At 38.3% G+C, this 105,658-nt stretch overlaps 1 protein-coding gene across 2 annotated transcripts; it reads left to right on the plus strand.

The window, feature by feature from the left end:
• The first annotated feature begins 8,461 nt into the window (after positions 1 to 8,461).
• Positions 8,462 to 100,818, plus strand: LANCL3 (LanC like 3). 2 transcript variants are annotated; one of them, XM_032261628.1, is made up of 5 exons: positions 8,462 to 9,343; positions 79,947 to 80,070; positions 83,707 to 83,904; positions 91,470 to 91,677; positions 100,138 to 100,818. In XM_032261628.1, the coding sequence occupies exons 1-5, from the start codon at positions 8,771 to 8,773 to the stop codon at positions 100,295 to 100,297; spliced, it is 1,263 nt and encodes a 420-aa protein (XP_032117519.1). In that variant the 5' UTR covers positions 8,462 to 8,770; the 3' UTR covers positions 100,298 to 100,818. The 2 variants fall into 2 exon arrangements, with proteins under 2 accessions (XP_032117519.1, XP_032117520.1); XM_032261629.1 differs by lacking the exon at positions 100,138 to 100,818 and adding an exon at positions 92,812 to 93,649.
• Positions 100,819 to 105,658: the final 4,840 nt, after the last annotated feature.

Consider the following 105,658-nt stretch of genomic DNA (forward strand, 5'->3'; position numbering starts at 1 on the left):
GATTTAAAAATAAATATTGAGACAAAATAAATCTCTTTATCCTTTCACAACATTTTTCTGGAAGCAGGAAATTATTAGACTGTTACAATGTTCTATTCCATTGACTTATCTCCAGGTTTCCTTTCTTGAAAGACTTGATCTTTTGAATGCCTTTAAAATCACCATTTATATTTACTTACCTACTTAGCACCTCTGCATCACTAGTACTCCATGTCTGAATTCAAATTTTGTATGTCTCATGCAAAACTCAAAATTCAGATTTGCAGACTCTTGACCAAATAAGCTAGGTGGGAAGGGAGTGCTGAAAGTCACTATCTAAATAAAAACCAATTTTACTGAGTAGTGGTGCCCTGGAGATTCAGTTATGTGGAGGTTCTAATTGTGAATTTCAAGTAAATATGAATAAGTCACCAATTTGCATGACATACAGAAATATACTATTAATAATTTTCTAGACCATCTTAATTGAAAGAGAAAATATAATTAGAAGCTGAAGACACTCATTTTCTTTTTAAACTAAGTTTGGTTGTATACCTACTAGCCAAAAATAAAGCAAATTTCTTGTTCAGTCCTTCCAGAAGCAGCTCAAATAACTAAATTTTCCAGGACATCTTAAAGAGGCTTTTTCCACCATAGTTGTGAGAGCTTGGGAAAGAGAAACTGTGGGAAACTTCCATAGAACCTAAAAGATTGGAAACAACTAAGAGTCCCCCCTCAGATACTGTCTGCTTATCCTCCCTTTGCAGATCTGCTCACCCACATAGCTTTCTGTCACATGCTTTTACTTCCCTGTTTACTCTTATCGCTGCAGAACCAGATAGCCTTGATAAGATTAACTTTATTCTGTTTCATGCATCAGCAACAGAATTTGTCAACTTGAATCTTTATTACCGGTGATCACATAAAAGCTGAAAAACACAACATGATTTCTTTTTTCACCTTAGAAGTTGAATTTGTCACACTAAAAAAATCTCTAGGCTTGTAATGGAACACATTTTATTTATTGAGAAAGAATAAGCAAAACAAACAAACACACACAACAAACCAAAAATCTATGACTCTTTTCTAAGGAAAACCAACTTAGAAAAAGAGGAAAATGCAAGAGGCTAGGTGGTAAGCAGGCAGTGATAATCCACTTCTCAAAGCAACTACATACATAATAATAATAATTTTGGACAAATGCTAACATTTATTCAGAGCTAGGCATCAAGTTAAACCCTTTATAGGCATTACCCTAACCATGCTAAGATAAAGATTCCATTGTCTTTACCAATTTACAGATGAGAGAACCAAGGCTTAGGAAGGTTAAATAACCTTCCCAAGGTCACACAGTCAGGATTGGTGGAGCAGGAATTTAACATCAAGTCTCATTTAAATTCGTCCACTCATTCATTGCTCAAAGGCTTATAGAAATCCTCTGTTGTCAGTAATCCTCTCAAATGTGACTATAGCAAATATTTTTCTTGCTCCCATCCATGCCTACCTAGCTCCTCTAATCGAATCATAGCAAACTACTTCAAATGGCCAAAAACCCCTGAATTATTCCAGGTCTCCTTCTTTTGCGAGTGACAGACCCCCATTTAAGTAAATGAAGAAATGTGCTAGATTCAATAATTGAATAGTCTTTCAGGTAAAGCCAGATACAGGCATTTTAATAATGTCATTGAATCACATTTTTTGTCATACTTTTTTTTTCTTTTTTTATTATAATTTTTGTTTTATTGGTTTATTATTTTATTTTTCTATTTTATTCTAAGACGTCTTGTTATAGCATGCCACACTTTTTTTTAATTATTATTACTGAGTTCTGCTTTCCTCTGTGTGGCTTTATCCTCAGCATGCTTTCTCCTTGCAGTCATACGAGGGCCAGCAGTAACTATAGGTTTAATCCTTCTAAAAAAAAATTAGCAATCTTAGCTTTCCCAATGGTTTTAGCCAAGAAAGGTGAGGATTGCTTTGCTTCAGGCAGACCTGGGATATATGCTCTCCCTTGGGGCATGGAAGTGGTATAGCTTCTTTTAAATCACGAGTTCTAGGAATGGGGAATGGTGGTTTCTCAAAATAAACTCAAGATGTTGCTGATAGTAGTAGAAGGCAATGAAAGCTGGGTAGTCAAGCTTCCTCATTCTGAAGTCTAGCTGCATGCCTTCCTCCATACCATCCCTATATTAACCAATTCCCAAAGGTCACCTCCATCAACCTCCTTTAACTAGTTGTACTGAATTTTTAATCTTCAGGACATACTGTTAACATTTTATTGTTTTATTGTTTCTCTTTTTACATCATAAGGCTGTAAAGCCACACTCAGATTTTAAAACTAAATTAGCTATTTTCCTTCTTCTTTGTGCCTCATATCTATTCCACTGCATTTATTCTTTGGTGTGGTGGATAGTACCTTTGTTGGCCCAATTGTCCAGAACAGAAACCAGTCAGTCATCATCTTGGACTTTTATCCTCCTTTACTCCCACATCCAGTTGCTCATAAAACCCTGTAAACCCGCTCACTTAGGATCTCTTAACTCCTTTAAAGTCTCGACACCCTTCCTGCTATTGCCCTAGTTCAGATTTCCTCATTTATTGGCTATTCTACTTACCACTCTGACATATCTTCCTCCTTTCAAATATGTTCTTTAATTTTCCAGAAAATTCATCTTTCTAAAGCACAGATATGATCCCATGAATCTCCTCTTTACAACATTTCAGTCATCCCCTGTTGTATAATTTCCATGGACCTCGGTTTCCTTATTGTTAAAGGAAAGGCATAAAGAGATGATCTCTTGAAGATGATCTCCAGGTCCATGATTCCGTTAATCCTTGCAAGCCTGAAGCAGATAGCTCTGTTTAATCATTTGGTAACGGATTTTTCTACCTTTTGGATTATGGACTGAGAACCTGTTTTTTTCTGGTTATCACCCTTTACTGTATCTCATGAGAATGCTGGGTCAAGTCCTGTTGAGCAGTCATCTGATATTGAGAACAGCTGGCTAAGTGCGACCATGGCCATTCCAGAGTCATAATCAATATGAATTATTTGGAACATATCTGTTCTTTTCACTACCACCTCTTGCAAGTGTCGAAAAATTGTATACAACAATTACTTCTACCTTATATTTTTGACATCGGAACTACTTACAATAAGAAGTACTGTGAACATACAAGTGAAAACCATTAGTGTACCATAAGACAAAAAGCAGACATGTTAATGGATTATCAATACTACGCTATTACTAGGTTATTTAATAGCCATTGAACTATAACACCAAATAATATATAATCACTCTTTCCCTCTTGCCTTTCTGAATGCTGGTGATAACCTTAGAAATGACCACATGTAGGAGGCTGTGAAATGTTTCCAGTTGAGCAATCTACTCTACGTAAAGAACACCTACATCCCCACTTGCCAATTTAATGTACCTTACAGAGATTCGTTAGTTTACAACAGGAAATACCTGTTTTAGCAGTGTCCCATACAGTAATGTTTTATCATAGTTCATTCAAATCACTCATCCATACATACACATTGTAATACCCAAGGGTATAAGTGACATATACTTTATTCATATCCAGTAAGCTAGGGTGTGCACCGTTGCTCATTCTTGGCCATTGTGACCCAATCAAACTGGGCTGCCCCTCCTTGAGGGGGAGTGGAGAGTGCCACTTTGTTTGCTTATTTCAGGTGGCTTTGACTTCTGGGATTACATGTGTACTGGAGATCATGCTTAGACTATAAGGCTAACAAAGTGCTCTAAATTGATAAAACTGGAAGTAGAGGGGCAAAAAAGACAATAAAGAGCATCAAGTCCCATGTTAGAGTGCACGTTTTTATCGCTGCTTATGGCAGAAGAATATCATCAAGCAACTGATCAGGAAGGCAGACAGCAAAGCTCAGCCAAGGATGGATAGAAAATTTTGACATTGTGAAGAGCATCACAGACATTGATAAATATCTACCGAGCACATATCATGTGTCAGGCATAGATCTACATGCTGAGGATACAAGAGGAAACGACACAGACAAAAATTCCTGTTCTTATGCGGATTAAATTTTAGTGGAGAGAAATAGATGGGAAACAAAATAAATAAGTAAAATATATAGTTGTTAGATACTAAGGGTTGGTGTAATGGTAGTAACTTTAAACAAATAAGTTGGAGAAAACCTCATTGAGAGAGAAATGAAGAGGCAAGCCATGAGAAAACTTTTTGAAGAGTATTCCAAGGAGAGAAAATTGCTAAGGAAAGAGCAGAACCAGGGAAATGTTTCCAATTATGTTGTTAATCTAATAAAATAGGGATGAGTCTCCACAGAGAATATGCTATAAGCAATGAACAAAGCACTATTCAGTTATCTGAAGCATTTCTAGGATGCACCCTCTGAGCAAAGCATTGGAAAACTTTTTGAAAGCATTTCTAAGATGTATTATCCCATAAAATGTATTAAAACTTAATTGGTAAGGTCAGACAGTTACACAGTTACTGATTTTTTTTTTTCCATATTCACCATAGATAGGAACAATTTGCATAAGAGAAACCCTGATTTTAATGCTTTCTTTTCTGGATAGTTTTGCATAATTTTTACTTGATGAACCCACTAATACTCTCTTCCATCCACAGTTTTGCATAATCTGCATAATAAAGATATACTGAAGAAGAACTTGGAACTGAGCAATTCAGCAAGATCACAGGAACATGTGTTGGGAGCTGCCTGTCAGCAAATGCTGCGAGAAACTCTGTGACTATCAGGACAAATGTTGCAGATAAGGGTAAAATAAATGGCCTTAGCAAGATTTTGTATAGACTGCATATTTCTTGTGGGGTCATCACTACTTCTAAAGAATCCAACTAGAATTGTTATTTTGGAACACAACTTTTTGGGTTCGTGCATACATCTGTGTATTCCAGATTTCTCTAAAATATTTATCTTCCTAACTGCTCATTACCCTGTTGAGTGTAGACTGTTGATTAGAGGGGACTTCCACAGCATTGGATTGTAGGAAGCTAGCCGGAAATTCCAGTTACCTTGCTACATAACAAATTATCCTAAAATTAGAGGCTTATAACAACTACATTTTTGTTTATAATTTTTTGGGTCAGGAATTCTGGAATGTTACGGGATGGTGGTAATCTGAAGGATTGACTGGGCTGGATATATCCAAAGTGGTTTACTCACATAGCTGTCAGCTGATGGTGTCTTGGAGCTGTCAATCCAAGCACTTCCAAGTGGCCACTTCATGTTGTCTGGGCTTCTTCCCAATAAGGCAGCTGCAGGGCAGTCAGATTCTTACAAGGCTCCAAATGTGAGTGCTGCAACATTAAAGATGGAAGCTGCATTACTTGTTATAATTTAGCCTTGGATGTCACACACTGTTATTTCCATCACATTCTATTGGTTACAAATGAGATATAAGCCCACCCAGAAGAGGTTACCTGTACCTGCCTCCTGATGAGAGGAATGTCGAGGTCACATTGATTGTAGAGGAACATGTGGCAGAGGAGATATTGTCGTGGTCATATTTGAAAAATATAAGCTGCCAGACAGGGTGAGTTGGCAAAAGTAGAAGGTGTGAAGGCCCTGAATTCAAGGTAGAGTACAGAGGTCACCGCATCTTGTAGAGAAACAGGCAAAATAAGAGCAGAAACTGCAAAATGTTTACATTCTTCTGCTCACAAGAGCAAAAGGATCCAAGAATATAGGAGGAGTTTAAACAAGTCAGGTTAAGGTTTCAAAAAAGGCCTCACTCTGTATTGTATACTTCAGGGTACCTTAATTCTCTCATGGTAATTCACTTATTAATTCATTAGCTTTAAGTAAATATCTCCTACATATAGTAGTAGTGGCAGTAGTAGTAGTAGAATAGTCAGAGACTACCCTAGGCTGTTATTTATCAGTCAATAAATGCAAGAAAAAGCCCGACCCTCATGCAGAGCATATCCTAGTGGAGTAATGATATTAAAATACATTACACTGCATGCAATTAAGTGTAGGACTATTGGAGGTGGGGCTTCAAAGAACCCTAATACTTCACCCAACCCTGGATCCATACCCTTTGTCATGCAACTTTGACGTTCAACAAAAACACCCTATATTTCCTCATGTGATTTGCCAGCAGACTAAGGCAGACAAAAGTGTGTGTCCTGAGCCCACACCCTCAGAAGTCTCGCATGCCTCTGCTTTTGCTTTAGCCCCTCTGCCACTGGCAGGCAAGCTTGCTGGCGTTGGGCAGCTAAAAGACAAGAGACATGAGCCAGAGCCCAGTCACCTCACTCTCCCCAAGCCAGACCCAACCCACCTCCAGATACCTGAATGAGCCCTGCCAAGATCCCAGATGCATGAACATTAAACTGACTGTCATCTGCTATAAGATTTTGTGATTGCTTGTTATACAGCATTTTGGGGCAATAGATGACACAATTGGGAAAAAGCAGAAGAGTGCCTTTTCCTGGAGACGTGTTTACATACAGTTCTATTTTGAAGACAGTTAGCAGATCCCTGTTGTTGTTGCTGGTGCTACCTCCAGGCTGGAGTGGTTGGAAGAATAATCAGAGTCAGAATTAATAGAGTTGCCTCTAGATTCGTGACAAGGTGATGAAGTGTGGAGGAATGAAGTGGAATAAGGCTTCATTTCTGCCAGTAAAGGATCTTATGTTTCCTTCTCTGAGGGGACAAAAGTCACCACTAATGCCTGTCATGGTCGAGGGATAAGGAAGGAAGTGTCAAGAAGAAACTCAACATTCCTGTTGCTTCTTTGATGCCTTTCCTTCCCTTAACATATCGAGCTCCCTGCCTAAAGTGGACTTTTTTGTATTATTATTATTATTATTATTATTATTAAAAATAAACCTGTTTTGGCAGGATCAAAGGGGGATGATGGCCATACTGTCCTTGAAATATGTGGACGTGTCAGTCCTGGCAGTCATGCTGGCAAACTAAGGTTCTTTCCCAGACTACATAAAGTAAGGATGGAGGGGCAGGGAATTTAATTTCCGATTCCCAATTTCGGTGACATTTAACACTTCTGAGGAAAAAAAAAAAAGAATGCCTCCAAACTGGCCTTTCAAGTAAGTGAAATAGTTCCTCTCCCCACAAAGAATCAGAAACTGTTCTATAAGCCACTGACTCTTCTGTGTCTTGCTCAGTCCCTATCAAAATGCAAATACTCCTGGGAGACGTGACCAAGTCTTTAGTCTTCAAGAGTCAACAGTTGGGGAAAGGCAGAATTATTTCAAACAGCTGAGCACAAGAAAGGCAACTAGCTTGCATAATTGTTCGTTTTCTGTTTTTCCTACTGAATTGTAAGCTCCCAGAGGTCTGGGACCATGTCTATCTTGTTCATCCATCTATTTGCAGGTTTCAGGACACACAGTAGACCCTTCATAATGCCCATGGGACAAAAGCAGAAGAGAACAAACCTGGGAAAGAAGGGAAGCAAGGAGGAGATAAAAAGCCTAATTAGCCGGGCGCGGTGGCTCACGCCTATAATCCCAGCACTTTGCGAGGCCGAGGCAGGTGGATCTCGAGGCCAAGAAATCGTGACCATCCTGGTCAACGTGGTGAAACCCCGTCTCTACTAAAAATACAAAAATTAGCTGGGCGTGGTGGTGCACGCCTGTAGTCCCACCTACTCGGGAGGCTGAGGCAGGAGAACTGCTTGAACCCAGGAGGCGGAGGTCGGTGTGAGCCGAGATCGCGCAGTTGCACTCCAGCCTGGGTAACAAGAGCGAAACTCCATATATATACATATATATATATATAATGCCTAGTTAAATTCTCACATAGCGTTTATCCTAATATCAAGTAGTTAATGACCCCTAGATATGTATTGAGCCTTTACAATGCACGCACCGCAGGAGGGGAATGCCCCTTCCTTGCTTTAACCTGGTGTGTTTCTTTGAGATTTTACTCCTGTGTACTCTAAGAAAACAATCCGAAAAACAGAGCTAGGAAAAACGTTTCCGTATGGGGTATTTCACATTTTCAATGCATTCAACACGATGTGCTCAAATGCCCCAGCTTTTGGGATTGAAGCATTCATAATGAGAACTCCGAAGCGACCACGATGAAATACAAACTTCAAAGGCGGCGCCCAGGTTTTTCCTGGTACTCAAGCCTAGTTCAGTGGCTCCTCAAACTTTAATGTGCATGCGAATCACCTGGAGACCTTGCTAAATATTCAGATTTGGATTCAGCAGGTCTGGAGCGAAGCCGGAGATGCTGCGTTTTTCACATGCTTATAGGATGTTCTAAGCCAAGGACCACACTGTCAGTGTCCAAGGGACTGGAGATCGTCACCTCCGCCGCCAGGTGTGTGTATGCTGAGTCTCGGCGTTCCAGATCGGTGTCCCGCACGTCCCCGGCCTTCCGCCAGGAGGGGAGGAGCCGGGGGCGGAGCGGGAGGAGTGGCGCGGGGCACCGCGTGGGTCCTGCCAGAGATCGCCTCGGCCCCTTGGAGAGGCAGCCGAGCTGCGGCGGCGCAGGAGGGGGCGGGTTCGGCGAGGGCGCGGCCTCTGAGAGGGGGGCGCACTGTACGCATCCCCCGCGATCGCCGGGGCCGCTCGGGAGCCTCGCGGCAGCCCAGCGCCCCACTTGGCCATCCATCCGCTCCTTGCCCGCCTCCTCTTGTCACCTCCCGTCTCACCCTTCTCGCTCCGTCCCCGCCGCAGGCACCGCCATCCGAGTGAGCGCCTCAGAGCCGGAGGTGGTGTGCGGGGCTGCAGGGCGCGACCTCGAGCGGTCCTTAGCTCCGCACTAGCACTAGGGGGCACGGGCGACAGCATGGACTCCAAGCGCTGCTTCGCCAATCGCTTCGATGACTACCAGGGCAGCCTGCTGGCGGGCCAGTGTGAGGAGGCGGTGGCGCCCTTGGTCACCGCCACCATCGAGCGCATTCTCCAGGAGCTTCCCCCTCTCGGGGGCGGCGCCGAGGGCCGAGGCGCGACGGCCGGGGCTAGCGGCTGCCAGGGGGGGCTTTACGGCGGCGTGGCCGGGGTAGCCTATATGCTCTACCACGTCTCGCAGAGCCCGCTCTTCGCCACCGCCCGGGAGCGCTACCTGCGCTCGGCTAAGCGCCTCATCGACGCGTGCGCCCGCGCTGAGGAGTGGGGCGAGCCGGACGCCGACACCCGCGCTGCCTTCCTGCTCGGGGGCGCGGGCGTGTACGCTGTGGCCACGCTCGTGTACCACGCCCTGGGCCGGTCCGACTACGTGCAGCCGCTGGGCAAGTTCCGGGCTCTGTGCGCCGTCTGCGCGCCGGTCTCCTTCCTGGAGTGCGGCTCGGACGAGCTGTTCGTCGGCCGCGCGGGCTACCTGTGTGCCGCGCTGGTGCTCAAGCAGAAACTCGCCCAGGAGGTAAGAGGTAACCCCGGCTGCGGGAGGGCGCTCGCCGCCTGCCCGGCGGCCTCCCTTCCCGGGACTCCCTGGCTCCAGCCGCACTGCCCCGGGTTGCTCTCCTTCTCTTTGTTACTCTTCCTCTGGCGCTGCCATGTATTTCTTCAGTCCCTTGAGGTCTGTCTCCTGCTTCTGTCCGTCTTCTTTCCTGTCTGTCCTCAGCCTCTGGTTTGTCGAGATTCGGTGTCTCTGCACTCTGCCGCTGTTTTGATGCAGATGCCTGTCAGCTTTCTGGGGGATGGCAGTGTGGCCCTTTCAAGTAAGATGAAAACCTCAGAAATGGAAGGGATTTCCTTTCCTTGGACTCTGCTGTCAAAAGCTGAGGCACCCTCGAATGTTACAGGGCCAGGAAGTAAGGGTACTTTTGGGGGCCGATGTGGACGCAAGTTGCTTCTGGAGCCCTGGGTCTGTAACCAAGTATAACTGCTCAGCAGTGTGGCTGATGTGTTTACTGTCTTGCTTACTCTTCAGTTCAACCCATGGCTCATACTAAATGCGTATCTGGTAGGAGTGTCCCCTTTAAAAGTACATAAATGTAGACGGAAATGTACCCCATTGTGGTTGCACGTCCATTATTTCATTTAAGAATATTTGCTTAGGATGGGCAAGACCACAGCTTTCTTGACCGGGCAGCTTTTCTTGGTGAGCAACTTGACAGCGGCTCCTAAAAAAAAAAGTGAGTTGGTTTTCACATACAGAGTTTTTCCTGGACTCACTTTGAAATCAGCATGTGGTTATTAGAACAGAACATGCCAGTTCCTGTGGAGTAGGAAAAAGAACAAAACTCTGAGGGATCATAGTAACTAGAAATGAGAGAGGCTCTTTCATTCATAATCCACTGGAGCCAAGTATTGCTCTAGGCAGGAAGGGACACTTTTAACTCGGCTTTATTTAGGTGAGAAAGGCGTTTGAAGAAAAATTACAGGTATATAGAGTGTTTTAAGCGAGTAATTAACCTCGATAACCTTTGCAGAGGCAGACAGGGTTTTTCAATTCTTATTATTTATAGCAGGTGAGGCTGATTCAAGTGAGAAAAAAGATTACTAAACAATGTGCACCCTGTTAGCTGGGCAGTGAAGGTCTGTGTCAGAGTTGTCTTGAAATAATTCGCTCTGCTTCTGAGTCACTGTTAACTGCCAGCGGTTTTTCAAATGCCCTTCCCATTGTAGAAAACCTTTTAGAAGGCCACAGAGATATTTACATATCATTTGCATTGCATTTGCATCTGCTCCCCTCGCCTTGTAGTCTGGCAGCCGGGGATTTTCAAAAAACATTTTTTTTTTCCCAATTGCTTTCCTTAATCTTGCCTCTTCCTCTTTCCATGCCTTCAGCCCTTTTGTCTAGAATGGAATGGGAAGGGTGCCTGACCACCAGGTCACACAGGTGGAAGCAGACCAGAAGGACTCTGCCCCAAAACTGGTGGTTTGGGCCAGTCCGCAACACTGATCCACAAAGACATTTATTAAGACCTCCCTTCTACCCTCCCGCCAAACCAGGCCTATTTTTTTGTACTGACCGAGCTGAGGTGCAGGGTCCCATCCCCTGCTCCCAGGAGATGGAACAAGCTTCAGGGATAACAAAAAAACAACCACCACCAGCTCTTAACCTGAGCAAACCAGTTAGTTCCCGTGCCAGCTGCAGCTGTGGCAATTCAAGACTTTGTGGCTTGAAAGGCATAGCGCAGGGGCTAAGCACGCCAGGCTGGAAGCCCTTTGAGGGGAAAGCACAAGTTTTATACTCCATCCCCACCCCGCAAGTCCTAGCCAGCACAGGGCTTTGCCCTCAGTAGGTGATCCATAAACCTTGATTAAATCGAATTGCGAATTTGTGTCATTTTTCGATAAATAATCTGTCAGTATGTCCTGGGTTTCTTTCCCTCCGACGTCATTTGTATTCACATTCCTCTGGCAGTTCCCTCGGTTATCACTCTAATTTAGATCCTCACCACATTACTTGGCACATCTTTGCCACCTGATACGTAGTTGAAGGACTGAATCACCATATATTGGAATTGGTGCAAGATACTTGGAGCTAGAATCTCCCACACAAGCCATTCCATCCACCTCTAAGAAACCAGTATTTCAAAAGACACTTTTCATTATGTTATTTCCCTGCTCGACATACTGCAATGGCTCCCTATTCCTTTTCCTCCAGTGGCTTGTCATCTCACAGCTAAAGTTATGATTCTCAAAATTAGCCGGGAAGGCTCCAGATGATCTAGCCTCCTACACACCTACTCTACTTCTTGTTCACTCTTCTTCAACCGCGCTGTCCATCTTACTGTTTTAGTTACTTTCCTGTCTCAGGGTGTTTGTTCTGACAGTTCTTTCTACTTGGAACACTCCCCCTAGATATCTATAGCTAGATGTCTAACCCTGTATAGGGTTGTTTTTTGCTTTTGTTTTCTTTTTGGGACCTGGTCTCACTCTGTTACCCAGGCTGGAGTGCAGTGGTGGAACCATGGCTGACTGTCGCCTCGACCTCCTGGGCTTAGGTGATCCTCCTACCTCAGCTTCCCAAGTAGGTGACACCACAGGCATGCGCCACTACACCCGGCAACTTTTTCTTGTATTTTTTTAGAGACAGAGTTTCGCCATGTTGCCTAGGCTGTTTTGGAACTCCTGGGCTCAAGTGATCTGCCCGCCTCAGCCGCCTAAAGTGCCGGGATGACAGTCATGAGCCACTGTGCCTGGCCTCCTAGAGGTCTTTACTTCCTCAAATGAGGCCTTTTCTGACTACCCTATTTAAAATTGCAGCCCCACCCTTAACTTATCCCGCTTGCCTGATTCGTTTTACTTAAATTGTTTATTTTTGTCTTCACCGATTAGAATGTAAGCTCCATAAGGGTAGACATTTTTGGTCTCATTGATGTTCCTTGTCAAGACTGCCCCATATATTTTTAGATACCCAGATCTGTGTGTGTTTGCAAATATCACTCAATTTTAATGGTGTCCCATTTATCAGTATTTTCCTTTATGGTGGTGGTTTTGCTGTCAAGTTTAAAGAAATCGTTTCCTCCTGCAAAAGTTTTAGTAAATATTTTGTTAAATGGATGGATGAATGAATGAATTATAGTTTCTTACAGTTTTTTTTTTTTTCCCTTGGCCTAAGCTCAACCAATAAAGCAGTGCTTCTTAAACTTTAATGTGCATAGGAATCACCTGCAGATCTTGTAGCGCTGCATTTCTTACAAGTTCCTTGGAGACGCTGATGTTGCCGGTCTATAGAGCATGCTTTGAATAGCAAGGCAATACAATGGTGGATAGGTTTTGGCATTGTAACTGCCACCTCTATTAAGGCATACTATAAGACACCTCTCTGTAAGCTTGATATGTTTATTTAAAAGGTCTGTAGTTTAGAAAGCTGACTACTATATCCTACCTTTCACTCTAAAGATCCACAAGAGGAATTGCTCTCAGAATGTAGAGACAGAAATAGTTGTGCAACTCCTGAGGATCGAATTTCAAAACTCTTCAAAGTATGGCGTGTAACTGATTCTGTTCTTCACTTTGTGTTGGCTACTAGGGAGTGTATGGCTAGAATTGTGGTCCACATAAGGTAGCATACAATACCTTATCAGATCTATTTTTATGTGTAGATGTTTCCCCTGGGTGTATCTAATTTCTTTCTTAGTTTACCCTTTTCTGGATTTTTTTTCCTTTTATTTGCTTTTGTTGTTTATGTTTACAATGTTCAGATATAAGAAAAAGATGTACGTGTATGTAGCAAGGGACAGAGAATCCCTCTCTCCAGGCAATGTATTTTTATTTAACTTGGTCTTCCTGGAATAGCTCTGAGGAGTGCTTAGGCAGATATGCGTGAGCGATGGGGCGCTGAAGTCTCAAGAAATCCTGCCATAAAAACTTATATTGGGTCCATTGGGCTTTCCACAGATTGTTGGAAATGTAGCGGACAATGATGGAGGGATGAGGGGGAGACCTAGGATCTCAGTTAAAATAATAACTCTGCCACTGAGTGATCTTGGAAAAATATTTTAACATCGCTGAGCCTCAATTTCCTCATTGACTTATTCTGCTTTTCATTCGTCCATTCAGTGAACATCAGGTTTCTACATGGTGTGAGGTAACTCACTAGATGCTGCGGTTCAGTAGTGAACAAAAAAAATATAAGTCTGTTGGTGAACAAAAAAAATAACATCAGTCCTTTCAGATAAGTGCTCTTAAGGGTGTAATCAGGAAGTGAGCACAGGTGGGAAAGGGGAGGGCTGCCGTTTGGTAGGAAGGCTTCTCTGTGGAGGCAATGTCCTAGCTTATCACTAGAGCATGGGAACCGAGTGGCTGCTTTACAAACAGGCATTCCAGGCAGAGGGCAACAGCCCCTAAGGTAGGAAATGGCTTGGACATTTCAAAGAAATGGAAGGAGGCTAGCATGCCTGGAGCAGAGAGCAGGGGATAGAGGAGTTTGAAACCATGGAAGGAGACATGAGCAGGGTAAAATCAGATCCTGGAGGGCCAAGTTAGTGAAAGCTAGGAGTCTGCATTTGTTTCATGTTTAAAGGAGGAAATATCTTGATCTGGCTTAGCTTTTAGAAAGATCGCCCTGGTTTTCTATATTGATCCTGAGTGGATTGATGATATTAACAATGATAATGACGAGGACTGGTTGTGTGAGGTCTAAACCGCTTTTGTGCCAAGGACTCCTTGTCAGTCTGGTGAAACCTACGGGACCTCTTCTTAGAATAATATTTTTACATGCATAAAATAAAACACACAGAATGACAAAGGAAGTCAATTACATTGCAATCCTGTTACCAAAACATTTTAAAAATGTGTCATGCAGTAGCATATGTGCTCCTTTATTAACAATTTACATAAGATTTTACAGCAGGTTTAATATAAAGCTTTTGAAACGGCGATGAGAGCCAATGATATTTTGAGATATCTTCCGCAGCTGCAAGTGTGGTATGCAGGTCTCTGTGATTTCTAGAGGTGACAAAGTCACAAGTACAACTAGTGGTTTGTGGTTTACATTTGTAACAAAATGCTAAATTGTTTAAGCAACATGGGAAATATATAGATGTGATTTTATTTCCCCAGCCAAAGGAGACTGGTTTAGAAGTTGCTGTGATGACCATTCCTAGGTAAAATACCTAGCACAGTGCTTAGCACATAGTAGCTGCTTAATGGAATCAATGGTAGCCTTTTCCCCTACTGCTAACAGAAAACGTAAGGTAATTCTGAGGATGAGAATTATATCTTTCTGCTGTGATTTGAAAACAACAGCAGCAAATTATTGCAAAGTTGTTAATTGGGTCCTTGGCTCATTTCTAAGGCAGGTGGTTGGCAGCTGTGTAAGAGGCAATGCTTTTAGCTGTAAATAACAAAATGTCCAATAAAAAGTGATCTATATAATGAGAATGTTTATTACCTCACTTAGCAAGGAGTGGAAAACTAGGCCACTCCAGGATTGTTTCAGCAACTCAGGAGAGTTATCCAATTCCAAGCTCTTTGCAGCCGTTTTCTCTGCTGTTGTCAGTGTTTGAGCTGTTTCACCTTTCAATGTTGTAAAATGCCTGCTGTCATTCCAAGCATCGTGTTCCCCTAACTGAAGAAGTGAGGGAGGATCTGAGGCTTTTTCCCCTTGCATCTTTTTCTGAAGTCATGTAGAACATTCTATCCTAGAAGAATTTCCCTTCTGACTCATTGCCCAGCACTTGGTCATTAGCCCGTTCTAGTTTCAGGGAGGCTGGGAAGGCTAGTGTTTTTACTTTTAACCTCTATTGGTTAAAATTGGTACACAGGTACTGACAAGAAAAAAAGGAGAAGGAAATGGCCTTTGGGTGGTTACCAAAACATCTGCCTTTTGGTGTCCCTTGGCAAGGTCTGTCATGTGACCTCCTTTATCCGTTCGCTTTTCCTCCCTTTGGTGTTTCTCTTCCCTTTTCCAGGTCACCTCCATGTGTCCTGACACCTGTAAGGTATCTTGTTTTTGCTGTCAGCTAGCTGTCCATTAAATAAAAGCTAAGATATTAACTATTAATTGAGATTTAAACTAGTAAAGTTTGGGGAGTATATTTTATGGCAGCAACTGCATTTTTCCTACCTTTTCTTAAACATTCTCTCATCAAAGATATAAAACAGAATGTGTCCTTAAATTGTTTATTTAAATTTTGTTTTAGGCTGGGCACAGTGGCTCATGCCTGTAATTCCAGCACTTTGGGAGGTTGAAGTAGTGAGGTGGGCGGATCACTTGAGGGCAGGAGTTGAAGACCAGCCTGGCCTACATAGTGAAACCCGTCTCTATAAAAATACAAAAATTCTCCGGGCATGGTGGTGGGTGCCTGTAATCCTAGCTACTGGGGAGACTGCGGTGGGAGAATCGCTTGAACCTGGGAGGCAGAGGTTTCAGTGAGCTGAGACTGCACCACTATATTCTAGCCTGGGCAACAGACTAAGACTCTGTCTCCAAAAAAAAAAAAAAATTTGTTTTAGAAGTTAACATTTTTTTCTTTTTTTAAAATAGTCTATTCCATAAAATACCTATATTTTATCCAGTTATACAAATTATAATATATATTATAATGCTTGCTTTCTTGCTTAATGTCCATTGAACATCTTTGCATATTATATAGAGAGATGTAACATTCTTTATACTGGTTCCATTTTATGGTTATATTATAATTTAACCTTTGTTGATGGACATTTAGGTTCATTCAAGTTTAATCTCCTTTTGTTGCTATCAGAAATAGTGCCATAAATAATATAAATGCATATACAAGCAGTAATTCCCCCATATCTGTCAGGGATATGTTCCAAGACCACCAGTGGATGCCTGAAACTGTGGACAGTACCAAATGCTATATATACTGCTTTTCCTATCTGATACCCCAGATGCCTAGAGACACCTACTAAGTGACCAATGGGCAGGTAGTTTACAGTGTGGATGTGCTGGAAAAGGGGATGATTCACATCTCATGTGGGAAGGAGCAGGATGTCCCAAAATTTTATCACACTACTCAGAATGGCATGAAATTTAAAACTTATTGTTTATTTGTGAAATTTTCCACATAGTGTTTTTGCATCCCAGATGTCTCCTGGTAACTGAAACCACAGAAAGCAAAACCTTGGATTAAAGAGGACTTTCATAAAATGCATATATACAAATAAAATATATACATGTAATATATATATGTGTGCATATATATGTCTTTTATGTGTATTTTTGCCTACTTTTGCAAGTATCTATGTAGAGTAAATTTTTAAAACACAATTGCTGATTCAAAGTTTACTTTTTTTTTTTTTTTTTTTTTTTTTTGAAACAACGTTTCTTGTTGCCCAGGCTGGAGTGCAATGGCGCAATCTCAGCTCACCGCAACCGCTGCCTCCCAGGTTCAAGAGAATCTTCTGCCTCAGCCTCCTGAGTAGCTGGGATTACAGCCATGTGCCACCACACCCGGCTAATTTTTTTGTATTTTTAGTAGAGAAGGGGTTTCTCTATGTTGGTCAGGCTGGCCTCGAACTCCCAACGTCAGGTGATCCACCTGCCTTGGCCTCCCAAAGTGCTGGGATTACAGGCGTGAGCCACTGTGGCCAGCCTGCATATTTGTTTTTATTTGTTAGAGGATTATCAAATTGCTTTCCAAAAATGTTCCATTAATTTCTATTCCCTTCACTAGCATTTGGGAGTGCCTGTGTTCTCACTGGGTTTCATCAGACTTTTTAATATATGCCAAACTGACGAATAGAAAATTGGGATGGAGGTTTCCAGGGTAGAAACTGATTCCCCTTATTGTTCCCTTCAACTGTTTCCAAATAAAATGCATGTGTAGGATTTCATTCAGTCTTTGGATTTGAGCAGTCCCCATTTTTCAGGCACGTGTGTGTTGCATACTGCCTAAGTAAACCCTAAAGTTTGGCTTGAAATGACAGCAGGGTTGGGCAAGCTGGATTTTTGTAGTCTGTGTCCAATTTCTAATTGCCTTATTACAGATCCACCAGAAAGTGGGCACTTCTACAGGCTACAGCTTAGACCATTTGTTATCTATGACCCAGAACCCAGTGAGTGCTAACATGTAGTGATGTAATAAGGACTAACAATGATTCATCACTTGTTCCCACACACTGTTGTAGGCATTTTTCATGTATTATGTCACTTTTCAAAATGTAACTAAGTGTAATTTTGTTGGTTAACATTTTATTTTTATTTTTAATTGACAATTATTATATATATTTATGGGGTACAATGTGATGTTTTGATACATGTGTACATTGTGGAATGAGAAAATCAGGCTAATTAACATATCTATCACCTGACATACTTATCATTTATTTGTGGTAAGAACATTTAAACTCCACTTTTAGCAACTTTGAAGTATATAATACATTATTATGAACTATAGTCATCTTGCTTTGCAAGATCATCAGGACTTATTCCTCCTGTGTAACTGAAACTTTGCACCCTTTTACCAACTTCTCCCTTTTCCCTGCCCATCTCCTCCCACCCCCTCCAGCTTCTGGCAACTACCATTCTACTCTCACCTTCTATGAGTTTGACTTCTTGAGATTCTACATGTATGTCACTTAATACTATCAACAACCTTATAACATAGGCACCATTATTATCTCTGTCATATCCAGCAGGGAAACCAAGGCACAGGGAGGTTGAGAAACATGTTCTAGATCACACAGCTAGTCAGTAGCAGAGATGGGGTTCCATCTTCCCCAGGCTAGTTGCTAAATTGTGATTTCAATTGGTGATCCTCATATTTTAATGTGCATACAAACTCCAGAGTTCTTGTTAAAAATCGGCTTTTGGCTCAGTGGGTCTGGGGTGTGGCCCAAGATTCTGCATCTCTACTGACCTTCAGGTGATGCTGCTCTTGCTGGTCTATGGAGCAGACTTGAACACAATACTCCTAATTACATTTTTCCCCAATTTCATGGGGTTGCCTGTCAACAAATTTAACTGTTCCCATAAACTTCATGATTTTAATCATTTTCTTATACTGAGGATGACTTCTTCCACAGGTGCAAGAATACCAGCTCTGGTTTGTAGGTTATACTGAAGGAAACAGCCACTTCCTGGTGCATTTCCTTGCAGGTTTAAGGAATCTGTTGACATCTATTGAATGAATGAGCAAATACATGGATTTCTTTTGCTTAATAGATTATTTTTCACTGTATGCAGCAAGATTTTAGAATTCCTTTAAAAGCGCAAACGAATCACATTCCAGCAGTTTTAAATTATGTCATAATTCAAGAGGCACTTTATTACATCATTCCCAAACAGAAAACATGAGCCTGATAATCATGATACCACTCCTATTTTAGTCATTCAATTGATTTTACCTGTTTGACATAAAGTAGTGCTGCTCTTCCAACACTAAATTAACTTAAAATGATCATTTTCCTTTTTATTTTCTAATCACAATGATTTAACAGACTTATTCAAAATAATCCAGAAAGCTTGAGATACACTTTATTTATATATTTTCATCTGTTAATATACATTCCACTAAAACCCAAACTTATTTGTATTATAATTATTTAGAGGACATAGTTTATAATTTTTTGTTAGAGTAAATGGAAAAATAAACACAGTAAAAATTCATTTAAATGAACATAATTATTTATTTTGCCAATAACTAAATGCCCAGTGCTCTATAAGAAGATTATTTTAATGGAATTTTATTAAATGTATTGGCTTTCGAATGTGAAAATGGCAGATTATGTTAATTTCTTACTAACTTCTTCACTAATCACACTTTGGCTGGTTAATAGAGTAAATGATGTTTGTCATGTGATTGACTGTAACACAATATACAGTAGATTTCCTCCAAGTGACAGGGAGGTCCTGTAGTTTCCCCACATGGTGATGGTCTCTTGGTAAACTGGTCCATGATGTGTTCATGATGTGTCCAAGTGTTTCTCTTCATGATTCAACTTTATAAGTTTATCTCTGACAACTAGTCAAGTACAATGTCTTGATTGTTTGGCTTGTCTCATAAAAAAATTACACACACACATATGTATGCATATGTATATAAAATACACAGGCATACATAATTTAACTCTTCTTAATTATTTTCTTTGTGGTTTTAGTTACTAGGGAAGTCTACCAAGATAACAGACCCATTATGCTTAGGGTGCTAGCCAATTTGAACAAACTGAATTTTCAAGAAGTATTTGATCTTTTTGTAAGCTGAGTAAAAGAGTGTTTTGTGGAAGATCAGATTTTCCTTTCTGAGTAGCTTTAATCATTCAGTGAACCAGATAAATGAATGACTTTGGGCCTTTAAAGTGTGAGTATTGCTATCTGGGTCATGAAGAAGCTGTTTCTCAAATGAGAGACAGTCTTACAGACTTCATTGGTGAGAATATCATCTAAATGAGAGGTAGCAAAACAAATACTGGTCATGGCATTATGTGCGGTTAGCTGTTACTGTGCTCATCTGCTGGCTGCATTGCTTTGTGTGAAAATCTGGTGTCTGACAACAAAAGCATTACCAATCTCAAAGCAAGCACTGTCGGTAACAGCTGAATCTCCACTCACACAATGACTTTAGGCAGGAGACACATCTCTAACAGATTACAGCTATAAGGGCCAAAGAGATCCAGTGTCCAACCAGAAAGAATGTATTGTCCTCATGCATATTTCATTAACATAATCTTGTGCTTTAAATTTTTTTTCTTGTGAGGCAAAGAGAATTGCACAATTATTACAAATTGTAATTGTTGAAATAGGCTGGACTCTCAATGAAGACATTAAAGCATGATGGTTAAAAATAGCCTTTTCAGATTCAGGTAGCCTTGGGATTGTCTGACTCCACTACAATGTCTGGTTGACTTTAAGCAAGTTGCTTAGTATCTCTGAGGCTTAATTTCTTCACCAGCAAAATGCAATTCAAGCAGCACCTACCTCATAGGTGTGCTATGAAGGGCCACTAAGAATGTGTGGTAATGTGCTTGGCAGAGGATGCTCCCAGGCATAGACTAAGAATTCCCTATGTCAGCCATGATTTTAAGTATTGGTGGGCTTCAGCATAGAGTGATGAGACACTGTAACTGCATTTATACTGGGAAGGAGTATTCCTCCAAATGTCAGTATCTGTGGTTCTTTTTTCTTGAATCTATCTGACAATTATAAACCCCCCTTCAACCTACTGCTTGGTGGAGACAGTGGCTGCCAGTGTTCTAGATGTTGATTCTGAGTATTGGTGTGCTTTAGCATAGGGTACTAAAGCACTCTGCATTGATTAACTAGCATATGTATTCTTTTGGATGTTCAGCCAATCTGTCTAATATTCCCTGTGGTGGTATTCAGAGTTGCTATGTTCCTGATGGCAACACCAAAGCTTTGCAATTTTAACACATAGGCCATAGAGGGCTGGAGGGAAGTATCCTCAGCTCTGCCATGCAGGAGATTAAGCTGAGCTGCTCAGGCAGATTATATGTCAAAGTAAATTGAGTGGCTGGGCATCACCCCTAAAACGAGAACTTGTGTGAATTACTCTTCGTACCTCCTCCAGGGAAAGGGCTCTTTTGTCTTTTAAAAACTGTGGAATCTTTGCAGTCTTGTAAGAATTGGCTTTCCTGTTTCTCTGATTTGTGCTCCTTGGAGTAAATCACCTGATTGGCTTGAAGATACTGTAAATTGCTATGTAGGTGATACTGGAATATTTTCTTCTTGCTCTGTTCCCCACTCCAACACCCATATTCTCAGTGGTGGATTCCATGAGCTGTTTTTTGCTCTTAAGTTCTCTTCTTTGTTTGTAGAGATAATTTACTTACATAGCACTAATTCAGAATTTCAGAGGAATTTCAGTAGTTGTGACACTGTCAAAGTAACAACTTCAAATGAGTTTTTCTCAGCAAATGTTCCAGATCATGTACATTTAGTAGCTTGTTTCAGAAAAGTATTAATACAATTAAGGATTCTTTTAAGTGTTTATTAGGCTTCTGGGCTCAGAAATTATTTTTTCTTGCATTAATACACTATTAGTATTTGAAAGCTACGTGGCATAGACTCACCGTCAGTTTTACAAACTTAAATCTGTTCCTCACTCTTTCAGTCCTAGCTCCTATGTATATTCACTTATCACATAATGCTCTTGATATTAACAACTACACTAATCTAATAATAAACCCATAATTATGACTTTCCCCTACCTCTAATCGAGGGTGGGAGTGTTATATCTATATTGATTAGCTCTGTTTATGATCTTCAATACTACACCAACTGGGTTCTAAGTCTTGGCTTTAATCTCCATGTAGGTCTGTTATCTTTTTTTTTTTTTTTTTCCTGATACAAGAGTTTCTTACACTTGAACATGCATTAGAATCCCTTGAGGGCTTATTAAAACATACATGGCTGGGCTCCATTCCCTAAGTTTCTGGAGATGGGCCTGAGAATTTTCACTTTTAACAAGTTCCCAGTGATGCTGCTACTGCTGCTAGTCTGCGGAATACTTCCCGAGAACAAATTTCTTAGACTATGCCCTTAACCTTAGCCAAACATCTCAGAAATGTGGGAACTGGGTGAGGGCATATCGTGGCAGTACCATAAACTTATCACCACCAGAAAGTAAATCAAAGGATAAGACTTACTATGTGGCAAGCACTATGATATGTGTATTTTCTTCATTTTGCAGGTGAAAAAATTGTGACTTAGAGAGGCTTAATAACTTGCCTATCATCACACAGCTAGTAAAGAAGGAGAACCCACATTTGTCTGACTATATAACTTCTTAATTTCTATAGATTTCAGTCAGGTAAGCCCTCTGCATGTTTTCTACTAAAGCACATACTTCCAAGAGGATCTTGGGCTTGTACCCCAAGACACTTGGAAGAATAGCCTGAACTCAACTCTATCAAATGCAAAATGTTTCTATTAAAAATGACAATACAGGAAGGTGCTCTACATTGTCCACAAGCTTCCAGAAGCCTGGGAGTCTCAGCTTCCTGAACACTAGAAAGGTTAAGGAATTAGAGGTTCCAGGCATCTCTTATGGTAATGGGGTTGTGGATGAGGTATGAAAACAGAATTAATTGCAAGTTTAATAAGCAGTGTTTAGACTCCCAGATACTTTCCCAAATCTGAGCAACCAGATGATAGTCTTAGGCCAGGTTTCCCAAAGTTGACCCTGAGATGTGGATTCATACGGAATTGTTTATTAAGTGTTCCATGGAGAAACCAGTATGAGAATGGGGAAAGTAGGAAGCGGTAAATGGAAGAAAACAAAGCAAGACTGTGATCTTAGGCTAAATTGTAGCCTGTGTTTCATCTTGTAGGGAAACTCTGGAGTGTAAATTACACTCTAGACTAGAGGTACACTCTTCTATCAGTAATGAGCTCCAGCTGGTGGTGGGAAGTATGTAAATTTTCAGGTACTACAGACTCTCTTGGCATGCTGCTGAAGTTGCCCTTGTAGCCCAAAAGTAGGGATCTAAAGAAGGCTGCAGGTGAGAGTTGTTAGAAGCAAAGCATATGGACATACGGGGATGTATTCAAAGAACTGATAAAGAAGCATCTGAGAGGGTTTGGTAGGGAAACCTGCAGTTCTTCCACCTGGGCCCTCCACACCTTAGTAGAAGCCTTGAGATTCACTTTTTTGACAGATTGAATTAGAGAAACTCAGCTTTGAGGCCTATGCAGTCAAGGACAGAGATGTGGTACTTCACTGAAAGGAGAATGACATGAATGTTTACATGCTGAATTGTGGATGCCTCCCTCCCGCACACACATTTAGTTACCCTCTTCCTCAAATCCACATCCAGAGCATTGGCAGCCACTGTCTCCAACAGGCAGTAGGTTGAAGGAGGATATGTGGTTGTCAGATACATTCAAGAAAAAAGAACCACAGATACTGACATATGAAGGTGTACTCCATCCCAGTGTAAATGCAGTTACACTGTCTCTTCACCCTCTGCTAAAGCCCACCAACTGGCTAGCCCTTTCCCACACCCAGAGTTGCCAGTGAGTTTTTTAGGAGGGACTGTCATTCAAAAGACATTTGAGGAACATGTCTGATTTAAAAGGCAGTGATGGTAACAGAATATGCAAATAGGAAAACCAATCTTGGAGGAAACAGATGATACTGCATAAGGAAATTCTCTAAATGCCCAAATCTATAATTAAATATTGTCAGAGAGGAAAGTAATCATGTCTGAAATGAAAGCAGGATATTATTGAAAAGAATATTGAAAGAACAGAAAAGAACACTTAGAAAATAAAAATATGATAGAAATAAAAATAATTCAATGCAAAAGTTAGAATGTTAAATTGAATAAATGTTCAACCAAAAGACCCTGAGATTGATAATAAGAGAAAAGATTAATTAGAGAAGTCCAACCTCTGTCTAGTAGTTGGTCCCAATTAAAAGAGAACAAAGTGAAAGAGAAAAATTATGAAAAAAGCAAGAATATTTTTTATAAGTGAAATACATGAGTTGTCAGATTTAGGAGACCCACCAGCATATTCGATGGAAAAACAATAAAGAAGAGACTCTAAACCTTCCAAAAAGAAAAAGAAACCTGGCTCCATACAAGGATTATCATTGGAATTTTCATAGCAACTTAGAAATTTAAAAGACAATGAAGCAAGGTCTCCAAAACTCATAGAGAAAACTCTTTCCCAGCTAGAACTCTATAGCAGCCAAAATTATCAACCAAGTATGAAAGTAGAAAACTTATCTTTAGATATGCACAGTATCCAAAAAATATCCTTTTTGTACTTTGCCAAAAAGATAGAATGAACCAAAACATTGGAAAATATGGGATCATGAAACCTGAGGCTCCAGCACCAGGGGGATCACTGGGATCTTCCCAACTGGTGGTAAAAGGACAGTCTAGGATCACTGCTGGGTACTAATACCAAGGGGAGAAAAAGGAGACAAAAGTTGTACTAATTGCACATGATATTGCTCTATGAATATTGATTTAGCCAAATAATGTGATGTTATTATTTGGGGTAGGTAAGAAAAGAGAAGCATGTATGGAGAGATCATAAAAAAGCTAAATTTTCATCTTCCATGTTAGCAGATTAATGGACAATGCTTAAATGAACAAATAAAGAAATAGTTGTATAATGATGCCATTTTAAAAATATGGAGGTAAGTTGCTAGAAAAATACACAGATCAAAGTATTTTAATTTTTTTCCTCAAAGGAGTTGATATATGGGTAGGAATAGGTGGGTGCAGGAGCCTGCTATTATTTGACGAACTCTTGACTTTTTATGCACATGTGTTTCATTGAGAAATACAAACATCAAGAAAATAAATGAGGACTCCTTAACTGACTTTACCTGTGCTTTTTGGCTGTTATTTATCCATACTCTGTTTTGTTCTTCACAATTACCCTCTTCTTGCTCAATGATTAAACAACATTATTGGAGAACATTTATGGAATGCCATCTAATAACAAAAGTGATGTGGTTATTTATAGATATATTTTGTCAATAAACATTTCCCTATCAAAAATATAGCTTGATATATCCCTTATATTCTTATAAGCCATATTAAATTAAGATTTATTGATGATGTTTTATTAGTAGAATAAAGAGTTGAACAGCTCTGTGTTGATTCAAATCGTCATATGGTTTAATTTACACAGTTGTACCTTCCCTAGTAAAGTACTGAGTTAAAAATGAAGATTGCAACTATATTAAGCTTCTACCCAAGGAGAAGGGGCATGGGGATAGGGCCCAGTGAAGAAAATTAGAAGTGAAAGGATAGATGATTAAATACAATAAAGACTGGTTGAAACATTTATCTAAAGCAAAGCAAGAATAACAGTTTTTCATGGCAGTGGCTCTTAGATGCTCCAAGACCCTAAAATGCTTGCAAGTTATTGCAACCAAGAGAAACTGATAATTATATAGAACATTAAGTAGCTAAGTGCTTTTTACATAAGCTGTCATATTTAATTCTTGCAATATCTCTTCAAGTTGGATATTATTACCACATTCATTTTCAGAATAGAAAACAGAAAATATTGCAGAGAGGTTAAGTAGCTTTCCAAAGGTTATATGGTTGAGAAGTAGGATAATGATAACATTTATTGCCCAAGCAGGATACTTTCGACAGGCACCAACCAGTGGGGAATCTAACAACAGATACAACCCAAGATTTACCTATGAGACTTATGGTCCCCAATTGATAAGAGATGGAGCCTAATCCAGAACTCAAGTTCTCCAAAGTTGTCAACTTTCTGCTGCCTTGGGCTGGTGGTACCATTAGTGTATTACCTAATTATCCCATTACCTAATTATACCAATTAATGTTGACTGAATGGCAGTTGTTTTTGTTTGTTGAGAGAACTTTCACGGGAATGGGCATAGCTTCTAAACCAGTCTTGGGGATTCAGGACTGAATTAGTTGCTTACTCTCACCCTAGACTCACCAAAGTAATTTGAAAACTTATGGAGTGAAGGTGTCTGAGAGGCATTCAGGTACAGGTGTGAAGTCCTAAATGGAACATAATAAAAGGACTGGTAGTGCAATGCTGAAGATAAGCATGGTTGTTTAAGTACATGGAGTGAAATTAGATGGCAAGTTGTGAAATAAACCGTGAAGCAAAAAGTTTCTAACAGAATTTGTTCCCTGAGTTTCTTCTGCTATTTTTTTCACAAGCCGTTTTTGAAATTTTCTTGATCCCTTTCCCTGCCATCTCTGGCTGCCGTTGTAGGTGTATTGCTCACTGCACGTACAGTATCACTTTTGTTTTTTATCTTACATGTTTCCTAGGGAGCCTTTAGCCAAGGCAACTCCAAGGTCTTAATTGCCACTGCCTTTTTACTACTACAAAGCAGAATGATAGGCACCTTCCTGGCAAACAATACGCTCAATACATATTTGCTGAAGGAAGGAAGGAATACAGATGGCATGTTTTTAATTTTGTGAAACCAAATAACTCCCTTTGAGGCTCAAGTATAAAAATCTCAAGAAAGGACAACGTACCTTCTAAAACTAGCTCTTTACATGCTCCTGCCTAAATGTGTTTTTAACTTTATGGATCTGACAGCAGAGCCACTTAGGATTAAGTATTTGAAGGACAGGATACTTGGTGTGTCATAAATATTGTCATATTTTCACTTACAATCTGCCTTTTGACAGCCAAAAGATGGTAAAATTTTACCACTTGTACATTATAAAATGGGAAGTATGCCTAGCTTGTGACAGGTCCAAATGATCCACTTAAGTGTTTCTGTGCTGACAAGTAGAACTCTCTGATTGTAAATAACTTTTACGAAACTGTAATTTTGTCCTATTACAATACCTGACATCTAAAAAGGCTTTGGTTTGGCTTTTAAAAGTAATCCTCATTACTTTTATATTCATGCAGGTGGTAAAATTTTATATTTATTTCTGGACCCTTATCTCCTTATGTTTAAAGCTTGCCTTCACTCTTGATAAATTGAACATTGATTAGCCATATACTTTACAGCTATTAGAATTTCTTTGTTTCTTTTGAAGGGCTTGTACTTTTCCTGTAAAGAAGGAGACTAATATTGAAAATTGTCGCTTTAATTTTATATTAATATGTTGTTCCCCAAATAGGTGTTAAATTCAATGTTCGTGAATTATATATGTATGGAAGAGTCAAAGCTTGTTTCCAATAAGTTTACTTTTACTCCAGCTAAGAAATGAGTATCTAATCTTATCCTTCTCCTAGTGAATAAAGATACCTGAAGAGATAATTAAATCAGAAGTTGGAACAAAAAATAAGTCCTCAGATTTTTTCTGAAACATACTATGACTTAATATAATATTTCCCCATCTTAGATACCATGAGCTTTTAATTAGCAAGATGGTACCCTGTATGGCACAACTGTTTCTGAGTTGTGCTGTTGAGAATTGAGCAACAGATAAATCCCTATCAATATCTCCAGCAGTCAGAGAAAAATCTCCAATTCTTCCCTTTGGTGCAAGTGACTTCTTAGAGGTTCTACTAAAATTGTTATGTCAAATGGCTTTTAACACTTTGCTTTTGAGCTTAGAGATTTTATGTTTTTCATTAGGCAAGCTGTGTTCCTGTCCTGATGAACCAAATGCAAATCAAAGGCAGAACAATCTTACTATGATTTCTGTTACTGTCTAGTTTTTGTTTTTGTTTTGTTTTGTTTTGTTTTTAGTGATTTCAGGCCAAAGATAGTACTTTCTCAGAATTCTGAAGCTCTGTTCTCTAGCAGTTACAATTCTGTAGTACCTTCAGTATATTCACAGTGTCTTCTGATTTTTGATTGCTAGGAATTCCTTTGTCTTTTACTTTTTTAAGTTTTACTTGGTGTGTCTTGTATATATTTCATTTAAAATATCCTATTTGTTATATGTTGTTATTTTTGTAGTTGTGGATTCACTTCTTTAATCACTTCTAGAAAATTCATACCTGTTGTCCCTTCAAATGTGCCTTCTCCATTTAACAGCTATATTGAGATATTTATATATCATACAATTCACCCATTTAAAGTGTACAGTTCAAAGGTTTTAATATGTTCGTAGGGTTGTGCAACCATTACCACAGTCAATTTTAGATTTTCATTACCTCAAAAAGAAACCTTGAAGCCATTAACAATCATTCCTCTATTCTTCTCAACCCCATCCCACACTCCTGCTGGCCTAGGTACCCCTAATCTAGTTTTTGTCTCTATGGATTTGCCTATTCTGGGCATTTAATACAAATGGGATAATATAATATGTGGTCTTTGGTTACTGGCTTCTTTCACTAAGCAAAATATCTTTAAGGTCTATGCATGTTGTAGCATGTATTAGTACTCCATTCCTTTTTATTGCCAAATAATATTCCATTGTATGAATGCACCACATTTTGCCCGTTTGTCAGTTGATAGACATTGGAGTTGTTTCCAGTTATTGGCTATTATGAATAATGCTGCCATAATGCTATTTTGAATAATCCTGATCACTTGAGTACATGTTTCTATGTGGGCATATGTTTCATTTCTCTTGGGTATATACCTAGAAATGGAACTGCTGGATCATAGGACAACTGTACATTTAACATTTTTAAAAACTGTTAGACCATTCTCTACAGCAACTGCACCATTTTACGTCCTCACCAGCAATGCATGAAGGGTTCAGTTTCTCCCTACCCTCGCCAATACTTAATTATTTGTTTTGACACAGGGTCTGTCTCTGTCACCCAGGCTGAAGTGCAGAGGGGTGATCATAGCTCACTGCCAGTTTGAACTCCTGGGCTCAAGTGACCCTTCCACCTCAGTCTCCCTAGTAGCTGGAACTACAGGCACATGCCACCATGCCCAGCTGCTTTTTTTTTTTTTTTTTTTTTTTTTTTTTTTTTGTTGTTGTTGTTGTTGTTGTTGTAGATACAGGGTTATTTCTATATTGTCCAAGCTGGGCTCAAATTCCTGGGCTCAAGCCATCCTTCAGCCTCAGCCTCCCAAAGCTGGGATTACAAGTGTGAGCCGCCAAGCCTGGCCACAGCACTTATTATTATAAGACATTTTAATTATAGTCATGTTCATTGGGTGTGAAGTGGTATCTGATTATCACATTAATATGCAGTTTCCTGATGACTAATGATATTGAGCATCTTTTCATGTGCTTATTGGCCATTTGCACATCTTTGGAGAAATCTCTACTCAAATCCTTTGTTCATTTTTAATTAAGTTATTTTTCTTTAGTTGTAAGAGTTCTTTATATATTCTGGATATGAGTCCCTTATCAGAAATATGATTTGCAAATATTTTCTGCCAACCTACAAAAGTAGGTTGTCTTTTAATTGTGTTGATAGTTTCCTTTGAAGTATAAGTTTTTAATTTTTACAAAGTCCAATTTATCTACTTTATCTTTTGTTGCCCATATTTTTGGTGTCATATCTGATAAGACTTTGTCTAAATTGAATTTATTATCTTTTCCACTTTTTATATCAATGCTTTGCTACTTTGGCTGCACATTAGGATCACCTGGGGAGTTTTAAAAATTCCTGTGCCCAGGCCATGCTCCAGACAAATTAAATCTGAATCTCCTGGGGCAGGTTCTAAGTGTCAATAGTTTTAAAGTTCTTCAGGTAATTCCAGTGTGCAACCAAGGTAGAACACACTGCTCTACACTCCTGTGGGATTCCAAATGAACATATATTATAACTTTATATCACTTCATATTGCTTATCCTCTCTTTTACATTTTTCATTTACTTTATTCATCTGTGCTGCATTCTAGATAACTTCTTTAGATTTATCTTTCAGTTCACCAGTTCTCTCTCGAGTAGTGATGTTTCATCTGCTGTTAAGCACATTCATTGAATTTTATATTTATCAATTTTAGTTATCTTTTCTGTAAGTTCCAGGTGATCCTTTTTCATGGTTTTATATTGCTTGCCAAGTTTTATGATTTTTACCTTTTCATTAAGTAGTCAATGAATTTTTTTATTTTATATCTTGTAATTTCAACCTTGGAAGTCCTTGGTGGTCTCATTTTCTTCTTGTTTCTGCAGACTGTCAGTCATGGTGCCTTGCTTCCTTGGGTCTTTAATCTTTCACCGTGCACACATATTTGGTTGATTTTAACGTATGTTGCCTAAATTGAGGATGTTTCTCCACAGAGATTTGTGTTTGCTGCTTCTGGGAGCCAGAGATACTGCTAATCTGGGACCACTCTAGCCTTCTTCCAGGTTCCCTGGCTTGATGCAGGAGATACCAACATTTGCCATAAGGGCAACCTTGCCTTGCTTACCACATATTTAAGCTCAAGTTTTTTTTGTTTTGTTTTGCTTTGTTAGAAGACCTTGAGGTGTCTTCTACTTTCTTTGAGCCTATTTATTGGTAAATAAGTTTTATAAAGGATATGCAATATCTAGTCAATTATAATAATCCGTCTTTTGTAAGATACATTTTTATGTACCAGTAAGAAAGAGAAAAATCACTGTCCATTAAAATGACTCAATACGTTCTTATCACTTAGGATTATATACTTATTGAAGGGTAAGTATAATTTATCTTTTAAAGTTATTTAGACATTGATTTTTATCATGTATCACTTTTGTGTATACCTAACAGAAAAATACAAGCAAGATAAATTTGTTAAGATATTCATAAAACTTTCTTACAAACTTCTACAGTCCTGAATCACTTTTTCCTCAGAGTCACTGATTTCCATGATTTTTCACAAAGTATCTTCCTTTGTACCATCAAAAGCACTAGTGATGCAGAATTTCTTAAAAGAGTGTTCCACTAAGTCTGTGGCATTTTTTCCCAAGTAGTTGACACCTGCTTTGAAGGTTTTGATGTACATGCACAGACCGCAAGAGTCACGTCCTACTGCTTCCTGGCTGAGAGTGATTTTGAGATATATTCCAAAGATGTTAAGTTTTTTTAAAAAAGATGTGTATATTGGAAATTGTTTAATTATGCAGTTTATTTATAGTAGGAAAAGGGACTTTGAAGTATCAAGACTAGTGCTACTCAAAGTATGGCTTGCAGGCCAGTGCCATTCTGAAAATTTGTTACTAGTCTACAGGATATAAGTATGGAAATTTGAGGTAAGCAATTACGACCTTTGTGAACCATTAGACTAATTAGATTGAGTTTTCTCTGGTAATTTCTCTGGTAATGTATCAGTATGTTATTTGTGAAAATATCAGTCCATAATTGATTAGATACTTAAATAAAAAACAAGACTATTTCTTCACCAATGATAGTTTGAATAGTGTTGATCCTAGTGGTTCTGAAATTTTAGTGTTCATCGGAGTCAGTTAATACAGACTGATAAAACACAAGTCACTGGGCCTTATATAGGTCTGGGGTAGAGTGGAATGATTTGCATTTCTAACAAGTTCCTAGGTGATGCTAGTACCGCTGGTCCAGGGACCACACTTTGAGAACCTCTGCCCCAGACCACTATAATGGTGGCAGCAGAAATTCTGTCAATGGTTTCCAGCTTAATTTGTGGAACACAAAGTCCTGATGCTCCTTTGAAAAGTTTTGACTTCTAGCAATCACTCTTAGTGAAGTTAGAATAACTTCTTTAAACCTCAGTTTAATCTCCTCTTCTTGGTGCACTGTTCAGAGCACCACATTCAGATCTGGCACAATCATTGTAGGCTGCAGAGTATATGTGAATATGTGATCATGTTTAGTTAGATGTTCACACTCTTCTTAGATGAGCAAAACATGCATTTTGTTTTTCAAGTGAATTGGTGCGATGAGGGGTATAATCAAGTTCCCAGTTCTTCTGAGAATTCTGTGGGCACTCTGTTGACAGCATTCTGGAGACTGGCTGCTCAAGTAGCATCCAAGGTAACCCTTTCCAGTAGTATAAACCAGGCAGCTTGCCAGACTTCTGAGATACTTGTGTTGCCTCATCAAGGTGACAGTAAGAAATTTGTTTATAAAAAATCGGCATTGTGTATCCATGACATGCTTCTCAACAACAAATATTGTTATCATTGTCATCTTAAAGAATAAAGTAGTCCCCCCTTATCCTCAATTTCACTTTCTGTGGTTTCAGATGCCTTTGGTCAACCACAGTCTGAAAATAGGTGAGTACCCTAGAATAAGATATTGAGAGAAAGAGGGAGACCACATTCACATAACTTTTATTACAGTATATTAATTGTTCTATTTTATTATTTTTGTTAATCTCATACTATGACCAATTTATAAATTAAACTTTATTATAGCTAGTTATGAATAGGAAAAAACAGTATACGTGGAGTTCAGTAGTATTTGAGGTTTCAGGCATCCACTGGGGATCTTAGAATGTATCATATATAGGTAAGGGTGGACTAGAGTATAACAACCTCAGAGACCTTAATAAATTACCCATTAGGGAAAAATTAATACCATTGGATGAGTCAAAAATATTAATTATTGGTGTCAAAGGCAGAGTAACCTTCTTTCTTGCCACCATGGCAAATACTGCTAATCTTTTCAGTGTCCACAGGCTGTTTTATAGCCCTCTGAATATTAGATGATGCCTGCCTTTCACTGGAATGGAAATAATTAATATCCTGGCATTATAACCTGCTACGAACCTTATTAGAGTACTAATTCAGTACTTCTCAAACTTTCTTGTACCCGAATCACTTGGAGACCTTGTTAGAGGGCTGGGATGGGACCTGAGATTCTGCATTTCTTTTAAGCTCCTAGTTGGTATCTGTGTTCCTAGTCTGAGGACCACATGTTATGTGACAAGATGCTAAACACTTTTGAACCCCTGCTTTTATAAGGTCACCTGTCTGACAAACTAGCAAGTGGGACAGTGGCATAACACTTCACCAGAAGCTTAGCCCAGTCACCCAAAGTGGTTATTGCCTGTGTCCTTGTGTCCACTCAGTAAAGACATTCAGCTAACACTATAGATACCATTCATGTTGGAAACCACTCCTTTTATGTCTATATCCTTTAAGATCTTTTTACCTTTGGCATGAAAAATGTCAAATTTATTTCCAACAGAAAATGCTGTTTGGTGGGGGAGGAGTTGTCATGAATAGCATATTGTGGGTAATTGCATAGCATAGTATCAGAGAAAAGCCCCCAAATACTAAGGAAAGATATAAGATTCAGCCTCTGTGATATGCCAGTTAATGATGTCATCAGAAAGCCACAGCTTTCCCTTGTATATTTCAACTTATGATCAATGATCAGTGGTGCATGGGATGAGTACTGCTTTAGTAAAATTATAATTTCATTGCTTGCTTTGTTCTTTGGTGAAACTCAAGTGATGAGATATTATTAATGAGTCTGTGCAGTTATGGCTCATTGTGGCTACTTAGTATGCTTCTATCCTCAAGAAGCAAATTACAGTAAACTAACAAGAATTATTTTAAACAATGAAATCTACCCAGATCTAAGGGTGAATGCTGGATTTCTTTCCTGGATGAAGGTCAGTTAGCAATGCTTTTAGAGTTATTTTTCTAACATATAAAAAAAGTCTGAAAGTTGGTGGCTGCTAGCAAATAAGTTCAGTGGGTTGGTGATGTCAAGGTCAGTGTCTCTGGACTTGTTGCCTTTTTTGCCTTATGGGTGCAGATGATGTGTGGAAGCTCCAGATGCCATGTCTATGTTCAAGGCAGGAAGAAGAGTGAAGCCTGTGCCAGATATGTCTGAACTTATCCGGGAAACAAAAGTTATCCAATAAATCTCCAGCAAATTTCTTTTTATGTCTATTGAGCAGAACTGTTACATGGCCACACAAGGGAAACTGGGAAAGTTTACATTTATCTGGCCTACCTTGAAAAATATTGGGGTCATATTAGCAAGAAAGAAGGGAGAAATTGCTACTGGGTAGGCAAGGAACTGGTGCCATGCCAAACGTAACTAGAAGTAGAATTTCCCCACCTGATGTGATTCAATTTTGTTCTTAGCATAGTGCAATAATCATTTCTAGGAAATAGTGAGTGTATTGGGGTGGGTCGGGGAGGTTTGGTAGAGAGAAGAAGCAAGGGTCAAACAGCATTTTGACATCTAAACTCCACTCCCTCCCAGTGAGATACATATATACATACGGTTTTGAAGTCACAAATTATACCTGAATTCAAAAGGAAAGGCAAACGGACATCATATTATGCATGCAAAGCAGTTTGCATATTCAACAGAATTTCTAAAGTTATAATTATGGCAGCTCCCCTTATTCTGCAGTCTTATTAGAAAGTTCAAGTATTAAACAGCTTATGTTGTCAGCTTAATGAATCCCTAATGGTTTTAAAAGAAAACCCTGTACCATTAATTAGCATTAGAATGCCTCTTGGGACACTTCAAGATTGCATTCTTGTTAAGAAGCAATCCATAAGGTCTTTTCCTAAAGAATAAAGCAGCATGAAACATGAAAATCTTGGGGGTATATTTCTTTAAAAATTTTTCCTTAGACATTGATTACTTAAATAATATCTAATGACGTTAGTATATATTTGTTTTTGTTTTTTTTAGTCAATGTTCTGCATCAACTAAAGTTAATTAGATATGTATTGGAGTAGGATTTTACACACAGTAGAGCCTGGGTAACTGTTTTTGTCCCCTTCTTCATTTAACTTTATTAAACTAATTTAATCACTAGGAGGTAACTCTTCTTTTGAAATTGAGGAAAAATACAATTTTGGTTGGAGGGATGATTTTTTTCTTTTAATTAAAAACAACATGTACAGTCAAAAGCAGGCTTTTCAGCTTAGTTTTGTGAAGATGATTGCCTTATTTAATCTTCTTTCTCTGTGTTTTCTGTTTCTGAATTAGCTCATACGGTGGAAAGAATGATTTCTGTGTTGTGTAGATTTTAGAATTTGGAGAGAAAAGTGAGATAAAAGAGAAATTTTAATTTTGTTTTCACTGATCTAAAGGAAATAGAAGTGTTTTACAGATTCCTATAGATGGGCTACTTTCGACAGATCTTGAATCAGGAGATTTGTTCTTACTAGAGAATCACTTTCCTGCTTCCAAAAGAAAATGTGAAATAACTTGTGCCAAGATCTAAAAGATGAGCAGGGTCCTAGAGGGACAGTGTGGTAGAGATATCAGAAACTAGACTTTCCAGGAGTTTTGTGCATGCCTCAGAGTGAATGAACTGAACTCACAGACTGTGGGAGATGTGAACATTGAAGTAGAGTGCTATACTCTAACTTCCCATGGGTTCCGCTGCCCCTTCATTGACATATTTGTAAATACTACTCCGTCTTTTGTGTCTACACAGAACTTGGCGCTTTGGGTTCTGAGCACTGCCAGTGCTGAGTTCTTTGAGAGCAGACCCAAAACTTCAAACCCGAGAGGGTAGGGAGTATATCCTGTCTTGTTCTCCATCATACTTGGTGTTCAATGAATTGATGAATGAATGAAGAACCCCACTGTGGTTCTTAGACTTGTATTTGTATCTCATTTTAAGATCTACATTCCCAATGGCAAATCCTGCCTACTTCCCACTGTACTTTAGTCAACTTGCATTGAGAAACTTGTTGGTATGACTTTGAAAAATTATTAAAATATCATGACCTTTTCTTTTCAGAGCACAATGATTAGTGGGGATACCTTGTGCAGAAAAAAGGGGAAAAAAGTGGGGATAGGGAAAAAGAAACAAGTGTTGAAATTGATAGGTATGGGCACATTCGGGTTTTAAATTAACTTTACATGTTGCTGCCTAAGAAATATACAAAAAAAAAAAAAATGCGCAGCTCTGCTATTATTAGGAGATGAAAATATTATCTCACCTCTACAAAATGAGGCTGCAATATTGAAACAATGCCAGCTTTCCTGCTGGGCAGCCTGCCGACATTTCACTTAGGCACTGAGCTTTTTCTCAGCTACTCTGGCATCTGTGCCCTTCCTGCTGTTCCCCACTTAGCCAAAGGCTCAGCCTCCCTGAGCCATGTGAGAATCTGCCCTTTGTTGTACTTGAGCAGAGAATGTTCCCAACATTTCATTTGCTCTTCTCCTGGTGAGCTGCAGAGGAAGAGAGAAATAGTGTGACAACTGTTGTACTCTCAAGCCAAAACGTAAAAGCTGTTCTGAAGCTAAGCATCCCATCTTTGAAGTCAGTAGCCTCCCCCCAAGCCTTCCTGACTTTGAAGTGGCAGTCGGATCTGCAGTTGTCCTAAGAGATGCCGTGAGAGCTTCTGCAGTGGTTTTAGATTCGGAGCTCTTGTTGTGAGTCATCTAGATAACTTTTTCAGAGATATTCCACCTTGGGCACATGTGTCAGTTATCTACTGGTGCATAACAAACTACCTCAAAACTGAGTGGCTTATGTTTTGTTTATTATTATTGTTTATAAGTCTACAGGTCACCTGGTAGTTCTGCTGAGCTGTGTTAGGCTTGGTTTGAGTTGGGTTTGCACATGTGTCTGCAGTTAGGTGAAAAGTCAGCTAACAATGGTTGGCCTGGCACAGGATCGTTTATAAGTTTTTCAGCTAGCCAGCTATTGACTGGTGTGACAGGGGTGACTCAAAATCAAGAGGAGGAATGGAAGCATGCAAGTCCTCTTAAAACTTAAGTTTGGAAGTGGTGCACTATCACTTCTGCTGCATTCAGTTGAACAATGCAAGTCATGTAGCCAGTTCAGTTGCGAAGGGTAGACAACAGGATACCACTTTTTGATGGAGGGAGCTACAGAGTAAAATAGCAAAAGTCATTGATGCAGAGAGGGAAAGACTTTGTGGCAGCCTTTGTAATTTGTCACAGCATGTGGTCTCAGAGGCAGCATGAGATGAGAGGTGCATTCAGATGTGTGGATGTGTGTACTTGGTTTCTACATTTCTGCGAAGTATGAGAAGATGTGTGTGCTGGAGAAGGGGAGGGGCAGATGCTGTGGAGTATTTCACGCCCCTCTATTCCCTTTGCTGCCATCATCTCTCATTAGGGCTGCCACAAATAATCCCAGACAGCTTTCTTCACAAGTATCATTGACCATTTACCCTTAAGCCTCTGATGGGCCAATGTTAGGTATTAAACTGCAGATTGAGGCCACAATGATTGTGGTGTTATTCAGTTATATGCTTTTGCTATTTACTGTTCTTTTGAAAAGCCAAAAAAAAAATGGATAGTGATTATGCAACCCCATTATTAAGCTACTATATTGCTGCTTTTGATGTAGTTCCCACTTTAAGACTGAAATACAATGAGTCAACTTCTGATATTTCCTTCTTAGACCAATGCAAGTATATAGCCCATTTAACAACTATGAAGGTCAGTGGTGTACATCTTTGATATATTCATCTCACCCCTGACTTCATTTTAGTTATCCTACTCTTACTTTGATTTCTTATTATCCTCATGATGGCCCACAGGGCCCTAAAAGATAAGCAACAGCCCTTACTTGCCTTACTTCCTTGACCTCGTGGCCTACCTATGTCCCCCAGGCTTCTACCGCTCCATACACACAGGCCTCCTTACTGTTCCTGAAACACAGTTACACTCCCACCTTAGGGCCTTTGTATGAGCTGTGCCCTTTGCATAGAAAACATCACCTCGTTGACATGCTCACTTCCTTCAGATATTTGATCCAATGACACCTTTTTGATGAGACCTATATGGACCCTCTAATTTAATGTAACACACTGCCACACTCTCACTGCATCTCAGGCCTCCTTCCCTGCTGTACATTTTCTGTTTTTCTTAACACTGATCACTTGCTATTATACTAGACAGCTTGTTCATTTATAATATAAATTTTGTATTGTCTGAACCTTCTCTGCCTCTGTTTTGGAGATCCCCAAGATCACCCCAGGATCAGTGAATCACTGGGAGAACTCAAAGGACTCATACAGTTATAGCCACAGTTATGATTTATTACACTGGAAGAACACAAATCAATATCAGCAAATGGAGAAGATACATGGATTGAAATACTGGGGGAACCAGCACAGACTTCCAAAGGTCCTCTCCCAGTGGACTCACATAGGATGCACTCAGTTCCCCTACCAATGAGTTATGACAACATATATGAAATGTAATCTGCCAGAGAATTCTATTAGAGACTCAGTATCCAGGGTTTTTTTTATTGGGGGATGATTACCTAGGCACCCTTTGCCCAACACATATCAAAATTCCAGACTCCCAGAAGGAAATTAGGTGTTCAGCATAAGTCACATTGTTTGCACAATTTAGGTGCAGTGAGCCAGTCTTACCAGTCCAGGGAATAGTCGTCCCAAAAATCAAGCTCCCAAATGCCAGCCAAGGACCAATCTTGCAAGCAGGCCTTTCTAAGAATAGCATTCCCAGTGCTGCTATGTTAACACATTTCTCTATGCTATGCAGGAATATCAGCTCTTTGAGGACAGAAATCTTTGTTTTGGTCCATGATGCATCCCCTAAAACAGTACCTGGCACACAGTAGGTGTGCAATAAGTATTTGTTGAATGAATAGATGGAACCCAGGCCCTTGAGTTAACTGTCTCTATAGCAGAAATACCACATGTGGGAGAAACAAGCTCCTGATTTACCCCTACAAGGCTTTACCTGAACCAGCAGACCCACGTACATGTACTCCTATCCAGATATCTCCCTGTCCAAGGACACTGAAACAAGCTCAGCTTCCATACCCTGATCTGATTATCTGATTATTTCACATGTATGTCTGTCTATTCAATAGTGTTTGAAACACTTATGATGGAATTATGCAACATACAAGGAGGAAAAAATCTCCCTTATGAGCCCATTTGCTCAGATACGACATGTTCAGAATAACCTAGTTAGTTGCTTAGTGAGGGTCTAGTTCTCTTCATCTATTTTTTCTCTTCATCATATTTGTTTTTTTGTCATCTACAGTGCCTAGCACTGTGCTAAACAAATGCTATATTGCCTTTAAACATTTTTAACTACTTTGGACTGAAAACTGGCTTGGAGGGATCATTTGACTTTACCTGTGACTGGTTGTGACATTTATGTTACCAATGTCTCAGTTTCTTCTAATGTTTATTTTTAAAGGCAAAAGTGCCATGTTAAATGATTTCCATCCCCAAGAACATACATTTCCCTCTTCTCTTTCTACTTCCTGAACTATTTTTCATTGTGACTATGTAAGCTCTTCCATTTACCTATTATCAGTGACTCTTTAGGTAAAAATCTCATTTTTCATTCTCTGTGCCCTCAGTAATAGAAGGATTCATCTAATTTCAAAGCTACTTGTGTCAGGATTTTGTCCATCTGGAAAGTCTATCTATGTCACCACAAGTTTGCTTGTCACATTCTGAAGTTTGACAAACTGATGGAATAAATCATTAGTTGAAATTCAACAAAGAGCATCCAGCCCATGTTCTATGTCTCTGCTTAAGATTAATCTCAGCTCAATATTACCGAATTGAATTTTTCAGCAGAAAAAATGAAATATTTTCAAAATGAATATCATAGTACCAGCTTAAGATATAAATTTTACATAACATTTGTTATCAAAATTGTTCTAGTATTATTGCAAAAATGTGTTGAAATATCACTCCTACCAATAGAATATGGTAGGTTGGCATCTTAATAACAACTCTAATGCTGAGTCATTTTAGTATAGGGAGAATATTTTATGAATGGAAGAGGAATTACAAATCTATTCTTAGGTCAAATAAAAATAATTGCACATCCAAATCCCTGGGCTGATCAGATGAATTAATGTTCTGGCTGAGAAATGACAAATTCTGAGGAGGTAAACTGTCAGGGCGATTTACCAGCAACTTTAGCAAATGATTTGGTCTTGACAGAAATGTTTTAAATACAGCTTCTAGCTGTTTAAGGTATTTAGTCATTTTGACAAGACTGGGTTAGCCATTCCTGAACTTTAAAAAATCTGACATGAGAAAAAATGAACCATATGCCAAGATATTACAGTACTTAGCTAGTGCTTCAGAAGGCAGTGACTTTGTTACTTCCTAGAACTAGTGAAAGCCTTAAACAGCTTGTTTCCTAGGTCCTTCATTTTATACATGAGAAAACTGAAGTCTAGAGGGAAGGGCATACAGTAAACTAATAGCAGAACACAGAATGGAACTCGGGTCTTTTGACTTTCAGGTCACCGTATCATTGTAATTCAATTTTATGTTTTAAGGCAGCGGTTCTCCCAATACAGCAGGCATCGGAATCACCTGGAGGGCTTGCTACTACACAGATTGCAGGGCCTTACCCCAGGGTTGCTGTTCCATGGGTCTTGGATGGAGCCAGAGAATTTGTATTTCTATCAAGTTCCCAAGGAATGCTGATGGTGTGGCTCCAGTGACCACACTGAGAACCACTGGTCAAAGGGATAGGAGGGATAGTCAGGAAAATAAGAATAAATGTGGAATTTCCTGCAAAAGGGGAAATCTTTGATTGATTGATTGGAGCAGGTATTTTACTAAGTATTAGTAACCAGGGAATGGAAGGGTCTGTTAGCAAGTTTACTTCTCCTAGTGCCCTTGTAATTATTACTAGATAAGGTTTATAATGTTGGCACAAATGCCCCAGAAATTTATTGCCTGGCTCAGAATTATGACCCACGGGGGACAATGGTTAATTGTAAATATTTCTTGAGAATCCAACTGCTCACCAGAAAATTATCAAATTGCCTTTACTCATCTTGGATATTCACATTAACATAGGAAAAAAGAGAACAAGAAATGATGACTGAAAACAAACAAAATGGGTAATTGAGTTGACACAGAGAATTAAAACAAGAATTTGATTCCCTCAGATTTTGTTTATCTGGGCCAGTTAACAAATTTATTGTCAGAAATGTGCTTTAAGTTTTCCTTGGTGCTATAGAATGGGAAGATTTCCTGATACTAAGATTAAATCTAAAAAACAGATTCTCACTGAGAGTCTAAGCACATCTTTTCATTAACATACAGTTTATTTCCACTTATTTTCTATTTTTATCTTTTTGTCAGTATCCATTAGCTAGTTACATCCAAGTAGATGCTTTACAATATATTGAGACAAAATTTTTAGGTAAATTGGTGGTAGCAACCTTCCTTCCTGTCTCCTTTCAGCAACCTTCCACCTGCTAAAAAGAAACCCATATTTGCCTACTTAGATGCCCTCTTTATGTTACCTTTCACCATCCTAGAGAAGGGAAAAATATTCTTTGTTGATCCAGAGGCTAAACCAAGGTTTTTGGAGAAGGAGGAAATAAAACTTTAATGGCTTCTGGGCCTTAAGAAAGCATTGATGTGTAAAAGGTCCTGAAGCAGCTGAGAGGGACAAAGGAGTTGGAGAATGAGGAAGGGGTATGAGGAAGTGTTATTGTGGATTAAGAATGGATTTCTGTTATTGTCCTTTAAAGCCAAATAAAGAGCTGCTTTTTAATTGTCTGTAGATGCTAAAAGAGATACTGCTCTGAGATTGGACCACATGGGTGATTGAATTTATTGTTTACCCAAAGTACCTAAGACTCCATCTCTGTTGTAATAACATTTGTTTCTTAGAGGGAATCAAGAAAATCCATGGAAAATCAAGTTTCCAAGAAAACCAGAGTGGATGGGATTAAAAAAAAAAAAAGCTATGAGTATCTATCAATTAACAAATATTTACAGTCACATGAAAGTTTTTGCAGTTGGTGAGATGTGAAATTTTCCCTATTACTACAACAGACTTAGTAAAGAGGTAGGGGCATGCAGACTGAGGGGAGAACTTTAGAGTACAGGCTTCATAAAGTGGAAAATATACTGCGACTTTAAAAAATATTTTGATAAAACCCTGAGTCAGCTTTCCATTATTGGGAAACCAAGTGGTATCAGTTATCTACTGCTACATAACAAACCACCTCAAAACTTCATAGTTCAAAATAATGGCAATCATTTATTTTGCTAGAAAATAGATAATTTGAGTGAGATTTGGCAGAATAGCTTGTCTCTGCTCCTTCTGTTGTTAGCTGAGGGGCTCAAATTGGCGCTAGAGGAACAATTTTCAAGATGCTTATTCACATGGGTGGCAAGTTGGTACTGGCTGTCTGCTGGGAATTCATCTGGAGTTAGAAGCCTTGGTTCTTCTCTATATTGGCCTTTCCATGAATTGATTGGGCTTTCTCATTGCATGGTGGCTGAATTAAGTGAGCATCCTAAAAGAATACAGCTAAAGTGTATGACATTTCATGACCTAGCCTTGGATGTCATAAAATGTCAGATAATCAGACAGCAATCACAGCGGTCATTGAGGCTCAAAAGGAAAGAGAGTGGCAGGGTGCTTCAAGAGCATGTGGATGGGCTATTGTAGCCATTTTTGGGTAATACAGTCTGCCACACAGGGACCGTAAGGCATGTTCTATGTTTTCGATTAGTATTTACAACAGCCAAAGAGATGCCTCAGTGTTTCTCATCTTGCTCCTTTTTCTCCCTCTATCCCTGTAGACAGAATGCTTGGCTTTTACTAGGAGGCCAGTCCCAGATGCAACTCCACTTTTTTCCCTATCTTTGTTCATGAGGCCAATTTTGGCCATTTAAAAATATTTCAGGTCACAGAGCTGAGAAGGAGGCAGTCAAAAAAGAATTAAACAAGAGAAGCAGAAGTTGCAAGTATTTATCAGTGGCCTTTCTAACCAACAGTGGCCTACCTTGACACACAAAAAGATTCATCAAATTTAGAACTTCACCTATGGTAGCCACCACATTTATTATACTATATATAGTCTTATCTTAGTTTGGGTTCCCCTAAAGTACAAGGATTTGGGAGTAAGTAGTTTATTTGACGGGTGATCCAAGGAAACATAGTGAGGGAGTGGAAAGTGAGGTAGGCCAGGAAGGAAAGCCAATAAAGTGTGTGATAATAAGCAGGTTACCCCCCTGAACAACTGGGACTTGAGCCCATGGAGACTCTTAATGGATGTTGTAGAACACATCCAGAGTTGTCCACTGGAAGGAATGAGGAAAATGGAATATTTATCCACCAATTCCTGGCTCCCATTGGTTGGCGGCATTCACTCTGACACTTGCAGATTGTCCTATACCTAGCCCAAACATACTCATGAAGCCAAACAAAGGCTTCAGGCAGAGTAGACAAATCTTTCCATTATCTATCTTTCATATGATGCTTCTGGACAGACCAAAACAGAAAGCAGAGTGCTGATTAGCCTTCTCTCTTTCTCTCTTCCAATGGGTATCCTCATCCTCTGGCCATCTCCTCTGCTCCATGGCTGTGGTGGGTTTTTTTGGTCCTCCGTCCCAAACTATGATTTGAGGTACCTTTGCTCCTTTATCATACTTCATCCTTGCCATGGATGTAGGCATAGTCATCCTGTCATTGTAAACAAGGATAGGGCCTGTGGTCACCTTCTGATGTGGGAAGTGTAAAGATTTCCGGAATGACCAGGGTCGAGGTAGCAACCAGTAGTTATAGATAAGGGATGCAAAATGGAAAGGAAAAGATTGATATAGGACAGTATTTTTAAAGTGAAGCTCCCAGGCCACCAGCATAACTGGACTGCTTGATATAAATCTATACCAAGAAGCAAAAGACTGAGGAGCTTCAGAGCATAGGTTTTGGAGCCAGAGTTTGAATCTCTGAACTACTTACTAGTTGTGTGACCTAGGAAAATTACTTGAGCCTTCTGTGCCTCATTTTCCTTATCTGTACAAGGTACCTGGGTCATATGACTGTTTTGTGGATTAGGTGACATAGAATGTGAAATGAATTTAGTATAATGCCTGGCGACTTCTAAGTGTTCAATAATTTACTTTGTTGATTTTATTATTATTTCCAGTTCATACCCTCGACATAGTGAATCATAATCTATGAGAAAGGAGCCTGGAAATTGCATTTCTAACCCCCCTTCCCCAGGTGATTTATATATATCCTGAAGTTTGAACACCAGTGCTCCAAGCTGAGGCCAGCGGAAAGAACAGGTGATGTCAAGACAAGATTGATTAACATAGTAACATCTCATTTCCCCAGCAACTTTGAGAAATTAAAAGTTTCCTATAAATGAGTTCTCCAGATGTCTTAGACTGTCCTCTATATACACTCAATCTCAAAAGTTAACCCTTGATGTATTATGCTTAGTAAATGATATATCACATGGTTACACAGATAATTCTGGAAAGTAGTATTATAACAGTATTTTTTTGAATGATTTGGTTATCATCAGACAGCCAGGCAGATAGTAAATATTTATTGACTGTTTCACTCTGTACCCTCGTTTCGGTAGGTGCTAAAGATACAAAGATTAATAGGACCAAATCCTACCTTCAAGGGTTTCACTGTCTAGAAGAGAGATTAGGAAATGGTGATACAATGAGAGAATTCATAGAATAGAAGGCTGTTTTGAGCTTTATTACAGGGAATTCCTAACAGCTATAAAAGTGGGAAGGATATGTTATCTTGATGCTGAGCCTCCTGAGTCCTTGAGTTCTGCCATCTTATAACTACTATGTCTCTCCCTTGCTGTCAGTTGACACTCTTTGTTTCTATCAATTTTCTGCCTTCAAAGGACATTCCCATCCTCATCTAATGTGCTGCTTTTATTCTGCTGTGGGTCTGGAAACCAGATACCCTGAACTTGCTGACAGGTTGCTCTCTTAGAAAGGCCTTCTCTGACCTTGCCATCTAAAATTGCATCCCCCAACCCCCAACACAAACACTGCAGCTCCTTACCCTGCTTGATTTTTCTTTATGGCCCTTATTACTACCAGACATCAAGTTACATATGTTTGTTTATGTTCCATGCTCCACTTTCTTCATTGGAATGTAAGTGTCAAGGGGGCAGGGGCTCTGCTGTTTAGCACACCTCAGTATCTAGCACCTAGAACATGGCCTGGCTCAGGGTTGGCCTCTAATAAATATTCATTGGATGAATGATAATAATAGCAAATAAGTTTCTTTTTTAATTTTTTATTGAGGCATAGCTTGATAGTAAAGTGCACCCATCTTAAGCATTCAATTCAGTAAATACTGATTAAATGTGCCTACTTTATAATCCCTACTCAGACAAAGATATGAAGCATTTCCGGTACCTAACCAGCAGGCTCCTTCAAAGCATGCCCAGACAGGACCTCCTTCAAAAGATAATTACTCTTCTGACTTCTATCATAATTGATTAGTTTTGGTGATTTTTGAATTTCATATAAATGGAATCATGTAGTTCGTGCTCTTATATGTTAGCCATTTCAACATTATGTCTGTATTGTGTGAAGACGCAGTTCATGCCTTTTTGCTTGTAATATTCATTGTGTTTACTGCAGTATGTTTAGTCCATTCTACTCACATGTGTATTGTTTCTAGGTTTTGGTGTTACAGAAAAGGAGCTGTGAGAAAATTCCTGAAAGGTCCCATGAGTAGAGGGCATGGATTTGATAGCAACTATTCTGTGTGCTTTTCCTCATTACCCCATTTTGTCAGTCTTACATTTCTGGAACTGTCCCTTTTCTTCCTGCTACTTCAGGGTTCTGATTTATGCTTGGACCTGGGATGTCTCTCTGGAATGAAGTCAAATTTACAAAACCCCTAGTTGGACAAATGGTGTAGTAAACCCACGTTCCTGCCGGTTCATCCCAGGACACAGAAGCAGAATGCTGATTAGCTATCTCTTTGGATAGCCTCTCTTTTACTTCCTCTTTTGTCCTTGGTTCTTGTTTGCTTTCTGCTAATTCCCTTCAGAAACTGGGGGCACCTTTGGGCCTAATGTGTTTTATAGCCATGGCTCTCAACCATGGCTGCACATTATAATCACTTGGGGAACTTAAAAAATATACCTATGCCTGGGCTGCACTCCAAGGCAATTAAATCAACATCTCTGGGGGTGGGACCTGGATATTATTATTTATGAAAAACTCTTGAAGCAATTCTAATGGGCAGCCAAGTTTGAGCACCACTGCAGGACACATTTTGTCTCAGGAAACAGTGCAGATGTGTAGAATCAAGTTGCTTCTTTCCCCTGGCATCAGGTACAATCAATTTGTTTCCGCACAACTTACCAGATGAAACTCTTGAATGTTACCAATTTTATAAATCTTAGGGAATGATTTATATGATAACTGCTTATAAACAAGGATGTCAAAGAATGTGGCTTTTTCTTCCACCATTGTTGTCACTCTATAGTGTCAAGAGAGTTGTTAGTTGAAATTTGGCTCATGAATTACAATTTAGAGTATCAAACTCCAAGCTGTGGCAGGGATGTCTTCACTACAATTGAGTGGATTCTTCTGAAAGACTTCTGATTTTTTAAAAAATGTGTACCACATATAAGCACAATTAGCACTACTTGGTTACAAGTGTCGTAAGGCCAGGATCCATTTTATAATCATCTTTTTTCTAACAACATTCAATGTCATTTCGCGTATTACAACTAACATTTACTGAGTACTTTCTGTTATTTACTACTCAGCATTTACAACTCAATCCTCACTATTATACCAGCAGTCTTACTGAGCACTTATGTGTTATGCCCTGTTCCAAGCTCTTTAATGGTATTCATTCATTTACTTTTCTCAGCAACCCTGTGAGTTGAGTTTTTATTATTATCCTCATCTTATGGTTAAGAAACAGAGGCACAAATTGGTTAAGTGCCATGCCAAGGCCTCACAGATGATAAATGGTAGAGCTAGCAGTTTGGCCTCAGAGCCCACTCCCTTATCATTTACCCTGTGCTTCTAAAATTTTAATGCTCATAGAAGTCCCCAGGGGATTTTGTTAAAATTTGGATTCTAATTCAGTAGATCTGGGATGAGGCCTAAGAGTCTGCATTTCTAACGAGCTCCCAGGCGGTGCTGATGCTACCGATTCATGGACCACATTTTGAGAGGCGAGAACATAACATATGAGATAATTTATGTTATTGTCCCCATTTTTAGGTAAGTACTCTGAGGCTCAAAGAGGGTAGTGGTATTACCAGCTTCTCATAGCAAATATACAGTGAAGCTGTAACTAGAATTCCTGCAGTGGGTCTCAAGTGTGATTGCATAACTGCTCTGCTTGGGTGCTTGGTAAATGGCTATTGAATGATAAGTAAACTGAGATTGAGTGATGGGTCCAACAGGTGGCTATTATATAGTCAAAGGTTAGAATGAAATGAATAGAACTCAAATAACTATATATCTTTCATCTGTTCTTTTTACACCTTGAAAATGAATCTAGTATCAAGTTTCATCTTTACCACATTTTCTTCTGATAGCCTAAGCAGGTTATTCTACCCTTGCTGTTAGCAGAGAACACAAAGGAAACAACTCAGCAAGTTTCTTTGAAGATATCTTTCTGTGTGTCTGTTTACCATTGCCTTTGCTTTTGAAAAATAGCACAGAACTGGAATCCTGCTGATATAAATGTTTCTCATTAAATTGTCTGAATAGCAATCCCAGTAGATATAGAAGCAGTAATATTCGCAATAATATTCACCATAATTCAAGAGTGCCACTATTTAAAGCTTAGCAAAAATATTTTTTTCCACTTTTGTATGAAAGGAAATATTTTCATCAGTAGCCTTGACTCACACTCAGTGCAATTTTGTGGTGGGTGAGATTCAGGCTTCCATTCCCTATCATGTCCTAATATCATAGATTTCCTCCATGAAGGGTCTCCTGAGAACAAGGCCCATCAGATATCAAAACAAGAATCCAATTTAATGTTCTTTGTAACAATTCAACCATTAACATTCCCGGAAGGACTATCCACTCCTACCACTCTGGATAATATTTTCCAACCAGATAATGCATATATGTGACAAAGAGCCTTTGCCTGGAGGAAAATTGATTTATTTATTAGATTATTTTAAGAGGCACTTCTTGACTAAGAGAACTGGAGGGAACAAAATATGTAATATCAAATATGTGACTCATGAAAATATGTGACTTCAGGCAAAATGCTAGCATCTCTACGTTGTAATGGGGACCAATGTTCAAAAGGACTCTTGTCTGGATTTTACTGACTAGCATTCTAAAGTTGTTACTTTCTCTGCAGAAATGTTAGTGAGTTACTGGCTTGTCTCATTTATCATTCCTGGGAATAATAAACCTGACTAGAAGATCAGTGGCTGTATTCACTCATTCATACATTCAGTTCCTAAATAAAGATTGTTGAGCATCACTATGCTAGGAACTCAAGGTAACAAGGAGTATAGCATATGGTCTCTGCCTTAGGGAGTTCACAAAATTGCTAGGAATATAATACAAAGAGGAACAAGGTTAACAGGAGATGGTATGTGACAAGGATAATACAAATGGTACACAGTTTCTTAGAGTAGTGTTTTATCAGAGAGTGGTCCCTGGGTCAGCACATCAGCATCATCTAGGGACTTGTTTGATATTTAGATTCTTGGGCTATACCTCAGACCCATTGAATCTGAACCTCTGTGGCTGGGACCCAGGGGTCTGCCTTTTAACAAGATCCTAAGGTGATTTGTATGTACATTAAAACTTTAAAAGTGCTCTTTTGAAAGATCACTTTTATCAGAGGAAGAACACATTATGGTCTTATCCTTGAGAGCTTGCAACTCAAAAAAAATGACATTTGAATGTGAATAATAAAATGTGATAAGAAACACTCACACATGTGACTATAGGAACAAGGGAGAGGAGGGGAGGGAGAAAGAGAGAGAGACTGATTGAGATTGATTTAACCTTGTTGTAGGTGGAGAGATTGGTGAATGTTTCCTGGAGGGGGCATTGAAGGACTGGGAAATGCTGTCAGTTTGAAGTGTACTTGGCTGTAATAGAATACCTGACTGAGAGTGATTTAAAGAAGAAGGGTTTTTGTTTCTCATGTAAGTATCCTGAAGGTAGGCAGTCTCCAGCGCTGATTCAGTTGTTCAAGGATACCAGTCTTCTGGGTCAGCATCTCTTTAGAGCTCTTTCTTTCCCCCTTATGATCAACTATAAGATGGCTGCTATAGCTCTGAGAATCCCATTTTCATCCAACCATATTCAAATGCAAGAAGCAAATAGGCATAGCACAAAAAATCCTCTTTCTGCATTCTTATCAAGGTGGCAATTCTTTTCTAGAGGCCTCCCAGCAAATCTCCACTGTGTCTGATCTACTAGAACTGGAACATGGGACTACCAGTATACTAGGGTCTGTTCTATCTTTCATGACTTCTAGTAATCTCAGCCCAATATTCCAGGAGAATAGAGCTGCTGTTAGCAGGGAGCAAGCACATTTCAGTGGGAAAGCTTTTGGGTAAGCCACCAGCAGCCTATAGCACAGGAAGACTTCAGTAGATGGAATCAGGAGTAAGGGCATTCCCAAAAGAGGAAAAGGCATGAATGAAGGCTTGGAGGGTGTAGTGTGCATGAAGAATGATTACTGGAGGAGTTTACTAAAGCATATGAGTCTTACAAAGGAATTTTTAGCCATTAAAAAAATCTGTGGAACCCTTTGTTCAAATGGAATCATGTGAAGAAACCCAGTTCACAGAGGCTTTGGGCAGAAGTAGGGTGGGATGCCTGGAGGCAGCCTGCTCTGTCTCTGACCTACTCCAGCTGAAAGGGCTTCTTGAAACCCAAACTGAAGAACAGTGTCCCAGAAACTGCTACTCTGACCCTGCCATACCCAAGATTATCTGGGACCCTCTCCCTGCAGGAAGCCATAAGGCATTCATCAAGGTCACTCATTTGGCCCAAAACTGGAACTTCACAGGTATGTATGGAAATATAATAATCCAGGCTAAGGGTGGATGTGTATGCATTTTTGTGGTGTTGATCTTTGCAGACACCACATGTGACCCTTTGCCTCTTAATTCTATTCCTGACACTGAATTAATAAAATAGGAGTTGAGGAGAGCATTGTGGGAAAACAATCAGAGGAAGGGGAACATTATTTCTGGTGATTAGTGGCTTGCCTCTTTACCTTGTATGTAAGGTTGCCCTTACAACCTTGTATTAGTTTCCTAGTGTGGTCCTAACAAAGTACCATAGATTAGGTAGTTTAAACATTAGAAATATATTATCTCACAGTTCTGAAGGCCAGACGTCAGATCAAAGTGTTGGTAGGGTTGGTCCCTCCTGAGGGCTGTAAGGGGAATCTGTTCCATGCCCCTTCCGTATCTTCTGATGGATTGCTAGCAGTCTTTGATGTTCCTTGACTTGTAGATCTCTGCCTTCATCTTCATAAAGCATGCTTGCTGTATGCCTTCACATTGTCTTCCCTGTGTGCATGACTGTCTCTCTGTTCAGATTTCCCCATTTTATAAGACACAGCCATATTAGATTAAAACCCACCCTGATGACCTCATCTTAACTTGATCATCTGTTTTCAAATAAAGATATTCACAAGTACTAGAGGATAGGACTTTATCTCTGTTTGGAGAGACACAATTCAACCAGGGAATTGTGGAAGATGGGAATGAAGATTTATCCCATCTTCATTCAACCCCTAACATATCATATATTTCAAATCTCTGCTTCCCTTTTTCTGAGGCCTTCTCTCACTCGTTTTTTTTTTGTTGTTGTTGTTGAGATGGAGTGTCGCTCTGTCGCCCAGGCTGAAGTGCAGTGGCACAATCTCAGCTCACTGCAACTTCTGCCTCCAGGGTTCAAGCAATTCTCCTGCCTCAGCCTCCCAAGTAGCTGGGACTACAGGCACGTGCCACCATGTCCAGCTAATTTTTTGTATTTTTAGTAGAGACAGAGTTTCACCATGTTAGCCAGGATGGTCTGGATCTCCTGACCTCGTGATCCCCGTGCTTTGGCCTCCCAAAGTACTGGGATTACAGGGGTGAGCCACCATGGCCAGCCCCTTCCTTTCACTCTTAATCCTGGTGGCTATGCTCCAGTTGTTTAATTCTTATTATGGTGGAATTGAGTGGGAAAGGTTGGTTATTTCAAGGAATGTTTCATTCTCACTCTTCTTTTTGAAGAGATAATTGTGTGGAATAGTATTTGAAAAGAAACATTGTCACTCAATTGTATTAATTCAAGATTGAATTATAATTTAATCTTGTGCATGGGATCCTAAGTTTGAATAAAAAAGTGCAGATTCAAAAGACCAAATAAAAATTACCACAATTACTACCAATATTACCATGTATAGCATTTTCACACAGATTTTCATTTGGAAGCATATTCTTTTCTACCAGCAATCAAGATCCTCTTTTCATATCTACTTTTGCTCGACAGTAAATTCCCCTTGAGACTGTTTCCTGACAGGATTGTCTGCAGAAAATCCTTTACTTAAAGTTGTAACCAGAATCTTCCTAAATTTAGCAGAGTTCATGTAACACTGAGCTGAAACCCAAGTAAGGGGAGATGGACAGAGACAATAAATGAGACACTGAAGAAATATAAAATGGAATTTAAAGATCATAATTTTTAGAGAGGGAAGGGCACTTAAAAAGTGAGATTAAAATTTGGTTGAACCAAGTTATTTTTAGATTATGTAGTCTTAATTTGGCAATATACTTTACTATTAAACTTTGAAACTTGCCAATGAAATACTAGTTCTTAGTGACAAAATCTGCCCTTGATCAAGGAAGCAAAAAGAAGAAGTTATTTTGGAGGTACCGGTCTCTCCACTTTCTTACATTCAATTCTGTTGTCAAATGTTAAGATTGTTTCCTCTCATTCAGTGGAAATTTCCTTCAGCTCATTTTTCCTGGAAATGGAAAACAGCTGCACTGAACCTTCATTCAACCCTCTGTATTCAAAGGCTCTTATTTACATTATCAACTATTTGCTTTTCTTTATCCCAGTCTATCAATAAACTAAATTCACATCTCTTCTTCAGAGCATTTTTCTCCCTCTGTGTGGATGCCCCATCCTCATAAAAGCATGACCCTCGGCCATTGTTCATACTGTCATTCCTACCTAGAAATGTCTTTTTCTCTTAATCTTTTGCCAAAATGTATCCCATCTTCCTTCAAGACTTAGCCAGGGAGAGAGCTCTGGGGCACATTTGGGAAGGCATAAAATAGGGAAGCCTCCAGGAAGGCAGGTGAACAAATCCTCAGAAGGCACAGCCTGGTTTTCTCCTCTGTGTAGACTCCTAATGTGCCATTCCCAATATGCTTCTCATTGAAGAGTGGGGTTCTCTGGAACTGTACATTCCAAAGACCCGGTTGACTTCTAGGATGAAATACAGAACATAGGAGTCTCCAGAGGAAGAAAGCCCCAGGCAAAAGAATAAGTAATTCTTTGAGTCTGACATAGAAAGCCAACTGCTAACACTTGGCTGCTGGAGGATAAAACCCCTCCTAAAAGCAGATATTCAGGCCTGTGATGGAGTCAGTGAATTTCATCTACCTAGTTCCCATCAGGCCTGGAAAAATGGGGATAAGCTGCATGGTCTAATAGAAGCTGAAGCAAGTTGCAAAGAAATTTCAAGGACTTTTAAGTTTAGGATAGCCTGGATTTGGGGTACTACTCCAGCACAAATTCCTTCCTGCTTCATGCAGTTTTTAATTGCTGATGGCCCCACTTCCAGAACCAGAAATTCCAACATTCCTATAACTGTCTTACTTTCCATTGCCCCAGGAAACAGAAATGGGGACAAGACTGCAGGACTGACCATGAGACCATGGCCAGGACTGAGGGGCTCAGCTACATTCTTCAGTACCTTCAGACAAGAGGTAACAGCCATTTGGAACATGTAAATGAGACCTTGTCTCTGGAACAATCATCTGACTTTGGTTATTCATTATCATTGAACCCCACATGCCTCACTTAGAAAGTTGTCTCTTCTAAAGCTCAGAGGCCCTTATCATATGCATGTTTCTCTCCTAGTACGCTTCTGGAGTGGCCTGAAGGGCTAGAGAAGTGGGCACTCAGCTCATATCTCAACCCAGATCTCCACAGATCACATCCTTGTTTCTGTCACATCAGTAGTCAGTAGTGCCCCCATCTCATTTACATCCAAATTAAGAACATCTTAATATGAGATTTCGTCCTTTCCAGATTGACCCACCTGGATTTAGATATCTCAGTAATAAGCTACTTTGTCCTTTTTCATATTTACCTCCTCAGATGGTTTGTAATATTTGTGTGTCCCTGTTATTCTTGTCCACATGCCTTGAGGTAATGCACTGTCTTTTATTAGTTTTTCAGACTCCACACAGAGATTGACATAGCACTGGCAGAACACGTAGATACCATTGCTTAATAAGAAAATTCAAGATACTTGGTTGATTCTTCAGGACATCACTTCTGGAATCTTTAGCTACAGGCATTAAGTTTAAGGAAAACCCGGTTGAAGGTCATCTTTATGGTAAAAATAAGTGTTGGTGGATCAATAGCAACCCATTACAGATATTTTTACATTCACTGAAGTAAAACCTTAAAAGTGGCACTCTAAAGAGAATATCAATAACATTTTATCACTTTAATATTTGGTTATTTTTTTCTATTTTCCTCAGCTCACTGATATTTCAACAAAATTATTTTGCTTTGTTGAAGAATTCATTTGTTAAAAGATAATTTTGGACTGTGTCTGATCCTATGTCCAAATATTCAGTCTTTCTGGTTTTATGGCATAAAATAGTTGACCCTGAACTTCAAGTGGCCCACCTTAGTGAATCACCATATTCCAGGGATGTGAAGGAACTTGGAAGCTTGAAATGGAATAAGCTGCATTGGAGCCAATCGGATGCAGCCCCCTTCCCCTTAACTGGTGGTATCCCCTTGGCTCTGCTTCATGGCTTTAGGCCAAATCACCTCCTGTCAGCATCCCTCATACACCTCTCCCAGGTGCCCCTTAGGATAGTTCACAGTTCTGTGGCCTGGAATGACTCTCATCTTCCTTCATCTTTCCCAAGACATTATTGCCAAACACTCTGCTCCTCCACCATGCATTTTACCTCCTAATCCTTGGTTCTCTTTTTTTCTAAGAGCCACCCCCACCCCCTGAGATTCTTCCCTTCAACTTGACATTTCCTGGAATCACAATTCTTATAGTGGTAAAAAGGTGTCAGAATTATATGTACATGAAAGGAACTCAAGTTGGAGAGAAACTTGAATACTCATAAAGGAAAATTTCCAAAGCTTTCATATCAATACTTTAGCTTATTTTACAACTTGCAGCCTATATATCTTGGGCAAGTCATTTTCTTTCTTTGGAATCAATAAAAGTTCTGTGTTTTCTTTGGCATTTCTCAAACAAGGTTGTCAAGATAACGGGATTGTGGAAAAAGAGAGACTTTCTATCAAATTTTTTTTTTTTTTTTTTGCAAACTATCCCACTCTTAGAGATTCATACTATACTGAGAAATCCTACACTAAAAAAAAAAAAATTATTGTAACTTTCCCAAGTATTTAACCAAAGGAGCCTCCCCACCCTTTTCCTTCTACTAATCATCTGTTATCATCTGGTAGCACAGAATTTTGTAAACACATGAGTAACACGTGAATTGCACACTTCTTCATGTCTTCTGAGCCTGCTGCAAACTGAACTGAGCTTCTCTGTTCAACCTGAACGTTATCATTTTCTCCTTCACATGATATGTTATTGCACTGGGGTCTATTTGCCCGATTTGCTGGTGGTCCATCAGTAGGCCCTCGCCAATGCCATTTTCCCCACCTGGATGTTCTTACTTTTAGGCACAGCTTATGTTCCAAATGACTTCTCTGACTGCCTATACTCTGTGTCCATTACTGCACCAAATTAAGACCTACTTTTGTCCTTGCAACTATACATTCCCATAAGACATGGCTATATCACATCCAATTGCACTATTTCTCTTTAGTTCCTTTTGAGGATATAAGAAATTCACTAAATACCTCTTCATTGATTGATGGATTATGAGGATGTTATTTCAACTGCACAATTGGCACCTTTTGATAGACAATTTTCTGTATTGAGTGCAGGGTTTTTTATGTTGTTGTTTTTCGTTTTTAACTAGGTACAGTTCAGTTCTTACCTAACAATGTAACCATCCTGTATTTCACCACCATGAAAGCCCAGTGCACTTATTTCTACTTTAAGAAGAGCATCAATGTTGTGGGTTTATTTATTTACTTTTTCTAATTTAAGACAAGTGACCACTTTGAAATTTTATAGTGTCTCAGTGCCTGAGAAATGTTTAATTCTCCTGAATCAGCCATAACATACGCGTAAGTTGACGATATTGTCCCTTCAGCCTTTCTGTAATAGAAGATGCACCAAGATAATGTAGACATTATCTTTGCTGTGTCCTCAGAGTTATGTAAATAACTTCCCTTACTAGCTGAAAAACTGTCATTAGTTTGCTTTTCAGGTCACTCTCCGTCTACTGAGTGAAATTCAATAGTCCTTGAAAATTCAGCTTTCCACAATCTAATCACTAGATCATTGTTTTAAAAAATGATTCTTTTAAAAGCACTGATTTTTAAAGGCTATTAGTTTTTGTTTGTTTTTTAACATACCTTTAAGACTGTTCAATTATTTATTATATGATTTATCTTTATTAACTAGTATTCATTTTTTAAAGTATTGCATGTACTTAGTAAAAACAAAAATAAAAACACATCCAAGTGTACAAAAGAGCATATAAAACAAGTGTTAAGTTTTCCTCTCACCTCATATTCCCAGTATTCAGTTCTCATTCCCACAAGCAACCAATTTTATGTGTTTGTGATTCTTTCCAAGAATTTTCTAAACATCCATGAACATGCAAAGGTGAATGGAACATGCTATGCATACTGTATTTAACATGTCCTTTTATTTGACATTATATGTTGGGTAAGTTTCTATATCAATGCATATAGATCTGCCTTATTCCTTTCATGGTTGAATGGTATTTTATTGTATATAGATGTACCACACTTCATTTAACTAGTACCCTAGTAACAGACATTTGGTTGTTTCCAGTCTTGCCATTGAATATAAGACTGCAGTGAGTTATACATACATCTTTGTATATCTGGGGAAAATATTTATTGGAATTAAGACAATTTTTTATCATTGTTGTCAAATTGCCTTCCAAAGAGGTAGCACCTATTGGCCTCTCTCAACAGTGTTTGAGAGTGCCTGTTTCCACACAAATAGCCTGTGCTATACATTTTACTTACCCATTTCTACCACTCTGCTAGGTTAAAAATGGTAGCTCATTTTAATTTGCACTTTTGAATTATGAATGAAGATAATTTTGCATACATTTTAAGTCTTTTGCATATTATTATATGTGAATTGCTTGTTCACGTCCTTTCCCATTTTTCCCATTGAATTGTTGCTCTTTTTCTAACTACTTTGTAAAATTTAAAATATTAATATCATGTTGCATATTTTCCTAAAATATATAAAATTATTCCTCTGTGTTTTGTTCTACTGTAACTTTTATGATTACTTTTTAATGTTTAAATATTTTATCCATCTGGAAATTAATTTATTAATGTAAAAATAGTACAATTTAAATCAGTATAAGTTCCAGGAAAAGAAAGCCAAGATTCTTTTATTAGCTATTGTATACCTAGGGTCAGACACACTTATTTAGTACTAATTGCAGTCAAAAGATAATGGATAGCACGTTTCTGGGATTTTCTTTGCTTTTCTTATCTGCCTCCTCTAAGAAGCTTCTCTGATCTGATGTTCTGAGGAATAAGAGGTCATACTCACCATTTACTGAAACATCAGCAGTTGGTTGGCAGTGGTCAATGTGACAGTGGTGACCAGGGAGTCAGCCCTGACCCTGGCCTTCGCTGCTTCCTCTCAAGATGCTCAGAGCTTTGAGTAACCCCAAGAAGTGTATTAGCTCACATTCACTACTTTCATCCTTTTGAGATTTAGCCACTTTTCAACTGCCTGTGTATGAAGGAAAACCCACACTATTGTATCCTGGTCAGGTGGCAGGCACTAAGGAAAAAGGGATGTTATAGAAGACTCTTTGGAGAGCTCATTGACTATGGCAGCTACCGTGTAGTACCATGTCCTGACACTCCTGGGTGGCTACAAATTGAAGTACATCTGTATCACTAGTTTGGAATAGGGCTGGATAAACTTTAAAACACTGTTTTAGTTAGTTATATTTAAATACCTAACAAAATCCCTAAATCTCAGTGAATTACAACAACAAAAAATTTATTTTTCCTCACTCATGGGGCAGCTCTGTGTGGATTCAGCTTGGCTCCATGTGTGTCCTGTTCTTCTTGAACTGTCAGTTACCAGAAGCAACTTCTTTTTACAGAAATTGCAGAAGTTCCAAAGAACCAGCCAAATCATATCACCATAGTGAGCTCACAAATGCTAAGATGAAGGGACCTCCAGGTAGCTTCTGCATACCCATAATAGAACACAACACAGGGTACTGATAAAGATAATGGACTTTAGCATCCCACAACACTGGAATGGCAGACACTGTTATCTCACCACTTTCCATGGTGGTGGATCCTAGTCCCCAGAGTCAAGACTCACAATGTCAGATACTTCCCCATCTTTCCTTGCTGCTATAGGTAGCCACATTACACAGTTCTGGCTAAAGAGATATCAGGATAGCTCTTCCAGGTGTCCCTAGGAATTTTTTTTTTTCCTGTTTGAGCACGCTGCTTTTCAGTACCTCAGTGTTCTCACCTGCAACTTGGGGCTGGGTATAATGTACAGAGCTATTGTATTAGTCAATTCTTGCTCTTTAACAATCCCAAATCTCAATGATTTTCAATAACAAACATTGATTTTTTTTGCCAATGGGTCTGCAGGTCATCTGGGGTTGCTCTGTTTCAGGCTATATGTAGGGTTCAATTCAACTTTATTTGTTTCAGGACAAGACAAACTATAAAATCCCGTTTCAAGCTCCTGCTTATATCACTAACATTCCTTTGATCAAAGCAATTAATGTGGCCAAGACCATTAATAGGGCTGAATATTCTTCAGCCGCAATGAGAAGCAGTACAGTTATGTGGTAAAGATGTAGACATATAATCCTATTACACTAGAATGAAGACTGAACAATATTCCAACTTCTCGCTTCTCACCCTTCCTAGGTGTGTGAACATAAGCAAGTTACTAGCTTCTCGGAAACTTAGTTTCCTTATCCTCAAAATGGCACTGGGCCCTTTTCTCTGGGTTGGTGTAGAGATAAACAGAAACCATTTACCATAGGAGACCCTTAACAAAAGTTAGCTCTTCACTCCCACAACTGAATTCTGATTGTTTGCCATCCAAGATTTTCCCAGAAGACAGATTTGTGATTTAATATTGGCATTCTGTGAGGTTGATGAGTGAATTAGGCCACCAATATGACAGCTCCCTGAGGGAGGAAGCAAATGATTTATTCACGAAGCAAAACTGAGCACCTGAAATCATTATTTCAAGGTCATTGTCATGTTTTTTCATGCTTCAATAACTGGAAATTTTTTTCTTTCTTTTTCTTTTTTGGGCAAATGACCCTTAACTCACTCTGACAAGATCATATGAACACTGATATTTTAAGACTGATTTTGATCGTTTCATAGGCTCCCTCTGCTGGAGTAAAATGGTATCTTTCTTTTTTTTTTTTTCTGAGGATTTCAAGATATTTTCCCTTTAATCAAAAGCAAATGTAATAAACAATTTGCTGTATTGCTAGACTGCCTTTTTATATACAGTGTTTCTCCTGCCGTGTCCAAAATGTGCCTGTCACAGAGCCATAATACTGACTGGTACTTCTTTTCAAAACAGAGCTTTACAAAAGACACTGATTTTAAAGAATATTCCAGGATGTGAATAATAAGCAACTTCTTGTTTCCTGTGAATAATGCCCTTGTTACTTCAGTTCTAACCTTCTCAGTTTTAGAACATCTGTGAATATTATGGGAAGGCTGTGTTGGGCCTATTTAGAGGTGTTTGCTAAGAGGAAATGATCCTGACTCACCAGGTTTGCTATGTTATGTAGGTAGACTATGATTTTCTAAAGAAAAAATGAGGATGGATGCAAAGTCAATACTTCTTTGCCAAAAAGAGCCACCCTTTCTTAGGACATACACATTGTCAGGGCTGTCAAAGTGAGATTTCTTGTGAATCTTTTAAATAAAGCCGTTATTCATTGTTTAATGTTTATGGAGTTTCTCTTTATTTCTGGCTTGGCAGTATGCCACATATGTCTCCTCCTTTCCTACCTCCTCACCTTTTTGGAGTCACCTTTTGGATTTAAATTACATAATAGGATATTTCAGTGAGATATGAACTGATTGATTAAAAGAAGCTTCTATGTGATAGTGTAGAATAGAGGAGAATCTCAAAGTAATGCTGACTCCAGGGTATGTGAGGTAGTGGTAGCATGGCCATTCCTGCCATAGTGAAAAACAATGTTATTCTACAGCTTTGAAACTCAAAGGATGCTCTGAATCAGCACCCCCTGGGATCATCTGGGGACTTAGAAATGCAGAATCTCAGACCTCACTGCAGACCTACTGAATCTGACTGTTTAACAAGATTACCAGGGAATCAGCATGTACATTTAAATGTAGGAAATACTGGTCTAGAATAAGAGAAAAGCACACAGTAACACCAACACAGGTATTGGCATTACTCAGTGAGAGAGTGCTGGCACCTCAGAATCTGACATAGCCAGGAACAGCTTATTCCTGTACTCCACTGAGGTCTATGACTAACACCCATGGGCCCAGGGCCAGCTCCACCCACTAGCTTTATAGCAGTGGGCAGCAAGCCCATAACCTCTGCCCTGAGATCATTGCTCAGTATCCTTGTTGACTGGTACTTCCTGATTTTGACCTCATGGACTTTGACCTCTTGTACTTACCAATCTATGTTCCACTGACTTGGCTGATTTAGCTGACTTTCATAGTAAGCTTAATTTATTAGCTGGTGATCTTTGTCAAACTCCTCAGTTCTGGACTTTCCCAGCTTGAATGTAACCAGGCTTAAATGATGACACACCTTACTGTTGAGATGGTGTTAAAAGAGCCCGTGGGTCTTTAACAGCTAAATCCTTCAATTAGTCATAACTTTTCAATCTTAGGCAATAGAAATTCAACTTGAAATAACAATATTTAAAAAGGTGGCACCAGTATGGGTCAAATATCATGTCTTTCCCCATATGATATTCTGCAAAGGACAGGACATCACTTTTGAGATCTTCCTGCCCCAAATGCATAAGGTGATTTTAATCATGAGGAACATCATACACATCCAAATTGAGGAACATCTTGTAAAATAAATTGCCTGTACTCTTCAAAAATTTATGTCAATAAAGAGGAAGGCTCAGAAATATCCTACATTAATGAAGCCTAAAGGGAAGTGACAAATGTAATGTGTGATTCTGGATTGGTTCCTATGACAGAAAATAAAATAGCTGTAAGAGATACTATTGGGATTATTGGAAAAATTTAAATATAGACTGTAGATTAAATAATATTATATAAGTATTAGATTTACTGATTTTGATAATTACACTGTAGTTAGGTAGGCGAATGTCCATGTTTATAAGAAATAAATACTGAAGTATTTCTGGATAAAGAGGCATCATGTCTGCAACTTAGTCCAAAATGCCTTTCCTCCCCAAATAGAATGATTGAGCAAATGTGGCAAAATGTTGACAGAATATTACCCTGGGCAAATGGTATATGAGAATTTTTGTACTGGTCTTTAAACTCTTTGGAATTACATACAAAAATCATAGGAATAAAAATAAGTTCAAAGAGCTATTATTATTAGATACTGGGAAACCTCACAAAATTTAAAAAAGAGAGATGTAAGACTCAGGGCAGCATGGAAACCTTGAAAACTGGAAGTGAAAACTTGATGCCAGCAGAACAATTCCAATCTGGACAGACTTCTTTGACAGAAAGTATTAGACACCTAGAATTCTAGAGCAAGAAAGGGACTTTTAAGATCCATTTTATGAATGAGAAAACTGACATCCACACAGCTAAAGTAACTTGCCCAAAGATAATTAATGTAGTTTCCACATACATACATTCAGGATTCCTTTTCTTGTTGATTTTTGAATGGATAAGCAAAGATTGTTCTCTTCCTTACACTTTTAAGTTCGAATATGAGTTGAAGTAAGGACAACATTAACAAATAATGATAAATATGCTGTAACATGAATATATATGCTGTAAACAAATATCTAAACATTTCCCCACACACAATTAACATGATCTTCCACCAAATTTTGTCCTTAAATGTGTATAATAAAATATCTAAACATTAAAAGCCTACGTAAGCATAGTCATTTTGTATCATTTAACAAATGTATCCCTATCCCCACTTTCCCCTTCCCCTTTCCAACCTCTACTATTCCCTGTTATAGTTTTTATTTTTATGAGATTAACTTTTTTATTATATAGTTTGAAATAGCTAGAAGGAGGATATCAAACATTCCTAACACAAAGAAATCACAAATGTTTGAGATGCTGGATGCTAATTACCCTGATCTGATATACATTTGATATATAAACACATCACTATGTACCCCATGAATATGTATAGTTATTACTTAATTGAAATTTTTTTTAACTTTTAGGTTTAAAAAAACTTTTAGGTTCAAGGGTACATGTGTAGGTTTGTTACATATGTAAAGTGTGTGTCATGGGGGATTTGGTGTACAAATTATTTCATCATCTAGGTAATAAGCAATAGTATTCGATAGGTAGGTTTTTGATTGTCACCCTCCTCCCTCTCCCAACCCTCAAGTAAGCCCCAATGTCTATTGTTCCTTTCTTTGCATCCATGTGTATTCAATGTCTAGCTCCCACTTATAGGTCAGAATATGCACTATTTGGTTTTCTGTTCCTGTGCTAGTTCACCTAGGATAATGGATGGAGCCTCCAGCTCCATTCATGCTTCTGAAAAGGACATTCATTTTATGGCTGCATAGTATTCCATGGTATATATGTATTACATTTCCTTTATTCAGTCTACCATTGATGAGCATTTTGGTTGATTCCCTGTGTTTGCTATTGTGAATAGTGCTGTGATGAACATATGTGTGCATGTGTCATTATGACAGAGTGATTTCTGTTCCTTTGGATATATATCCAATAATGGACTTGCTGGATCAAATGGTGGTTCTGTTTTAAGTTCTTTGAGAATCACCAAACTGCTTTCCACTGTGGCTGAAGTAATTTGCATTCCCAGAAGCCATGTATAAGCATTTCTCTGCAATATTACCAGCATCTGTTATAAAAAATAATTTTTTAAAAAGCATAGGTGATTGTCTTTTATGACAATCTTGTATGATGTGGCCAACAAACATGAAAAAATGCTCATCATCACTGGTCATTAGAGAAATACAAATCAAAACCACATTGTGATACCATCTCACACCAGTTAGAATGGTTTTCATTAAAAAATCTGGAGAAAACAGATGCTGGAGAGGATGTGGAGAAATAGGAACACTTGTACACTGTTGGTGGGAGTGTAAATTAGTGCAACCATTGTGGAAGACAGTGTGGCAATTCCTCAATGATCTAGAAATAGAAATTCCATTTGACCCAGCAATCCCATTACTGGGTATATATCCAAAGGATTATAAATTGTTCTACTATAAAGACATATGCACACATATTTTCATTGTGGTACTGTTTACAATAGCAAAAAATGGGAACCAACCCAAATGCCCATCAATGATAGACAGGACAAAGAAAATGTGACACATATACACCATGGAATACTATGCAGCCATAAAAAAACGACGAGCTCGTGTCCTTTGTAGGGACATAGATGAATCTGGAAGCCATCATTCTTAGCAAACTGACATACGAATGGAAAACCAAGCACCACATGTTCTCACTCATAGGCAGGTGTTGAACAATGAGAACACATGGACACAGGGATGGGAACATTGAACACTGGAGTAGATTGGGGGCTGGGGGGCTAGCGGAGGGACAGCTGGGGAGGGAAAACACTGGGAGAAATGCCTAATGATAGACTGGACAAGGAAAATGTGGCACATATACACCATGGAATACTATGCAGCCATAAAAAATGACAAGTTTATGTCCTTTGTAGGGACATAGATGAATCTGGAAGCCATCATTCTCAGCAAATTGACATAAGAACAGAAAACTAAACACTGCATGTTCTCACTCATAGGTGGGTATTGAACAATGAGAACACATGGGCACAGGGAGGGGAACATCACACACTGGGGTCTGTTGGGGGGTTGGGGGCCTAGGGGAGGGGCAGCAGGGGTTGGGGAGGTTGGGGAGTGATAATATTGGGAGAAATGCCTGATGTAGGTGATGGGGGGATGGAGCAGCAAACCACCATGGCATGTGTATACCTATGCAACAGTCCTGCAAGATCTACATATGTACCCCAGAACTTAAAGTACAATTTTTAAAAATCATTTTAAAAATCAGCTAGAAATTTGAATTTCTTCACTTATCATATGGGAAAGTACAGTCTGTCCTCTTCCGTGACATTTTTCTCACGGAAAATGAGTCAGTCGTAGAATACACTGACTCTCAATTGAAAAATAATGCTAATCTAGACAATTCTTAGAAATGTCCCTCATGATATGGAACGACTATGATTGCAGTTCATTTAGAAAGTATAATATCAAGCAGGGGGGTGCCTAGAAGCCACCTAGTCCCACCTATTCCTTTTAAAGGTGATGACTGTTGGCACTTGGTTACTTAAACACTCTTCTTCCCTTGCACCTGTTTTACAGTAAGGAACATATTTTAAATGGAATATTATCTATTTGCATATATTGAGATGATTACCTTTAGATCACTTCTGAAGTAGTATATTTAGAGAAATCCAAGCATCCTTTAAGCATGCTTTCTACAGTTCTATATTACTTTTGGTTTAGAAAAGGCCTTTGTTAGTGGTTAGACAGTCATATTCAGAGCCGAGAAAACTGACTTGACCAATTATCTCCACAACAGCTTTTGAAATAGAATGCAAATCCTACCCAAAGAATCCCAGGTGGTGGAGTGCAAAATTGAATATATAATGGCATATCGTGTGGCAAGAAGCCATGCATTTTTGAAAAAGGAATTAAGTGTGCCTTCCATCACCTGTGTTCAGACACGATCATGAATGGCTAACATAAATTTTCAGACAATATGGATTCCCATAATGCAGCATGGTGACAGACATGATTGCCAACAAGAGCTCTGTTTGCCACATAGTCCTTACTAATAGAACCCTACTTTTGTTTGACATAACAATTCGTTGCCAATAATTGCTTGATTTTTCAGCTTTTCTTTCTGTCAGGGTTGCATTTCATACAGTACTAGTTAATGACATGTCAGTGTAAATATGCTGTGGTATCCTAGGAAACCTTTTGGTTTCCTGATAAAAGAGAATATATATGGGTGGTCCCTCCCTCCCATTTCTTCCTACCTTGAATGTAAACATGGTGTCTGGAGTTGCAGCAGCCATTTTGTGCCTGTAGGCCACCATGAAGGAAGGAAGTACAAATTGTGTCATCCTGGCTCTGACATCATAAGTCACTAAGCAATATCAGCAGTCAACTACGTTCAGACTTTTTGTTGCATGAGAGAATGACCTGTTATTTGATTAAGCCATTAGAAGTGAGATTTTCTATTCATTTGAGTTAAACACATTCCTGACACAAATAGAGTAGACCCTTCTGGGAATGTCTGCTTAGCTCAAAATAACCCTATTTCTCTGTGAGGTTTTGTCCTACTTCTCCTCTGGGTAGATCATTGCAGCCATTTTGAACTACTTGGCTCTGTTCCTTCAGCTAGAGTGGATGCCATTGTGTAAACACACCTGAATGAGGCTGAACCTATCAGATTCTCTCAGGAATTTTAAATTGGGTTTCAGTAATTCTAGTTGATCCTGTAATGTGATGAAAACTGAGGGACATGTTAAAACTTGGAGAGAGAGAGAGAGAGAGAGAGAGAGAGTGTGTGTGTGTGTGTGTGTGTGTGTGTGTGTGTGTGTGTGATAGTATGATGGGAGGTCACCTTCAGCCACAGAAAAGTAGAGAAAGAAGACCTGTAGAAAGTGAAAGAGAGGCAGAGGCCCCTATCACCGAGAGAGAACACTGGCTACAGCCTGGAGGATTTCTGGGTCCAAGCTTTTGTTCCCTCTTGGTCATAGCTGCCCTCAAGTTTCCGGAGCTGACTCAGTTTTCTTCCAGATAGGGGAACAGGCAAGGTTGTGTCCTGTATAAAGGCACCTGATCAAAAGGGCAAGGGAAGTGAAATCCAGCCATCATGTTCTGATCACCAAGCCCTGGCCTGGGGGTGTATCAGCCTGGAGGTAATGTGCTTCTTTATGTAATTCCTCTTCCCAGTAGAGTGTACACTTTTTTCTATCTCACATAATCTTAGGAAGACCCTACATCAGGATATCTAGTAAAGTTGGTGCTTCATACTTACAAAGGACCTTAACATTCACACAAAATGTATTAACAAACAGCTAAACTGTTCATTCTACCATATAACAGATATGCTGTTTAATACCCTGATTTATGTTTGCTTTTTTTTTTAAATGAAGTATAGTTTACATATAGCAAAACATACAAATCTTAAGGGTATAGCTCAATGAATTAATTGTGGATTTCATATATCCATTAATCAGATCAATATACAGAGCATTTCCATCAATCTAGAAGGTTCATTTATCCCAATCAGTATCATTCACCCTCCCACACACACCCCAACCCCCCAAACAGGTAGATTATCACTTTTCTGACCTCTATCATCGTATTTGATTTTGAATTTCATGTAGGTGGAATCATACAGCAAATACTCTTTTGTGTCTTACTTACCTGTTTTGTTCATTGTTCATGACATCCAGCCAAGTTGCTGCATTTTTCAGTAATTGGTTCTCTTTATTGTTAAGTAATAATCCATTGTATGAATATACTACCATTTATTGATTCATCCTGTTGATATATATTTAGGATGTTTCCAGATTTTAACTCTCATGGATAAAGCTGCTGTAGATATTCTTATACAAATGGGCCTAGGCATTTATTTCCCTTAGACACTGAAGCACTGTAATAGATGTCCATATTATATATATATGTATATCTCCATATATACATACATATACATATATATACATATACATATATACATATACATATATACATATATACATGTATATATGTACGGGTGTATATATGTAAAACATGCATGTATATAGGTAAATTCTGTCGAGTTCCTTCACGTTGTAATTGAGAGACCATATTTTTTAAATACTGCTTCATGACCAATTACATATTTAGTGAACCTGTTCTCTTTACATATTAAACATGAGGCTACTCAGTATCATGGGGAAGCCTGCTTTGGTTTATTTAAAAAGTGGTAAATGGTCAGTAGTATTTTGTGTTACAACTAATGAGGCAAATTTATAGGGAAGGTACCTGGGATTAAGCTTATAATTAAAAGTCTAGCCTGTGACTAGGAATATATCCAGCTAAACCATGTGAACCACATGAGATTAAGCTCAGTTTCTTGTTCTAACCACCTGTGCTATTTGCAATACTAAATAATGCAGGATTTGCAATGCAAAGCCCTGTAAGGCAGTGTCTGTGTCCCAGCATCACATTTGGAGCTTTTTAAAAATGTGAGTGTCTGATTCCTCTCTCTCATTTCCCTCAAAGTCTTGGTCTAGATTGAGACCTCTATTTTTTTAAAACTCACCATATAATTATGTGCTATTGTGACTGGCCATTTCTTTAATATGTCCATCCTTACAATGTTGGCAATTGCCTTCAGGTGAATTCACATTGAAGTCTATGAATGAGTTTTATCTCCTGTAAAACTTTCCCCAGGTGACACGAGATGAGGGCACACAATTCACTTAATATTGATTACTTTATAAACATGCCCTCATTAAAATAATAAATTATAGACAGTGGCAGAATAAGACACATTTGGCAAAATAAAGCATGGAATGTGATATGAGTTTATGCAGACTACCCCACTAGAATGTTATATTCGTCTGTTTCCACACTGCTATAAAGAACTACTTGAAATTGGGTAATTTATAAAGAAAAGAGTTTTAATTGACTCACAGTTGCACATGGCTTGGGAGGCCTCAGGAAACATACAATCATGGTGAAAGGGGGAAGTAGGCACTTATTTACATGGCGGCAGGAGAGTGAGCACAAAGAGGGAAGTATCACACTTTTAAACCATCAGATCTCATGAGAACTGAGATCTGAGCACAGCAATGGGGAAGCCCGCCCCCATGTTTCAATTACCTCCCACAAGGCCCTTCCCCCAACATGTGGGGATTACAATTTGAGATGAGATTTGAGTGGGAACACAGAGCCAAACCATATCACATGTAATCTCCATAGTAGCAGAGACTTCTCTCTTTTGCTCACTGATGTTCTCCTAGTAAACCATTGTAGCACTCAATAATTATCATAGAATAAATCTTTGTCTAAGACAAAGATCTTAGTTACTAACTTACAAGATTTTAAATCCTGCTTTGCCTACTACATACCTTAGTTGCTCATCTCAGCCATTCTAAGGCCAGAAGCCTCCCCAGCTACATTCATTTGACAGTGACCGTTTGAAACTTGTCAAAGATCAAATCTAAGGAAGAGACTTTGGGGAACTTCTTACCCTCAACAGAGTAAGGATGTCAATTTACCTTCTCTCCCCTCTTCAGCCATAGAGCCAGCATGCCAGAAAGGACCTGGGAAGTTACTAGGTCAGCCACCTCATTTTGCAGATGAATACAGTGAAGCCAGAGAGGTTGAAACACTTACTCAGGGCCATATTATGACAAAGCTAGAAGTTCTGAATTTTCAAACCGTGGTTACCAGACCCCCCATACATCCCATAGCTTTAGGTTTCATGTTATACACAGAAAAGTTACCATTCATGGCCAAACCAGCACTGTATCACACTGCTTTCCCTACATCCAAAGAATACATTTATTAAAATGTATTTTAAGGTACTAAAGAAAAAAAGGAGAAAGATCTAAGCAATTTTAAAGTATCTCTGCCTTCCCTTCCCCAATTATGGCCTTCAGTGCATCCATTAATCCTACAGGCACATGTCAAAGAACATGGAAAAAGATAATCTTTTCAGTTTGCTCTGTTGAAAGCATCTAGGTGAAAGAGCTATTAAGCCTTAAAATGTCACAAATTGTTCAGATATTGTTCAACTAGGACAATTTTTGTGAATAGCTCTCTAAAATGACAGAATTGGTAGTACATAATACAGTCACTTGAGTGGAAGGGACAGTGTTTCCTGGAAAAGAAGATAATTGTTTCATAGCACTTGTTGCTGAAGCTCCCAGAGGCATCCTCTTTGTCTTCCCAAAGTGACTTTATGGATTTGAAGATCCACTATCATGGTGATGGATTGGAGAGTGTCCATTGCCCCTGACCTGAAACTGGATAAGTGGAAGAAATAGGGAGGTCACCTGGGTCAAAGGCAGCAAAGAGTGTTTTCCACTCTTTCTCCCTGGGCTCTAGGATAGCACTTAATGAGAAAAATCAATTGCAACCTTGTGAGTGCAGTCAGAACTGGAAACTGCATTTGAATTTGTTGACTCAGGCAGTCAGCGCCACTTTAAAGAGCTTTAGAGCTAGAGGTTTCTGTAGCAACAGAGGTACATGTGGGCAAAAATGGCTTTGCAGAACAGTGAAGGCTAGCAATGTTGTTAGGTTGGCACTTTATGGCTACCCAGTTTATGTGGGCTTGGCAGTAGGTAACCCAAAGAACAGTGACTTTTAAAAAAGGGATTAGATTTTCTCTTTTAACAAGAGTCTGGATATAGGTGGTCCTGGTTGTGGTACAGATGTTTAATAATGTCCACAAATCCCAGGATTTTTCTTTTTCCTCCATCATTCTCAGAATGTTGGCCTTTCATCCACGCCGTCATTCTCTCAGGATGCAAATTGGCTGCTACTACTTCATGCCTCACATATATATTCAAGGCAGCCAAAAAAAGGAAAGAGAGAAAACAGCCATGTATGTCCATTTTATTTCCATGTATTATGAAACAAAAAGCTTTCCAAGAAGTTCCTGCAAATTCCTCCATTGATCAAGTGAAGCCACATAGCCAACCCTAGCTACAAGGAAGGCAGAGTACTTGGCAAGGGACAATAGGATTTCCATGTTTGTCTAAGGCTAACTACTGTCACTTAGGGCTAGACACAGTTGCCAGCCTAATAAAATTTATATTCAGTTAGCAAGAAATAAAGGGAAAAGAGATGTTACTAACTAATAGTGTAAGCCACTATGAATTCAGAATTGGCCTTTCAAAATAGGAAGGGCATTTACTGTATATTTGACAATAAGCAACTATTCATCCCTATATTTCTATTCTCTCTAATAGATAATCAAGCACCCAGCAGTCACTTGAACATTTTGAACCATGGTTTGAGAATACTGTAATGCCATACTCATTTAACGGTGGCTTAGAGAAAGGTCTGATGTGAAATAGTCAACAAAGTATTCAGCCTTAATAATGTCGTCGTTCTCTTTGGCTACGTCAGGAGACTGACAACCGCAGATAATTCAAGTTACTGATGCCAGGAAGCTACAAAGAGTTCTAGTCCTTTAAGCTTTCTATTGGGAAGAAAGTATGTAAGAAAATAGGCATATTGATAAAATAAAATGCCTACAACAGGACAAGTTGAATCTGTGTTCTAGTTTCACCATGAAAGACTTTCTGCCTTTTCTCTAAGAAATTAAACTGCTGAAACATACCAGCATGTTCACATTACAGAATTATAGCCCAAATATGTGTATAGTGTATAGATTTGCAAATATCATAAAGGCTTTAATAATAAAATGCTATATGTGAAAGATACATTAAAGACCATCCTCAGCCTGACTTATTTTTCCAGATGAGGAACTGAGGTCCAGAGAAGTTGCATGATTGGTCTAAAGTTATATAGTTAGTTGGTATCTAGAAACCAGATAAACTTGAGAGAGATTTTGAAAGAGCAAAGCAATGTCATTTTGGAAAAAGTGGGACAGTGAAGGCTGCAAGTGTGGAGATGAGAAAAGTAAATATAGACATGAAGGTCCAAACATTGCTAGTTTATGAATTATAAATTATAACAATTTAGGAATGCAGGCTGACATAACTGGGTCCTTGGGTGGAAGATGAGGTATAGGAAGTAGGCAACCGTATAGTTATTTTATGAGAAATATCCTGAACTTAAACCTCCAAGGCCTATGGAGTTCAGTCACTATTAGACTTCAAACGTCCCTTTTCACTATAGCTTGCATGCATTGTGCATGTGCTTTATGCTAGGAACTGTGCTAAGTATCTTATGTGAAATCCTTACAGCAACCCAGTGATATAGATCTTATTATCACTACATTTTACAAATGAGGAAAATGATGCTTAGAAAGAGTAAGTAACTCACAAATTCACACTACTAGAAAGTGGTGAAGCTAAGCTTGGAACCCAGGTCTATCTGACCCTCAAGTTCCTGTTTATCACCACACTATTCTCCTTTTTATATTCTAAAACCAGATTCCTCCAATGCTTTGGAGAACCATAGAGCTTGGAGCCTAGAGGGACCTTAGATGTCACCTAGTACAGTGCTATTCAAGAGGTGCTTCCCCTGCCAGGAGCATCACCATCACCCGAGATCTTGTGAGAAATGCAACACTTCAGGCCCCGTTCCACAGCTACTGAGTCAAAATCTCTGAGGGCGAGGCCTGGGAAGCCGTGTTTTAGCAAGATCACTACATGATTTTTAGGAACACTAACATTTGAGAAGCCGTGACCTAGTGAATAGATACTAGTCCAGCCCCTTTATTTTACAGATGAAGAAATGGAGGTTTGCTGACTTATGAGTATGGTGCCAAAGGAGCCTCAAGCCCTGATCTCTTGATTGCTAGTCCAGTTCACTGTCTGCTGTGTTCTGTGGTTTTCTTATTAGCCTCCCACAATGTGCATTGGTGCCTGTGTTGGAAACACTTGATGGCATTTAGTGGACTTCTGGCCTGACCCAGCATGTTCATTCATGTGCACATCAGGCTTCTCCTTCCACTCCTCCATGACTCAGACCAAAGGCATTTCTGTATACTCGAGATGTCTTTTCTATATTTTCCCTTTAGCCCTCTTTTTCATTATCATCATCATAGTATTATTACTTTGCTTTTAAATACCACTTTTGTATTCATTCAGTGTTTCATGTCAGTGGTTCTCAACCTTGACACTCCTTGTAATAACCTGGAGAATGTAAAAAAGATCCTCATCCCTGGGTCCCACGCCTAGAGAGTCTGATGTAATCAGTGTGGGGTGTGGACAGGACATTGGGATTTTTAAAAGCTGCCCAGGTGATTGCAGTATGCAGTCAAACGTTGGGAACTGCTTTTTCATAAGAGTCTCATCACCTGAGGAGATAGGAGGGGCAAACGTAATCCCGTTTTTGTAGATAAGGAAGCTTGTGCTCTGAGACATTTAGTGTCTTAGAGGAAAGAGAACAAAATCATCTAGTGACATTTGATGCAGACTGGGTTACCAGCTACTTCTAATAAATCTTTAAAGCCAGCAGTCAGGCTGTAAGAATGGGGTAAAACCTGTTTTTCTTTTCTGGTTTCTAGTGTTTTCTGGGTTTGTGTTTCTTCACATGAGAAGGGAAAAGAAACAACTGTGAAATGGTATCTGGGACCAAATGTTTATAATTGAAATTCCCTGCTGAATCCCTTTAATGACTGGAAGATAATCATCAACTAGAGCAACCTGCCTCCTATCCCTCATAATTCTGCATAATAATGGTCAGGGAGCATCAGGAAAACCAGATGGAAGGGACTTGCTCATTCTGCAGCAGCACACATGCCCCATTTGGAGACCAATTAAGAAAATAACAAACCTGGCCACATTGGCTAAAAGAGCTCCTCAGTGGAACATGCAAATATGGACATGTCTGTCTTACATATAGAATATTGGAAGAGAATTTCTCATCATTGCTGTGTCCCTTTTCTGGGTAATCTAATCATTTAAATGATAGTATGCAGCACTTTTGCCTAATTCTTCCTCTTGCTGCCTTGAATGTTGTTGGGAACTTCTGTAGTTCCTTCACTCTAATTTCTCACCTTTTCAAAAAAAATCCTCTGCTGCAACCAGCCTCTCTATTTTCGTAATCCTTTGCTACTTCAAGTGTGGTTGATGAATCAGCAGTGTCAGCCTCAGTGTCGTCTGGGAGCTTGTTTGTAACAGAATCCTGGCCTCACTCTAGATCTACTGAATTAGAATGTATATATATAAAATCAAGAGCCCCAAGTGATATGTGTGCACATTGAGATTTTTAAGCATTGCCCCAATACACAGGACTTTCCCCATCATCCAATAGGTTAAAAAAAAAAATCCTCTCTTCCCCATGCTTTCATTTACCCACTTCCTACTTGTCCTTCAAAGCGCAGCTCATATACCTCTTCCTTAGTGAAGCCCTCAATATTTACTACCTTCACTTTACTCCTATAGAATACTACTTTTAGGATTGAAATAAATGCTGAATATTTCATTGTTTAAATGGTTTGCATGTCTACTTAGACTCATGATTAAGATTCCATGTTTCTCCAAAGTGCCTAGCATAAGCTTTGCACATAATACTCATGAATTATTATTTGTCAAGTTTCCTACTTGAAAGTTTTTCTTTAGCCCTATTTTGTCTCTTTAAGCTTACTCAACACCTTCTCTGCTCATGATGTTCTCTGGAGGTCACTATACACTGTAAGAGTGCATATGATGTTCTGCCTCAAAGAACGTCCTCCAAGTTTCTGTCTTGTCAATACATTAAGTAAATCTCTATCTGCTACAAAGATTTCCTGAAACTCCTGGCTCTTTCTTGTAACCTAGCAGGTTCCAAGTGAACTACAACCCCAAAGATATACAGGAAGTAAAAATTTAACCACTTGTGAATATTGATTTTGTATAAACAATTTCCCTAACTTTTTAATTTGAAAGAAATTGGACTGGGAATTTTTAAAAATAAATTTAATTTGGGGGATGAGATGTTTTTGTACTCTATTCTGTTGCCCATAGGAAACTTAGGATCATCTTCTGCTATCTCATGTGGGACAGGTCACGTGGTGGTATCTTTTTTGCTGGTCCCAGACCCTGAAGCAAGAGACACACCTCTGAGGCTGCTATCTTCCTGAATTCCAGGAAAAAGAGAGACACACATCCTAGCAAACTATAGATCCCCAAACCTATCGGAGGCCTGTTGTAAGGCTCCTAAGGCTTGGTATGATGGGGTGGAGGTAGGAAAGCAGGAACACCACACTCACACTGACATTCAACTTCTGGTTTCTTTTCCATGTCAACTCATCCCACCTTGAACAGTTTGTATCTCCATCCTGAGTTTAATTATCCTTCAAATCTATTGTTTAATGGTATCAATTTTAAGTATTAAAAATATCCATGTTCTAATAACCCAGAAGCTTTTTTCCTCAAAGCTATTGTCCATGGGAATCAAAAGTCATTTGTCTCATTCCAGTAGCTCTAACTTAAAAAAAAAAAAACATACAAAAAAGACATTTTGATATTTATTGGTAGTCAGAAGGCTTCTTTCTTTCTCTAGGCAGAAGTCTATGCTACCAACAGGATGATGATGCAAACGATTGGGCGAAATAAATTGCTGGGAGAAAACATTAAGTTAATATCAGATTCTTACTCTGTTACATATGTGTTTGCTATGATATCAGAGTGACTCTGCATTCTATGCAGATGGGCACTCAGTGCATTTTGGACAATTGCATGATAACGTTGGTGGTACTTGAGCAAGGCCTAGGGTGGGAAGTCTAGCATCTCCTTACAGTTGTTTCAGACTCTCTGAGGATTGCCTGTCATATCAGCCTTAGAACTGTACTTCTACACTAATAATTCATTGTCACCTTAAGATGCATATTTCTTATAAAAATGTTTCCTTAGGCTCTACCTACTTCCAAAAATGTGTGGGGTGTCTTACAACAAAAATTCACAAATGCAATGAAACCATTAACCATTCAACATGAATTAAGGTTTAGGAGGTAACATGTTCATAGCAAAACCCTTAGGATAAAGAAAGTTATTGCGCTAAGCACAGAAATTAACTCTGCCTCTTGGCCCTCAAGACTAAGACAAACTCTCACTTCGGTTTGTTAGGTAGGCTATGAGAGTAGCTTATCATTTGAGCCTTCATATGGAGGCATTAGAAAACTGTGAGCAATGTCTTCAATAGCAGTTTTACAAAAACTTGTCTTTTTTTTTTTTTTAGTCAACCTTTCCTTCATATAGAAACCAAAGCCATGATAGCCATAGTTAGAAAAAAAAAAAAAATCTGTGGAAAGGCAGATTTACATAATCTAGGTATACAGTATTGTCAGGACCTAACCTAATATTGGGAAATTTAAAGATTTTATAGCTAATATTTCTTAAGCCAGTGCTTCTCAAACTTTAATGGGCATATGCATACCACCTGGTAATCTTTATAAAATTTAGTTTCTTGGCTAACCATATACAGAAAACTGAAACTGTACCCCTTCCTTATACCTTATAAAACAATTAAGATGGATTAAAGACTTAAATGTAAAACCCAAAACCATAAAAACCCTAGAAGAAAACCTAGGCAATACCATTCAGGACATAGGCATGGGCAAATACTTCATGATGAAAATGCCAAAAGCAATTGCAGCAAAAGCCAGAATTGACAAATGGGATCTAATTAAACTAAAGAGCTTCTGCACAGAAAAGAAACTATCATCAGAGTGAACAGGCAACCTATAGAGTGGGAGAAAATTTTTGCAATCTACCCATCTGACAAAGGTCTAATATCTAGAATTTACAAGGAACGGAAACAAATTTATAAGAAAAAAAAAAAAAAACTAAAAAAGTGGGCAAAGATATGAACAGACACTTCTCAAAAGAAGACATTTACATGGCCAAAAAACATACAAAAAAAGCTCAATGTCACTGATCATTAGAGAAATGCAAATCAAAACCACAATGAGATACCATTTCATGCCAGTCAAAATGTGAATTATTAAAAAGTCAGGAAACAGTAGATGCTGGAGAGGATGTGGAGAAATAGGAATCCTTTTACACTGTAGGTGGGATTGTAAATCAGTTCAACCATTGTGTAAGACAGTTTGGTGATTCCTCAAGTATCTAGAACCAGAAATACCATTTGGCCAGCAATCCCATTATTGGGTATATACCCAAAGAAATATGAATTATTCTATAAAGACACATGCACATGTATGTTTATTGCAGCACTATTTACAATTGCAAAGTCATGGAACCAAACCAAATGCCTATCAATGATAGACTGGATAAAGAAAATGTGGTACATATATACCATGGAATACTATGCAGCCATAAAAAGGAATGAGATAATGTTCTTTGCAGGGACATGGATGAAGCTGAAAGTCATCATCCTCAGCAAACTAACACAGGAACAGAAAACCAAACACTGTATGTTCTCACTCATAAGTGAGAGTTGAACAATGAGAACACATGGACACAGGGAGGGGAACAACACACACCAGGTCCTGTTGAGGGATGGGGGCCATGGGAAGGGAACTTAGAAGACAGGCCAGTAGGTACAACAAACCACTATGGCACACATATGCCTATGTAACAAACCTGCACATTCTGTACAGGTATCCCAGAACTTAAAGTAAAATTTTAAATAGATTAAAACAAATAAAATTCAGTTTCTAATTCACTGGGTCTGGGCTGGGGCCTGGGAATTTGAATTTCTATCAGGCTCCTATGTGATGCTCTTGCTGCTAGTCCATGGACTACACTTTGAGGAGCAGATACCTCTTAGATATCAGAGGTCTCAAATGAGCTATTGACAGAAGTGTGAGGAAAGATAATTTTGAGTCCTCCATGACTCAGACCAAAGGCATTTCTTTATATCTTGGAGTTTTTTTTACTTGTTTTCCATTTAGCCCTCCTCTTCATCATTAGTATTATTATATTGTTTTACATTGAGCCTGTAATCCCAGCACTTTGGGAGGCCGAGGCGGGTGGATCACGAGGTCAAGAGATCAAGACCATCCTGGTCAACATGGTGAAACCCCGTCTCTACTAAAAATACAAAAAATTAGCTGGGCATGGTGGCGCGTGCCTGTAATCCCAGCTACTCAGGAGGCTGAGGCAGGAGAATTGCCTGAACCCAGGAGGCGGAGGTTGCGGTGAGCCGAGATAGCGCCATTGCACTCCAGCCTGGGTAACAAGAGCGAAACCCCGTTTCCAAAAAAAAAAAAAAAAAAAAAAACTAGTTTTGCATTCACTCAGTATTTTATGGCAGTAGTTCTCAACCTTGACTACTCTTTGTAATTCCACTTGGGAGCTTAAAAAAGATCCTGATGCCTGGTCCCATGCCCAGAGAGTCTTACCCTGCACCTTATCATGCACCTTAGATATGGGTATCTTTGTTATTTTGGCTGAAAGGATCTAGCATGGTAGGTAGCAAAGCTGATTTGTTTATGTGAGGAATGAAGTGATAAATGAAAGGGTTGACTTTATATTTGTGTATATTCTAGTAAGGGTCTTTTTGCAAGAAACTGAGACTCTCAAATGACTAAAGAGAAAAGTAGGAATATGGGGGTGGGTATTGTATGGAAAATTGGCAGGTAGCCCTAAAGGGAGTAGCCCTAAACTGTTAGGAAGAGGGAGCTATGAGGACCAGCTACTTTTCTCTAACTTTCTCTCTTGGTATCATTGTTTCTCTTAGCATATCTGCTCCAGTCTCCTTTCACTCTCACTGCTGGGTGGTTTATTCTGTTTTTCTCCTTCACAGCCTCTGCTTACTCCATGTTAACCTCAGCGAATGCCTGGGCCCATTCCTGACCTGTCTTCAGCAGCACCTGCAATTGCTGACAACTTCATTTTTAATTTTTGAACATGCATTTCAAATTGCTAATAAGGGGAATTTGATTGGAATAGTATGCTTTAGGACACTGGCACACCCAAGATTTAGTTGCTATTATTCACATATTCAGTCAATGCTGATGGGGGAGGGGCAGGAGGTGTTTGATGCCTAGAAAAAGAAATATAGCTAGCAAAGACTACCACTTCAGAGGAGCTGTGGGTAGGACTCTTGCCTTGGGAAGGAGTCTGTGGTGAGGCCAGCATTCTGTGGTTTGGTCCTTTTTATTCACTTTTTAAAAGAAAGTCATTTCTCCTCTGCATGGAGGTAGTTCAGTCATAGCATGACTTTCAGGCAGGGCCAAGAAATATAGCATGAGTTTTATTGGTCTCTTGTCTCTTCATACTTAGAGGGCAAACCAATAGGAACATTTCACATGGTCAGCAAAGGGAATCAGTTAAGCTAAACAGTTTAAACCAAACCACCTCAGATTTGAAATATCTTAATTTATTTTAATTCAATGTAAAAAGAAAAGAATCTATTCCATCCAAAATATCAACAAATGCATTGATCTTAGGGACAGCAAATACAGGAGAGGGAATAATATGGGCTTGTTTTGGTGAAGGCCTGATGGCCAGGGAGCCCCTCTCTGCCATTCCTAGTCATTTTTTGTTCCCCCACTGGAAATGCTGCTCCCTCATTCCCAGGATCCCAAAGTGTCTCAAAAGCACAGTGGCCATATTCTTGGAGGCGGTGGGTGTGCTCATGCATGTGCTCCTATGTACTAGGAGCAGGGAGGGGAGGGATCTTTGACAAAGCAGACACACAAGAGAACAAGCTCAAGCCCTTACCCCAGAATCTCAACTCCCTTCTTCTTTCTGTACTGTTTGTTGGGGGGCGAAAAATACTCTTCATCAGTGTTCCCCACACACGGGCTTTTAATGAGCTCTGTTTTTAGTTTTTATTTGCTGATCACTAAACTGAAGGGCAGGTCTTGCCTGTTCCCAGAGATAAAGAACTGCATGTATAACTTGTCTCTATCCAGCCAAACAAGCACCAGTTTCTCTTTGTTTTTCACAGTGTTTCTGAGAGATAAAAGGAAACCACCCAGACATGATGCATGACCATGGGAGGTTTTGAAATAATATTTTATAAACTCATTCCCTATTCCAAGTTGTGGATTAGGAGTAGAAAGAAAGGGGAATGGCACCACATATAGCATAAGTTGATTTTTTTTCTGGGTTAAAAAATAAGCAGGCAAATATACATGTACACAGACACACAACATATGAATAAATGTTCAGCTGAGGAAATAATAAGCCAATTTTTGGTTATAGGCATGAAAGTCAAATAAGAAAAATTTTAGGCAAATGAATATATCCCTGAAAATTCAGTCACTGTTTCCTACCACAAAAAATGCCTCTGTCATATGGATTCAAAATCAATATCGAGCCGAGCCAGATATATTCCCGGAAGACTATGGGATTCAATCAGGATAGAGTCCTATTAAGTGCATGCCCTTCAGGACTTTTAGCAGTTTTCTGAGAAAGAGGGGTTGATTTGAGACAAATGATGATGCAAGATTTTAAGTAGTATAAGACTAAACTTAAGATCAGTTGGCACTGTTAAAGGCACAAAGAGTAAATGTTTTCAATAGCAAATGAAAATTATGGTAGCAATTTGAATGGGTATATTCAGTCATTTAGGAGAAATTTACTATTAAGCTAAGGAAAGAAGACTTGGGGCTGATATGATAGGACAGTGGAGATGCTGCATAGGAAGATAGTGTCTTCAGGAATGTTAGGAGGAGTAAACCTAAGAGACAGAGAGAGTGGTTAATAAAAGGGAAATTTAAGTTGAAAGCCATGACATCATTATTTCAGCAAACAGAAAAAAAAAAAGAGGAGAAAGTAGTCTTACTGAAGCCAAGTCCATCTTACCTACTCTGCATTACTGTTTCTTTCCATCACTAGGCTCATGAGCTTTAGTTGCTCTATTGTAGACTCTTGTCTATATCTCGTCTCCAGTGCTAGATGGTAACTTCACTGTAGTGAAAAAATATGTCTCATGGTTTCTCAAATTTCTCCACAATACCTAGTGTGGGACCTTACTGGAATAGTGGCTCAATAAATGATAGTTGGCATAATTACTTAATTAATTAATGGCTTCCTCGTGAAGTAATTATTTTTCCAAATTACATGCTAGATTTGGGTAAACCAAAACCTGGATAATATTTTTCCTTCTAATGTCAGGTAAATCAGATGAGCAATTTATGAATTAAATCATTAGAAGTTTATTTCAAAAGGAATTGGCTGGTCTAATGCTGGATATTGGGTAGGAAAATTAAATGTGTCAGTTTTAGGAGAGAGGCCAAAATCCAACAGACTTTTCATTGATCCCAGATTCATTCAATCAGACTAAACTTCAGTGAGTTTTGGTTTTTGTTCATCTGACCAGTACGTTTCCTGTGTAGGTCTACATTTTGGGAAGATTGGCTTCATGAGAGCACAAGTCCTGTCTATTTTGCTCACTGTCATATCTCCAACATCTAGAATAATCTGGCCTGGAATGTAGTAGGGTCTTAAGAAACAATTGTGGAGGGGAGGGAAGCAGAGAGGGAGGGAGGAAAGGAATCAAGAGGGAAGGAAGGGAGGGCTCTGATTTTCATACCAGTTAGCCTGGCACTAACTCACTCACTCATCAGTTGTGATTTACCCTCCCCCTCAGATTCTATGTTAGGCACCAAGGATACCAAAATTATGAGGTACCACAGTGTTTGCTCCCAAACAATTAATAGTCTAGTGAAAGAGAAAGAGATCTAATACAACAGGTAGTAAGTACTGTGCACCAGAGCAAATGCCACTGTCATAAAGGGAGTGTGCCAATGGGAACATCTAATTTGTCCCAGGAAGGGCAGGATGCAAAACACATGGCTAACCTGAGTAGAATATTAATAAATGCAATGATGCTTTGAAGGCTTGAGAACCTGTTATTCTCTGTAGTCCTAAAACCAACTGTGGCCAGATTGAATAAAATATGGAAGACTATAAGTCATTACATTTTAGCCATTCTCTATTCAGAGTCATTTTGATGTTAGAAGTTATTTTGTCTTGACACTATTAGACTTGGGTTTCATTCAGGTAGTACCAATGCCTAGAGTGAGTCCATCATACTGCAGCTTATCACAGAATCATGGCTTTATAACTACAGTCTTTATAAGCACAAGTCTAAATAACACAAATTGAAGGTCCGTTGTTTGGGCCAGATCCTACATCGTATACCAGGAGTAACAGCTTTGTTAAGCATAATCAGTTAGGACTGCTATCTGTTCTTTTCTGAGCAAATCCTTGTTCCTGTGACAAGGATTAATGATATAACAGCCAAAAGGTAGTCTTTGTATTTTATAGCAACTTATAGCAGTAAAGGTGTGTGTTTTCCATTGAAACAGCAAGTTTTTTAAACAGGGTAGATAAACTTGACAACAAAGGAAGAATCAGTGGTAAAAAAGAATAAATTGTTGTTGACTAAGTTTATTTACATATAGCACAGGATTCTGTGGATATGATGCTAGACTTCTTAAGCAAGAAAATTCAGTGTCTAAGAAAAAAGAAGATCCTGCTTTGACTTCTGCTTCTGTATTTCCTTATTCAGGTGCTGACTCCAGCACAGATCAAATCAATTTGCCAGGCAATTCTGGACTCTGGGAAGCAGTATGCCATAAAGAAGAGGAAACCATTCCCCCTGATGTATTCTTATTATGGAACTGAATACTTGGGTGAGTGAAGGTGTTGGCATGGGCCTGTAGGATGGAGAAAGTCTCTAATATTAATACAGAATAAAGGCTGGAAGATTTTGTTTTTGCTGTAGGTCATTACTATTCATTTAATATGAAGTACATTAAAATGTTCTTTAAAAACATATACTGATAGATAACACAAATCACAAGTTAATATTTGTTTTCATAGTCTACCTGACAGAAATGTAGCTATTTTAACAATTACTTTCACTAAAGACTAATATCTTTATTCTAGATTGTAAGCTCATTGGCCCAATTTTTCTGAAAGATTATGAATGCTTTTCACACACGATTGCAGATAATGCCTCTGCATAGGGAAGCAGGATTCAGTGGCTAATATTTTGAAGGTTTTAATAGTAGTGGATTAAACAGCCAATTGAATTGTAATGGCTAATGTTGAACTCTGGGCCATGCAAAAAATAAAAAAGTAGTTACTCTTGTTTTGAGTTCTTCAGTGGCTCACCATTACTACTGAGCAAGATTTGCAAGGTCCTTTATGGACCACCTGCCTCTTTTTCTAGATTCAAGCTGTATCTTTACCCTCCAGGTTCTGTCCAGCATAGTCTCCCACATGCAGTGTTCTCTTTCTACCTTTGCCCAGGTTCCTTTTGCCTAGAATGCCCTACTTCCCTCAGCCTCTTTATCTATCTGTAATAATTATACCTACAATTCAAGACTCTGCTCAGACATCATTAATCTCCTGCAAAATGTTCTGTGCTTTTGGAAAGAGGGTTGTTGATTCCTCTGTGGAGAAATATTCACAAGTTTCAGGTTTTCTCCCAAAGCAAAATTGGATAACATGCTGTCATCCTCTGCATACTTCTATTGGAGCCCTTATCACACTGTAATTAGTGGCTTACCTGCCTAACTGCCTGAGCAGGCTTTGTGCCCCTTCAGGATGGAAACATTCTCTCATTTATCTTCATGATCCCTAGACCTTTACCACAGAGCCTGCACATAAGGGAACCCAAAAGAATGAATGAATATCTAATAAAGAACTTCAACGAGTCTTCTCAAAGAAATTTTACATTTCTGTTTAAGTTTCTCTACAATCAGACCCTGAGACAAGGATTTGGGTGTAAAGGGTTTATTTGAAAGGTAATTTCAGAAAGTGTTGATAGAGGAGTAGAGAAATGAGACAGGAAAGAGAAAGAAGCTAATTGAGTATGTAATAATGAGCGATTGTGGACAACTGAGACTCAGTTCCCCTAGGGAACTTAGAGACTTTATAGAACACGTCTCAGAATTGTTTCACCCAAATGGGGAAGAAGCTGGGGTATTCATCCACCAACTCTCTGCTCTATTGATTGGCTGCTCCTAGAGTTGTTAATTCCCTAGCAATTCTGTCCTGCCCCTTTAGGCAGGGCATACTCTGTGGCCAGAGAAAGCCTCAGGCAGAATGATAGATGCTTGAAATATGAAGTGGGAGCAAAGATGCACCTGAATGGTGAGTGTGGATGAGGTGATAAGCCAGGGCACTGACAGTGTCTGCTATAGTCCCCTAATCTATTCCATTCATTTTTCTGGTTTTATTTTTTGAGACAAGGTCTCTGTCTGTCACCCAGGCTGGAGTGCAGTGGTATGATCATAGCTAACTGCAACCTCGACCTCCAGAGCTCAGGTGATCCTCCCGCCTCAGCCTTCCAAGTAGCTAGGACCACAGGCATGCTTCACTATGCCTGGCCAATTTTTATCTTTAAAACTTTTTTATGGAGACAGGATCTTGTTATGTTGCCCAGGCTGGCCTGGAATTCCTTGGCTCACGTGATCCTCCCACCTCAGCCACCCGATATTTTTCAGGTTTTCTTTAGAGAAATTAACATTCTGGCTTTTTACATATATCGCTTGAACTAGATTTCTATCTAATGCATATACATATTTGCCTGAAAAGCAAGCTTTTTTCCCCAACAATTCCAAATCCAGCAAAATAAAGGTATTTTCAAATTTCATGATCAAATGTTAAAAGCAATAGAAATTTTGACTGAATACAAACTGTAAAGCTGTTTCCAGGGAGTCAAAAGTTCTGAGTATGGCAAAGTAAAACATGCCTGAATACAAAGAGAAAGGTTTAAAATTATAGAGTTGAGTTTAAAGAGCAAGCCATCAGAATATATTAACCCTAGTACCATCCACTAATCAGGATTCTACTAACTGGGAATGAGCAAAAACTCCTAGAGAGACTGGGCTTTACCTTTGTTAGGCTAACTTCTTTTCCAAAGGCAGGTTCAGGCCTTTGCTAGTTCAATACCCTTTGCTAGTTCAGAATTCTCTTAGGAATTCTCAAAACTTTGCTCAGATGACACTATCTGTATGGAATCTTCAGCATCCCCTCCACCCTTGAGGCCAAGTTAAGCGCTCCTCCATCCTTTCTATTAGTCCTTGTAGCAGTTGTGGTTCTCTAGACAAACAGAATATGATTTATTATATAAATAAATTATTTATTATAAGGAATTGGCTCACATGATTATGGAGGCTGAGAAAGCCAGATCCAGGGAAGCCAATAATGTAAGTTTCAGTCTGAGTCCAAATCTGAAGTCAGGAGAAGGCCAATGTCCCAGTTCAAAGACAGTCAGGCAGAAAAAACTAATTCTTACTCACACTTTGTTCTATTCAGCCCTTCAGTGAATTGGATGAGATCCACCCACATTGGAGAGGGCAATGTGCTTCGCTAAGTGAACAGATTCAAATGTTAGTTATATCCAGAAACACCCTCACAGAAACACTCAGAAGTGACATTTAACCAAACATCTGGACACTCCTTGGCCAAGTCAAGTTGGCACACAGAATTAACCATCGTATTTCTGGTATACATTTCTCGTAGAACACTTATCACTTCATATTCTAATTATTTCTTTACAAATCTGGCTGTCTCATTGGACTGAATGGAGAGGCCTTCAAAGGTATCAACCAAATCATGTTTATATGTATAACCAGGGTTAGTCAGTGCCTAATATGCAAGTGCTGAATGTAAAGAATTAAGTAAATGAATATCAATAACTAGTCTTTAACATTATAAAAGAGGGATTTAGTCTGTTTTGTGCAGTGATCTATCCTCAGCACCTAGAACAGTATCTGGTACAGAGTAGATGCTTAATATTTGTGTGTTGAATGAATGAATAAAAAAATAAATGTTTAGGATACCTAGACCAAATTATTTTCAAGCATTTTAAGAAATTTTTTGTGAAAGCTATTGATATTTCAATTACAAAGTTTTAAAAGATCTCTTTACTGAAACAAAGATTGGTCAGCAAACTTCTTCTGTAAAGGGCTAGAGATAGTAAATATTTTTGGCTTTCTGGGCCATACAGTCTCTGACACAAATACAACACTGCTGTTGTAGCCAGAAAGCAGCTATAGAAAATATGCAAATGAATGAGGATGGCTATTCTTTAATAAAACTTTATTTAGAAAAACTGGCAATGAGCCATATTTGGCCTGCAGGCTATAGTTTGATAGAAGCCTAGTTCTTAGGCATCTTAGTTATCACATTACTATATGAGCTTTCAAGTAATATTGGCATTATTATTGTTTTTTATCCTGTTGTTTATCTTTTCACTAAATCAAACTGGTTGTCCTCCCAGTTGTGTGAATTTTATGCCTTGTTTGTTAACACAGGGGCAGCTCATGGCTTGTCGTCTATTCTTCAGATGCTTCTTTCTTACCATGAGCATCTGAAGCCCTCAGATCGGGAGCTGGTATGGCAAAGCGTGGACTTTCTCATGGAACAGGAACAAAACTGCAACTGGCCACCTGAGCTTGGCGAGACCATCGAGAGAGAGAATGAGCTGGTGCACTGGTGCCATGGCGCTCCAGGTCTTACACACTCTGTTATCTAAAAACATTGACTTTCATCTAGGTTAGCCACAGGGAGGTACCTTTTCTGAGAAGTGAGGATAACTCATCTTATGTCATTACTGTGTGAGATAACAAGGTCAAGATGAAATTTTTCAAAGCCAAAAAATTCCTGATCAGTAAACAACTTCTGAAAATGGTCCTCTATATTTTAATATATATGAGCTACATCTATTTGTTTATAAAGTTAAACTAGAATTGTCCAATAGAAGCATAATATGGGCCACATATGTAATTTAACTTGTTAGTAACCTCATTAAAAAAGTGAAATCAGGTAAATTAATTTTAGTAATATATATTATAGATCTCAATATACCCCAAATATTATCATTTCCATGTGTATCCAATTTAAAAATTGAGATATTTCACATTTTAAAAATATTCAGTCCTTGAAATCCAGCATATACTGTATTCTTATGTCAAATGTCAATTATACTAGCCACGTTTCAAGTGCTAAGTACCTACATTGGATAGTGCTGATCTGGAGCCTGGCAATTCAAAATGTGGCCACTGGAACCAGTAGCATGGGCAACTGAGAGCTTGATAGAAATCCAGAATCTCAGGCCCCATCCTAGATCCACTGAATCAAAATCTACATTTTAACAGTATCCTTAGGTAAATTGTATGCACTTTAAAGGTTGAGATGTACTGTTCTACAACTCTTCTTCCAATGAAAATTTCCATCAGTACCAAAGAAAATGTCTAGAAACATGAAAAGCTATCCCCAGTAATCTCTGTGGAACTGAGGCTGGAAATTTAGCAAACCCCTTCTTTCCCCCCTTTTAAAAATTTCATCACATTGCTAATTAAGCTTTCAGAGAAGGGGTAATTTGAAAAAAAAAAAAGTTAAATTCAAATAATTAATATGGGTTAGATAGCTAGGGGAGAGATTTAAAAATACCAAAATAGTACAAAATTCTTAGGTTCCGAGTCAATTTAATTTTCAAGAAGCTTCAATTCCACAAGCACACTTTTAAAATATGTTTGATTTTTTTTTTTACTTTTTTACCTGAGTTTTATTACCTCTTCCCCCCATGAATTAATGTTCTTTAATCCAACTATAATTTCATTTTGGGGGTTACAGTTTGAGTTGATGAATAATGATCCCAGAAAGTATAGTCTTGAGTTGATGCATAATGTAAGTTGCAGTCCATTGGTCATATTTTTTCTGCCTGCTACATTTACCTATGAAAGAAAGTTCAAAATATGTCCTTGTACCAGTATCCATGCATTGTGCATTGTGTCCAGGCTAACTCCTGCCAGTTATAATTTGAGTCCATTTCTTTTTAATTTGGCCTTTTTTGGGAAAAAAAAAAAAAGTTGTTTACCATGCTGGAAATGATACTCCTTCTTGTTATGCTCAATTCTTCCATTTTTCATTTATTTTAATTATTCTCAGTGATGGTCTCTGTATATTCTCCAAGCATCCCAGCCAGGATCCTTGAATTTTGGAGATACCCTAATTTAAACACAGAGTATTTTAAAAGCATTCAATGTGCTAGTAAAAGTCCTGAAAAAAGTGGGATGATAATCTACTAAAATGAGTGACTGGGTCAGTTAATTGTCTTGCAGGGAAATTATTCCATCCTTTCTGTACACTGTCTCTGTACACTGCCACCTGTCTCTGTAAATCATTTACCATAACAGTGCAGCATAGAATTCATCACTTTGGAGACTACATCCTCCTTTATCATTCATGTTCAGTATCTAGAGAATATTAAACATGGGATTTAAAGAAAAATCATTCAATCCACATATTCACTGAACTACCAAAAATAAACCAATTCACAACTGAATAAAAAACTAAGTGGGGCCCATTATTTCTACCCACCCCTACCCCCATCTCAACGGTATTGGTCTTTCTTTGAATAGATGCTCTAAAAACAGCATCAAGATTGTTAATAAGTCTAATAAATGCAGTCTAAGGACCACCAAGATTTTGCAGAAGTTGGCAACAGCAAACTCTCTAAAAATTCTCTACAGGAAACGAACTATAAAATAATTTTCATTTATTTAAAGAAAACATTTTTGAGAGTAGATTTATGAACAGTGCAGATGGTTTGAGGCAGCAGACAAATTCTGTGATTAAAAACCTGCTAGAAATAATCCACAACGTGGAGCTTCATTAATGATACCTTATCTGTTTCTATAATTGTTTCCTATTGATGTTCCTTCAACCCACCTCTACAGGTAACAAGCCTAGTTATCATTTATACAGTGTAGAAATAGTTCTTGACTTTAAGTTAATAACTCCAGCTTCTAATTTCAGCTCCAACACTAACCAGTTTGCTGACCTTAAGAAAGGGTTACTTTCTTTTGTGCCTTTGTCTCTTTATCTGTAAAATGAGCACATTGAGACTCACTAGTGGAATTCAATCATTTTATCACCGTAGACCCCCTTTTATACTTTGGACCCTTGCCATTCCTGAGGGCTGTGTCTCAAAAGCTTTGTGAACAAGACATTTATAAATACCTTGTGTGGCACTGGCACATAGGTTTTTCTTAATAAGTGCAATAAAGTATTACAGGAAAATTAATATGACCTCTTCATAACCTTGATGATTCTGAAATACAGGACCAAAGTCATTTACAAAATCATTAAAACAAATGCTGTGGTTAAAATAAACTCTCAACTGCATTAGGTTACATCATTGCTGTGGTAACACTGACAGTGCATTTCTTTTACTCTGCATGAAGTATAGATGTGGGCATTTAAAAAAAAAAAAAACTCATTTTGTAAAGGCTGTTAGGTAGGTGACTTTGAATAAAGAACAACAAGGCTTTTGCAGGACAGATATCATTGGTCATTAAGCTCTGTAGTGCACACCATAAAATGCATGCCTCAGCGAAATTACACAACTCGGAATGGACCTGAGTGGTGATTCTCCAGTATGTTGAAGCTACACGTGCCAACTCTGGCTGTCAGAAGGCCTTGCTAGGTCTTATATTTTCTGAAGTTTAGTGTCTCAAACCATATTTATTAAGTAACAATGAATTCCTTTCCCAGTTGCATTTAGCAAAGACATCATTGCTGACTCAGGCTACTTATCAATGCACAATAATTAGTGTTCCTATGATGAAATGATATGGTTCCTGATTCCTATAAAAAGGAAAGAAACCTACCATTCCTTTTCTTTTTTTTTAATTAAGCCACCTTATTGTGACTTCCATTATGTTGGGTAAGGAGCCAATGGGTTTAGAAGTTTTGCAAGGTCACTTCCATGTACCATTCTGTGATCCAGGATGCAGGAAGAGGCTCTTTCACCCTGGCCGGAACCACAGGATCAATACCTTTTAATCTGTCTGGGACTCGGCCTGGTATAGCAATTAGACCATCTCACCCTTCTTCCTTCTACATCTCTCATCTATACCCCAGCATCAGCCTGTGCTGGGGTGAGAAATGGGGCACTTTATGGTCAACAGACATTTATGAGGCTCTTGGCATTTGCCAGACACCATGCCACACACTAGTGGAACAAAAGTGAACAAGATACGGTTTCTGCTCTTGAGTAGTTTGCATGGTATTAGGAGAGCCAGCAATGGAAATAGGTAATTTTAATTGGGTTCTGTGTAAGTGCTAAAGTTCGTATAGGGAGAAATGAAAGCTCAGAGGGGTTACTCATGCTGCCTCCAGGCCCAGGCAAGGCTTCCTGAAGGTTGTGATGCTTGAAGTAAGTTAGCCAGACCAAGAAAGGTACAAAGCTTATTCCAAGAAAAGTGAACCACATTGGTAGTTAGAAGCATGAAAGCACTGCAGGTGGTTTGGTTCTACTGAAGTGAAAAGATTCAAGAACGGAATGGAGGAGAAGAGGTGGAAAAATAGAAAAGGAGCTCAGTCACAAAGGGCCTTCTGCGTCATGCTAAAGCATCTGGGTAATAGGGAGTCATTTTGGTAGTTTAGGCAGGGGAATGTCATGGTCACATTATGGTCCCAGAAAGGCCACTCACTGCCACTGAATGAGTTTAAGTCATGGCAGACCTGGGGGCAGGAAGCTAAAGCAATCATCTAGGAAGGACATTTAGAGCCTGAGGAAGGCCAGCAAGAGCAGGGCCTTCCCACCCGCCCGTTCTTTGAATGGCTGTAATGCCCTCACTCTTCAACAAGCTCTTTGCTCAGGGTCTAGAAGTAGAGCTTGCTGTCAAGAGAAACCTGTAAGGGAGCAGGGAAGCAGAATAGGCCAAAGAGGACCATGTCTTACCTGGAGGCTAGCTTCACCCTAAGTCTGAGGAGAAGCTAAGAAACACAGATTATATCAAGAAACTGGGTCTCTCTTGAGGCAAGGAAGCTGATATTTTGTATCCCTGTGTTATCCCTGTGTCATCCCTGTGAGGGGTGGCTGCATAGCATAGCCTCTCATTTGTCTGAGGGAAAATCTCTCAAGAAGATGTAGCAGTGAGCTTTGTTAGTTACCAGCTCTCACAGGAACTGGGAAATGAGGCATTTGGTCAGTAAGGTAAAGCTGATCCATGCAGGTCATCAACAGCATCCAATACACCTGGCTAATTCCCTACCAACCTCCAATAATCAGATTAGATGGTTTCACTCCTCTAGTAGTCATTTCCTTCTGCCGAGTGTGTGGGCTGGGAGACCTCCTGTGTGCTTCCATGAGACTTCTATTGCCCCTCACATAGTCTAATACTTCCAGTTAAGCTGAAAAACACCATGAAGATAGAGACTTTCTAAATGCTTAGCACCTACTACTGTGCCTGGCATATAGTAGATGCCCAATTAATATTGAAATATTTACCAAGTTCTGCAAAATGTCTTTTTCATTGGCTTTCTATTTTTTAAGTGAAGCTTTTCCCTTTTTTAAAATTAAGGTGAAATTTACATAATATACAATTAACCATTTTATTATTTTTTTTGTTTTCTCAACTTTTATTATGATTCATTGGGCACATGTGCTGGTTTGTTACATGGGTAAATTGCATGTCACTGGGGTTTGGTGTACAGAGGATTTTGTCATGCAGATAGTGAGCACAGTACCAAATAGATAGTTTTTCAACCCTTACCCTCTTCCTACCCTCCCTGCTCAAGGAGACCCTGGTGTCTATTGTTCCCATATTTATGTCCATGTGTTCTCATCATTTAGCTCCCACTTATCAGTGAGAACATACAGTATTTAGTTTTCTATTCCTGCATTCATTTGCTAAGGATAATGGCCTCCAGCTCTATCCATGTTCCTGCAAAGGACATGATCCCTTTTTTATTGCTGCATAGTATTCCATGGTATATATGTACCACATTTTCTCTATCCAGTCCACCATTGATGGGCATCTAGGTTGTCTCCATGTGTTTGCTGTTGTGAATAGTGCTATGATGAACATGTAGATCACTTCTGTCTTTCTACCCACATAATCGGCTCACAACTACCCTGTTACCCTTCTTTAGGTCTATCCTGATACCACTAAAATTGGGACATTTTGTCCATAATAATCACATTGTCATACAAAAATAAAAACCAACCAGTCCACAACAAAAACACTTTCATTGGTTCCCTGATAATCATAGAGTACAGTCCAAGCTATCTAACTAGTCTAGCCTTCTTCCTCACTAGCCTGTTGGTTAGAACATTGCCCCACTAGCCTTCATGTGGCTTGTCCTTTCTGGCTCCATATCTTTGCCCTTGCTAATCTTGGTGCTAGATAGAATGCCCTCCCTGCTTCATCTTGAGCCTGGAGTTTACTATGTATCCTTCAAAGTTCTGAAAAAGTGCTCCTTCCATTTAGGGCCTCATCAGCTATCTCCGTAGGGAACTTCCACCTTTCTGATTCCAATAGTATTATTGAGAGAACCATTTATTTTATGTTCCAGCAGCATCATGAACTACATATCCTATTATGTATTAGTCATAAGTATATATTTTTATCTCCCTTTATAGAGAATGCCTTCTTGAAGGGTGGTAGTCATGTTTAGTATTTATTTAATATCACCCATTGCTGGGACTGAGTATATAATTTGGAAGGCCCATAGAAAAATGAAAATGCAAGTTCTTTTTAGAAAAATTATTGAGAATTTCAAGGTGGTAATAGCAGAGCATTAAACTCAACATGGGACCCTTTTAAGGAGTATGGGCTGTAGAGTGCACAGGTGGCATGCCCATGAAACTAGCCTTGCCTAGGGCTGTGCATACAGTACATAATCAATGACTACTTTCAAATGAATGGATGCAATGAATGAATGCATGATTAAATAAATTCAGTTCTTTTAATATAATTCTTTAGTTTGTGCAAGATACTTTGTTCCTAAAACTGAAGTAGGAGAATGCTGTAGGTAATCATTGTCAGTAGTTGACTGGAAAGCATTGACTGAGCAAAGAGCTTGTTGCTATGTAAATATTAATCAAAGGGTATATTAAAGGATACACTTAAAAAGAGGATGAAATCATGACTCTCATACAAATATAAAAAGAATACATGTGAACCATTTTACTGAGCTCATTATTTAATGAGGGAACCAGAAAGATGTTACAACTGTTTCAAAGGAAAATCCAAAGAGTAGACATATTTATATAGGCCATTAGGAATGCTGAAATAAATTTGCTTAATAAATGCAAAACTGGCTTCTTCCACAGAGGCAGAGGGAAGTCAACCTCTACTAGACAGAATGTGAATTTCTAGGGACAAAAAATATTTACATTACTGTCAGTTTTCTATAAGACAGTTTCTATCTCTACAGAGTTGTAAAATAGCCTAGTCAAAGCAATGAAAGGCAATGATAACCCTGATTGACTATATTTCAGTCTTTCACACTTTTTATATAGGAGAAAAGTAGGTTATGCAGGAAAGAATGTGATCTTGTGATAACCTCCTCACTGAATATGAACACCCAGAACTTGGGGAAAATCATTTCTATTAATAGCTGTTGCTTCTCTTGTTTCCATTTCTGCCTTTGTAATTGATATTACTTTGGTTAAAGAGCTTTGAAGGAACAATGCTTTCCTTGGAACAATCAGGGTGGGAAGGACTCACTTCACAGCTGAAGTAGAAGTCTTGGCAAGGTCCTTCTGGAGCATTGTTTTTCTTGGAAAGATGCCCAGTTTTGCTCTTAAGAAAATGTGTGTAGTTATACGTACTTAAACATTACAAATGTAAAACTACAAATTCATTACAGGATAAATATTTAGCCGTTTCAAATAACCAAATATACATAATGCTTACTAGAGTATACATCATTAAATATTAACCCATTTATAAATTAAATTTTAGATTTTATCTATATATGTCAATTTAAAATGTTGCTTTTTCTCCCAGGGCCAACCCCATAATAAAATTAAAACAAATTAAAATCTCACCAGAAAAATAAGACTCTTATAGAACATTCTAGCACCTTCCTACTCAAAGTGTGGTCTTTAGAAGGATGCTTCTTAGGAATGTATATCTCAAGCCCCACATCAGAACTATCATATTAGAATCTGTGTTTTAACAGTACTCAGGTTATTCATGAGCTTTTTATAGTTCTAGAAGTTCTGCTCCAGAATATTAAGTCCTGAAAGTCACCTCTAATGTTTTTGATGTTTTCACAGGAATTGCCTATCTGTTTGCCAAAGCTTATCTGGTTTCCAAGAAACCGCAGTACCTGGATACATGTATTCGGTGTGGGGAGCTCACGTGGCAGAAAGGCCTGCTAAAGAAGGGGCCTGGGATTTGCCACGGAGTAGCTGGCAGTGCCTATGTCTTCCTGCTGCTGTACCGGCTCACAGGAAACTCTAAATATATCTACAGAGCTCAAAGGTCAGCTGTTCTTTATAGGTCTTTTTTTTTTATTTTTTTATTAATTTTCAAAATTTAAATCTAATTAATTTTCTGAATTAGTAATATAGTCAATTCAAACATGGTTTGAAAAGTGTAAAAATAAATACATCAACTGTGCCCTGCAGCCATGCAGTTGACTTCTCTGGAGATAGTTTCTTGGTTATCTTCCCAAAGATATTCTGTGTACGTAGTGTATAGGTAAATGTCTTAATCCATTTGAGTTGCTATAAAGGAATACTTGAGGGTGGGTGCTTTATCAAGAAAAAGTTTCCTTTGGCTCATGGTTCTGCAGGCTGTACAAGAAGCATCACTAACATTTTCTTCTGGTAAGAGCTTCAGGAAGCTTCTACTCATGACAGAAGAAGAAGGAAAAAGCAGACATCACAAGGCGAGAGAAGAAGGGAGAGAGAAGGAAAGTGCCAGGCTCTTTTAAATAATCATCTCGTGGGAACAAATAGAGTGAGAACTCATTCATTACCAAGAGGATGGCATCAATCTGTTCATGAGTGATCTGCCTCTGTGACCCAACCATTTCCCACTAGGTCCCATCTGCAATACTGAGGATCAAATTTCAACATGAGATTTGAAGGGTAAAATACCTAAACTATAATACATACATACATATGTGTGTGTGTATTTGTCCACATATGTGTGTGTATGTGTTTATTTGTCTCTCTTTTTTATCCAAATGATAGCATCTTGCTATCTTAGTGATCGCCCTATATCAGTACAGAAAGAGCTTATTTAAACATTTTTATTATTGCATAGCATTATATCGTATGAATGCACCATAATTTATTTAACCAGTCCCATATAGGAAGATATTTAGGTTATTTCCAATACTGTGTACTACAAATATTGCTGTGATGAATAATCTTGTGCATATATCATTTTACATATGTATAGGTATATCTAAAAGATAAATTTCTGGAAATGGAATTGTTGGGCCAAAGGAAATATATATCTCCTATGTGTGTATGTGTGTGTGTGTGTGTGTGTGTGTGTGTATACATATATTATATATACATATCTCCTATATATGTTATATAAATAAATATATATAAATATATATATTTGTAATTTTGACAGACAATATAAAATTTTCCTCTATAGTTTATTTCCTGTAAACCTAATAAAGGTGAAACATCTGCTATATAACAGACAACATTGCGTTTAATAGATATTACCTCTGACTGGTGATCTGGGTAAACTGAGCCAGGGGCCATAAAAGAACTATAAATAATCTGATAGAAAGCACAGGTAGGGGCTTCCCTGAATGCAGAGTGGCATGAAAGTAGCATTCACTTTGAAGGGACTTAGGTGTCTAGAACCATAAATGCTTACAACAGACATTTGTGTGGCACCTAGGTCTTCTAAGCCAGAGTGGTCTTTCATACCCACCCATGTAGTCTGGTTCCCATCAATCTGAGCTGTCACTTGGTGGAGGCAGGAGGGGGTGCTAGAGTAGTGCCTGTACTGTTATGAAGATTCCCACTAAAAGTGCATAACTGATGATTATCAAATTGACTGTATGACATTTAACAAATCACTTATTACAATGAGCTAAGTGACAAGTGACCTTTAACAAGGTCACACAACTTTTAGCAAGTCACTTAGCTCATTTTAACAAGTGATTCTCAATATCTTCATTCATAAAATACAGAAAATAGTACCTACATCATAGGGATGTTTGGTAGTTTCAACTAGTTAATATATGAAAAATTGTTTAGAATAATGCTTGGCACATAGTAACTGCGGTGTAAATGTTCGTTATTATTACTATAATTCCAGACTTTTCTTTATGCATAAATGTTTGTTCACATAGATGTATATGTGTACATGTATATTTTAATGAGCTCCTACTATTATAGATGTGTAATAGTTCTATACGTACTATTTATAGCTTGCTTGCTTGCTTGCTTATTTATGTATTTGATACAGGTTCTCACTCTATCACCTAGGCTGGAGTACAGTGGTGTGATTCATGGCTCACTGTAGCTTGGAACTTGTGGGCACACCTTAGCCTCCTGAGTAGCTAGGGCTACAGGTTCATGCCACCATACATGGCTGATACCATCTGGATCTGTGTCCCTACCAAATATCATGTCTAATTATAATCCCAGTGTTGAAGATGGGGCCAGGTAGGAGGTGATTGGAGCCTGGGGACAGAGTTCTCACGAATGGTTTGGCAACATCCCCTCTTGGTACTCTATAGTGATAGAATTCTCAAGAGATCTGGTTATTTAAAAGTGCATAGCACTTCCTCCTGCTCTCTTGCTCCTGACTAGTGGAACTCAATCTTTCCCAGAAGCTGCTATGATTCCTGTACAGCCTGCAGAACTATGAGACAATTAAACCTCTTTTCTTTGTAAATTACCCAGTCTCAGGTATTTCTTTATAGCAGTGCCAGAATGGATTAAAACAACAACAATTATTATTATTATTATTATTATTATTATTATTATTATTTTGTAGAGACAGGATTTTGCTATGTTGCCCAGGCTGGCCTTGAACACCTGGCCTCAAGCAATTCTGCCTCAGCCTCCCAAAATACTGAGATTACAGGTGTGAGCCCACCACCTCCCCACTATGTTTGCAGCTTATAATTTTAAACGAACAATTTTTAAAGGCCATTCTTTATTTCATTTTGTATAAATGTATCTCATTTTTTAAGTGGCTATATAGTTACTCACTATGTATGTACCATAATTAACCAATCCCTAAATAATGGACACTTGGTATGTGTGTAATCTTTACTAATACAAACAAAATTTCCCCAAATATCCAATACATATATTTCTGTGCACTTGCGAAAGCACTTGTCAGAGAAATTTTAGAATTGAAATCATTAGGTCCATAGGTATTTCTAGGTCCATAACTAGCCTGTCTTTATCCTTTGCCCATTTTTTTCCTGTTGTGATTGTAACTCTTTGTCAATATATGTTGTAAATATTTTCCTGCTTTGCCATTTCTCTTTAAATTTTGTCCTAGCCTTTTGTCATACCAAACTTTTAAGTATTTTTCTTGTCAAAGTTTTTAATCTTTTCTTTAAAACTTCTAGATTTTGTGTTATGCTTTAAACGACCCTTCCCAATTCAGGTTTAGAAAACAAGTATTATGTAAATTACTTATAATAAATTACTTATATGGGCTTATAATAATTTTATGATTTTATTTTAACATTAAAATTTTTGATTCTGCTAGAACTTTTAAAATAGTCTCAGATGTATATCTTTTCTTGTTTATTAAAAAAATTCTAATAGCATCTGTTGACCAGTTACCCCCATAATTTGAAATATCAATTTTTTCATAAACTGAATTTATATAAATATATGAGTTCCATACTTTCCCCTATTCAACCTATTATTCTCTCATTTATTCTTTTAATTGTATTTTAGAGTCAATTTGTCATACTTAAAAAAGTCTTACAGAAATTTGATTGGAACTTCATTGAATTTACAGATTACTTAATGAGAATCAGCATCTTTAGAATATTGAGTTTTTCCATCTAGGAATATGGTATACCTTTCCATTTATTTAAGTTTAAACAAATATAATTTGGTAAAGTTTTGATCTTATGAAAAAGATCTTGTATGTTTCTTGTTAATTTTATTCCTGGGTATTTTATGTTTCCAGGTTTATTGTGAGTGGAATCTTTTCCTTCATTATATTTTCACACCATTCATTACTGGTATATATGAAAGTTCTTAAAACATACACATCACTGAATCTTTTCATTCTAATATGTAATTTTTATATAAATATAGATTTTATAAGTATTTTACTTTTTATAAATATTATAATAACATATCTAGCTGCCTTAATTAACTCCATTACTGTTTCTATTAGTTTTTTATTAGATTCTGTCGGGTTTTCTAAATAGATACACACACATCTGCAAATAACTATGATTCTGTTACTTCCTTTCTCATGTGCATGGTGTTTTTTTTCCACTACATGGTTCTCTATAACAATGCAACCCTATAAAAATGTTCAATAGTAAGAGTGGTAGTAAACACCCTTGCTTTTTATGCTGATTTTACTAGGAATGCTTCTATGTTTTACCATGGTTTTTATATTCACTTCTTATAATGTTTATCCTGTTAGATTATAACACTTCTCTGTTCAGTGTAATCCAATAGCTTCCTATATGATTCAGAGTAATGCCAGTCTTTCCTATGAATGAAAGGTCCTACATGATCTAGTTTCCCATTACCTCTCTAATCTCATTCCCTACTCTTCTTCCACCTGGTTCTTTCCAACACTGTGGTTTCCTTGTAATTCCATTAGGATACCAGGTAGACTCCATCTCAAGGCCTTGGAAGTTTTGGTTCCCTCCACCTGTAATGCTCACTTTCTACATATATCTCCTAACTCACCTATTTCATTCAGACTTTCACTCAAAAGTCATTTTCTCATAAAGGCCTTCCCAAACCAACTTATCTAATATTTAATGTTTAAAAAACATAAACTATTTTTCATGATATTTACATGAATGCACTGAATGGCAAATACTAACTTATGTAAGTCTTCAATTTGAAGCTCTATTGTTTAGGAAATCTGTTTATATATTTGATTCGTGGTTTCCTTCAAGCCAGATCTTTTGTTTCCCAAATACAGAAAAAGAAAGTAATTCTGGATATCATCTAGGCTAGTGGGATTTCACCTTTGGGATAAATTTCATCAGAAATGAATGAAATTCATTCATTTGCTATAAAGTCTATTAAAAGAGATCAGAACACTTCTATTTTCTGTAATTTTAAATATTTTAACTTTTAAAAACTTTGTGTAAATGTATGGGATTCAAGTGTAATTTTGTTATTTGGATAGATTGCATAGTGGTGAAACTGGGACTTTAGGGTATCCATCACTCAAATAACGAACTTTGTACACATTATTTTCTGGCAGGCCAGTCCTAGCTTACAGAGTCTTAGTTATAAGATTTGGGGTTCAGGGCTCTAAAGAGACAACTTACATTTTTTACTAACAGGTAGAATACTGGAAATGTTCAGGTAATATCTGTATTGTTTGGGTATTGTGTGAACAACTGCAACCAAATGTGTAGGAAAGAGACTATTCCAGTGAACAGTTTGCAAACAGAGGATACACAGCCTTTGGTGTAGAGTGAAGCAGGCTTTCAGAGAACGAGAGAGGGCTGCCCAGGTCAGGTCCTTTTATGCAAATGAAGGATTGAAACTCAGTTCCTATTGGTCAGTGCAGCTGAGCCCTGATTGGCCAGGGCAGTTGACTCTGTTTGGCTTAGGTGTGATATGATTGATTAGTTTCCAGGCTCAAAACTGGAAGTCTCTGTCACCTGTTTCTTCCAAATGGCGGGTGGAGAGCTGGTGTATCTTGGCTCTCACAACAGGAACTGGTTTGGAGAAAGAAAGGTCCTGTGATGCTTTTACAACATCTTTCTCAGAACACAGAGTACATAATCACTCCCTCACCCAGCCATAGCTACCTGGTTCTGTTTTAACTTGGAGCACCTCACTTTGCTATGAGGAGCCCATTTTGTCTGTCAGCTAGGGGCATACTTTAACAATTGCATGTTAAAAAATATGTTCCTCCCTAAAATGAATATTACTTGGTTGTCATCTATTATTTAACATACAGTTGGATTTTATGGCTGCAGAAAAATATTTGACAACTTCTTAATTTTCTTGTATGCTTATTCAGTTACTTAGGTTTTCTAACTCTTCTTTGTGGTAGTGAATGTATTTCTATAAAACCATCTAGTTCATATGAATTTTCAAATTTTTGACATAGAGCTCCAATAATATAGTTCCATAATATTTTTAATTTCCTATCCCTGTGGCTGTGTGCCCTTTGTGATTTCTAATGCTTTTCCTTCTTGGTCAGATGCACCAGTGATTTTTTTCTATCTTGTTAATCCTTTCAAGGAACTAGCTCCTGGTTTTGCTTATTAATTTTTTTGTTTTTGTCTTTTGTTTGTTTTCCACTGTTACTTCCCTTTATTTTGTTATGTTCTAGAGTTTTAAAATGCATAATTAGAAAGCATTCCATCATTTTATTAATAATAATAGTAACTCACAAATCTATAAATTTTCTTCTGCATTCATTTTGGTCATAATCAATAGGTTTTGATAAGAAATGTTTTCATATTTTATTGTGTCTTCCATTCTTTTTAGTTCTGTAATTAGCATACAGACTTCTATTTTGACTGAGAACATTTTAGAAAAAATAATTTGTTTAATATTGCACCACTGGATAGATTTTTGAAATATTTTTTACAAATAATAACACAATACAGGTCAGAATACAATGAAACTGCTACTCTCAGACATTGCTGGTACTATTTTAAGTTGCTATGTATCATTTAGAAATTATTTTGAAAAGCATAGAAAATATTTAGCATATTTTTAAGTGAAAAAAATACAGTATACCAAATCATATATACTTTAATAACTTGTAATAATGCAATAAATAAATGAGTGCATGGGAGAAAAGGTCAGAAGAAGAGCTAGCCACATTGTGTGTTTCTTCTATAGCATGATTTTATAAATCATCTTTCATGATTATGTTTTACAACTCTTTTATAACATGCTTATGTAAAAAGTAATGTTTTCCATTTACTGAATGATTGCTATATGCTCAGAGTCTAATATATGATATCCTTTATCTTTACATATAACACTATCCAGTTCTGCAACTTCACCATTTTAAAGTCAAATTGAGAAATTAGCCAAAGGTCATACAACATGAAATTATCAAATTAGTGTATCTCAGCTCCAAAGCCCTTGCTCTTTCTTCTTTACCAGGGATGCTTAATCTAGGATTTGTGAGTTTGCTTGAGAAAGTGATTGTGTCTCAAACTTAAATGTAGCATTTCCTTCCATTCTGAATGTAGGTAATAAGTCACAGAAGTATTAGTAGGTGTGACTTTGCAAACAATATGATTAATAGATATTCTCATGTGGTATTACTCTTGTTACAGATATTATAAAATATATTCATATCACTAGCTAGAAATGTTAGCAATTATTAAACCCATTACTGTATCTTGGCATTTAATGTGTTAGCAAATAATACATATGTTATTACATCACAAATGTGGCTTTAAAATTTTTGTTGTTTTAATATAATTAGTTTCCTTTGGAATCCTGTGTGGTTTATTTTATACACTTGAAAACTTTTTTTTTTTCCTGAGGAGCCAGACTGATGCTATATCATGAGATGCTGGCTATATTATTACAAATTCTGAAGTAACTCTTATGATGCATTATTATTCTACTGTTTAAATTTTAAATTTCATTTTAAAATTGTGGCATATTCAGGAAAACAGTTATAGAAAAATTGTACCAAATAGAGTTGCAGTCTGTTTCTTGCTGATTTATTGAGCCCTAAAAAAATCAAATAATTACCCTTTGTAAGACCCCCTATATAGTAGCAGTAACCTAAATTTATGACAGTATCAGTGCTTGGGCCTTACCAAGCTATGAACTCCAGCCTCTGAATTGGTGATTATTTGTGTTTTTGATGAGAATAAGTAGAGCAAGTCAGTAAAAAAGATGATGTAGGTAACAACACTTTGAAAGCTGTAAACCACCATAAAAATATTACTTATTATAAATAATCTGAATAGTATTTTAAGTTGCTATGTATCATTTATAAATTATTTTGAAAAGCATAGAAAATATTTAGCATGTTTTTAAGTGAAAAAAATACAGTATACCAAATCACATATACTTTAATAACATGTAATAATGCAATAAATAAATGAGTGCATGGGGGAAAAGGTTAGAAGAAGAGCTAGCGTTTGTGGTAAATATGGGTAAAAGGAAAAAGGTCTTTCATAAGGAATTTAGAGGCCTGTGATTCAATTTAAGGCAGATGTCTCAAAAATAATCTGTCACGTAGCTGCATTTGCTATTTGATGATATCATTGTAAAAGGTTGCTGCCTTTTCCTATTCATCTTATTCCCTTGTTTGCTCACAGCACAGATTGTATAAAATCTTGCCCATTTATTTTCAAAGTCTCTGTTTTTGTCACATGTAAATGAAAAACCTAGCTCAGAAGTAATATGCCTGCAGAAACGCAGCATATTTACTTTTTTAAAGAAATAGTCATATATCAGTTTGCTTCTTTTCAAGATAAATAAAAGTAGAACAATTTGTCTGGCTTTTTTTTTTTAACTTTAATTACTGGATGACAGATAGAATGAAATCCTTTGCTTTGCAAACTCTGAGAATAGTTGGATTTGCTTGCCAGCATAATTTGTTGTGAAACATACACAGTTATATAATGGATCTTCTCCTTTTTCTAACAGAGAAAATGTGTTTCTTAAAATACTTAATTATATAATTCTGGTAAGAAAATTATGCTAAAACTTTAATAGAAGAGAAGGAAGCAACCCAAGGTCCACAATATGGAAACATTAATGTTAAACTGTTCATATTTTCTTCTTCTTCTCTTAGGTTTGCTCAATTCTTATTTACTGAGGAATTTAAGGCTGGTTCTCGGGTCCTTGAAAGTATATACAGCTTGTATGAAGGCTTCTCTGGGACAGTGTGCTTTCTGATTGACCTGCTCCAGCCCAATCAGGCTGAATTCCCTCTCTTCAGCGTCTTTGTTTAGAAGGCTCCATCTTCCACTGTGGCCCTGCAGCGATCCCCTGAGATTTTCTGAGCCGAGCTGAAGCAGTTTCCACATAAGCCACATTCAATGGTATCACAACCATGAGCCTTAACATTGCCACCAGAGGGAAGGAATCAGGCAGGTGAAGGCAACATGATGCCAGACTTGAGAGAGGATCTGCAAAACAAAGATACCACAACTCATCTCAGAACTGCAGAGATTTAATGTTTCAGGGAATAGATGTGAAAGTAGGGATCATAGGAAAAGGGGAAAGAAAAATGATCTGTTTTTTAGTTATACATAGAAAACCAAACTGAAAGTGTGGACTATGGCAAGAAATACGCTAATACCTTTGCAGTATGAATGAGAATTTGACCATTTCTGTGTGCCCTCTACCCCTAAATTCATAAATAAAGACAATCAAAAGCTAAAATAATTGCCCAGCTGAAAACTGCTAGGAGGGATGCATTGTGAGGTTGCTGACACACATAAAAAAACCTCTTGGTTCTCCTGTGCTTATAGTTATTGAAATTTATGGTTTTTACTGAGTAAAGATATTTGCATATGAATCTATTTTTTTCATTATTCTGGGCAATTTAAAGAAATCATATCATAACTTAGGTCAGATACTAAAATGTGAAGTTTTCTTAGGCCTTAGAACAACTCTTTTCCTGGTTCCTTTTTTCCCCAAAGCTCAATTAGAATAGCAAAATGTATAAGCTAGTAAATTTATACTATAGCAAGTGTTGCTGTCAAGTGATTTTCTCCAGAGTACGTGTGAACTGTGTATTGTCTATTGTTAGTAATTTTTAAAATGCCTTTATGTACATAATCTTTATGAAGCTATTAGCTGAACTATAAAATATACTCTTGGTAAAAATCACTAATTTCAAAGATCAGGGTAACGACTACAAAGATGTGTCATTTCTGCCATTGTCTGGGACAGGTAGACACAGGCTGAGAAAGTCACCAGTGATTGTGGAAATAATTTTGCTCCATCTTATACTATTAAATGAAGAGATAAGTGAATTCTGAGGCTGGTTACCCTACCTTCCAAGACACAGGGTCCACTAGAAATTAGTTATAATGCTCATTGAGCGAAGTTGTCAGATCAAATTCAACCCTGCTGTAAACACATAGAAGTTGTGAAACTGCTTCAAGTAAATATTGGTTTGCAGAATACTATAGGAGCATCTGTCACTTCAATATGCAAAGCATGAGTCGACCCTTTTCCTAGAATTTGGTCAGTGGCAATTTCATATATCAGATTGAGTAGGAAATTGTATACTGTATAAGACTTATTTAAATAGTCAAATATTTGAAGTGTGTGTGTGTGTGTGTGTGTGTATGTGTGTGTGTATTCCATAGCTATTCCCATGTAAATCCAAATACTTATCTTTAGTTCAGTAATTCTTTTTTTTTTTAAGTTCTGGGGTACACGTGCAGATCTTGCAGGATTTTTACATATGTATACATATGCTATGGTGGTTTGCTGCCTCCATCCCCCCATCACCTACATTAGGTATTTCTCCTAATGTTATCCCTCCCCAATCTCCTCACACCCTATTATCCCTCCCCTAGCCTCCCACCTCCCAACAGACCCCAGTGTGTGATGTTCCTCTCCCTGTGTCCATGTGTTCTCATTGTTCAATACCCACTTACTAGGGATAACAGGTGGTGTTTGGTTTTCTGTTTTTGTGTCAGTTTGCTGAGAAAGTTGTTTCCAGATTCATCCATGTCCCTACAAAGGACATGAACTCATCCTTTTTTATGGCTGCATTGTATTCCATGGTGTATATGTGCCGCATTTTCTTTATCCAGTCTATCTTTGATAGGCATTTGGGTTGGTTCCAAGTCTTTGCTATTGTAAGCAGTGCCACAATGAACATATGTATGCATGTGTCTTTATAATAGATTGATTTATAATCCTTTGGGTATATACCCAGCAATGGGATTGCTGGGTCAAATGACATTTCTATTTCTAGATCCTTGAGGAATCACTGCACTGTCTTCCACAGTGGTTGAACTAATTTACACTCACACAGTGTAAAAGTGTTCCTATTTCTCCAAATCCTCTCCAGCATCTGTTGTCTCCAGATTTTTTAATGATCACCATCCTAACTGGCCTGAGATGGTATCTCAGTGTGGTTTTGATTTGCATTTCTCTAATGCCCAGTGATGATGAGCATTGTTTTATGTTTGTTGGCCGCATAAATGTCTTCTTTTGCAAAGTGTCTGTTCATATCTTTTGCCCACTTTTTGATGGGGTTGTTTTTAATTCTTAACTTGAATCATAGACCTTGGGACAAGTTAGAGAATATTCTGTTGCCTAAAAAACAAACCTACAATTACGTTGGTATGTATATGTGTATGGATCAGTTTGTTTGTGTGTGTGTGCTCATTTTGGGGGGACAAGGATCTCTGCATAAATAACATTCTCCAAGAATCTGACCAAAGAAAGGTAACAACTATCTTTGTGTGTTTTATGACTATGTATGTTTGCAATCATTGCAATAAAGTAGGACAAAATGATTTTGAAATGCATATACCTTTTCAGCTCATTGTTTCATTTTTATATCCTCAGGTATGACTATATCAAATTGGCCTCTGTTGTTCATCTGTGAAAATGCTCAGTTTGGGACAATACCACATAAATAACAGCTTTTAGATGACTCCCCAAATTGAGTCCAGAAGTTCTTTCATATAGGCTGAATATAAAAACCATACAGAGCTTTATGGAACACATGCTGTTTTTATAGTCCAAGAACCCCTCAAAATGTGTTTGGTAAATGCTCCAAAGTCTTGCAGCTAGAAAAGAACAAAACAAGGGTTCAAACCCAGGGTTGCACTTTCTAAGTTTATTCAGTATTCTAGACTAGAATCTGGGGATACAATAGTGAACAAAATAACCTTTCCCTCAAAGCTACCTTCTGTTTCAATTTGCTATTCCTTTCACAATTCATCCTTGAGAGCTGAAACCTAAAGCACTCAGAACTGACACTCTAGTTCATTATCATATCAGTTCCATTTTTAGTAACTTCAGAAAAAACAGACCACTTTCAGGCTATCTGCCCTTTTAAGTTCTGATAGGTCTGATGATGATGTGCTAACCATTATGAAAAGACAACCCTTTTTGTGTGTCAAATCTAAGCAAATACCATGTTTGGGTATTGTCTTTATGAAATGACATCTCGGTAAATTAGAAACAGGAATAAGCTTGTTTAGCACTTAAATCTATTGATGAAACTTTTCGTTTTCCTGAAAGAATTATAGATTTTGGAAGGTACTCTTCTATATTATTTTCCCAAGGAGGGGAAAAGATCGTTAAATTTTGCTGTAGGAAAGTGTGGTATGTCACTTCTTATTTAATTATTCAACTTGCCTCTCTTATCTATGGTAACATTTTTAATGCAGTACTTAAGGCTGTTGTCTCGTAAAGGCTACGGGGGCATTTTCACCACCGCTAGTATAACTTTAATATTATTTACTGTACATGGCATGAGCAATTATAAACCCTGACGGTAATGGTGGAAATGTTTGAGGATACATTGAAAGGGTCTCTCAATAATGGGGAGACTGCATTATACTTTGATAGCGGGACACTTTGGAAACCATTACAAATCTGTGTACTTTGTTTCATTAATGTAATTACATGCCACCTCTTCCACACGCACCCCAAAATATTATACATCTTTATTTTGCTCAAGCCTGTTTTAGTCATGGGTTTGTAGTCTTTTACTTCCACTTGTAACTTGATAACTGAGTAGAACAGGGATTTGCTAGAGTATATTTCCCTGTGCTTCTTTAGATAATCGAGTATGCTATTAAGATAACAGTATTTGCTTACTGATAACTCAAGAAACAGTAGTTTTCCTGGTCTGTGCTAAAATTGGATCTCTTCCAGTGGCAGCTAATTTCTTTAACTTTTTGGACATAGTAAGATTTTAATCATGGTAATACTGAAATATTTTTAAATTTGAAAGAGCAAATCTCCATAATTTTAATGAAACAAATGTGTTTGTGATTTCTAGTCATGTTAAATGAACACACAATTAAAAAGAAAAACAGTAGTAGTGCAAAGAGGCTGTGCTGGAAATCTCAAAGCCTTGCTCTGCCACTTTTAGGGGCCACTGTAGTAATAATAATAATCACCCTGTCCTCACAGGGTTGTTATAAAAGTTGTCAATGATAAAATGGATATGTGAGTTTTTATATGTGCAGATCCTTTTTACACTTAAAAGGGATGCTATATTTTACCCACTATATACACAGAAAAATCATGCCCAGTTATGACTTCCAATAAGCATTTCAACCAAATAGAATCTCTATATGTGGATGTAGTGCTTGAGGTCTGGATCACTAAATGGATAAAAACCAAGTGTACCTTTTTTTTTTTTCTACCACCAGTCCTGAGCACAGCATTTTGCCTCAGAACTTTTGATTCACCAGGACGTCCTGCATGGGAACAGATGATAGATTTAGTTCATCAGCTCCTTTTAATGCAAATATTTATTTTGCTTCCTGAGAACAAAGGATTATAGTGCCAATAACTCAAGAAAAGGAGCAGGCAAGCCAGGTCTATAGAGAGATAATGAACTGGAAAATAAAGTAATTCTGGGGTGAGTTTGATCTGCACTTTAATTCAAGTCTCAGAACCACGTGACATGTAGTTATCAAAAATATACCCTCAATTGCATATTAGGCCTTCCTTTAGGGACCTGGGCTATTTATTTAGCACTGTCTCAAATTAATAGCTAAATGACTGAGCCTCAAATTTGCTGAGCCCATGTATTATTGGCATAAATTTGGCAAAGAAAGTAAATGACAAGGTGAGCAAAGGGGTGAGTGGGGGAAGCTTGCTGAAGCTCAGTGTCTCAAAGTGAGTTGTGGATTCACGTTTAATGCTATAAAGAACAAGTCCATTTTTACCCATGAATTTTATTGCTTTCTGGAACCTCTAGTCCAGAACCACCCCTGATTCGCCAACTTCTCCTCTTCAAATATTATAGTTCATTGTGATGTGTTTTTCCTGTACCTGCTTTATCATTTGACTTCCTTTCGCCTGGGAGGGCAGGTTTTCTCCTTATCTCTTCCATCCATGTCTGTTCTTAGCTAAGAGTTCCAGCCTCAATAAGACTGGATTACTCTTTGGACAGAAGGGCAGACAACTTCAAGGTCAGCAGCAACACAAGTTGGGCCTAGTAGTCAGATCACAAGTGAGTGTGGCTATTCACGAGAATAGTGTGGTGGTGGCATTTATCCTGCTTCCCCTCCATAAATAAACCTTGTAATTTTATTTTTAATGTGACAAAAAAAGTTGATGCTCCATTAAATGTTTGGCCCTCATCCATTATCATAAAT

This window comes from Sapajus apella, unplaced genomic scaffold, assembly GCF_009761245.1.
Source record: "Sapajus apella isolate SASKATOON/1434 unplaced genomic scaffold, GSC_monkey_1.0 scaffold125, whole genome shotgun sequence".
Lineage (NCBI taxonomy): Eukaryota > Metazoa > Chordata > Mammalia > Primates > Cebidae > Sapajus > Sapajus apella.

Bases quoted from the DNA above. Each gene is read 5' to 3' on its own strand.
- LANCL3 (XM_032261628.1), top strand. From the start codon at position 8,771: ATGGACTCCAAGCGCTGCTTCGCCAATCGCTTCGATGACTACCAGGGC. The intron at 9,344-79,946 runs GTAAGAGGTAAC...TTCCTTATTCAG, and splicing joins AGCAGAAACTCGCCCAGGAG to GTGCTGACTCCAGCACAGAT. The intron at 80,071-83,706 runs GTGAGTGAAGGT...TTGTTAACACAG, and splicing joins TTATGGAACTGAATACTTGG to GGGCAGCTCATGGCTTGTCG.